The sequence below is a fragment of the Lycium barbarum genome, chromosome 9 (genome assembly GCF_019175385.1).
Source record: "Lycium barbarum isolate Lr01 chromosome 9, ASM1917538v2, whole genome shotgun sequence".
In the NCBI taxonomy this organism is placed as follows: Eukaryota; Viridiplantae; Streptophyta; class Magnoliopsida; order Solanales; family Solanaceae; genus Lycium; species Lycium barbarum.
In genome coordinates this window covers 3,542,303-3,686,481 of record NC_083345.1, presented here as the reverse complement: position 1 = coordinate 3,686,481, position 144,179 = coordinate 3,542,303, and the positions used below count along the sequence as shown (strand labels likewise).

The 144,179-nt window shown below is 35.9% G+C and overlaps 7 protein-coding genes and 3 pseudogenes across 11 annotated transcripts in view; 5 read left to right on the top strand and 5 right to left on the bottom strand.

Annotated features, from left to right (window-relative positions):
* Positions 1–81, top strand: part of LOC132610559 (chaperone protein dnaJ 20, chloroplastic) — a 2,731-nt gene extending 2,650 nt beyond the window's left edge. Inside the window, exon 2 of the mRNA XM_060324875.1 lies at positions 1–81. This exon is cut by the window's left edge and continues 298 nt beyond it. The gene's annotated coding sequence lies outside the window, so the exon portion shown is untranslated.
* A 12,342-nt stretch (positions 82–12,423) lies between these two features.
* LOC132610466 (uncharacterized) lies at positions 12,424–16,305 on the top strand. The gene has a single exon (XM_060324755.1). It carries the CDS (start codon positions 12,424–12,426, stop codon positions 16,303–16,305), a length of 3,882 nt encoding a protein of 1,293 aa, XP_060180738.1.
* Positions 16,306–18,134: 1,829 nt separating this feature from the next.
* On the bottom strand, positions 18,135–22,934 carry LOC132610099 (uncharacterized). 5 transcript variants are annotated; one of them, XR_009571017.1, is made up of 4 exons: positions 22,260–22,933; positions 21,923–21,970; positions 19,110–21,182; positions 18,135–19,030 (listed from the first exon to the last, which is right to left on the bottom strand). XR_009571017.1 is itself a non-coding variant. In XM_060324358.1 (3 exons), the coding sequence occupies exons 2-3, from the start codon at positions 19,779–19,781 to the stop codon at positions 18,572–18,574; spliced, it is 1,131 nt and encodes a 376-aa protein (XP_060180341.1). In that variant the 5' UTR covers positions 19,782–21,182; positions 21,923–22,691; the 3' UTR covers positions 18,135–18,571. The 5 variants fall into 5 exon arrangements, 1 of the variants encoding a protein (XP_060180341.1); XR_009571016.1 differs by having other exon boundaries at positions 22,281–22,933; XR_009571015.1 differs by lacking the exon at positions 21,923–21,970 and having other exon boundaries at positions 22,260–22,934.
* A 13,080-nt stretch (positions 22,935–36,014) lies between these two features.
* LOC132610464 (uncharacterized) lies at positions 36,015–36,383 on the top strand. The gene has a single exon (XM_060324753.1). The coding sequence runs from the start codon at positions 36,015–36,017 to the stop codon at positions 36,381–36,383; it is 369 nt and encodes a 122-aa protein (XP_060180736.1).
* Positions 36,384–36,555: 172 nt separating this feature from the next.
* LOC132609558 (protein ECERIFERUM 26-like) lies at positions 36,556–41,447 on the bottom strand. Its single transcript, XM_060323606.1, has 2 exons — positions 40,835–41,447; positions 36,556–37,587 (listed from the first exon to the last, which is right to left on the bottom strand). The coding sequence occupies exons 1-2, from the start codon at positions 41,264–41,266 to the stop codon at positions 36,739–36,741; spliced, it is 1,281 nt and encodes a 426-aa protein (XP_060179589.1). The 5' UTR covers positions 41,267–41,447; the 3' UTR covers positions 36,556–36,738.
* Positions 41,448–51,115: 9,668 nt separating this feature from the next.
* Positions 51,116–53,389, bottom strand: LOC132611085 (uncharacterized). The gene is made up of 2 exons (XM_060325492.1): positions 51,687–53,389; positions 51,116–51,360 (listed from the first exon to the last, which is right to left on the bottom strand). Exons 1-2 carry the CDS (start codon positions 52,825–52,827, stop codon positions 51,326–51,328), a joined length of 1,176 nt encoding a protein of 391 aa, XP_060181475.1. The 5' UTR covers positions 52,828–53,389; the 3' UTR covers positions 51,116–51,325.
* Positions 53,390–60,047: 6,658 nt separating this feature from the next.
* Positions 60,048–115,598, top strand: LOC132610461 (toMV resistance protein Tm-2(2)-like; annotated as a pseudogene).
* Positions 115,599–127,470: 11,872 nt separating this feature from the next.
* LOC132610458 (toMV resistance protein Tm-2(GCR236)-like) lies at positions 127,471–130,743 on the bottom strand (annotated as a pseudogene).
* Positions 130,393–133,789, bottom strand: LOC132609696 (toMV resistance protein Tm-2(2)-like; annotated as a pseudogene).
* Positions 133,790–135,861: 2,072 nt separating this feature from the next.
* On the top strand, positions 135,862–139,191 carry LOC132610903 (glycine-rich RNA-binding protein 4, mitochondrial-like). Its single transcript, XM_060325313.1, has 5 exons — positions 135,862–136,075; positions 136,947–137,088; positions 137,183–137,251; positions 138,458–138,564; positions 138,892–139,191. Exons 2-5 carry the CDS (start codon positions 136,953–136,955, stop codon positions 139,039–139,041), a joined length of 462 nt encoding a protein of 153 aa, XP_060181296.1. The 5' UTR covers positions 135,862–136,075; positions 136,947–136,952; the 3' UTR covers positions 139,042–139,191.
* The last annotated feature ends 4,988 nt before the right edge of the window (positions 139,192–144,179 follow it).

Below are 144,179 nucleotides of genomic sequence, written 5' to 3'. Positions count from 1 at the left end.
CCTTTACAAGTGCTAACCAAATATAGGAAACAATTATCTGTACAGAGTTATTTGAATCAAGATGCTGTTTAACCATAACAATCTCTTACTTCTCGAGCCATTCACTTGCTTTTTGCTATGTATGTACGTCGAATTAATATCATAGTATCATTTGCTTTCTTTGTTTCGGTTATGGTTGATGCAAAAGTGATAGACTTTTCTACTGCTCATTGGAACTATGACAGACAGAGGCGGAGTCAGGATTTGAAGCTTGTAGGTTCGGGGTTCTAATTCTTTAAAGTTACTGGCTTAATTAATAATTTGTACATATTTGACAAAATTTTTAATACAAATATATGATTCGGATAAAAGTTACTGGGTTCAGCTGAACCTACACATAAGGCCCCCGATGAATGTCACATGAAGGGCCCCTGATGACGGAGACATTTGAGGTGAATATACACGACCAGATGAAGTAGGCATTATGATTGGATGTAACTTTCACATATTATGTAAAAGTGGGATTACTCCCAAGTTCGCTGGCTCCAATTTTGCTATCATGGTTCTACAGTTATATCAGTTTGGTTGTTAATTTGCCTTATTGTCTGAAAATTTCTCCTTTTGTTGTCGTGATTGTATAATATTGGCTTGAGATGAGCTTATAAATGGAACGATATAGTGAGCGAGAACTCATATAGCCGACCTCAACGGAGATCAGTTTGGGATTGAAGAATAGTTGTTGATGTTATTGTAGTTGTATTGCTTCCTTGATCAGTTATTGGCCTGAAGCGCCTTTTATGTGGAGATAAGTTTATTGTGGATATATTAAACAGGTCAATATCAGAAGTCAATTCCCTGTCATTTTCATTATCATTTTAAAGCTTCATCCTTGTGTGTGGCTATTAGGCTTTAGCCTCTCTCAATGAAGGCCACTGTGCAAAATGTGGCTCTTGGGCTATTTGAATTTTTAATATCTTCCTGACTTATGGTTCAACGAAGGGACAACGGGTGAAAAGAACAGTAAAATAGAATATGAAACTGATAAATAGTGTAAATATGTAGTAAAAGAATATTTTGTAAATCTTCTATTTTAGGTTAGTATAGTTTGTATCCTAATAGGACATTGTAACTATGGTATATTTACCAACTCAATCAATGAGAATAATCACGGAATTAATCTCTTTCATGGTATCAGATACTAGGGTTTCTTTTCCTTCTCTTCCGCTGCCCTAATTCTCCGACGTCCTCTACCCATTTTTCCGACGTCTTCTTCTTCTTCTTCTTCTTCGATTTCCGTCCATTTTTCTTGCCTTCCATCAATGGCAGACACCAAGTTCCATCCTGCTTTGGCTGTCTCCAACATCAAGAATCACATCCCAATCATTCTTGAGATGGAAACGGATCATTATTCGGCCTGGGCCGAATTATTCAAACTTCATGCCCGGTCTCACCGTGTCCTTTCCCACATTTTGCCAACCGGAAAGGAGAAGGCTCCTACCACCGACGACGAAAAGGAGTTGTGGTCCACTTTGGATGCCACGGTACTTCAATGGGTATATGCAACCATCTCTACGGACTTATTGCATACAATCATCGAAGAAGACCTATCGGCAAAGGAGGCCTGGGATCGCTTCCGTAATCTTTTTCAAGACAACAAAAACTCCCGTGCCGTTGCTTTGGAACATGATTTCTCTCATGTCAAGATGCGGGACTTTCCAAACGCTTCGGCGTATTGCCAACGTCTCAAGACCTTGGCCGATCAACTTAAGAGTGTGGGGGCTCCGGTGACCGACAACCGCCTCGTTCTCCAACTGGTGGCTGGACTCCCAGAGGCATACAAGAATTTGGGTACCTACATCCGCCAAAGTAAGCCTCTTCCACCATTCTCCGAAGCTCGGTCAAGTTTGTGCCTTGAGGAAAAGGCGTTGGCTGAAATGCATGATGACTCGCCCGCGGCTATGGTGGCTAATTCCAAACGTGATTTTGATGACTTTTCTCATTTGGAAAATTCTGGTCGTTCTCACCATCATCGGGGCAAAAATAACAACAAAAACCGCGGCTCTAGCGGCGGGAATAATAACGGCGGTGGCCGTGGTTCGGGCGGCGGCAGTGGCAGTCGACGTCGCCGTGGAGGACGCCCCTCAGGTGACCAGCAGCAGTGGCAACAGCCCTCCTCACCGTGGCAGTGGGGTTGGATGCCTCAGTGGGCTCCCTCTTGCCCGTATCCTACCACGCAGTGGGCTCGGCCACAGCAGCAGTGGCAGCCGCCATCTTCTTCGTCTGGCTCGAGGTCGCTAGCCCAGCCTGGCATTTTGGGCTCGTGACCACAGCAGTAGGCATATGCAGCCGCGGGCCCCCCCGACGCAATGGACTCCGACGAATATTGAATCGGCTATACACACGATGGCGTTGAACCAACCCGATTCGAATCGGTATATGGATACCGGCGCCACGTCCCATATGACATCCACAAAAGGTACTCTCTTATTTTAATTTGAGCAATCGTAATACTGGCATTGTTGTTGGTAATGGTAATTCAATTCCAATTCGAGGTTGTGGTCTTGCTAAATTGCCTCCCCCGAACCCTCCTTTATTGTTAAACAATGTCCTTCATGCGCCAAAACTCATAAAGAATTTGATATCGGTTCGTAAATTTACTACTGATAACTATGTGAGTGTTGAATTTGATCCTTATGGGTTTTCTGTGAAGGATTTCCGGACGGGGATGGCTCTCATGAGATGTAATAGTAGGGGTGCTCTCTATCCATTGTCCACCTTCAAATTTTCCACCAATTCACCGTCGATTTTTGCTGCCTTGTCTTCTACCCGTTGGCATGATCGTTTGGGCCACCCGGGAGCTTCTATTTTGGATTTTCTTAGGCGTAATAAAAGCATTGAATGTAATAGTTCTAGTTCATCTAGTATTTGTCATTCTTGCGTTCTTGGTAAACATGTTAAGTTTCCATTTGCTAGTTCTATTTCCGAAACTTTGTTTCCATTTGACATTATTCATAGTGATTTGTGGACTTCTCCAATTTTGCGTTCTATGGGCCATCGTTATTATGTTCTGTTTTTGGATGATTTTACCAACTATTTGTGGACTTTCCCTTTGGCTAGAAAATCTGATGTTTACTCAAAATTCATGGATTTTAAGACCCATATTCTTACTCAATTTGAACGTCCTATCAAGAATGTCCAATGTGATAATGGGAGGGAATATACTAATAGTCAATTCGGAAAATTTTGTGCATCCAATGGGATGTCTTTCCGTCTTTCGTGTCCTCATACATCCTCTCAAAATGGGAAAGTAGAAAGAAAAATTCATTCACTAAATAATGTCATCCGGACTCTTCTTGCTCATGCCTCCATTCCTCCGTCTTTTTGGCATCATGCATTGCAAATGGCGACGTATCTCATTAATATTTTACCAAGTAAGCTATTGGGTCACAAATCACCTTTAGAGGTCCTTTACCAACGGAAACCATCTTATTCTTATCTCCGAGTCTTTGGGTGTTTATGTTATCCCCTTTTTCCGTCTACTACTATTCACAAGTTGCACCCTCGGTCAACTCCATGTGTCTTTTTGGGATATCCACCAAACCATCGTGGCTACAAATGTTTTGATTTATCCTCAAATAAAATCATTATTTGTCGTCACGTTTTATTTGATGAGACTCAATTTTCGTTTTCCAAAATCCATACTCCGGCTCCCACCTCTTATGACTTCCTTGATGATGGTGTCTCTCCTTACTTGATCCATCATATAGCCGCCAGCCCTCCACCGCTGCCCTGTCCCCCTCCGTCGCTGCCCGTGACTCAGGACCACGCCGACCCCTCCCCACCTGGGCAGCAGCCTCCATCGTCCTCTACGCAGGACCAGTCCGCCCCTCTCCCCCACCAGCTTCCCACCACCCCGCAAAACTCGACCATTTCTCCACCTATCCAGCCCAATACCCACACACGCATGGTCACTCGTAGTCAGCGCGGGATTTTCAAACCCAAGCACCCATTTAATCTACATGCGGCGGTTACCAAGTCCCCCATACCTCGTAAACCGTTGGATGCGCTACGTGACCCGAATTGGAAATTGGCAATGGATGATGAATATGATGCTCTTATTAAAAATAAGACGTGGGATTTGGTACCCCGTCCACCTAATGTGAATGTTATTCGGTCTATGTGGATTTTTACTCATAAAGAAAAGTCTAATGGTGATTTTGAGAGGCATAAAGCCCGTCTTGTAGGTGATGGCAAAACACAGCAGGTTGGCATTGATTGTGGTGAGACTTTCAGTCCGGTCGTGAAGCCAGCAACGATCCGCACTGTCTTAAGTCTAGCTCTATCTAAACATTGGCCCATTCATCAGTTGGATGTAAAAAATGCATTTCTTCATGGCGAGCTCAAGGAGACGGTTTATATGCATCAGCCTATGGGTTTTAGAGACCCATCTCGTCCCGATTATGTGTGTTTGTTGCGCAAGTCCTTATATGGGCTTAAACAGGCACCGAGAGCTTGGTATAAAAGATTTGCTGACTTTGTTTCTTCCATTGGTTTTGCTAATAGCAGGTCTGACCACTCCTTGTTCATCTATCGCAAAGGGCACCACTTGGCTTACATTTTACTATATGTGGACGATATTATTCTTACTGCTTCTTCAGATGCTCTCCGTTGTTCTATTATGGGCCTTCTTGGCTCAGAATTTGCTATGAAGGACTTAGGTCCTTTGAACTATTTTCTTGGCATTGCGGTGACCCGTCACAAGGGTGGTATGTTTCTATCACAACGAAGTTATGCTACGGACATTATTGAACGTGCAGGAATGTCCTCGTGTAAGCCTTCTTCCTCTCCGGTTGACACTAAACCGAAGGTCAGTGCCTCTTCTGGCGATCTGTGTGACGATCCCACTCATTTCCGGAGCCTTGCAGGTGCTCTTCAGTATCTTACCTTCACCAGACCGGATATTTCTTATGCCGTACAACAGATTTGTCTTCATATGCATGCTCCACGAGATACGCATATGCTTGCTCTTAAGCGGATTATTCGGTATATTCAGGGTACTCTTGATCATGGTTTGCATCTCTACTCATCTTCAGTTACTGATTTGGTTTCATACACTGATGCTGATTGGGGGGGATGTCCAGACACCAGACGCTCGACGTCGGGTTATTGCGTATTTCTGGGAGATAATTTGATATCCTGGTCATCTAAGCGCCAACCTACTCTTTCCCGCTCTAGTGCGGAAGCAGAATATAGGGGGGTTGCTAATGTTGTCTCCGAATCATGCTGGATACGTAACCTCCTCTTGGAACTACATTGTCCGATCCCTAAGGCTACTTTAGTTTATTGTGATAATGTCAGTGCCATTTACCTGTCAGGAAATCCAGTCCAACATCAGCGCACCAAGCACATTGAGATGGATATACATTTTGTTCGTGAAAAGGTGGCGCGCGGCCACGTCCGTGTCCTTCATGTTCCGTCCCGATATCAGTTCGCCGATATTTTCACTAAAGGACTGCCACAGGTCTTATTTGAAGATTTTCGGGACAGTCTCAGCGTTCGTAAACTTCCCGTTTCGACTGCGGGGGTGTGATAAATAGTGTAAATATGTAGTAAAAGAATATTTTGTAAATCTTCTATTTAGGTTAGTATAGTTTGTATCCTAATAGGACATTGTAACTATGATATATTTACCAACTCAATCAATGAGAATAATCACGGAATTAATCTCTTTCAGAAACCGTAAGCTCTCATACACTATCTTCCCTTTTAGAATAAATAAATAAATTATGGTCTGTTTGTGCATTCAATTCATGGTCGATTTAATTGTATAAGTAGGATTTGGGTTTCATTTATGTGCGTTAAAACAATGTGGATAGTAATATAAAAATGCCAATACCGTGTGAAATATATGCAAGTTAATTTTGCATTGGAAGTAAAAGCTTAAAATCCCCTAGATCCAAACTCGTGTACAAGCTGAATTATAATGATAAATTTTTATCGCTCGTACAAAATCTTGCGTTCGTCGATTCAATATGCTCAGGTACTCAGATCATCTTCAATCTTTTGACACTTGTTGTGGTGGAAGAAGCTTGTCACGTCTTGGTCTTATCTTTTGTTATATTTTCAGCCATCACCTATAGTTATTGGCTCATTTGAAATTTTGCACGGAAGCAATTAGGAACCTATCAAGAGTTGTTGATCCTCACCTCTCAAATTATGAGGTGAATGATGTATTTTACAGGATTTTCACATAAATATATCATTTCATTTTTTTCGTGGAATTTTGAAGGAAAAAAATCAGCTTCCTCCTTGAAGGCGTAAGGAGGAGCATATTTATGTGCAGTTGATTTTCGAAGAAAACGAAGAATGATAGTGACTTTCTCTTCCCAGTAGTACTTGCCGTCAATGTGGGTCGGTCCTGCTGAAGTCAACCCAGTCTCGGTCCAAACCAATTATTTGAGGGCCTACAAAATGCAAGCCCAATCCAACACTACACGGCCCGTGGGCTACTCTCTTAAAGTCATTGTTGTTTCCAATCGGGTCATTTGCACAATTATCCTTCACATACATTGGTCTTTAATTTTTGTCCCTCAAATTAGTGGTCTTTAATCTTTGTCCTTCTCCTAATACCCCGAGGTCCTGGGTTCAAACCCCGGCTCAATCAAAAAAAAAAAGGAGAAATTTCGTAAGGCAGAGTTTCGTAGCAAAATTAGGCCTATTCGGGCAAAAGTTAGGCCTTAAGGCAGAGTTTTGCAAAATTTCAATTGAATATTAAAAAAAAAATGGTCTTAATACATACCTCTACCTTAAGATCGAATTTGCCTCAAACTCTGCCTGATCAGGTAGCGTTTGCAGTTAAACTTCGCCTGATCAGCCAGAGTTTCAAACTTTGCCTTAAGACAGAGTTTTTCTCAAACTCTGCCTAAAGATAGCAAAACTTTGCCTGTTCAGATAGAGTTTGAGACAAAACTCGGCATTGCGAATCCAAACTATATCTTGTGATTTTTTTTTTTAATCTTTTTGACTAAGCGGGGGTTCGAACACGGAACCAAGAGAATTTTAGTGAAGGATAAAAATTAAAGACCATCAATTTGAGGGACAAAAAATAAAGCCCAGTGCCTTTGAAGGGCATTCCGCACAAAAAAAATGTTTCCAATCAAAAGAGGGTCATTTGCACTTTTGGCCCAATTTTATGCTGGTCTTTAGTTTTTATCCTTCAAATGGGCTGGTTTTTAATATTTTCCCTTTAAAATCGAACTTATGCCTATAGGGGCATAAGTTATGCGTCATTATATCCAAAAGTAATGTCAGCGATCTTAAAGAACTCATGCCGAATAGGTAAAAGTTTTCTAACTTTCATATATGTTTTTGTGCTTTGAAATTGTAGAAGTCTTTTTAAAGTGTCAAATTAATGTTACAAAAATAAAGAAGCAAGAGCCGAAAAAATTTTAAAAATATCTACAAATTATTTTTTTAACGTCGGTTTAAGCCCGGGCCAAATGACACTAGTGTATTAAATAGTTTTCGGTGCTCCCTCTCCATTGAGAAAATTATACCATAGGTCACTATAATGAATTAAGAACGTAAATAGCACAACTTTTCATATTCTACAAAAAGAACACTATTTATTACATTTAAAAATAAATATGCGACAATGGGAATGTCCCCTAAATTAGGGAGTGATAACTTGTTTTCTTTATTTTCATTTATCCATCATTTAATAGATAAACCATTATATATCTCTCTGATTTAAGGATAAACATCTACCAACTTATCTATCTTCTTCAACCAATATATCCTCCATCTCCTATTACTCATTCCTCCATTCTTTCATTTTATTTATTAAAAACATATCCGAAAAATAATTATTATATGAGGTATTACTACATACACTATTATTTAGTTCACACAAAAAATTATACGAGGTATATAAAATTAATTATACAAGGTATATAAAATTATTATACAAGGTATAAAAAAACTTTACGAATATTATTCTATGTATAATAATGTATATTATTAATTATACTAGTAATATTATTGATTATATCAATAATATTATGAGTATAATTATTGATTATGTCAATAATATTATGAGTATAATTATAATAATGTATATTATAATTATACCAGCAATATTTATGATTATAATAATCTATATTACTAATTATACCACTAATATTATGAGTATAATAATAATGATTGAAAAAAAGATGAATATATATTAAAGAGAGAGAAGGTTGAAAGAAGAGAAAGAAGGTAAAATTACTGTAGTCATTTAAAATTTTATTGGATTTAAATCAGTATATTAATTTGGACTATATTAAATTTAAGAAAATAGTTCAAATAATGTGGCTAATATGGTTGGATTAATCATCTAATCTTAAAGGTATTGGGCTAGTCCATTTAATTGGGCTCCAAATGATAAGTCCACTTTAATAGCCCAAAGTCCAAGTCCATCTTGAAATGCAAGCCCGCGCCACGTGTCAAATGAGGTGGCAATCCAAGTTAAATTAATGGGCCAATGAAATCATGCCAAGTGTACGGATGATATGCTCTGACCAATCAAATGACAAGGCTACACCTCCCTAAAAACTATAAATAGGGATCCTCATAACTCATAAAGGGGGGAGAATTAAGAACAAGAAGCAAGAGGAGAGCTCGTAGATCAAAGTCTACATATTTCTCTACAAGCTACAAGTTCAAGCATCCAAGTCATCAAGTTCAAGCTCAAACTCAAGTTCAAGATTAAGAACGAAGGCAAATATCAAGGCGTTCAAGATCAAATTACTTGTTCGTGGCAAATACCAAATCCAAATTCAAATACGAAGATTCAAGATCAAGCTGCTGAAGCCCTTGAATCTAAATCATATTCAAGTTTTTCAACATAGTTTACGTTATTATTGGAGAATCAGAGGACTATATAGAGATTGTAACACTCAACATTCTTGAAATCAAATACTACATTTTGTTACTCCATTTTCCTGTCTTGATTATTTATTTTTATAGAGACCCGGAAATTTGTTGGTTACAAATTTTGGCACGCCCAGTGGGACCTTCTCTACCTCTCATCTCTTCACATTAATCATCAAATCGCAAGAACACTGAAATGGCATCCAAGAAGATCAACTCCAAGTCTACTGTTGTTAAGGGTACTGATTCCAAGTTTTCCTCTGAGGTGGAAAACATATTGGAAACTACAATGGGAAGTTTGGGACCTGTCACTAGGAACAAAGCAAACTTACTAGGACAACAAGCATCTCAAGTGTTGTCCGCATCAGTTCCTGTCATTGAACTTCAATCCTCAAAGGGGGCAAGAGTCTTTCCGGATGGATTGGAAGAAGGAGAGAATATCGCTGAGATCGTTGAAAAGACGTTGGCTTATCTTAGCCCACTCCAAACTAAGAATCTCATCATCCAAGATGAAGATGATGCATTGATCACCAGATCTGCCTCAATCACTCCACGAGATCTTTTCCTTTCAAATTTCATTTTGAGGGAAAATCCATGTTTTGCTCCATCATCTACAACATCCATCCAAGCGATGATGACTAATACCTCAACTGTTGAAGAACAACTCGCGAGTTTGATGAAGGCGATTGGTGACTTGACGAAATATGTGCAAGACCAAGATAATCGAATTGTCAAGTTGACAGACAGATTTGATAGCGTGATGGAGGGGGATTCGAGTCATGCACCTGGGAAGCATCTTATGGTACAAGAAAAAGAAGATCTGTCTACAAAACAAGTGCATGTTGCTGAGGAACTACAAGTATCCTATGAAGGATTAATCCCAATTCATCGACTGAAGGACTTCATTATGGGAACAATTAAAGACAAGTATGATGTTGCTGCTAAGTCTTCGATTACATACGCCAAGCCATACACCTCAAGGATCGATGGGTTAAAGATGCCTGCAGGTTATCAGCCTCCAAAATTTCAACAATTTGATGGTAAAGGAAATCCAAAGCAACATGTTGCTCACTTCGTGGAAACTTGCAATAATGCTGGAACTTATGGGGATTATCTTGTTAAGCAGTTTGTGCGCTCCTTGCAAGGGAATGCATTTGACTGGTATACGGATCTCGATGCTGGTTCTATCGATAGTTGGGAGCAACTTGAATATGAATTTCTCAATCGCTTCTATAGCACGAGGCGTATTGTAAGCATGGTTGAACTTACAAGTATGCGTCAATGGAAAGATGAGCCCGTTATTGATTTCATCAGTCGATGGAGAAATGCTAGCCTTAATTGCAAAGACAGACTTAGTGAGGCTTCTGCCATTGAAATGTGTATCCAAGGAATGCACTGGGGACTTCTTTATATCCTACAGGGAATCAAGCCTAAGTCTTTTGAAGAATTGGCTACACGTGCTCACGATATGGAATTAAGCATGTCCTCAAACGGAAATCAAGGGCCACCAGTTTATGAGCCTCGTAAAGGGAAAGACAAACTAGAAGTAAAGAGAGGGGGTAGGTTTGTGCCAAAGTCTGAAAGCAAAGAGTCGATGATTGTTAATTCTGCACCATTAAAGGTCACCACAAAGCTAAGCAAGAAGCAAGGTGTGAAGACTACATCTTTCCAAAATAATGGTGGCAAAAAGTTAACTTTGAAGGAAATGCAAGAAAAAGAGTATCCATTCCTAGACTCAGATGTTCCAGCAATATTTGAAGAACTTCTTGCATTGAAGCTTATTGAGTTACCCGAAATGAAGAGGCCAAATGAAGCTGGGAGGACTAATGATCCAAATTACTGCAAGTATCATCGGTTGATGGGTCACCCTATTGAAAAGTGTTTCATCTTCAAAGAAAAGATCATGGATTTGGCCCACGAAGGTAAGATATTGCTTGAAGATGAGAAGGAAAGTTCAAATCAAGTCTCAGTCACATTTGGTTCGCTGGATCCCATAGTTCTTTGCAACTTTGCTGAAGTATGTGAATGTGGAGATATTCTTATCGCGTTACCACCAAAGACGATTAAATTTGGTGACTTCGATCCCATCAATGTCAACATGCCATGTTGCCTTCCTATAATGCATGATGTAATAGTGAAGGAGAATTTTTTTGAAGAAAGTCAATCTCATGTTGATCGAACTGATGATGATGGATGGACTTTAGTGACTCGGCGGAGACGCTGCAAAACGAGCTCACGAAGAGAGCCAAATAAGCAAGTGACAAGAGGAAAGATGATGAAAAAACCCAACAAGCAAGGGGTACAGAAGAATGTGAAGAAATCAACAAACGAGGCGGCTTACTATCAAAGGCCACGTTGTCCAATAACATTAGAGGAATTCTTGCCAAGCTGGTTTCGCATAAAAATTTCTCACTATGATGCTAAGGCCTCATGTTGCAATATTGATGAAGAAGAGATGAAAAAGGGAGATGTGACATTGCCGTCACTTCCATTGTGTGAAAACCTCATCGAGACTCACTCTGAAGAAGTGGACACTTGTGATGCAAAAATCACATTCACTAATGATGATCTTTTGTTAGGCCAAACGCTGCATAATCATCCTTTATATATGGTTGGTTTCGTGCGTGGGCATAAAGTTAACAGAATTATGATTGATGATGGGTCTGGAGTCAACATTCTCCCAATCCGCATTGTGAAAGAGCTTGGAATCTCGGTAGATGAACTGTCTGAAAGTCGTCTGATGATTCAAGGATTTAATCAAGGGGGGCAAAGAGCTATAGGCGCTGTCAAGCTGGAAATAAATATGGGAGGTATGTGTTCAAATGCATGGATGCACGTGATTGACGCAAAGACCTCATATAATATTTTGTTAGGAAGGCCATGGATACACGAAAATAAAGTGGTTCCATCTACCTACCATCAGTGCTTTAAATACCTTGAAGATGGGGTTCAAAAGAAGATAGTTGCTGATGATGAGCCTTTTGCTGAGACAGAAGCACACTTTGCAGATGCAAAATTCTACTTGAAGAACCGTGTCGCGAAGGAGTTTAAGGTGGATAATGCGATGCCAATAAAAAGGGTTGGTACTGCAAAGATGGATGATCCAGCAGCTGGAAAGGTAAAGGTTATGGTTGAAAAGAATCAAGCGCTTAATAACGTGAGCAAGGTACCCAAGGTAAACATAGAATCTTCAAGCAAGAAAGATACTTCTTTTCTTCACTATGTTCCAAAGGCGAAGACGGGTGAAGGCCACTCTTCTGAGTTGCAGGGTAATATGTTAAGTGGGTTGACCTTTCCTATGAGGCAAATTGATGCAATCAAATCATCTTCAAAAATGGTGGAAGGATTTGTCAAATCATCCAATTCACACGAATCACTTCCAGAAAAGCGTACAGATGAGGGTTTTGACCCAACGCCTACAAGTTATTGGCAAAAGCTGGATACAATCCCAACGAGCCTTCTAAATTAGGGAAGCTCCCACCAGAAGCTGTTGGAAAGGGAAGTCATGGACTAAACCCTACTCAGAGGATGATGATAGAGAAAGGGTATGCTGTCAAACAATCACGTGAAGGTTTGGGTTACAAACAACCTTCACCAGTCCGCATCTCTATAAGAAGGGCAAGCAACAACTACATTACCACTAAGGAAGAGTCAACAGCGTCTAACCAAAGGCTTTCTGTGTTTGATCGACTTACCAATCCAACTCCAAGGATTTCAGTGTTTGATAGATTGGGACCATTGAAGAAGAAATACAAGTGCCAAGGGAATAATAGAAGGATGGAAGCGCCTGTTTATGCTCAAAAGCAAAACATTTTCAAGGATTGCCCAAGTTTGATTCCTTCTAGAATGAGACGAGAAACAAAACTTGTAGTTTCATGTGGGGAGGTCCTCAAAGCAAAAACACATACCATAATTCATACCAGGGGGCGTGATGAAGACGAGGAAAGTGTAGGATCATCATATCACATCGCAATCTGGGACGAACAAAGCACTACGCTTCATCCAAGAGTTGAGAAAAAGTTTGTGGATATTCATGCATGTCATCACATATCTTTCAATGATGGTGACCCCCAAGAAGATGAAGACGCTGAAGATGCACCGCCCGAGTTTGAGGAAGGGGTAAAGACGACTGTTGATGCATTAAAGGAAGTTAATCTTGGAACTGGTGAAGACCCAAGGCCCACATATGTAAGTGCCTCACTGAATGTTGATGAAGAAAACAAATATGTTGAGCTACTTATGGAGTTCAAAGATGTTTTCGCTTGGAGTTACAAGGAGATGCCAGGATTAGATCCTAAAGTTGCAGTCCATCGTCTCGCCGTAAAACGAGGTGCTCGTCCTGTTAAGCAAGCTCAACGTCGCTTTAGATCTGAACTAGTTCCCTTGATTGAAACTGAAGTGAACAAACTCATTGAAGCGGGTTTCATTCGTGAAGTTAAGTATCCCACATGGATTTCGAGCATCGTACCTGTAAGAAAGAAGAATGGCCAAATCCGAGTTTGTGTTGACTTTAGGGATCTTAACAATGCATGTCCTAAGGATGAATTTCCTCTTCCAATCCCCGAGCTTATGATTGATGCCACGACTGGATATGAGGCAATGTCTTTCATGGATGGTTCGTCTGGGTACAATCAGATTCGCATGGCACCAAAGGATGAAGAACTTACTGCCTTCCGCACTCCTAAAGGTATTTATTGCTACAAGGTGATGCCTTTTGGTTTAAAGAATGCCGGTGCTACTTATCAACGTGCCATGCAGAACATCTTTGATGACATGCTACATAAAAACGCCGAGTGTTATGTTGATGACTTGGTGGTGAAATCAAGGGAGAAAAATGACCACTTGAAGGACTTGAGATTGGTGTTCGAACGACTTCGACGATACCAGCTCAAAATGATTCCTTTAAAGTGCGCCTTTGGAGTTTCTTCTGGAAAGTTCCTTGGATTTATCGTCCGACAGCGAGGGATAGAAATTGATCAAGCTAAGGTCGATGCTATTCTGAAGATGCCCGAACCTAGAGATATCCATGAGTTAAAAAGCCTGCAAGGAAAGTTGGCATACCTTAGGAGGTTCATCTCAAATCTGGCTGGGAGATGTCAGCCATTCAGTCGTCTTATGAAGAAAGATATTCCTTTTGAATGGGACCAAGCCTGTGCGAATGCTTTCGAGAGCATCAAATCTTATTTGATGAATCCTCCAGTACTTGTAGCTCCCATACCTGGAAAACCGTTGATATTATATATCGCGGCACAAGAAAGGTCAGTAGGAGCACTTCTAGCCCAAGAAAACGATGAAAGGAAAGAAAATGCACTTTATTACTTGAGTAGAATGATGACACCAAACGAGATAAATTATTCACCCATAGAGAAGTTATGTCTGGCACTTGTATTCTCAATTCAAAAGATGAAGCATTACTTCCAAGCTCATGTAGTGCGACTCGTCTCGAAAGCAAATCCTATCAAGTTTGTCATGTCCAAACCCGTCCTAAGTGATCGTTTAGCAAGGTGGTACCTCCAATTTCAGCAATTTGAAATTGTGTATATTTCTCAAAAGGCAGTAAAAGGGCAAGTGCTAGCCGATTTTTTGGCCAACCATCCAATTCCAGATGATTGGGAGTTATCCGATGAGCTACCTGATGAAGATGCAATGCTTGTGGAACTTCAACCTCCTTGGAAAATGTACTTTGATGGTGCTGCACATTGTGAAGGAGCTGGTGCTGGAATAGTGTTTGTCACTTCCTTAGGGGAGGTCTTGCCATACTCCTTCACTCTAACACAACACTGCTCCAATAATGTTGCTGAATATCAAGCACTTATACTTGGGCTCGAAATGGCTGTTGACATGGAACAATTACAGCTACAAATTTTTGGAGATTCCAAGTTGGTGATCAATCAAGTTTTGGGTAGTTATGAGGTCAAGAAGCCAGAGTTGTTGCCATATCGCAACTATGCTCAGAAATTGATAGGTTGGCTAGGAGAAGTGACTATTCAACATGTTCCTAGAAAGGAAAATAAAAAGGCTGATGCATTAGCAGCTCTAGCTTCCGCATTAATATCACCTAATCAAATGCAAGTCGTCGTTTGCCAGAGATGGGTAGTACCACCACCAAATGAATGTGAAGAAGAAGTTGAGCATGCCATCACCACTTTAGAGGTTGAAATTGAAGATTGGCGGCAACCAATAATTGATTACTTGTGTTATGGGATACTGCCAGAAAATCTTCGAAGGAAGACAGAAATCCGACGGCGAGCCCCTCGTTTCCTTTACTATAAGAATACACTCTACAGAAGATCATTCGATGGAGTACTCTTACGTTGTTTGGGGGCAGATGAGTCCGTTCAAGCCATGCAGGAAGCACACTCTGGAGTATGTGGGGCGCATCAATCCGGGCCAAAACTTCATTTTCATATAAAAAGAATGGGGTATTATTGGCAAACTATGGTGAAAGACTGCTTGGATTATGCTCGAAGATGTAAAGCTTGTCAATTCCATGCTAATTTCATACATCAACCACCAGAAGTATTGCACCCTACCGTGGCTTCATGGCCATTTGAAGCTTGGGGTTTGGATGTTGTTGGGCCATTGCCAAAGTCTTCTGGCGGTCATTTATACATTTTGGCTGAGACTGATTACTTCTCGAAATGGGCAGAAGTTGTTTCTCTTAAAGAAGTAAAGAAGGAGAATGTGGCAAACTTCATACGAGTCAATATTATCTATCGTTTCGGCATTCCTCGATATATATTGACAGATAATGGCAAGCCATTCGATAACAAGTTGATGACTAAGGTCTGTGACCGTTTTGGCTTCAAGCAACGTAATTCTTCTATGTATTATGCCGCTGCCAATGGCCTTGCTGAAGCATTTAACAAGACACTCTGCAACTTGTTGAAGAAAGTCGTCTCCAAATCTAAGAGAGATTGGCCTGAAAGAATGGAAGAAGCTCTTTGGGCATACAGGACCACCTATCGCACACCAGCACAGGCGACTCCTTATTCGCTTGTTTATGGAGTTGAAGCAGTCCTTCCACTTGAACGTCAAATCCCATCATTGCGGCTTGCTATTCAAGAAGGACTCACTGATGAAGAAAATGCTAGATTGCGCCTCGAAGAATTGGAAGCTCTCGATGAAAAGAGGCTAGAGGCTCAACAAAGCCTGGAATGCTATCAAGCCCGTCTATCTCGGTCTTTCAATAAAAGGGTTCGTCTTAGATGCTTCCAAGTGGGTGACCAAGTCCTTGTTGTAAGAAGGCCAATTATTACTTCTCATCGATCTGGGGGCAAATTTTCTGCTAAATGGGATGGGCCATATGTTGTGCAAGAAGTATACTCAAGTGGCGCTTATAAGCTTGTTGACTCAGAAGGCTTGCGAATTGGGCCCATCAATGGGAAATTCATGAAGAGATATTATCCTTGAAGAGAAGAAATACGCTCCTTAAGGCACGAGCATAAACTGCATCCAACTCCTAGCCCGCAAGAGTATAAACTGTGCACGGCCCAAGAAAATGTCCGCTAGGTTGAAAATCTCGCAAGAGGCGGCCTAGGCAAAAGTTAAGACACAAAAAAAATGTCCGCTAGGTTGAAAACCCCCCAAAGGGCAGCCTAGGCAAAAGTTAGGACACAAAAAAAAAAAAAATGTCCGCTAGGTTGAAAACCCCACAAAGGGCAGCTTAGGCAAAAGTTAGGACACAAAAAAAAAAAAAAACATTTTTCTGAACTACGGTATGACTTGATCCTCTTCACCGAGGTACGTAGGCGCTTAGAGTATTATTCTAAGTTCAGTCACATGAGTGAAAAAAAAAATCATTTTTCTGAACTACGGTATGACTTGATCCTCTTCACCGAGGTACGTAGGCGCTTAGAGTATTATTCTAAGTTCAGTCACATGAGTGAAAAAAAAAATCATTTTTCTGAACTACGGTATGACTTGATCCTCTTCACCGAGGTACGTAGGCGCTTAGAGTATTATTCTAAGTTCAGTCACATGAGTGAAAAAAAAAATCATTTTTCTGAACTACGGTATGACTTGATCCTCTTCACCGAGGTACGTAGGCGCTTAGAGTATTATTCTAAGTTCAGTCACACGAGTGAAAAAATAGTATGGCATTATGTGAACATCGCATCCATTCTATCAAGTAATGACGCCATTAAAACAAAACAAGCTCGCGTAGATGAATCAAACGTGAATTATGCCTCTGTCCTCGGCATGGATATGACATTTGTAAGTTGAGTTTGGGAAGACCAAGTAGTGGAGGAGTTGAAAACACCGAACTCAAGTTATACAAAGCGCACAAAACTAAGGAGTCGAGTAGGGCAGAATCCGAGCTAACTTTAAAGAACGATCTGCAAAGCTCTTGGATGTGATTTTTATAAAGATCGTAGTTTTGGGAGTTACCTTTCCAATGGGACAAAGCCCTCGTGATTTTGAAGTTCCTACACCAAGATATTATTTTTTCTTTTGGTGAGGCCGCGCAAGTCCGGATCTGCCAGCGTGCTTATATCTAAGGCAGACTTCTAGGATTTATCTGGGACGATTCAGAAGGCTTCAAACTTTGAATTTTGGATATGTCTTAGATATAGAAGTCTAGTCTCCGGGGAATTTTACAGCTCGTGATTTCGCCATTCATACATCGAGATATGAATTTTTTTGGTGAGGCCGCGCGAATCTGAACCTGCCAGCGTGCCGATATCTAAGGTAGACTTCTAGGAATTATCTGGGACGATTCATAAAGTATCCAACGTTGAATTTTGGAAATGTCCTAGATTTAGAAGTCTAGTTTCCGGGGAATTTTACAGCTCGTGATTTCTCCATTCCTACATCGAGATATGAATTTTATGGTGAGGCCGCGCGAATCTGAACCTGCCAGCGTGCCGTTATCTAAGGCAGACTTCTAGGAATAATCTGGGACGATTATGAAAGTATCCAACTTTGAATTTTGGATATGTTTTAGATTTAGAAGTCTAGTTTTCGGGGAATTTTACGGCTTGTGATTTCGTCATTCCTACATCGAGATATGAATTTTTTGGCACAAAGACGCAAAGCTGATGAACAACGTTATTGTAGGAGGAAATGAGTGCATGGCCTCTAAATTCAAATCTTCGTCACCCTTGGGAACTTCAAGAAAAAAAAAATACTGTTTAAGGGAAATTTGGTGGTATCAGTGTGTCACGATGGATATATCATTCTTGTACAGTAAATAAAAAAAAAAAAACAACCACAGAACGTATCAAGGAGAATGCGTAGTCTAAAACAAAATAGACGAAGTCTTTATTTCTGATAATAACATCCACTAATCAATCAAAGGCAAGAAAAAGAGAAAGAGAGCAATTGAAATACATTCTATAGACTAATCTAAACACAATTTGTAATTGATTAAGTCTTGGCGCATAGCTTCCAGGCGCCCCTTCTTCTGCTCTAAGTCAATTGAGTCCTTGGCATTCGACAAGTCTACATCATGGCACGCGTCGAACTCCTTTCCAGCAGTCAAGGCCCTCAATTTAGCATCTTCGACTTCCTTCTCAGTGACTTCTAGGAGGAGTTCTAACTTCTTCTCCTTTGCGCGCAGCTTTTCTAACTTCTCTCGCACTTCATCTAGAGATTGACGGATAGATGAAGCTCTTTCGACCTTCTCGTGTTCTTCAAACATGGCATTTGAAAGATGCTCTCCAGCTGCTGTAAATATTTATTTTCTGGCAGCTTCCATGTCCTTATCATGTAGGTTTGACCGTGCCTGGTCGTACGAAGCTGCAAGCTCAAAAAACGACTTCAATAAATTCATCAAAGGGGAAACATCCACATCCTTTCCATCCATATCTTGGAGAATCACTTGGATTTCTTCTTCAAGAGAGGAAGCCCTGTCTACATCACTTCCGGAAAGCTTATCTCGAATCACAACCCAAAGATTAGAAATAAACATCTTTCTATAGTTCAGGACAACCTTCTTTCCGTCAAATACGGACACTGCAGCTGATGTACGTTTATGCAAGTCGGAACTCAACTTTTCTTTCTCTTTATCACAAAAAATAGAAGTTGTCCCCTGTTCTGCCTTTGCTATGGAAGAGGATTTTATTAGGTCCGGACCAGAAACAGACTCACCGCTCTCCGTTGACTTTCCCCGTCGTAATGCTCCAACACTATTTGGCTAAAAAAAAAAATAGGACAAATAGTTAGTAAAAAAATCATTATGGCATGTGTGACAAACTGAAGGCCTTAAGTCATACCTTTCTAATAAGAGTTGTCATGGTCCTTGAAGGACTATCAACGCTGTCAGGAATCTTGACCACTGCCAAATTGGTATCTTCCAATTTTTCTGAACGCGACCTCACTTTCCTCCAACAACGATCTTCATAACTGCTATCACTCTCGCCTCGAGACGATCTTTTGTTAGAAGCTTGAGCAGCCTTACTCAGCAGAAATGAGCTGCTGCCACCTTGGTGGCCTTGATCATCCAAACATTCTGTTGGAGCTTTTATGAGTAACTGAGACCCCTTGCCTTTGCATTTCTCGGTCAATATGACCTCCGGAAGGAAAGAATCATCAGCCATTGGGGCTGCAATGGTGCATGGGCCAGCTGCATCCACCAAATATTGGAAGTAGTCATCAAGAAAATTTCCATGTGTTTTCGACCACCAAGTCCTGTAATCATCGGCAAAGAGTTTCTTCACATTAGGTGTAATAGGAGGGAAAGTCGCACAGGACATAGACCTGGATAACACACAAATCCGCCAAAATTGGAGACCTTCAGCTAATGAGGCACTGCGATAATCATTGGCCAAAGCACCTGGGATTTTTTGATAAAATCCAAACTGACGACTGAATCGGTGTGGACTATATGGCTCGATAATGACAGAGTTTCCATCCCTCAAGGAGAGATATCCAAAGCGGACGCTCATAAAATAATTTAGCTCCAGCTCTTAGGCATCATTATTAACAACGTAGTGGTAAGGCTCAGAATTATTTAACATAGTTGAAGTCCAAGTTACATTATCTCCTTGATGGATACGCTTCCTTGCATCCTTTTTTTCGAAGTACCGTGCGGCACCTTCTCCCGAATATGCCACCATCAATGGATTAGACGGTCCATTTACAAGAGCAAAATGAGTCTTGAAATAATAAGCAAGCCAACCATAAATATAATGGATTGGAAAACGGACTTTGATAAGATCAAGTCGCGACGAACGGGAAATATTATTAAGATTGCTATAAATACTTGCTAAAACCGGCACTGCAAGGCTAATCTTTCGTTTGGCTGCCATCATAGTCGCAATCTTAAAAGTCCCCGGACGAATGAAGTTACCCTCTTCGGAAGGAAGCACGAAAGCACACAACCAACATGACAAAAATGCTGCAAGATATGCTTCATCTCTCTTTGCAGGCCTCACTCCAAGTTTATTAAATACAACTTCTTCCTCTCTTGACCATTGGGACGCCTCAAGTATAGCTCCAGTAGGGTTGTGTGTTGATTTAAAACGCGCAGATTTCTTCTCCCTCCTTGGCGGAGCAGGTTGGTACTTTAGAGCTCTTTTGTACCAAAATTGTATCCACTTGCTCAAAGAGACCCTCGGGTTGTCACTTCTGCCCTCTTGAAGATAATGAAAAGTGGTGAACAAATACTCGCAAACTCGTGAAATATATCTCTGATTTTTCGCGTCAACTCCTGTGAGTTCCTTAGCTTCAGGGATAACCTCCTCATAGAAATGACCTCCAATCGGCAAACCTCCAAGTGTATGTAAATCCCATAAAGAAATAGATAGTTCCCCGACGGATGTAAGGAGTGTATTCGTCTTGGGGCACCAAGCCTCACAAAATGCTTGCAATATACTTGAATTCCGATCATACGTGAAAAGCGAGGCATAAATGGCATCATAGATGTCTGCTGCACTTAAGACTTCTTGACTTCTACTGAGTGTATCCTCGGCCCACTCCCAATATCCTGGAATGTGACAATATTCACCTTCGAACACTACCGTCTCTCCCCAGCGTACTTCTCCTCGGACTATGCGACGACCCAAGCTTGGAAGTGCGCTTGCAATATTTGCATTGCGGTGGTTGGGTGCCTGAAGAGACCACATCTGGGGAGTTCGAGTTGAAGTAGATTTGCATTCTGAAGTCCAGTTTGACATATGAAGCGAGTTCCGAAGGGGCGGCCACGAACCTGCATACCATCCAGTTAAGGGAGTATGAACCACTAATTTTGTTTGCACTGCTGCACCACCATCATTGCTCTCAATAATAAGATACTTAAGTTTGGATGAGGGGGAAGTGTAGCCTCTAAAATTCACCATGTTGTTGAGCTGCAAGGGCAAAATAAGTCATCATCATCCAACTTAAAGACAAGGAAATGAATAGTAGAGATCATCACAAATAAAATTATAGCCAAAATCTTAAGGCGTTGATAAAAAGAAATTCACCCTGTACTACGCCTTAAGACTAGTCTCTTCTAAGGATCACACTAATCATGCATTTGTTTAAAAAAAAAAGCATACAAGAAAAGGGAGACAAGTCGCTAGAGATAAAATAGATGCCAATTTTCTCTTTTGCTGATCAAAAAAAAAAAAAAAAAAAAAAAGAAGTTACATTGAAGAGTTCAAATACAAGGCTACATAGTTATTTGTGCTGACATGACTCCCAAGATATACGAGGTCGTATCATTTTTTTTTTCTCTGGTTGCTATAAAAAGAATTCACAGAAGCCTAAATAAAAAAAAATATGGTTCATCCTGTGCTCAAAGTACTATCTCAAAAGGGAAAGAAATCATTTATGATAAACATGAAGAAGTGCCTGGTACCTGCTCAAAATGCCATATAGAAAGCAAAATGATTAGCATGAAGAAAATGGATGCTGGAAACTAAGCTTTACTACTTTCACTTAAGGGAAGGAGTAAATAGTATCAAGAAAATGATGCTGTACTTTCTGCTTAAAGTGACATAGAGTAAACAAGTTTGGAATGAAGTTGGTAATAAAGCCAAGAATTCTCTGACATAAAGAGGCAAAACTAATAAATTATTTTGCTCCAAGAGGAGAAGGAACAAACCTTGAAGAAGAAGAGCTAAAGTTTGAAGGTAACTGCGATAACAAAAATCTGCAAAAATAAAATTGTGATGTGCTCTGAGTTGAGAAGGTTGGCTTCTTATATAGGTGTCAGCTGCAAGTAACTGTCTCCCCAAAAAAAATGGGATTTGGTATCCCTAAAATTTGGGATACGGGTGAAGCAACGAAAAAAAAAAAAAAAAAAGCAGCAAGTATCTAATTAGTAGACAAGGAGTCCAAGTGATGGAAGAGTTCTAAGGGAACTAAAAATCCTTTCTTTAAACGTGTCTTTTGAAAATTAAAAAAAAAAAAAAAATAGGGCACCCAACGTTTCAAATTACCAATCAAGATTCCAATCAAACCTTGACAATAAGCAAAATCATTGTTCTTAAAATATCTCCTTATCTCTGAATTGCAATGGCGACTGAACAACCAAAGCCAACGGCTGAAGACATGAAGATGGATCTATTCGAAGGTGACGACGAATTTGAGGAGTTTGCAATTGATCAAGAATAGGAGGACAAAGAGGAAGGAAAAGAAGTAACCCAATAAGGGGAAGATGATTGGGATGATGATGATGTCAACGATGACTTCTCTCTCTGCAGCTCAGAAAGGAATTGGCAAGCAACACTGAGAAGAAATGAGCTGCATTTGCATATGACCTTTTTTTTTCTTCGCAACATTGGACCATGTTATTTCTATTCTGGGTTCAGATGTTTCCATATGTTTGTACTCTTTATTTTACTAATAAAACTTAGCTTTTTTAAAATAAAAAAAAAAAAAAAAAAGCAAACGTCTCAAGTCTTCCATCTTTTATTGTACTTCAAGCCTAGTCAAAAAAAAAAAAAATCAAATATGACAAGTCTTGAAGTAGGGGGCATTTGTAGTCATTTAAAATTTTATTGGATTTAAATCAGTATATTAATTTGGACTATATTAAATTTAAGAAAATAGTTCAAATAATGTGGCTAATATGGTTGGATTAATCATCTAATCTTAAAGGTATTGGGCTAGTCCATTTAATTGGGCTCCAAATGATAAGTCCACTTTAATAGCCCAAAGTCCAAGTCCATCTTGAAATGCAAGCCCGCGCCACGTGTCAAATGAGGTGGCAATCCAAGTTAAATTAATGGGCCAATGAAATCATGCCAAGTGTACGGATGATATGCTCTGACCAATCAAATGACAAGGCTACACCTCCCTAAAAACTATAAATAGGGATCCTCATAACTCATAAAGGGGGGAGAATTAAGAACAAGAAGCAAGAGGAGAGCTCGTAGATCAAAGTCTACATATTTCTCTACAAGCTACAAGTTCAAGCATCCAAGTCATCAAGTTCAAGCTCAAACTCAAGTTCAAGATTAAGAACGAAGGCAAATATCAAGGCGTTCAAGATCAAATTACTTGTTCGTGGCAAATACCAAATCCAAATTCAAATACGAAGATTCAAGATCAAGCTGCTGAAGCCCTTGAATCTAAATCATATTCAAGTTTTTCAACATAGTTTACGTTATTATTGGAGAATCAGAGGACTATATAGAGATTGTAACACTCAACATTCTTGAAATCAAATACTACATTTTGTTACTCCATTTTCCTGTCTTGATTATTTATTTTTATAGAGACCCGGAAATTTGTTGGTTACAATTACAATTGTAAATAAAAATAATCATTTCTTTACAAGATTCTTTAGAAGAGAGAGAAAGATAATTCCATTGTGCACAAAATCAGGGACAAACGAGGAAATTGGAGTCATTGCAATTTGTTTTAATAGAATTCTTATTTAATGTGTCATAGAATATTAATTATATTTTTCTGCTAACAATATGTAAATATTATCATATTTTTGTTTACTTAAGTTTTTTCCCCATTGTTTTTGGCGAGTTTTTTGCCCATTTTGATACTCCGTTACTATTGCTTTGTTCCTGTCTACATTCGATCACTTTTTCTAGAGTTTAATGGTATGACTTACGAGTTTAATGTCACGATATTTCACACCACTTTCGTTCTTACCGATTGCAATCAAGGTATTCCTTCTCCAAGTCGGCAGACATTCTACCACTTCCTACTATAACATTGAATTAGTTTGGTGGACCATTTTACTTTAAGCTCTCTGTCACACTTCCAAATTATCTCTATGATCTATACTATCTGGACCACAAGTTTTTCTAATCTTCATGTTTTTTATGGCATTCTTTATCTTTGTCAACCTAGTTCTTCGAATATAGCTATAAGTTGATGTCGTGCACCAACATGTGGAGATCCAACATGCAATTATCTTGAGAATAATGTTCTGTACACTTCAACTGATTTAAATCACAATGTGGGGCCCAATTCAATAATACTAATACAAGATTTATCCACACCCCTAAATCTTGCTTGTACACGTGGTGTTTATCAAGCCTTACATTGAAGGATACTGGACCAGAATTTACTGGAGCAAATCTGCTCCCTTTTTTAAAGTCAATAAAAATCATGTTTAGGTCTTTTTTCTTATTTTTTTCCACGATAAAGTTTCAATAATCTTCTTAGCACGAATATATATAGCCTCCATTGTAGATTTAGCGAGCATGAGATCAAACTGATTCTCCGTTACTCTTGTCGTACTCCTAAATTACGCTCTATTGCTCTTTTCAGAGTTTCATCATATGACTCATGAATTAAACCCCACACTAATTCACACAATATTGAATATCTCCTTGCTCTTATATATAATATGTGTCATTTATGTATAAAATATGTATGGGTACCTATATGTAATGTATATAAATTGTATAAAATATGAATCACTAAGGTATGTATCATTTTTGTATATAATATGTATCATTTATGTATATAATGTGTATCAGCACAGTGCAATTCTGTATAGAATAGAAAATTATATCATTTTTGTATATAATATGTATAATTTTTTGTATAGAAAATGTATATATAATTCCAGCATGTGTATATAAACTGTATCAGTCTTGTATAGAAAGTGTACCATACGTATAAAAAAATGTATAATAGAAACCATATGATTGTGGTATATAATACTCCGTATGTATGTATATGTAAAAAAAAATCATATCATTATTGCATAATATGTGTATAATAAATGTATAATTAACATATAATTTATGTAAAATAAATGTATGATCAATATATAAAATGTATAATTCTTGTATATAAAGTGTATATATAATCCAACATATGTATATATGTTATTGCAGCCTCGGCTGTTGGGCCGGCCAGCTTTGACATTATTTTGGGTCGACCGGCCATTTTTTGGGATTATTTTGGGCCAAGCGGACTCCTGGGGGTATTAAGCCCAAATATTGGCCAAATGTAGCATTACTTTGGGCCATTGGACACATAGTGTCTTTTTCCCTTAGTTTTTTTCCTTTAAACATAAAATGGTCAACTCCGCATAAATGTTTAAATTAGGGACAATATCTAAATAGTGACGTGAAAGTATCCCTTTTGTGCGAATTTCCCAAGAATCTATGTTGTATAATCCTCGGTTATTTGCTTACAATTTGCAGAATTGTCCTTCATTGGGGGTGGTCTTTAATTTTTGTCCTTCGCTAAAAGCCCCTTGGTTCCGAGTTGGAATCCTTGTTCAGTCAAAAATTTAAAAAAATTCACAAGTCATAAGTTGGGATTTGCAGGGCATAAGTTGAGTTTCAAACTCTGCCTTAAGGCAAAAAATAAATAAATATATTTTGCTGGAATTTTGCAAATTCTGCTTTAAGGCCTAACTTCGGGTAAAAGTTGGGTCTTAAGGCAGAGGTTTGCCTTAAGGCATAAATTTGAGTAAAAGTTTGCCTTAAGGCATAGGTTGGACCCCAACTTATGCCTTACAATTTTTTTCTTTTTTCTTTTTTTGGACTTAGCCTGGGTTCGAAACCAGGACCTCTGGGTGTAAGCGAAAGGCAAATATTAAAGACCACCAATTTGAGCGGCAAAAATTAAAGACCATCCCAAAAGAAGGACAATCCGCTCAAAAAAAAAAATTCTTAGCCCACATATCGTAGGCTCCTCGCTGTTAGTTTTGCAAGAACCTTTTGCGGTTCAGGATAAAAATGACACGAAGTAGGCACTTTTAAGGCCGTTTGTTGAAGTATATAAGTGTTTTCAAAGTATAGCACAACCAACTTTTTGAAATAATAACAACTAGAGGACGATTAATTTTGCGTTAAACTGCTTCCTTTTAACGTTTGAACTTTTTGATATTTTAATTACCATAATGTGGGGTGTTCATTTAAAGCATGAATAAGGCAAGTAGTTGATATTTTCAAAGATGTGTTCGTAAATTATGAAAATCAGGAAGTAACTTGGTAAATTAATTATTAGTTTGTGTTATTTACCAAAATCAAGTAATGTCATACAACTATATATTTGAGAGAATTTCATTAAGTATTTCTCACTATCATTTAAGTTTTGAGCACTAACTCATACATTTTCAATGGCCTCTATAAAAATCTCCCTTCAGTCAATTTTGCTGCTTTGCATGGTTTTGTTTTCTTTGTTGGCTCTTCATCACTGTATGTCAATATTTATGTCCTTTATACTTATTATTATTAAGTAAATTATTACTATGCACAAAAGAATAATTGAAGAACATAAAAGAGGTTTAAAGTTTGCAATGCCCAATAAGTGTTTTCAAAATATATATAAATATTTTTTTCAAAATTTCTGATGGACGTTTCTAACGAAAAATTTGAGATTTTTGATGGAAGGTCCACCGAAAATGTTTCCGACGAGCAAAATTCAAACAAAAGTTCAGTCGAAAACTTGTTTTTTTAGTTAGTGATTGAACTTATATGGACTGACAATATAAAAAGAATCTTTTACACCATCGGTATATTTAAAACTGTTGCATTTTCTATGGACATGTTGTTATCTTTTAGGTAATTTGATAATATAAGAACTTTTTTACGCAATGTCAATATATAGACGTTAAATAGCTAATATATATTGATTATTTCATGAATTGCAGGTGTTGAAAGTGCAAGACTTAAAGCAGAAGTAGCCACTGAATTATGCATCCCAATTGTTGATCCAGGCGAACCACCCAGATGGTGTTGCACTGTGGATCCTAAATTATGCTATGTTTCTCCAGAAACATGTCGTGCTGGTTGTCAAAAATGATACATTTAGAAATCACTATATGACTTTTCTCTATTAGTATTAGTGAGTTTCATGTCGCTGGTTAAATTGATGTATCATCAAAATAAAGCTATAGCTATCATTAATAAAGTTAGTTTGAGTTATTGATACTTTAAATCGTTATTTTTTTTCGTACTGTTTTGAATTACTTGTTCTTGTGCTGAAAATCTACCGTAAACAACCTTTCTATCTCTTAAGGTAGAGTAAGGTATGTGTACTCTCTACCCTCCTCAGACCCACTTTGTTGAATTTCACTGGTATGTTTTAGTGTTGAAATAATATTAATTAATCCGAGAAATCATTGCTGTTTTTTTCAATTAGTTACTCTTAGTTTCATGTTTCTATTTAAGTTGATTTATAAGTAAAATAAAAAAGACTGTCATTTTCATTTATAAAAATTCAGTTACAGTTTTTTATACTTTAAAACCATATATTTGGATCATATTTATCTTATATATTCAGTCTACTAGAAATTAAAAAATTATATATTATTTCTCTCCGGCGCTAAAGTGACTTTACTTTTATTCTAGAAAATGAAACGCTTTTTATTTAACAACAGTTTTACTTTAAACGATTCAGGAGTGCCTCAAGATATCTCTATTTTTTCCCGAATTACGGTATTCTTATGGTTTGAAATATTGATCGAATTAATCTTTCTTGTGGATATCCTTAATTCTCTCATCTCTTGAATCTATTTTTGCCTCGAATCTTGAATCAATTTTATTGCAGACCCAAAACCAAATATTGCCCCCCCCCCCCCTCTTAATTTATCTAGTCCGGAACCAAAGTGACCCAAAAAAAATATATTTTGAACCAAAATACCCCAACAAAAAAAAGGTTATATAACTACGTTTAGCGCAGTAAAATACTGCGCTAAAGCACTTAACCGTGACGGAGCCGTTAAGTGCTTTAGCACAATATTTTACTGCGCTAAACCAAAGTTTCTCTCACCTATAGCGCAGTAAAATACTGCGCTATAGGAGTCCACCATTTTCCAAAAACAGTCTCTTATTAAATTTTCACTCTTTTTTACGTAGTTTAGCCGTATATTAATCATGCTTTGAGACTCTGAAACTTTAATATTTTATATAGAACCCTACTTATATTTGTACAATTAATAAGGTAGGCTCAGTACATCAAGGATACATAAAAGTTTGGATTGTTTTAGTGGTTGAAAACTGCTCGAAGCCATTTTTTGTTTGAAGACTTGTAGTCATTAGCTTTACGTTATTTATCTTTTAGGGTTTCGTATTATTTTTAAATTAATGCTTAACTTTATTTTGAATATGTCACGTTTTTTTATATTATCAATTTAGGATGTGAAACTATAAATAATAATAAAGACTAAGATAATATTTATAAATATGCAAAAAATATATAATATTTACGATAAACTGTACAACACTAATGTATATACACTATCGTGGATGAGTCCCACATGTGGCATGCCTGAGACTATCCTTAGGCCTAAGGCTCATACTATCCCCACCGCCCTCGCCATCACCCTTTTTCCTCTTAATAACGGGGCGCTCCAAGTCATGATCATCTCCTCTTCCCTTGGCCCGTGCGCCCTTGACTAGAATGTGCTTCTTCTTGGGATCTGGTCCCGCTAGCACGGGCAGAACCTCATGCTGACCTGGGTCTGAAAACTCGACCTCTTCCTCGTCGAGAGTCGCCACCACAGGCGCCGAAGGATGAACCTGAAAAGTATATAATAATTAGTATCATTTCTTATTTATATTGAATACATTAACGTTTGTTAAATAATCAAACCTTTGTGTCAACGGACGCCTAAGTAGGCTCCTGAGATGGGTCTGTAGGCTCTTGAGATGGGTCTGGCGGTGAATATGAAGTAGTCTCCTGGATGAGATGTTGTTCGAAGTCCAAATAAAGGCTATAAAAATTAAATAAATATTTACCTTATATTGAATAAAATTAAATTTAAGTAAAAATCTTACCTGCGCCTCGGTAGTCTCATGAGAAGACACCTCTGCCTCGGCAGGCTGATGAGAATGCTCCTGAATGGGTCGCTTCTGTGGACCCACTGGAACCGAATCCTAAAATATGAAAAAAATGAAATAATAAGTAACATACATATTTAAAATAAGTATTTTAAATAATTAAATGTGTATATTAAATATTGACCTTATATTGAATAAAACTAATTTTAACAAAAAGCTTACCTGTGGCTTGACAGTCACATGGGAAGACACCGCTTGCTTGACAGGCCCATGTGAAAACGCCTGAGTGGTTGGCTCTGGTGGACCCGCTGGCGCCGAATCCTAAAATATAAAATATTACTAAATAATGAGTAACATATATATTTAAAATAAGTAATTCAAATGAGCAAATAAGTATTTTAAATACTAACCGGGATCAAAAACTCATCGAAGTCAGAATACTGGCTCCCTCTAAATTCCTCACACGCCGCTCATCAGCTAATGAAGCCCGTAACGCAACCTAATCGACGTTGTCACGCTCCTCCATGTATGCATTCTGGCTCGGCTGTGATGAAGATCCATGTATCTCAGGAAGTAGGAGCGCCGGCGTAAATGTAGGTGAGTCCTCAAGTGAGCTGCCACCGGCCTGGAACGCTTGCGGATGGACTAGACCGGCAGCGTCCTCTGGAATGGGATCGACCTCATCTACCAGATGGTGGCGTCCTCTATGCGCACGGCGTCCTCTGACAGCACGGCGTCCTCTGCCAGCACGACCTTCTCCTCTAGGAGTACCCGGTCCTCCTCCTGGCGCTACTTGATACTCAACCTTCAGAACAAGCTCCTCCATGCGTCTAATCTCTCCTGCCTGTCGGATACCATCCTCGGATATCCGTACCATCTCCGATGGAAGCCCCGCAAGACCGAGGTAAGGCATATGCTCTAACCCCAAGATGCGTAATCTCTGTACGGCTACTGGCTGCATTTGTGTTCAACAGTAAAAAAATTTTTTTTTTTTAAAACGTAACAACTAATGCCATTAAATAAATCTAAATACAATAAACTTACCAATGCCTCAAACAGCCCCGCGAGTGCTGAGTATCCTACATCTGTAGCGGGACGCAAAGCTGGGGTTGCCAATCAATCGGCGTGTGATCTGATGATACCAGCGTATGTAATCCTCAATGGGAGTCAAATGACTGACTACCGCTAAACTGCCTAACCTGTTTTCCAACGGTGGAGTTGGACAGTCATGAAAGTCAGAAAATCATCATCAACGGCAGCCCGATCGTCCCGCTGGTAGTGTCGGAGCTCATGACAGACGTCGGGGGGTATACTCTGTGTATGTCCAAACTGTCATAAGACACGCTCGGGCGTGTGGTCCTCTATGATGTCCAGGTGTATCAATGGACACCGCAACCTCCAAACCCCTGCCCTGCCCTGCAAAAGGCTGGCAAACCATCTAATATAGCAGCGTACGACATCCATATAAATAGCTGCAAAACATATAAATACAAATTAGTGATCACCAAGTAGAAAGAATGTTTAATTAAATTAATAATATAAAGTTAAATAGTTTTACCGCATCGTTTGTCATGTGATCAAGCTGGTCCCAGAATGGAGGAATAACTTTAAATGTGCAGTAAATTTAATATGTGATAGTAAGGATACATATGTGATGGCAAAGACTTTTAAGTTAATTAATTTTGGAATCAAAATTCAGCAGTAATATTTGTTTAGAACTCTATTTTAAATATGTGACATATTTTTAGTTGACCAAATAGCCAACACAACTACGATAAAATTAGACTAAAATAGCATATTCGCCGACGACATATTCTCCTAGAAACTTTACATTTTTATCGTTAACTTATGTATTTATGAAAAGAAGAACTTTAACTATTATTTTTTAGATAATCTTTTTTTATTTAATATATATATTCATACTTTTAAAATAATATATATTAACAATTCATAATCATTTACAACTTATTTGGATGGTTGTTACTGTCACGACCCAACTAGGGGCCGTGACGAGTACCCGATACTTGTACCGAGCACCCCTTATCTATCTCGTATAAACAGTGCCATATTTTTTTTTTTTTTTTTGAAACATAGACTTGCAAACGTCGTTAATACTTTATACAACAACATCATAATGCCCAAACATCGTATATCTACTGAACCTGCCTAACTGTACATATCTGTCTACGAGCCTCTAGACATAGTGTAATTACACATAGAAAGGGCCGAGTACTATCGTGCCCGAATATACATATACAAAATAGTACCGCTGAAGTAAAGCTCCGGAACAACTGGAGCACTGTAGAGTACTGCTGATAAGCTCCTATAGATCACGTCCACCAGCCTGCTGACCTGCGCGGCATGAAACGCAGCGTCCACAAGAAGGGACGTCAGTACGAATAGTGTACCGAGTATGTAAGGCATGGAAAATAATAGAAGCAGTAATATAGAGCATGATTAACAATATCAGGGAATCATAGGATCGATGATGCAGCAAGAAAATAACCTGCACGTAGCGAGGCCCCTTCTCGGGCCGGCTTTCATATGGACTTGTCCCCCTTTTTTTTTTTTTTTTTTTCCTTCTGCAACGTTTCTTTCTCGTAGACTTAGGAACTAGGGTTAATATCATGTTGCATTTTGTCACATTACGCTCTGCACTATCATAGTATGTCATATCCGGTCATATCGTAGCTTATCACCTCACGGTATTTTATATTCTAGCGTATCATGTCATAGTGTGGCTTGCCACAATATAGTCTAGCTTATCATATCCTATCTTATCATATCATAGCATTTCGTGTCATAGTATATCATCTTATTACATAGCTTTCCTTTGAAAATCTCTTCTTATACATATATGTAAAAATAAGATGTCTCATATTGCCGAGGCGTCGGCAGCCGATCCATTTAGCCATAAATGTACTTCCCGCGTCCGGGCATCCCGCGTCCGGGACGATATCATGTCATGTAATGCCAACTGATCAGGTGGAAATGCGTGTATAACGCTCTGCCCTTATCCCCATCTTCCCCGTATACGTGTACATACATCATGCTTATATGTCAGCGTCTATAGCGCTCTGAATCTTTGATTATAGACATACTCTGGTATCATGTATGGATGTCGGCGACTATAGCGCTCTAGATCTTTGATTATATACACAGCTTGTACATACATATGTGTTTTACATACATTTACTTACATTATCTACATATACATATAGTGTATAAGCGTACAAGGGGGCCAAGGAGAATCATGTATCCATCGGAGTGACGTAAGGTCGGTGACCTCCGATTATCTTATGAAAGGATAGTGATCATTTTGTCTTACCTCGGAAAGAAAACAAGTATTTAAGATGAGAGTATCAATGGAGGATAATATCATAATGGACGTAAAATAAAATCGGGGTATTATAGATGTCATTTCATAGACTTTGAAATCTTCTAGAAAATAAAATCATGGCTAGGGAATATAAATAAGTTTCAAGAATTAGTTGGTCACTTTCATGTTCGTATAAGATGCTTAGCTTAGTCGTCTTAGTCATAGGGTCATTCCGGTGGTACGTATTATAGGCATTCCCGCTTATCTAACATCATGGTCATCCTTGTCATCACAGAGGCATCCTCGTTAGAGGAATCGTAGTACTTATCTCATGGTAACAAGATCGGGATCAAAGGTTCCCTTCGGGTTCACTTGAAGTACATCAACCAATACTATAGGAAAGTCCAGGGGTAGCGGGCCCACCTCGGGCCGGATGAGGTGGCGTATATTATTTACATATACTACAGGTCATGTCATTACTTGTGAGGGTTCTAGGGTGATCGGGTCCCATTTACGCACGTCATAGAGGTCTAGGAGGTCTTTCTATCATTTTGCGCACTTTCTACTTCAATTCAATTGAATGAAAAGTTGAAAACTTTAGGTGCGGATTCCGGGGATTGAGGTCGTCCCCGAGGCTTGTGCCCGACTTCTTACAACCAAGACATGCCATAGAAAGAAGGGTGAAGCCTTACATACCTCTCTCCGCTCCTTTAGCTACTCCAAAATCGCGTCACAATCTCGTCAAAATCTGCAATTTGGTCAAGTTTACCAAAACTTTCATTAGTATACTTTGAGTTAGAATCTTAAGGAAACATTTGGCTACCGAAATTTCGACAGCACTTCCCCTATAAATACTCCATCCCACCAAGTTCAACTTGGCTAATTTCAATCAACAACAATCCCGGGAATTCAACCCGGCCAAAATATCAACCACAATTCCAACAACAACAATACTAACAACTTCCATATTCAATCAACTTACTACTTCTTCCAAAACTTTCTAACTTTTATGAAAACAATGACAACCTCATAATCTATATTCCAACAACATCATACTAAATAAAATTGACTCATTCTCTTCCATTTTTTCCATAACCACACGGCCAACACCAACATACACACTACAACTTCTCAATATTCATTCAACTTCCATTTTTTTTTTCCATATATCATTCACAACAATAACAACCAAACATTAATTAAAATAATTGAAGCATGGCTCATACACATATATACATACACACGGCCATGTACTATATTTCTCTCCTTCATAAATTTCATCCATTTTAGCATACTACAACACATATAAACCATGTATAACACATAAAGCAAGGTTAGAATTTTACCTTTATTCTTCAACTTCTCACTTGCTTATCTCTTGGAAACCTATATGATTTTGAATTTTTCTTGCTCCAACAACAACTTCACCTTGTTGTGCACCCTCTACTTGATAGAAAATAATTTTTGGAGAGAATTTTTTCAATTTTTCTTGGAAATTTTGTTCTTGGCCGAAAGGCCTTGGGGTTTCTCCCCTTCTTTCTTTCTTTTGAGTTCTTGAAATTTCTAGACACTTAATGGATGAAGATGACTTAGTCATCCCTTATATTGACTAAGTCTTATTTCATATTGGGCTTGGACCCTCTCCAAGGCCGGTTGGGCCTATAAATTCCCAAAGAAAACCTTCAAGCCCATTTATATTTTGGGCTACTACTTGAAATTCTTGAAGGCAATTTTTCCAACTTCCAATTTTGCCCTTCGTCTTCCTCCGTATTTCCACGAGTCATGTCGTGAACTCCCCTTCATGCTCTTGACCTTTCTCATTATTTCCACTCCTAGACTCTTCATAAACAACTCAAGTGCCAAACACAATAAAATGTAGCCTCGCTTGTCGTTTTCCCGCGATTGTCTTGAATTATCCAATTACATAAAACGCGAGGTATAACAGTTACCTATTGTATTATATTGTATTTTTAGTTTAAATACAATGTTTGCTTTGATTGTTACTTTAATTTTATTGTATCATATCGTTAAATCCATCGTTATGTAACGACGAAAGGTCCTATTTTATGTAACGACTGATTTTGTCATATATAGTATAACACAATACGAAACAATACATAACAATCATCCAACCAAAGTGTTAACAAAATAATAATTCATTACCAATCAACTTCTTTCAATTCATAAACAATATTTAACAACTAATTAATTCATTATCAATTTTTAACAAATAATCAATTAACAAAATAATAATTCATTAACAATTCATAAACAATTAACAAATTAACAACTCATAAACATATAACAAATTAACAATTCATAAACATTTAACAAATAATGAATTAAACAAACAAAAAAAAAAACAAAAAAAATGGGAATAATGGCAAAAGCCACTTCCCAGTCCGATCAAGAACAAAAAAAAAATGTTTTTTTTTGGAAAAATAACAAGGATTAAATGTAAAACATGCTTAGAATATAATGTATCTAACAAAATAATAACAAAAGTTCATAGTAGAAAACCTTAATCGAAGATTTTTTATAGAGTTATTTTAATCGAGTTGTACGCCGCTTTTTCCTAAAATTCGAGCTTAGAGTGTTACTCCTTGACTTGAATATACAGAGAATCTAAACTTTCCCGACGAAATTTAATAGAAAACGACGTTTTTTTATGTGGGGACCACCTTCAAATCGCCTCCAATGGTTTTTTTTTTTTGCCACTGGAGGGACCAGTGGTGGAACCCGATGGGATTTTATGTTGGGGGATATAGCTCAATATTTTACTGCACTATAGGTGAGAGAAACTTTGGTTTGGCACAGTAAAATACTGCGCTAAAGCACTTAACAGCTCCATCACGGTTAAGTTTTTTTTTTGTTGGGATATTTTGATTCAAAATATTTTTTTTTTGGGTCATTTTGGTTCCGGACTCTGAGACACATAATCTGACACTAGGGTAAGACATAAAAATACCTAATCTCATCCCGTTCTTGATATGTGGAATCTCCTTGCACCATATTCATTTAGATTATTGTGAGATGTGTTTATATTCTGTTTGTCTGATATTTTTAACATTTATAAACTATTTCTCTCTTGGCGTGAAAGTAACATTTTTTTTAATTTGTTCAAAAAATGATACATTTTTATATTTTAGAAAGAAAAATAAATAAAATAATTTTAGACTTTAAGTTTACTCTTAGTGATATGATTTTATAGTCACATAAACGTCATGACATATTGAAGATAATAAGAATTTCATACATGCCTAATCAAATAGATTCACATTAAATGAAACGAAAGAAATAGTAACTATAAAACACGAAGGAATATGTGTCGTTTAATTTTGACCAAACAACTTGTAGTCATGATCATTGGCAATTTTTTTGGTATATATTAGAACGAGAAAGAAAGACTAGTTTAATTTGTAATTATGTGAAAAGTACATTCTTTGTAATATTTTGACACATTATATATTTCATTTTTTAAAACATGAACATTATTCAGGAACAATCAAGACAAAAGATCTACAACTACTAGGGGATTTTCCAAGATGGAGTGGAAGGGAATTATGTTTCATAATCAGGCTCGACCTCAGACTACTTTCACCATGTGGGTGTAGTTGCAGGGCAGGCTATTGACGGTAGACAGGCTCCTTAAATGGGGAATGTTAATGGATCCTAAGTGTGTTTTGTGCAAATTCGAAGATAAAACAGGGGATCATTTGTTTGCTGAATGTCCCTACACCACAAGAGTTTGGGATAGACTACTTCAGTGGCTACAAATCCAGCACAATCCAAGGCATAGCTGGCTAATGCATTATCAATGGGTGTTGTACGATATCAAAGGCAGAACTGTTCGAGCCAAGATCCTGAAGATGGTATATGCTGAGTTCATCCATTCCATATGGAAGAAGAGAAATGCCAGAATCTTTGAGCATATTGAGAAACCTGAGGGTGTAATTGCTAGAAACATTGCATGCACTTGTAATGTTAGAGCCATGTCTACTAGTCGACAGTTTTTAGATTCTTGCATGTTTTGATTTCAGAGTGTTAGCATAGAATGCTAGCCTTAGCTGTTTATTTTAGATTAAGCCGGATGTTTTATTGAGCTTGTTATGTAAATATGCCACTTGGTGATTAATGAAAAGTTTAGTTATCAAAAAAAAAAAAAAAAAGGACAGAAGATGCAGACATTTGAAAAATAGATTCTAGTAAAGAAAAGATAAGTTATTTATTTTAGTAATTTTGCAAAGCAACAACCACTATGGCATTTGTAGGAGAAAAACACATGGGTAGTAACATTTCCAACACAACACTTATCACTAAATAATATTGGTCTTTGGACCTTACACCAAATTAAACTATGAAACAAGAATGACACAAATACTTTTAAGTTCAAGCAATAGACCATTCCTTGTTTAGCTCAAATTTCAACTTCATTATCTCATCCTCAGGCAAAATCATGGTCACAATCCTTCCTTCAGTATCATTTGGCCCTGCCGGAAGCACCAACACGGTCCCTGCTTCACCAACGCCATCGATTAGGTAATTTACATTCATCGGCTTGTGTCCCATCCAATCGAATCCATAGAGATCAGCCCCTTCCAGGCTAACGAAAGTCAGATTTGTTCCGTAAACGACAACATCCGACACTCCATGCTCTTTCTCAATGGCTTCATCGATCTTTAATCGCTCGTCAATGATCTCATGTTTAATCAACCTTGCTAATTCACTAGGATTAGCTTCTCTAATTGAGTGATCAACCTTGACCACACCAATGACTTGAGTGTTGCCTACAAGGTTCTCTTTCTTTTCCTCACCTTTTTTGCAAATGGTCACAACTTGTGGGCCAGGCCCATCTCTAATTCTTGAAATGGACTGCCAGATAACAGCAGATACTGATTCAAATGGGCCTTGAATGTCTGTTCTTGATTGCAAGTGGCCCAATTTGGTGGCACTAACATGGATTGAAAATGTTTCCATCTTGCAACTATTTTTGGCAATCCAATGATCTTCAACTGGGTCGACCCGTTTTATGGAAAGTGGATCCTCCACAATCTTTTGTAGGGTTTGGGTGGAGTTTGCTTTGGTCAATGAATGGGCCAAGTTAATGGGCTGGGGCGGGTTGTATCCACCAACTACTTTACCCAATACGTTCCAAAATTCAGTTGCTGAGAATATGTCTCCAAGTACATGGGCCCAACTTAAGCCCAATGCAATTCCACCACATTTGAATTTAGTATGCTACATGATAGCCCAAGATAAAAATGAGTCAACTATCAGTTACCAACAAGAAGAATTTAAAAAAAAAAAAAGGATTAAAGAACCAACAAAAATGACAATGCAAAATAGCAATAATAATAATACAAAACGGAAGAGAATATACTCAAAAATTTGTATAATTAAGTGATGAGTCGTGAAATTACGACATATTCGACATCAATTACTTAGTCTTTTGTACATCCCCAAGTACTTTTGATGTCGTTTTTCGTGTTTTTGTGACAATTTGTAGAATAACATGTGCCGGGAGTAACTTAAAGCAAAATGAAGCAAAAATCCAGCCGAACTGAACAAGGGCATCACATACGAATCGTATGTACTGCATGCGAATCGCATGTGGTGCAACATCTGCTGACAGAGAAGGCTAAAGAAGACACCATATGTGACACCACATGCGACACCACATGCGAGTCGCATGTGGCACATGCGAGTCACATGTGGCACATGCGAATCACATATGGTGTCGCAGATGCTGCTCAACAGATGACTGAAGATGCCACACCTGCGATGAGGTGGTGCAACATGCGACTCGCATGTTGCACTTGCGACACCAAGTGCGATACGCAGGGGCATTTTAGTCTGGAAATTGTTCCCGTTTTGGACATGCTATAAATAGATTTTCTAGGGTTTTGGACTGATATTATTCTGCAGTTTTTAACATAAACTCTTGTGGAGTTTATTTATTGTTGGTTGGTGAAGCATTTAAGAGATTCTTTTTGGCTTTTGTCATCTTCTCCATCCAACACCTTTGTAAGATTTATGAATACATTTTACTTGATTGCTTTACCTTTAATGAATATTAGTTGCTAATCTTTCAACTAAGGTTGTGGGATCAAATGTGTTAGTTATGTGATTGGGTTTCATATTCATACTACATTTATATGCTAGTGGTGTTTTCTATTAACTCTTCAAGCATTAATGTCTTGTGATGGTGTACAACATTACTTGTGCCTTAATACCATTACTTTGCTTGGAAAAGAAAGTAGAGGCTAGGAAAAGAGTTAATAGCAACAATTTGGGTCATTAAATCCATCTAATAGCTTGAGCTAGGAATAGGAAAGCCAGTTGAGGTTACATGGGTGTTCTCTTAAAAGAAACATTCTAGGGCTTGGAAAAGCCTAGGATGAAATTTGCTGATTTGGTTGGAAAACTTTTGGCAAGAATCGCGTAACCCTTGGCTTAATGCACTTAGGCATATAAATAAGTTGAATTGACATCCAATCGCATTACTTTCCATTTGAACCACAACCTTAGTCTCATTTACCAATTGTTTACATCCTATAACCATTCTCAGTTTTTAATGAACAAACTACAATCAAACTTTTATTACATTTCCCTTCCCCTGAAAATATAGACTAATAGTCGGGTATTACACTTATCAAGTATTCTTCTTCATTGTATTCTCTGTGGGATTCGACCCCAACCTTGTTGGGTTCTATATTTGACAACGACCGCTTACTCCTGATATCAAAGGTGTAATTTGGGCGTATCATTAAGTACGATATTTTCTATTCATCAAGGACCAAGTAAATAACACTAGTCAAGTGTTAGTTATTTTCGTAGTTAATTAAGGAATTTATGTGTTTTAAGCCGCTAGTGAAGTGAATATATATGAGACATTTATATGATATGCTTTTCTATAATTTAAGGATTTTTTTGACTTAGAAGGTTCTGTTATCTACATATAAATGATATTATGCCTATGACAATTGACATCCATCCTCTTACAATTTTGAATTTAATACAAATTTAATGCGTCTGACATATTTTATCTAATTTTATGTTTATTTGAAAAATATTAAAAATTAATAAAATTGTGATATATATATGCCGTGCCTTAGAATTAATGTTCAATCCTGTACCACTGCCTATTAAACTCAGTCACTTTCACCGACCAAAACAAAAAATTTATAGCTAACCAACAATAATAACTTTGGCAAAATAATAATGGCTAGGGTTTTCTTGTCTATTTCATTTAATTGGTAAATTTGCTGGTACATTTATTGTAGTCTCGAGTTATCACAACAACCTCAACTGATTGAAATATTTGCCAACATACAATCTTTAATATGATAGGGAAATAATTGCAACTAATTTGGTGTACAACATTAATTTCATCTAGAAAGGTGTCCGGTTTAAGCATTAAAAATGAAAAAGCTCCTAGTATTTACTAGGTCGTTCATGATGTGAAGCTAGATTAACAGAGTAACAATTAATGATAATAAAGCACCGCAAAATAAGCATGAAAGAAGGGGCTGCTTATTAATTTCCCCATTATGGATTACTGGGTGTCCGATGTATCATTATATGTGACACAATTTCTATTGAATCAAACTTTTTTTTTTCCTTTATGACTATAGTAGAATTTTTTATTGTTCTTAAATTTGTCGAACTTAGGTAATTTCCAAAGATAAAATTTCCTCAAAAAATTCATCTGATCAATATCAACTATTGACTCGAAAACACACTAGTATCACCCCTGTAACCGAAATCTACTATTATATAAGGACATAAAAACCTATAACTTTTTTATTTTGGTCAATCTACTTGTGCTTAATAAATTTTTTTCTATATTTAGGTCGATAAGGCGTACCATAGATAAATACACAAAGAAGCACCTCCAAAATTTAGGTGAAAGATATAAATGTATTATATCATCTATTTTTTCGGTTTAAAAATATTCATGTAAAAATGAGGCGAGTCTTAATTTTATTTCTCCATAATTAAGATCTTTGTTCCTCCTCCTATTATATTAAACATTGATCCGAACGTTTTTCAAAATCTCAAAAAGTTCTTCGATTTCTTCTAAATACAAATGATTAATCATGTTCTTCTCATGTTTTATGGATAGCTCATACATTAAGGAATATTCAGAATGACATTTCAGAAATCCGTCCTGATTGTACCTCTTTTTGTTTGGTTTGCATTTCACCAAAGCCCTAGAAAAAAATAAAAAAGTTCTCTAAAAATTATAATCACACCCCCTCCCTACCCCACCCCTAAAACCACCCCCGTTTCCGGCCTCCTGGTGAAACATAAAGCTCGAGATTTGAAAATAGATAGGAAAACTTCTTAATAGGGAGCGTTTTACCTCTTTAACTAAACCTATCCAACACGAATCCAGATTAGCCGGACTCAGGTCAGTGACTTCGGATGCCGAATGATTTAAAAATAAAATAAAATAAACCTAATTGTTTAGATGGAGTAGTACCTGTATGAGGATTGGAGGTGAGAAAGCCAATTCAGGGCCAAGAACTTGATTAGAAACAAGTAATTTCTCAAGTGTACCATCTTTCATTTCTAGCCATTCTTCCAAAGTTTTATCACATTGTGCTTCAATAATCCTAGCTCCACAATCATTGCACTTGATATAAGGCCTGCCTGATTCTGCCCTCCTGAACCTACCATTAGTCATATAATAATAATTAAACCATAAAAACATTGGCTCTTTTATGTTATATATTGTGATATCTTGAAATGCTTGGCTATCAAAATAATAAATCCCTCTTAAGTAGTGTAATTTCATGGCTAAATCCATGTTGCTTGGCTCATAAACCACATCTTGTCCTGTTACTCTTGCTGGTCCAACTGAGGATAATTTTATGTTGTAGATTAGACCTTCTTTTGATTTTGAAGACACCATTTTTGGAATTATTTTTCTTTTTATGTGGGATTTTTTAAAATTGTTGAAAAGGAGGAGGAGGAGGATGAATTAAGGAGTAGAGGAGCTTGTAGATGGGATGTTCTTGATTACATAAAGATGATTTATATAGGCCCTTAAGGGTGAGATAATAAATAAGCAATGACTTACTTAGCTCATGGACAACTACTCTACATAATGCCCAATGCCCAACGGCGTAAAAACTGATGTACAGATGCATGGATATGTAAGATATGGTCCCATTTTTATATTTAATAAATTTTTTAATACAAATATACTATTTAATCAAAGGATATTGGATTCGGCAGATTCCGTATTTAAGCTTTACTTCTGCCCCTGCTACTATAACATTTCTTCCCAAAGAAATTGGTGCTTATTTACGTACTGAAAAAGATCAAAGTGATTAGTTTGTCTCTTAAGGATTTCTACTCAATATTCGATTTTTTCTTCGAGTAGAATCAATTCACACCAATTTTTTTACTTTTTATTTTAAAAAATATGAATTCGGGAAGGATGAGAACTATGTATCATCTACATCGAGAATTCAAGTATTATATAAATATATAAAAAGGGTAAAAATATTCATATTTACAATTTTTTGAAGTAGAAGGGCCCCAGTTCCAAATAAACAAATTCGAACTTGAAAAGGATCTAACATCCATTCCACTTTATTATATGGCATAGTTTAGATTACGTGAGTCAAACGTACTAACTCATTTTTGATTGTAGAAAAGTACTGTAAGTCACAATAATTAACAATCTGTAATCTTTACAAAGTAGTCGCGAAGATATTGTCAAAGAAAAACTCTCATTTGACTCTCCAAATAATAAATGTGTCGGAGAAAATAGAATAGATGGAACATTGTTTAAGAAAATACAAAGTTTACAAGGTAAAAAATACACAAATACTATTTTTCAAAAGTTACGTTATGTTCTATGAGTAGGGGTGTTCATGGGTCGGTTTTGGCTTAAAACCAAAACCAAACCAATCTACTCGGTTTTTAAAATTATTAAAACCAAACTAAACCATATTCATCGGTTTCGTTGCAGTCGGTTTGGTTGGGTTAGTTTTTAAGAAAATTAACGGTATATATCTCTTTCACGTTTTTTTCTACAATTAGGAGAGAATTTTCTATCCTTTTCCAACTTATAATCCCTTATTACCTTGTTATTGTGTTAGCTATAGTTTCTTGCATTATGAAGCAAATGTCTTAGGATTTATGATTTTAATTAAGTGAATAAAGTTTATAAGAAATACAAAAATAAATTTAGGTAAATCTCATATACTTGTTTCTTTGAATAAATGAGTTTGAATTCATGGATTTCTTTTTAACAACTTAAGGTATAAAGTTCACTAGTCTATTAGAAGTATTTATAAAAATTAATATATTGTATATATATAATTATAAAAATTATATATAAAATTTGTCGGTTCGGTTTTATTTTTTCTTCGGTTTGCTTTTAATAAAACCAAAATCAAACTAAATATTATTGATTTCTAAAAAATCAAAATCAAACCAAACCTAACCCAAGTAAGTATCGGTTTATTTAATCGGTTTGGTTTTAATTTTCGGGTTGGATCGGTTTTTAACCAAACCGTGAATACCGATTATGAGTATGAAACATTTGCTATATATTTATTTGATATAAGAAAAGAAATAGGTCAACTTAGGCCAATTGTTTAAGAAAAATTATTTGCCTTTTGAAATAAAAAGTAGGTAATGTTTTTCTTTTTTCTTTACGTTGATTTTAGGAGAAGGAGAAAGAATATTTGACAACTTGAATCATTGGTTAATCTTTCCTTATATTCTACTGAATCTTGAATTTTAATCTATCGCGGATTTTCTCTAAATATTTTTCTTATGCTCACCAAAAATAAAAACAAAAGATAACTAAATTAAAGAGACTAAGATAGAGAGTACAATTTCTCTTTCAGAAGGGCGTAGCTATATACATACCTCACTTCTTTTTTTTCTCATTTTTTGTTTCTTCGACGTTTTTTTTCTACTGTGTGATTATCGAAGTTTTTTTCCTTGCGATTTAGACAGTACTCAATACATTCAAATTCCTTCATCACGACAAAAGAATTAGGATGAAGTACGCTATATAATTGTGTTCAATTACTTGAAACATAGTTTTTTTCTTTATTATTTCACTTTTTGCATAATCGAGATGCCATTTTTGTTCATTTTGTAGTCCCTTTTGGAGAATTTTGAGATGGTTTAAGAATCTCTCGCTCCTATTATCCGATAGTTCAAGACCTATATTTTTCTAATGAATAAAGGACAAGTAGTATTAACATAATGAATAGGAAAAAAGTTTAATTTGCCTCTGAATTTTGAGAAATGGTTCAAATTTCTGCTCTGTTGATAATTAAGGTCAAATATATCCTTGTTCTTTACAAGATTGGTGTAAATATGCCCTTATTCACTAACAACAAAAGTTTTTTTACATGATTTTCCCTTGAACTATGAAAAATGTTTCAGATTTCCCTTAAAGTTTGAAGAAGGAATATATTTGACCCCTACTATTGGAGGATAAGTTTGAACCATTTCACAATGTTCAAAGGCAAATTTGGACATTTTCCCAATAAAATAGTAGCTTTCAAGTAATATTAAACTTGCTATAGAGGACTTCACTAACAATTTAACCAATGCTAAAAACAAGTAAAACTCATGCATTAATGCACACTGTATGGATTTCAACCATACTAACAGAACAAAGAAACAAACACAGATATAACTATAAATGTTGTTCAAATAGGAATTAAATACATTAGAACTCTCTCTTTTTAAAAATGTTCCAAGTACTCATACGGTGTAAAAAAATATTTTTAACAATCAAGTCTTTTCTAAAGTAATTAACTAATTATAATAGTCATTATAATAAGTATCACTTTTGTAGCCTGAGAAACATAGTAACAGACCTACTATTACATGTTAAACTACATTGATAAAATAAAATAAAAAAGAAAAATCTTTTCACTGTCGGTGTTTAACAACTTAATCCTTATCTTTTTACTTTTTTGCCCTCTTTCTTTGCCTCTATATGTATTTTAAACTTATCTTATATAGGAATTTACTTTTTCATATAAAATGGAATAAAAGAATTGTCGTTATCTAAGTAATTAAAGAGCTAATTAAATCTTATCACTAATGGGAAAATAGTACATACAGGTGGTAAGGCTTTAAAATTTGGTAGATGGAGAATTCATTGCAAGTTATGGCGTTGCATTGTACACATTGAGGTAGTTGTGTGATTAATTTTGCAATAAAAGAGGTCACCATCTATGCAAACTCTAACTGCTACTGCCATTTTTATTTCTTAGGTGGTTACTCTCTCCGTCCCTAAATAAGTGTTGCTTTAGGAATTCAAGACAAAAATTAATAGTTGTTTCCAACTGTATCCTTCTATTAAACAACTATTTCTTCTTAATAATGCTCAATTCCAAAGAAACATCTAGTAAATAGAGGTAACGTAAATTATACCTTGTATTTATTATTTTTCTCAATAGACGTGAAATGAGCAAAAACTATACTAATTTTGGGGCGGAGGGAATACTTTTTACATTTAATAGTAGTAGATATCTCTCGATGTTTCCCGTGAATGCGCATGCTAAAGTGTCGTTCTTAATTTTGATAAAGGTAGGTCTTAAATCTTAATGTAAGGTTTGATTTAGTAATATATATTAAAACTAATAAGTACAAAATTAATAAACACTAATAATTAAGATTATATACGCAATGTCTAGATCCCACTTGGAATAACACTGGGTATATTTTTAGGGAAACTTAAAGTATTTAAGAGAATCTTAAATTACATGATGATGTCTTAAAAGTTGTTTGTTTATAATTAACGAAACACACTTTTAAAGTTACCGGTGATCCCAGATTTTTGAACCCATTTATTCGATCCGATAACTCATTACATATTTAAGCCATCTCCTTCCTTGCAAGAGAGGAAAAATGCAACATTTCACTGGGTGCAATAAAAATAAGTTGTCCACATTATTAAAAATACCTGTTCCAAAATACTTGTTAATTTACAAAACCAAGATAGGATGAATTAAACTTTTCTTATTTATCCTTAACATTAATTGTTTTTAAAAGAAACCAATATTGATTAGATTGCAATTTATTGGATAGAGATAAGAGTAACATAATAAAAAATACTTTTATTTATGATTTCTTACGGGGTGTATAAAGGAGAAAGTGGACAAGTAATATGGGACGGAGGGAGTACCAATTTTAGAGGTGCAATATTAAAAATTTCACCAGATGCACATAATACTATGGTGTACGATCTAACTAGACAATTGTAGAAGGCACTTTTAGTAGGTCATCCATTAAAATATTTAAACCGATTTATAGTTAGCACCTGCAGCGAAAAAAAAAAGAAAAAAAGAAAAGAGGAGAGAATGAGATTTAGAGTTAGAAATTCGGCATCATGACATAACAAAATGTCGGTATTTTTCACATAAAAGGACTCACATTACCAATGTAAGGAGAAGATATGACTTGCACAAAAATAGCTTATTACAATTAAATTTATACTGAAAAAAGCTGCAAAGGTTATCTTTCTATTTGGAATCAGATAAACGTCGTGGGAGCTGTTAATTAATTAATTACTTTTTTTTTTTACTCAAACAATAAAAATATGTGTCCTTGCGCAAGGCACAAAAATAAATCTCTGTTTTTCCAATTTTCTTGATAATTCCAATTTCTATCAAACAACAAGGCATTAGAATTAACACTAATTGATGAAATTCAAGTCCATATTGGCCAATTTTGTGACCTAGCACAACGAGCACAATTATACACAACACGACAACCACTTTGATCATCCCAAAGACAAAGTCTAATCTGCATTTACATACCAAATGCAAGCTGTACCTCCACAAGAATACTCAGTCCTGTTGTCATTAGACATTAAAAATATTCCCCAAAAACCAGCTAATTCCATAGCACACCATGTTGTGCTCTTAATACTTGACAAATCTTGATGTAAATTTGGGTTTACTGCATAAGATGCATAAAATGGTACTTGTTGTTTCCCTAAGTCATATCCATTTGACATGCATCTTACATTCAAAATACCAGCAGTACCATAATTATAAATAAGAAGTTCTGTGGTTTTTTGTGCAATAGAGGTGATTAAAAATGGAGAAAAACTTAGTAAAATGAGATAGAATATGAAGTGAGTGAAAATGGGAGAGAGCACTGTTTCAAAATTTGTTTGATTTCGCTGTTAATTAATTATATTTCTGCCCTTATTAGGATTTGTCCAAGCAAATCGAATGGTGCATTCAAGGTTTCTATATAAAAACGTATTGTTGCTAATTTTAGTTTGGTAGCAACTTAGCATGATTAAAGTTGCTGATCCTCTATGTATGTGTGTGTATAGGTTGAAATTTTGTTTTCTTCTATAATTGATAGACGTTTCTTAAAAAAAAAAAAACTAATTGTTTAATTTGTTTTACAACATTATCTACAGGCTTAATTTGTTTGAGAGAGTAAACTTTAATGCATACAATTAGTTATTATTTATATCTTTAACAAGTGTGGACAAAAAATCAACGTGCAAGCGTGTGTGTCAGTTGAGATCCTCTAGCGGGGTAAATTATAGCGAAATATCTTGTTCAGAAGGTAATTAGGCTAATATAAATTTCAAGTGTACAATGCTCAATAGAAATCGTCAAGTTCAAGGGGTGCCTAATCTGTTATGCCATTTATTTTACCATATCATCTAAAAACTTAATCTATTCGAGAGAGTTTTTAGTTTTTTTTACACTATTAGTTATATCTTTAACATGTTTCATTACGTTGTGCACTTAGATTAATTTAATTAGTCCAACACGCAAAAAAGAAAATTAAAAAATAATTGGATGCTCTAATACAACAACAATACGTCTTTTCAAAGAAAAAAAAACAACAATACTTATTACTATAATTATGCCTCAATCCATATATATAACTAGTTTTGATTCAATATTAATTTAGGTTTTCTATCACCAAAAGTACTCTACATTGAAGCAAGTATCAGAGAGATTAAATTTTTAATGGGAAAAAAAAAAAAAAGCAACCTCATACTTATATCACTATAATTGTCCTGCCTAGGAAATAACTCTGGGTAAACTTCCGTATATCTACAACTTACACACGCCATAATACAAAAAATATTAATTAATACAAGTCCCCCATAAAATAAATGAGAAGGCCAATAATATAGGTATACTTCTTCATCATTATAAAAATAGAAATAAATATAGTACTTAGTTACAGTTGAGAGTTAGAGACGAAGAGCTGCCATGAGGACAACGCATGTTCATGAAGGTATAGAGTGGAAGTAGGGGCAGATGTAGATTGGCGGGGTTCATTTAAAATTTTATGTAAGATTTATATATATTGCAACAAATAGTAGGTCTAAACTCATAACTTTAAAAGTATAATTTGTTCAATATTAAAATTCAAGATTCAGTAGAATATAAGGAAAGATTAACCAATGATTCAAGTTGTCAAATATTCTTTCTCCTTCTCCTAAAATCAACCTAAAGAAAATATAATAAAAATGAAGACAGATTTCGAAAATTTTCTGCTTACTTTCTTCATTCATCTATATCTGTTTATATACAAGTATGTAGAGTATGCCCCAACAATGTAAGAATATGAAAACCAATTATGAACCTACACTTGTCCACTATCTATTTGTTGTCCACTATCTATTTTGTTCCCTAATGTAACAAACTATACAGCTATACACTTATTTCTGGTCACTGCTATGTCATGAAATTTGGAGGAAATTTTATCTCTCCAGCTGGCAAAACTGAAAATGATTTCTGGAAATGTTTATTTTCATTCGGGCTTTGCACTTGGATATCTGATATTCATTTATTGGGCTTGTATGATGAGGCCCAAGACTGATAGAACACTTAGACCCAAAACTAGTGCAGGACAACTTTGTTTGTTCCGCCTCTTTCCCTTTGTTCATTTGGATTAATCGAGCAGCTTGTTCTTCATCTTCTCTAAATAACAATGGCGCATCTATATTTGTAAATCCAACATCCCCCCTCAAGTTGGAGGGGAGAGAATCAACCCCCAACTTGCGAAGAATGGTATTGTGAGTTGGTCCTGATAAAGGTTTTGTGAAGATATCTGCAACTTGAGATGCAGAAGGAACGAAATTTAGAGAAATGTGACCTGCGGTGAACTGTTGGCGCACAAAGTGGCAGTCGAGTTCGACGTGCTTTGTGCGTTCATGAAACACGGGGTTTCTAGCAATGTGGAGTGCCGATTGACTATCAGAATGGACCGGGATTGGTAGCTTAGGCGGAGCTGATAGATCTCGAAGAAGACGATTCAACCATGTGACTTCAGCAACAACTCGTCGCATTGATCTATATTCTGCTTCCGCAGATGAAAGTGATACTGAAATTTGTTTCTTGGATTTCCAAGAAATCGGAGAGCCACCCATGCTTATAAAATACCCGCTGACAGATCTTCTCGTATCCACACACGAGGCCCAATCGGCATCGCAGAAAGCAAGAATAGAAAAGGAAGGATTGCTACTGAAGAACAATCCCTGACCTGGAGATTTTCGAAGATATCGAAGAACACGAATTGCAGCATCGTAATGAGGTAACCTTGGGGACTGCATATACTGTGACAAATGCTGAACCGCAAAGGCTAAATCTGGACGAGTGTGAGTTAAATAGTTGAGTTTTCCGATCAATCTTCGATAGGAAAAGGGATATGTGAGTGGTGTCCCCTCATCAGCAGAGAGTTTTTGCGAAGGATCAAGTGGAGAAGATACTTCAGCTAAGTCATCGCAGTTGTACTCAGACAGAAGTTCAAGAGTGAATTTCCTCTGATTTACTATCAGACCATGGTCTTCTCGCACCACCTCCAATCCAAGGAAATAATGTAAGCTTCCTAGGTCTTTTATCTTAAATTCAGTGTCCAAAAATTGCTTAAGGTTAGACAACTCTGTAGAATCATTCCCAGTAATAATTATATCGTCGACATAGACTGCAACTAAAGAAACTGAGTGACCTGAATGCTTGTAGAATAAAGAGTAATCATTCAGAGATGAAACATAGCCTTTGAAATTAAGAGCAGCCCCTAATTTTGCATACCATTGTCTTGAGGCTTGTCTCAGGCCATACAATGATTTGTTTAGTTTGCAAACTAAGTTAGGATTAGAAGATTCCATACCTGGAGGAAATTTCATATACACCTCTTCTTGCAATTCACCATGCAAGAAGGCATTATTGACATCTAGTTGAGATATATTCCAACCTTTCTTGACTGCTACTGCAAGTAAGCATCTTATTGTCGTCATTTTGACAACAGGAGAATACGTTTCATTGAAGTCGATGCCTTCTCTTTGGATGTCTCCCCTTACCACCAATCTTGCCTTTAATCTCTCTATAGACCCATCTGCTTTGTGCTTCACCTTGTAAACCCATTTACAGGGTAAAGCTTTCTTATTTGGAGGTAGACTCACAATTTCCCAAGTGTTGTTGGAATTTAATGCCTCAAATTCAGATTCCATAGCTTTTAACCAACCAGGATCCATAGCTGCCTGAGAATAATTCTTTGGTTCACTTATACTTGAAATTGCATTCAAGACCTGCTGATTAGACACAGATAATGCAGCAAAGGAGAAAATAGGAGGATCAATGGGATCAGTAAAACATGAAGTGGAAAGATCAGTGAGATAAACTGAGTTGCAAACATACTCATCTAGATAGACAAGCCTTTTAGGAACCCTCTCTGATCTTCTTTCAGGTGCAACAGAGATGGGATCCACATAATGAGTTGGAGGACTATTAGATGAGGAAGATAGACTTGGGGAAGGTGGAGGAACATCAATAGATGAACTAGATGAAGGAAGTGAGCTAGAATCACTGGGAATGGACCCTAAGGAATCAGATTTATCAGGGGTAGAAACTAATGGAGATAGGGTATGAGAAGAAGAAATAGATGGTCCTGAATCAGCTGTGGTTGTAGTGAAAATAGGAGGAGAAGGAGTTTGAGTGTGAAAAGGAAATGTAGTTTCATGAAAAACTACATCCCTTGAAACTATGATTTTCTTAGAATTCAGTTCCATGACTTTATACCCTTTCTTCCCTGCAGGATATCCAAGAAATATACAAGGGACTGCCCTAGGAGCAAATTTGGGTCTGTTATGTGAAGGGGTTGAAACAAAACACAAACATCCAAAACTTCTCAAAAACTTGTATGAAGGAGAAGTTCCAAAAATCAATTCAAAAGGTGTTTTTCCTTTGAGCACAGATAAGGGAAACCTATTTATTAGAAAAGTCGCGGTCAATAAACAATCACCCCAGTAGAAAATAGGCACTTTAGATTGGTGTAATAAAGCTCTAGAAGTCTCCAAAAGGTGCCTGTGTTTCCTTTCCACAACTCCATTCTGTTGTGGAGAGGCAGTGCAAGAAGTTTGGTGGATGATTCCTTTTGAGAGAAAATATTCTGAAAGAATCACTCCACTGCCTAACTCAAGGGCATTATCTGACCTTATCATTTTATCTTAGCCCCAAATTGTCTTTCAATGTAAGCTAGGTAGTTCTTTAGTGTAGGGAAAGCATTGCTTTTAGTACTCAAGAGATAAGTCCAAGTTGCTCTACTAAAATCATCTACAATAGTAAGAAAATACTTGTATCCATTGTAGGTAGATGATTTATATGGTCCCCAAGTGTCCACATGGATTAACTCAAAAATTGCCTTAGTTTTGATGCAACTAGAAGGGAATGGCAGTTTAGTTTGTCTAGCAACAGGGCATATATCACATTTGTGATCAAAATGAGAAAAGGAAGAAGAGGAACTGATGTTTTTCATTGAATCAAAAGGCATGTGTCCCAATCTAATGTGCCATAATTTTACATCATCCCTATTGTTTACTGGAATAGAAAAAGAACTAGGAAAAGAACTACAACTATAGAGTAAAACATCAGATTTAGAACTAGACTTGACAGGACTTTGTAGACTTGAAGTAGTGTTCATGATATAGATCCCATCCTTTGCTTCACCAATAACCAGAGGGGTCCTCATTGAATGGCCCTGCATAACACAACAAATGGAAGAAAATTTTAGTGTGCAATAGAATTGTTTGCAGAATTGATGAACTGATATCAAATTGATTTTAAAAGAAGGGACAAGCAAAACATTCTTTAGTAGCAAATTATGTGGGAGAGTGACAGTTCCTCCATGTGTCACCCTTACCCTGAAATAATTTGGGAGCTTGACATAAATAGGAGAAGACAGAAGTGTAAGAGTAGTAAAGAAAGCAGGGTCAAAAGACATATGAGCAGAAGCTCCTGAATCTAATATCCAGTAGCTAGAGTTGGCATGAGTTTGATATAGTATTGGATCATTGAAAGTGTTACCAGCAAAACAGTGCACCATGTTAGCTGAAACCTCACTTCCTGCAAATGGCACATCTCCAATCTGTGCATTCTGAAACTCTTCTTCCAAATGACCATAGTTCTCCTGAGCAACAGATCCATTTGCTTGTTTCCCATTTGTTGTGTAACCTGAATATCCAACTGTTGTCACTGCATTACCCATAGAGTTCCCTTTGTTGTTTGGTTGTGATTTTGACCCCTTGGTGAACTTAAAATCAGGTGGATAACCTATTATTCTGTAGCATTTTGCAATTGAGTGCCCTGATTTCTTACAATTTGTGCAAAACAGATTGCTGTTGTAGTTATTGTTGTTATTCTTTCTTGCTCTAAAATCAGTATTGTTGTACCTCTGACCTGAGAAATTCTGATGTGTTGCAAGAAATGAAGATGTGTCACCTGGAAAGTTAGGATTAACATATGCCTCTCTCTGTTTCTCATCTTGAATGAGGAGAGAGTAGGCATGATTCACATTAGGGAGAGGTGACATCATGAGTATGTTGCTTCTTACTGCTGCATAAACATCATTAAGTCCCTTTAGAAATTGGATCAATCTTTCGTCCTGCTTGGATTTGACTACTTTCTTCTTTCCTCCACAGGTGCAGTTGCAAAAACATATTTCTTCGCTGGAGAGAGCATCCAGCTCATCCCAAATCCTCTTGATTCTTGTGAAATACCCTGCTACATCAGCTGTTCCTTGCACCAGATCTGTGAGGCTTTTTTGAAGATGATAGAGTTGAGCTCCATTGGACTGACCAAACCTGTCATGAAGGTCAGTCCAGAGATCTTTAGCAGATTTTGAGTATATCACACTCTCTGCAATTTCTTTTGAAAGGGAGTTAAGCAACCAAGAAATCACCATGTTATTGCACCTAGTCCAAAGCTTGAACTCAGGTGTATCAGCAGATGGTATTTCAGCAGAACCATCAATAAAACTCATCTTGTTCTTAGCTGATAGAGAAATAATGATGGACCTTCTCCACGCAGCAAAACCAGTTCCATCAAAAACGAAATTCACAATATTCATCCCTGGGGAATCTGAGAGATGAAGATAATATGGACTGCTAGAATCCATAACTGCAGATGAAGAAGAGTTTCCCTCAGATGATTGTGATGTATTTTCCATTTGGATTGAAGGGAGAAAATAAAGAAAAGATTTGGATCTTACTGCTGCTCTGATACCATGAAGAAAATATAATAAAAATGAAGACAGATTTGGAAAATTTTCTGCTTACTTTCTTCATTCATCTATATCTGTTTATATACAAGTATGTAGAGTATGCCCCAACAATGTAAGAATATGAAAACCAATTATGAACCTACACTTGTCCACTATCTATTTGTTGTCCACTATCTATTTTGTTCCCTAATGTAACAAACTATACAGTTGTACACTTATTTCTGGTCACTGCTATGTCATGAAATTTGGAGGAAATTTTATCTCTCCAGCTGGCAAAACTGAAAATGATTTCTGGAAATGTTTATTTTCATTCGGGCTTTGCACTTGGATATCTGAATATTCATTTATTGGGCTTGTATGATGAGGCCCAAGACTGATAGAACACTTAGACCCAAAACTAGTGCAGGACAACTTTGTTTGTTCCGCCTCTTTCCCTTTGTTCATTTGGATTAATCGAGCAGCTTGTTCTTCATCTTCTCTAAATAACAATGGTGCATCTATATTTGTAAATCCAACAGGAAAAACATACCTAATTTTTATTTCAAAAGGCAAATAATTTTTCCTAAACAATTGGCCTAAGTTGACCTATTTCTTTTCTTATATCAAATAAATATATAACAAATGTTTCATACTCATAATCGGTTAAAAACCGATCCAAACCGAAAACCAAAATCAAACCGATTAAATAAATCGATTTTTACTTGGGTTAGGTTTGGTTTGGTTTTGATTTTTTAAAAATCAATAATATTTGGTTTGGTTTTGGTGTTATTAAAAGCAAACCGAAGAAAAAATAGAACCGAACCTCATAACTTTAAAAGTATAATTTGTTCAATATTAAGAACCTTAAAAATTGTGTAACAAATTAAATGGACTCTCAGCTAACAAAAGATTCAAAGTCTATTACTCCATTCATTAGTAATACTAAATGGAGACGATTATTCAATTATTTATTTGAATGATGGAGGTACATTTCAACAAAAGTTGTATCCAGTGATACATTTCTCTTTTTATAAGACTAATTTTAAGCACAATTATTATGGGATAACCCTTGCTTGCATCATCGTTATTAGGGAAATCAAATTTATCCCATGAAAAAATAATCTGTGCAATATGTTCAGATCTGGGTGAGTTAGTTTGGGATTATTTGAACCGTATGAACTCTTTTGAGGTTACTCTTTAAATTCTGTCCTTCTCAGCACAATTGACTAAATTTCGCCTTTAAAATTAGAGGGATAGCATTTTTTGTTTTTGCAAACAAATTTAGTCCATTGAGCTAACTGGGACATAAGTTTTAAATAGCAATTTTTACACTGTTTGGTTTGTGAGACACCCCTGATGAAGCACAAGTTGACGAGAGCAGGTCAATGAACGATTGACAAACTTCGAAGTTGGCAGGTTTTTGAAGGAGTGCATATAGCGCCTTACACAAATTTCACATCGAAAAGAAAGAAAAAACTGAAGTGTCATATACCATAAAGAACAAACCCACATGGTACGTGCGTTTTTGGGCTCAATAATAGCGTAACAAAAAATAAAATTAAAAACACATTTGTTGGGCAATACTCTGATGGGGAAAATCGGGCAATTGGGCAATACTCAGATGGGAAAACTCGGGCAATTTGCAAGATTACCCTTCGTTGGGGGTGGTCTTTAATTTTTACCCCTCAAAATGGTGGTCTTTAAATTTTGCCCTTCAGGCAGAATTTACATGGCACAGGCAAGCCAGAATTTTGCTGGGCAGATTCTGCCTTAAGCTTTAGAATTTTGCTGGGCAGATTTGCAAAATTCTACCTTGCGAATATCTGCCTAGCGATTTTTTTTTTTACCTGAGCTGGGGTTCGAACTCACAATTTCGGGGTGCTAGGCGAGGGGTAAAAATTAATGATTACCAATTTGAAGGGCAAAAATTAAAGACCACCCCAAATGAAGGGCAATCCGCGCAAAAAAAAGGAAAAACTCTCCCAAGACTATTAGCCTTTTTGGCCAAGCTTATTTTCCCCCAAAGTGTTTATTTTATCCAATAAGTGCTTATTTTTTTAAAAAAATAATTAGGCGTTTGGCCAAGTTTTTGGGAGAAAATAAGTACTATTGGCTATAGAGAAGTAGCAGAAGCTGTTTCAGAAGTTAAAAAAAAAATAGTTTTTGCCCAAAAACACTTTTTTTAAGAACAATGAGGAAAATATACTTAAAAGCACTTTCTAAATCTTGGCCAAACACTAATTGCTACTAAAAATGCTATTTAAATTAATTGGCCAAACACAAACTACTTTTCGCCAAAAATACTTTTCAAAATAAGTTGATTTTAGAAGCTCGGCCAAACAGGCTATATATCTGTCAAGCAATGCGATTTTTTTTGTACGAAAAACGTTTTGGAGAAATAGGGATTTTTTTTACTTAATTAATTTGTAGTTGTTTTTTCTTTTCTTTTTCTTCTTTTAGTTTCAATATTTTGGTATTTGTTTATAATTTAAAATATAGAACATTTTTTATTGAAAAAATATTGACGTAGTAATGACGTGTAATTAGATACCGGCAATTACACTTCGCGCTGAGTTATATCTTTTGAGTAATTATCACAAAGAATTAAAGTGGTCTTGTTGGAAAAAGGTATTTTTATTACTTTACTGATACAACATGTGAAGTTTAGTGAACATGTATGAAATAACCTTTTTTTTTTTCCTCTTAATTTCGTTTTCTTTCTCCCTTTTTTACTTCAGCAAATGTGCTTTTAGACTCTAATGGAATAGTGATCTAATTACAATCTGGAGCAATTGCCAATTGATTATTCTTTTTCCTGTTATCATACTAAAATTATATGTTCCTTTCTTGATTAGTACAGGAGATGCCTAGCTTATGTCATCTATGTATCTACAAGTCTTTTAGTTTATTTGACCAAGCTTCTAAAATCAATTTATTCTAAAAAGTACTTTTCAAAAAAACACTTTTGGCAAAAAAACGATTTGTATTTGGCCAATTAATTAAAAAAAAACACTTTTGAGCAGCAATTAATGTTTGACTAAGTTTTTAAAAAGTGCTTCTATTTGTATTTTTCTCAAAAGTACTTTTCAAAAAAGTGCTTTTGGGCAAAAAATATTTTTTTAGCTTCTGAAAAACTGTTTCTGCTACTTCCCAGAAGCACTTATATTTTCCCAAAAGCTTGCCAAACACTTCACTTTTTTTTTCTTTCAAATAAGGACTTATTGAAAAAATAAGTACTTTTGGGGGAAAAATAAGTTTGGCCAAACAGGCTATTTCTAGCAACCCAAAAATAATGGAAAAAAGAAAAAGGGAAAAGACTAGATGGATGAAAATATTTCTTGTGAAATCATCAATAAATATATAGAAATAGCTAGAAATATACTTCCTCCATCTCAAATTATCTGTCGTGATTTGTAAAAATAGCTGTCTCAAATTATTTATCGTTTTAGAAGTTCAAGACACAATTAATTATTATTTTTTACCTTTAGTAGTAAACTTTTGTCATTAATGGAGATGATACATAAATAGAAGAAACATTTAATGGAGAGAGATCACAATTTAAATATAAATAAGGGTAAAGTAGTCAAATACTCCTCCTAAGTCCTAATTAATATTTATTAAGAGACGTGTAAAATAAAAAAATAATAGATAATTTGAGATAGAAAAAGTACTCTTTTGAGAAGGGAGGAACATATATAGGTTGATGTTCTGAGCATAACTTACAATGTTATGGACACAAGTAATAATAATCCCCATGACTACAGCTTGACTGAATGTAATAAAACATGGTCACACTGCCATATCTTTTATTTGTTTGTGTAATCCGTCAGCAAACAAAATAGTGAAAAAAAATAAAAAATACAAAGTTTATTTTATAAGCCCAAGTCAAACCTACATCAACATCCAAAAGCAATCAAATATTTTCTGATTTATTATAACAACAACAGGCATTAACCTCGTCATCAGAGAGCTAAGAAGATATTTGTACACATTCTTAAATGGATCCCTACAATTTATTAGACACATTAATTGATGTATTTAATTAGTTCATGAAATGAGAACAAACAGAAAAAATACATTATCAATAATAGACTCCTTGCGTTCACTTTTACTTGTCCACTTTAACATATTAAGGAAAGACAATTTTTTTTTCTTGTTTTATCCCTTAATATTAATTACTTATTTCCAATATATTGAAGTGGATAAGTAAAAGTGAACGGAGGGAGTAAAACATAACTAATACTAGTAGCAAACTAACTTGTTAACCATTGTTCATTAGGATCTCATAATCTCAGCTTTGCAAGTCGTTCAAAGAGCCTAGTCTTGGCAGGGGCGGCTCAACATAATTGGAGGCCTAAGGCAAAAAATTAATTGGAGGCTCAAGCTTAAAAAAAAATATATATATATATATATATAAAGGTAAAAGTTCACTGATATATTATTTGACATCTATCTTTCTAGCCTTTTTTTTTTTCATAATGATTCCTTCTAAGAATGTTTTTTCAATCAATAATATAGCTAATTGATTTAATATCTCTTGAGACATTATTGATCTTAGGTGATATTTTATATATTTTAATTTTGAAAAAGTTATTTTCATTGAGGCAACTTTTAATATAATTTTATATAAAAGCAATATGTGCATTTGAAAAGGAATCAAGTCTTTTATCCAACTACTAGTCCAGTGAAGCCCGTGCTGAGCCCGGGCCTAAGATCAAGGTAATAATGCACTTCATAGTTTTTAACTGAAAAAATAATAATTTGTGTACATTTCTTAGGCACAACTCTTTTAAGATGATAGCTTCTTAATCATGTATTATTCATTTTTCAAGTTTTTAATTACTGAAAGATTTGTTATAGGAAAGCAAGTTTGCTAGGGAATCAACATATATCAAAGAGACAGAGGTAACTTGATGTTTAGTAATATAATTTAAAGTATGCAAAATGATTTTAACTAGCTATAATCATAAATTGAAAAGGACATTTTAATATTTTATAAAATTTGTGAGCATATAATTTCTAATTAGAGATGGAAATAGCATATTTTGGTATTTATTGATTAATTACTCATAATTTCATGTGACAATGGTTTATGCTAAAACAAATATGGTGAATAAAGTCTAGGTTTAGATGAAATTAAAAAAAGGATTGAATTCATTAAAACAAAGTTTAAGAATTAATTTAGCTTGTCATTAACTCATTAATGCTTTATTCTTAAAAGAAAATTCCCTTACTCAACCAATTAAGGATTACATGATTTTTGACAATTTAAATTGTTTATAACGAAAGAAGGATGCCATTATCAATATATTGAGGAGTTGATCACTTGATAAGCATCTTTTCCTCTTTTCTGTCCCACTTAATTATGCAAATTGAATAAAATTTAAAGTTTTTTCTTTTATTTTCCAAGATTTTAATCTATTAATTGTTAAGTAGTTTTAAAATTTATTTTCTATTGTATAATTGTATTATTTCATTAAATCTAACTTTATATTTTCAGAATAATTTCTTTTTACTAAAAATAAGATCAAGAGAAGTTTAGTGGTGATTAAGAATTACTAAAAAAAAATTAATCGACCAAGTACTCTTCCAGTACCAAATGAGTTCTTCAAAGTTATTATCATCACCATTATAGATTATTTTTGTGCATAGTTATTTTTATTAGATGACATCATCTCTTTTCACAACTTTTTAAGCGTTTTTAAAGAGCTCAAAATTGATTATATTTACCAAATTGATTATGTCAAATTAAGTAAAAATAAGATAAAGTAAGGGAAAAAATAAGACAGAGAAAAAATATATGCTATCAAAAAGGGTTTGAATCTAGATTTATTGGAAATATGCTTGGGTAAATTGAAGTAATAAATAGTAAATTCAAGGGTAATTTGAAAGAGCAAATCATTTTGGCTGGGCCATCCAAATAGTTACAATATAATTAAGTACTACAAATCTCATTACATTGTCTCTTATATATAGTAGTAAAGTATATCAATTAGAATATTATTTTCTACGTGTAATAAACAGACATTCTTAAGGCCTCAATTATACTACCAAAAAAAAAAAGATTCCTTCTCTTTCTCTGGCATTTTCATAAGAAAGAAAGATAAGGGTCAAAAACACACTTAACTATCACTTTTTTTTTTGTGTGTGTGTTTCATACCTTAACTATCCGAAGGGAGACTTTCCTACCTAAATTATCACTAGATAGTTAGCAAAACACATCTCGCCTTATATATGATGGTGTGTGTACTACACTCTCTTTTTTTGTTAAAAAATCGTGCCACGTGGCAATCCATGTGGATAAATAATTCCACCGTGGCAGAATTAATTGTTAGGTTAAAAGTTCATTCCACGTGGATAATCTGCCCACATTTGCAAAAGACATTCTTCCTCATTTTGACAATAAAATATGACCAATGAAGGAGAAAAGCTGAGATTAGCGTTTACAGAAGAAGAAAATGAAGAACAAAGCTGATAATGAAGAAGAAATAAATGAGAAAATCTAGAAAATCTGCACAAGAGAAGAAGAAATGAAGAAGAATGGTTGAGAAAGGATGAAGAAGAAGGGGGAAAGCTTACGATTTTAAAGAATTAATTGAAAAAATAAAATAAAATATAAATAATAATGAGTCAGGTCATATATAGCTGTTACATATGCCAAATAGATGAAACATTTTGAGAGAATTATGCTTCACGTGCATTTTGGTGTTTGAGATCAAACATTTAGTCTAGTCAACCTTCAGGAGTGTTTTGCTAACTATCTGGTGATAGTTTGGGTAGGAAAGTCTTACTTCGAATAGTTCAAGTATGAAATACAAATATATATATATATATATATAGTTGAGGCGTGTTTTTGGCCCTTACCTCCAAGAAAAATAAAGTAGTATCTTCAATTGAATAAATTGTAATTGCTGGAATGATATAATAAAATCCAAATATTATTTACGCAAAGACATGCCCTACTTTAATCACTAAAAGTTATTCATGTCTCATCTGTCACTGCTAAGAAAGAAAAAATCAATTAAATTTACTTGTTTCTTACTCATTTCAGAATTAACATCCCTTTTTCTTTCTTAATGAGGTCATAGCGATAAAAGTATATTCACCTTTGTCGATCACCTCACTTGAGATTTGGAATTCTACCTCTTTATTGGAACAGAAAAAAAAAAAAAAAAAAGGCATAAATTATTCTTTTTGCGGTTATCAACAAAGCAACAGAAACAGCTGGAAATCTCCTTCAAGAATGGTCATACTTAAATTCATCAGAAGAGAACATGAATTGGCTTCAAAGAGAAATGAGGCGCATTCGCTCTTGCATTGATGATGCGGGGACGAAATTAACTGAATGAGATTCAAGGGTATCCATTGGTGAAAAACTTGATAAAGGATATTGAAGAACTAGCAGGTGATGCATAGGACATCTTAAGGCAATTGGTTGCCTTAAGGGAGAGTATTGCTTGCGTTTGCCATGCTTCTTTTGGCCACAAGTTTGTCGTGGAGATTGAAAAGATTAAAAAAAATAAAAAAGGGGGTTGATGAAATTGATGTGAGGAAAATTTATAACATCATGGATACGGGTAACAAGAGTAATCAATATGACTACATTCCAGTAGACAGGAGAAGGTTACGTTATTCCTTCATGCTGATGAAATAGAAGTAGTTGGTTTGGATGATGACTTTAATATGCTACGATCCAAATTACTTTACCAAGATTTGCAGTATGGAGTAATTTTCATGATAGCCTGAGAGAGAGTGTACCAGAGAAAAACGAAAAAACTGTGCAAATCGAATTAGTATTATACTAAATGCTTATATGTAGGAGCGGTAGGGTTTCTCTCCATTTAGTGGGCATATGTCCTTTAGCCATGGTACTAAATGCTAACGATGACTCTAACGCTCATTTGTCTCATCATAATACTGCGATGTTAGCGATTTAGTAACTTATTTGTATTTAACGTTTATATGATTGTGTTTAACGATGATTGTAACGTCCGTATATCTCGATACATCATATGATTGTGTTTTTTTCTCTTTTTTTGGGGCATGCCTGGTCTCGGGAATACAACTATTGCCAAGAAACTGTATATGCATGTCAGTGATCAATTTGAGTGTTCAGCACTGGTCTTAGTTTCACATGAGCCAAGATTGGGATAAATCTAACTTGACATAGCCAAATTGGATGGAGGGAAGAGAACAGAAAGGATAATTTGGAGGATAACCTAAATCACTCTTAAAAAGAAAAAGGTATGTTATACTCCTAGACGAGATTTGGAATGTTGAAATTTGGGATGGTCTTAAACTTGTCCTTTCTAAATTTGATTAAAAAATTGGTAGTAAGATAATTATCACATCTTGAAATAGTATTATAGGCAAATACATCGGAGGGATATCTCGCTCCACGTGTTACAACCCCTAGATGCAGACAAAAGTTTTGAACTCTTTACCGAGAAAATATTTAATTTTGATGATAATAATTGGGCCAAAGTATGGATGGTTCAAGGGTAAGACCACTAAAGAAACTGCTTTAAGCCCCAAGAGTCAAAGGCCTAAGAAACTTCTGGTATTATTCTATAATTAGCACATGTTTGTATGATTATTTTGTATGTCAAAAGTCAGAATAGCATGTCTTCTTAAATAACTTCGGAAAGGTTCTTTCAAACTAGCAAAGTAAACGTCATTTGTTGTAATATAATATCTTGATTTTTGTTGTCAAAAGTCTTAGTAGGTGTTTGTGTTAGGGTTTTGTCCTGATTTTCTTATCATATTTGAGTTTTACTTTTCTTTTGAAGGAAAGTCAAAATATAACCATAATTGTTTTACTTTTCCTGAAAGGAAAATATAATTATTTTCCATATTTGGTTAGTCCTTTTCTTGGAGGAAAAGGTTTTGGACCTCTATAAATTGAAGAATCCCTCTAATACAATATAACACAGTAGCACCCATAATGCAGTCATTAAGCGAGTCTCGTTTACAGGGGAGATTTTTCCCTCTAAAGATTTTATACTTTTATATTAGTTTTTCACATGTAGATCAATTGATCAACTATATTAGAATATTATGTCTCTTTTAGCATGTTTTTCTTTGTCGTCTGATTTAACATCTTTAAGGTTTGCAATTAATAACCTCCACATGATGCCATGCTATTTCGATCCGAACAAGTGGTATCAGAGCCAACGGTTCGAGGTTCACAACGGGTTCAAATCAAGAGCAACCAATTTGAAGATAATCAAGATTTTTTGTCCAAAACAAAAACAAAAAAGTCTAAAGTACTACATGTGGAGACAATTCTCAATCATATTTTCAACAATCCTGCTACTGCATATTTTTAAAACAAAAACAACTTTTAACTCATGCTTACTTTAACGCATGAACTCCAATTTTTAACTCATGCTTAACTTTAATGTATGAGCTCAAATTTTTAACCTTTGCTTACTTTAAACGCTTGGGTCAATTTCAACCAATGTTCACTTTTAACGCATGAGCTCCACGTCAATTTGTGCTCACTTTTAAAGCACAAGGTTCAAATTTTTAACCCATGCTTGTCACACCCCTTTTTAACCCGGGAGGTTAAAGTTAGAAGTACGACGTATTGGAGATTCCTGTTTTTTGTTTGTTTATGTTAAGGAGTCGCCACCTAATTATTTATGGTGAATTAGGACACCTAAAGTTTATTAAAGTTATGTTTATAGTTAACTGTGTTTAAGGTCTGCGAAACTTAAGATTCTAGGTAAGAGTTCAATTAGTCTAAAGGGAAGGTATTAGGCACCCTTTAAGACCCATTAACAATGGTTAACCGACCGGACTTATAATTTGTTACGCTTAAGTGTAAATATGGTATTATAGGAAAGGAAATAGCTTTGTAAATATGACTAAAGTTGTAGATAATCACGTGAGAATGCTTTTTAAAATAGAACTTGTATAAAAATAATAATTTGTATAAAGAGTACTTTTAATGCTATTTTGAAATACAACTTATAAATGATGTTAAAGTTTTAAATGAAAGTGTAATAGTGTTGTTTAAGATAATATTTGTAGAAAACATAATAATTTGCGTAAAGAGTTTCTAATGTTAAATGAGACTCAAAATATTGCTAAGGTCTTAAATGAGAAATATAATAATGTTATTCAAAAAAAATAAGATTTGTAGAAAGTATGATAATTTGCCTATGAATAATAGCCTTTTAAAAGATGATTTGTCAAATGTGATCTTTAGATAAAATGATGTTATATGAATGTGAAAGCATAAGAATATCTAGACTTATATTTTTAAATATGATGAAAAGGCCATGAATTTTTTTCCGTTTTTATCATTCTTTATTTAACCAATTTCAGCTAAAAAATATGTATAGTTGAGTAAATCTTGAAAAATGTTTATAAAAAATACAATTGGATTCATATCTTGTGTATTAGTGATATTTTGAAATTCCTAAGGTGATAATAATGAGAAATGATTCTTTTAACCCAAATGATGTAGTCATGCTATTTAAAAAAAGCAATTACCCAAATAAATGTTATAGATACTATGAATAGTTTTGCACATAAATAGAAGAGAATGTAATTTGGAATTAACTACCCATTACTAAACTAAACCCCTTAATGTCACTAAGATTCATCTAAATTAACAAACAAAATGTCAGCCATACAATACATACTAACTGAACACAAAATAAAATAGAGGAGTAGATATAATGCAATTTTTTTCGGCTCAAACAAAATGGGAGCGCGGGCAGTGAATGATGTGCAGACTCCGTAAGCGGTGTCGTCGAGTTTCAGAGTGAAACTCTTCGGCTCCAGTGTACATGCAAAACAAGAAAAATAACAGTGAGAAAGGAGGAGATCTGATTTTTACATTAAGTATAGACAAGACATTATAAATAAAAGGAAATCATTTAAATCACTCATATTCTGTAAACTGGCATATTTCACGCAATGAAAGGAAAACAAAAACTCAAGCACGATAATACTCATCCTAAAGTATACTATCCAAGCAATACACTCAGTTAGATGAAAGTATCCTTATCCTTAAGGAGGTCAATGAAAATGAACATTTCAGACCAAAATGTTAGCTAGTCTTAAAACAAAGTTGCTGGTCCAGGGAAACATTTTATCAATGAACTAGAGGAAACTAGAATTAAACTTAGATTTTGGAAGAAGAAACAGAAAAAAACAAACGGCTCAAGACCTAAGTCTTAACAGGAAGTGACAACAGGCCAACTTAACCTATATTGAAATCTGAAGACAGATTAACAATCACTGAGAGAAAAGCCAGATCTTATGAAATCAAGTTAACTTGTTTTGGTCATTTTTTAATAAGAGTATCTTGAATGAGTTTGCTAACTAACTTGTTAGATGGGCGCATAAGCTGTAAACCCGAACTAAATCAATTCATTCATATAGTTATATAAAAAAAAGGGAAAGAACATGAAGCGAATATTACAAACAACTCAAACAGACCTGAAGCGATCCTGAATTTAATTAACTAACTCATGCTTGGACTTAAATACATATAAACAGAATCAAAAAAAGGATCGATAGTATGAAGCGGCAACAAAAGTTAGCTAAAAGTAATGGCTAAAGTGTGGATGTTTACCAAATTTCAATGATCATTGTAGGTTCAGTGTGAGCTTAAGCTTAGCTAATCAAACAAGATCATATTTAAATGAATTCCACAGTCGATTAATCAAGGTTTACTCATTGTCTTTCTTCATATTAATTCCCACATTACTAATCAAGAACAGCCTAACCACAGATTATACCAACAAGATTATAATACTACTAACAATATTATCAAGCTACTTAAGCAAACTAAATTGCATACCGAACATATAAGAGTAAATATAGGAAAGCTTAAGCAAACTGATTCACATACTAAACCTTCATCAACATTATCTAAAGACTTACCATAAACTAGAGCTAAGTTACACTTAATAGCTATACCAAACCAGTGAAGAGAAAAAAAAGTAAACAAGAATTGAACATGCTCATCATACACCTATCGGACTAAAACATGGATAAGGACTGAAAGTAAATGGAAGAACTAAGGATTACCTACTAAAGCTGAGACTAAATTAAAGCATAGATAATCTATAAGAACTCGAAAATAAAACAGAACTGAACTAAACCAAAAAAGGGGAGGGGGAAACAAAACATGATAGTGGCCGAGCTTAGACCGGAACAAGAACTTAAATACCATAACCAACATGATGACACTACAGTAAATAAGCATCAAATACCACAGCCGACAGGGTATGACTAACCAAACAAGAAATGGAAATTAAACGCTAACGCTGAACCTCAAGTTACTTAAGATTATGCCCAAAAACAAATACTTCAGAAACACAGATGGAACAAGGATGAAGATAAAATGAATGTCGACGACAAATTCAGTCCTAAAATATCTAACCGAACGCACAAATCACTTCTCCACCTTGATGTTCAGACTTCAGCGAAGAATAAGACACAACTTAAAATGAATAAATATACTTGGAACGAACTTCAGCAGGCATGCACTCAGTCAATACTTAAGTTAACCGATAACACTTATACTATGGCCTAAATACAACACCCTCAAAGAACAAAAGGAAGAGCATGAGTGCAACAGTTATTTTAGTTTCTCAGCATACCAGAACTAAAGAGAGACTAAATATATCATTCACAAAATTCAATTTAAGATATATACAAGCACGAACCAACACAACTGACATGAAACGCAAAGTAAAAGGAGAATTACGGACCTTTTTTGGGTGCAGCGAACTGAGTGTCGGGTCTCGAATCTACACTCGAATACGACGAACTCGAAATCGATTGAAGAAACTAAAGTTTTAAACAGAAAAATAGAGTAATTGTTCGCTGTCTTTGTTGATTAAAACTTGTGTTTGTGGGGGTTTTCGTTTCCAGATCTTCCCATGTTTGGATTCCTTTGTTCTCCTCTTTTTTTTGTTCGAGTTGATTTTTTATTTTTTTTGTTCTTTGATTTTCCGATCTCCGATCCTTCGATCCCCCCCTCAAAAATGATTCAACTCCCTTGTATTTATAGGGTTTTAGAGGGGGCGTATGAGAGAGAGGAAGCGGGGAACAGGGATGAGTGGGTGACAGAGAATGCGGGGGACAGGGGTGAGTGGGAGAGAGCGTGGAAGAAGAGAGAGGAGAGGAGAGGTGTCGGGTGAAGGAGGAGAGGCGGCTAGGGTTAGAGAGGAAAAAAAAGGAGAAAGGGAAAGAGAGAGGAAGGAGGAAGAGGTGAGGGAGGCGGAAAAAAAAAGAAGAGAAAATGGGAAGGGAACCCTAGGGTTCCCTCGTTTTGGAACGAAAATTGGGCCGGGTCGCAGAAAAATTATTGGACCGGGTAGGGAATCATTTGGGCTTGGTTGATTAATTTAAATGTGGGCTGATATAATGTGGGTTGTTTATTTGGGTAGGGGAATAACATTGTATTTGTATTTTAAGCCATTAATTTGGTTGAAAATTGTTGATCTTTCCTCCGCTATTTAATTATTTTTGGGCTTCTAATTTAATAACTGGTATAATATATATTATGTAAAGATAATAAATAATTCATATGTTAAAAAAAAAAAAAATCGCAAAGTGTTGTCTTGTAATTAATTTAGCAATTCCAAACTCAAAAAAAATAAAACGATGACGAGCATTTAAGATTTGTGATAAAGTAATACTTGTAATGTTGAAAATAAAAGTAGCGAAAATAATAGTGGTGAAAATAAAGTATTTAGCTTGTCAGTAAATTTAGAAACCCGGGTAAATAAAATTAAATAAAGGAGGGACAAAATTGGGTGTCAACAATGCTTACTTTTAACCATAGCAAGCAACAGTGATGAAGATTATGTGAAGAAGACGGATCAAGTTTTATCAAGAAAATCCCGATCAAAAGGGGAGATTTGTTAGGGTTTTGCCCTGATGTTGTTACTATATTTGAGTTTTACTTTTCTCTTGAAGGAAAGTCAAAGTATAACCATAATTGTTTTACTTTTCCTGAAAGAAAAATAGAATTCCTTTCCATATTTGGCTAGTCCTTTTTTTAGAGGAAAAAGTTTTGGACCTCTATATATTGAAGAAAACCTCTCATATAGCATAACACTGTAGTATCCACAATGCAGTCATTAAACAAGTCTTGTTTAGGGAGAGATTTTTCTGTCTAAAGATTTTATGTTTTTATATTAGTTTTTCATATGTAGATCAATTGATCAACTATATTAGAATATTATGTCTCTTTTACTATATTTTTCTTTGTCTTCTGATTTACCATCTTTGAGGTTTGCAATTATTAGTTTTCGCATGATGCCATGCTATTTCGATGCCAACAGTTTGGACATGCAATTTAAAATAATGAGATGAAATTAACGTTTGGACATGCATTTCGTCTCATGATTTGAAATCTCAAATCATCAAAAAAAGCATAATTTGGTGTTTCAAATCATGGTTTCAAAATTTTTAATATAAAACTTGACTCATAAGTTTATATTTTGTAAAAAAAAACTCATAAGTTGGTAGATATTTTTTAAAAAGGGAAATCTACATGACATAACTAACTACTAGTACATATTTATATTTATTAACTATAGTTTAGATTAATTACATTCTATAACTAAGAGTAATATGTTAAATATAATAAATAGCTCTATATATATATAGCTAAAAAGTAAAATACTTTTTTTTTATTATTATTTATAATTTTTCCTTCTTGCTGCTAAGCCGATGGACAGCTGCCAGATCTTCGGCGAACAAGCTCCGGCCACAACAAAGCTTCATGATTTGGTTTCCTCTAATTGGTGTAAATTATGTAATTATTAAAATATATACAAATAATAAATTGAACCAAAATATTTTAAATTTCTTTTTCCCATGTTCCAGGCTTCATCTCCAATTCTGGCAGGACATAGAGATCAGAGAACCATATAGAAATCAATTTGTCACTCAATTATCACAACCCAGATAGAGGAGAAGCTCCTCTATGCAGTTTCAAACTGTGAAAATGCTAACAATAATACACAATAACAAAATCCAAACACTCTTCATATATACTGGAGAGTTGCTTAATTGCCCAATTGCATTTTAGCTTCCTGAACTTTCAAAATCGACAGTTCACTAGTTTGCTTCAATGGAGTCCAGCAAAGGAGTTTTTCGTCGAGGAAGAGATGATAGGAGTAAATCTTGACAAAGAAACTGAAAGAGAGTACCTCGTCTGATGAAAAGATTTTTTTTTTTTTTTTAACGAGCTTCGACAAAACACGACGGAGCTCCAGATCTATAGCTTTCACTATTTCCGCCAGATCCGACGCTGACGGCGGAGCAACGACTAGCTGTTGTTGTTGTTATGAAATTTTCAGCAGATCTGGCTGGAAATCGTTGTTGTTGTGATGAAATTTTTGGTAGGTCTGGCCGAAAAATTGTCGGCAGATCTGGTTAAAATTAGTGGTTGGAACGATTGTATTCACTTTTTTGAGTATTTTTTTTTGTTAAATTTTTAAATTGTATTTATTTTTAGGGTGTATTTGTTAGCATAACGGCTACTATTATTGTTGTTGTTGTGAAACTTCCACCAGATCTGGCCGGAATTAGTGTTTGATGCTATTGTATTCACGAATACGGCGATTGTATTTCACATTTTTTAGCTTTTTTTTTTGGTTAAAATTTTAGATTGTATTCATTTTTTTAGGGGTCTATTTGTTAATTTTTGGTATATCTATGTTTTTATGTATTCAGTTTTACTCGTTGTATCCATGAATGCAGCGAGCCCATTTATTAATACAAATAGTCATTTCATGAATACAGTAGAAAAAAATTGCAAAAAATTGAATAGAGCGGGAAAAATAAATTAATACAGTGAAAAAAGTAGCTATGCCCCATTTTAAACCCCTAAATTATAGTCATTTATGTAAAATCTCCTTTTAAAAATTATTCCCACCAACCATTTACCAATCTTTATTTATATCTAACATATGGGAGGATTATATTGATGAGTAATTACATTATTATTCATGTTAAATTTTCTTTTTTATTGAACTAAAGTTTGATCAATTGATGTTATATTTTTTAGAAAGGTCGTCTAGTAGCGTATTAATTTTGTTATGAACTATGACTTGTTCATTTGATAAGATTGTATAAAAATTTAGAATATTTTGATAGTTTTCACAACTTATGGAATTTTTATGTCTATATAAAAAAATACAACTTAAAGAAATCCAAATTGCATGTCCAAACATGGTTTCAAATCATGATTTCAAACCATGTCCCAACGGCTCCTAAATGATAGATACGAAGATTTAAGTAGTTTAATTCAAATTTCTAAAATATCAAAGAAAGCTCTACTATCATTTAACTAAAAACTCAACAAATTAACTTTATTTTGCTGCAATAGTAATATTATGACTATATAAGAGAACAATGAACAATTGTAATTTTGTGATCCATATAGTAATTTTATAGTGGTTATAAGAAGACTTTTGCTAAAGTTTTTTAAAAAATGGTAACTTGATATATTGAAGTAAAAACCTGCTTATATGGAAAGAAGACTTGATTGCATATTAAAAAAGACTTGGAAATGGTCTTTAATTTTATACAAAAGATAATTTCTCTAATTATCATAAATAAAGGGTTTCATTTAGATTTTATTTTGAGTTGTTTAAATGCGTGAGCAAATTAGGTTAAGTTTCTATCTTTCATTAATTAGAGTGTGGTGTGTGTGTCTATATATATATATATATATATATATATATATATATATATATATATATATATATACCCCATTGGTTTTGATTTCTCCTTATTCCGTTCATTTGTTCTCCTCTTTTCCGTTTATAACGATTTTATTTTTCCTTTTAAACTCAATCTTTTTATCAATATTTTTATTTGTCCAATGAATAGATCTTTAGAAGGATATTTATAGTTTTGTATCTATAAAGGTTAAAAGAGTGAATTTCAAAAAAAGATATAGAAATTTAACTAAAGTATTTATGATATCTTATTAAAATTTGCTTTAGGCCGCTGAATATATTGAGCCGCCCTTGGGCCAATGCTCCACCAATCTTGGAAAATAATGGTAGAAAGATAGTTGGGAGATGTGGTGGTGTACCACTAGCCATTGTGGTGATTGTAGTCATGTTAAGGGAAAGGGAAAGGACATGCATGGAATAGGTTACTTGAGACTAGGGTGGGGCAAGGGCGGAGGGAGGATGGGTAAGAATTTTTTTATAAAAGTAAAATATATGAAATTGAAATTTTGGGGGGGGGGGGGGGGTCGTGGAGGGGGTGGGGGTTAGGAGTGGGAGGTAAGATTTTTTTTTTTTTTCTCATTTCTTATAAAAATAAAATAAAGTATATGAAATAAAAAAATTGTGGGGGAGGGGGGATGGGGATGGCGGGGTGGGTGGTATGGGAGGTAAAAGAAATTTCTCATTTTCAAAATGAGTTGTTATTGGGTCAAGTGTGTTCTTATATGGATACTCATATTTTTATGGGTTAAAAAGATGTAAAATTTTCACAAACAGCTACCTTTTAGCTCCTTCTAACAACCTATAACTACATGTTCTACATTTACAATTCATAGCTGGAGGACCTATATTTAGCTAGTAGACGTGTGGACTTAAATATAGGATAAATATAACGGAAATACACACGTTGAGAAAACTGAAAGTGCTATATTTATGGAAACAAAATCTATTCCAATTTAAATTAAAATCAGTTTTTAATGTTCCCTAATTCACGCAAATATCACTAAGATTAACTACCCATTACTAAACTAAACCCCTTAATGTCACTAAGATTCATCTAAATTAACAAACAAAATGTCAGCCATACAATACATACTAACTGAACACAAAATAAAATAGAGGAGTAGATATAATGCAATTTTTTTCGGCTCAAACAAAATGGGAGCGCGGGCAGTGAATGATGTGCAGACTCCGTAAGCGGTGTCGTCGAGTTTCAGAGTGAAACTCTTCGGCTCCAGTGTACATGCAAAACAAGAAAAATAACAGTGAGAAAGGAGGAGATCTGATTTTTACATTAAGTATAGACAAGACATTATAAATAAAAGGAAATCATTTAAATCACTCATATTCTGTAAACTGGCATATTTCACGCAATGAAAGGAAAACAAAAACTCAAGCACGATAATACTCATCCTAAAGTATACTATCCAAGCAATACACTCAGTTAGATGAAAGTATCCTTATCCTTAAGGAGGTCAATGAAAATGAACATTTCAGACCAAAATGTTAGCTAGTCTTAAAACAAAGTTGCTGGTCCAGGGAAACATTTTATCAATGAACTAGAGGAAACTAGAATTAAACTTAGATTTTGGAAGAAGAAACAGAAAAAAACAAACGGCTCAAGACCTAAGTCTTAACAGGAAGTGACAACAGGCCAACTTAACCTATATTGAAATCTGAAGACAGATTAACAATCACTGAGAGAAAAGCCAGATCTTATGAAATCAAGTTAACTTGTTTTGGTCATTTTTTAATAAGAGTATCTTGAATGAGTTTGCTAACTAACTTGTTAGATGGGCGCATAAGCTGTAAACCCGAACTAAATCAATTCATTCATATAGTTATATAAAAAAAAGGGAAAGAACATGAAGCGAATATTACAAACAACTCAAACAGACCTGAAGCGATCCTGAATTTAATTAACTAACTCATGCTTGGACTTAAATACATATAAACAGAATCAAAAAAAGGATCGATAGTATGAAGCGGCAACAAAAGTTAGCTAAAAGTAATGGCTAAAGTGTGGATGTTTACCAAATTTCAATGATCATTGTAGGTTCAGTGTGAGCTTAAGCTTAGCTAATCAAACAAGATCATATTTAAATGAATTCCACAGTCGATTAATCAAGGTTTACTCATTGTCTTTCTTCATATTAATTCCCACATTACTAATCAAGAACAGCCTAACCACAGATTATACCAACAAGATTATAATACTACTAACAATATTATCAAGCTACTTAAGCAAACTAAATTGCATACCGAACATATAAGAGTAAATATAGGAAAGCTTAAGCAAACTGATTCACATACTAAACCTTCATCAACATTATCTAAAGACTTACCATAAACTAGAGCTAAGTTACACTTAATAGCTATACCAAACCAGTGAAGAGAAAAAAAAGTAAACAAGAATTGAACATGCTCATCATACACCTATCGGACTAAAACATGGATAAGGACTGAAAGTAAATGGAAGAACTAAGGATTACCTACTAAAGCTGAGACTAAATTAAAGCATAGATAATCTATAAGAACTCGAAAATAAAACATAACTGAACTAAACCAAAAAAGGGGAGGGGGAAACAAAACATGATAGTGGCCGAGCTTAGACCGGAACAAGAACTTAAATACCATAACCAACATGATGACACTACAGTAAATAAGCATCAAATACCACAGCCGACAGGGTATGACTAACCAAACAAGAAATGGAAATTAAACGCTAACGCTGAACCTCAAGTTACTTAAGATTATGCCCAAAAACAAATACTTCAGAAACACAGATGGAACAAGGATGAAGATAAAATGAATGTCGACGACAAATTCAGTCCTAAAATATCTAACCGAACGCACAAATCACTTCTCCACCTTGATGTTCAGACTTCAGCGAAGAATAAGACACAACTTAAAATGAATAAATATACTTGGAACGAACTTCAGCAGGCATGCACTCAGTCAATACTTAAGTTAACCGATAACACTTATACTATGGCCTAAATACAACACCCTCAAAGAACAAAAGGAAGAGCATGAGTGCAACAGTTATTTTAGTTTCTCAGCATACCAGAACTAAAGAGAGACTAAATATATCATTCACAAAATTCAATTTAAGATATATACAAGCACGAACCAACACAACTGACATGAAACGCAAAGTAAAAGGAGAATTACGGACCTTTTTTGGGTGCAGCGAACTGAGTGTCGGGTCTCGAATCTACACTCGAATACGACGAACTCGAAATCGATTGAAGAAACTAAAGTTTTAAACAGAAAAATAGAGTAATTGTTCGCTGTCTTTGTTGATTAAAACTTGTGTTTGTGGGGGTTTTCGTTTCCAGATCTTCCCATGTTTGGATTCCTTTGTTCTCCTCTTTTTTTTGTTCGAGTTGATTTTTTATTTTTTTTGTTCTTTGATTTTCCGATCTCCGATCCTTCGATCCCCCCCTCAAAAATGATTCAACTCCCTTGTATTTATAGGGTTTTAGAGGGGGCGTATGAGAGAGAGGAAGCGGGGAACAGGGATGAGTGGGTGACAGAGAATGCGGGGGACAGGGGTGAGTGGGAGAGAGCGTGGAAGAAGAGAGAGGAGAGGAGAGGTGTCGGGTGAAGGAGGAGAGGCGGCTAGGGTTAGAGAGGAAAAAAAAGGAGAAAGGGAAAGAGAGAGGAAGGAGGAAGAGGTGAGGGAGGCGGAAAAAAAAAGAAGAGAAAATGGGAAGGGAACCCTAGGGTTCCCTCGTTTTGGACCGAAAATTGGGCCGGGTCGCAGAAAAATTATTGGACCGGGTAGGGAATCATTTGGGCTTGGTTGATTAATTTAAATGTGGGCTGATATAATGTGGGTTGTTTATTTGGGTAGGGGAATAACATTGTATTTGTATTTTAAGCCATTAATTTGGTTGAAAATTGTTGATCTTTCCTCCGCTATTTAATTATTTTTGGGCTTCTAATTTAATAACTGGTATAATATATATTATGTAAAGATAATAAATAATTCATATGTTAAAAAAAAAAAATATTTCGCAAAGTGTTGTCTTGTAATTAATTTAGCAATTCCAAACTCAAAAAAAATGAAACGATGACGAGCATTTAAGATTTGTGATAAAGTAATACTTGTAATGTTGAAAATAAAAGTAGCGAAAATAATAGTGGTGAAAATAAAGTATTTATCTTGTCAGTAAATTTAGAAACCCGGGTAAATAAAATTAAATAAAGGAGGGACAAAATTGGGTGTCAACAGATGCCCCTCTTCGACCGGAGGTGATGTAAGAATCTTCGGGCGAAGAAGTTGACGTAGTAGCCAATTTTGTTTGGACCAACGAGTATGAGTTTTTTAAGAAAGTATGATTTAGGAAAATTGATGGAAAATATTATGAGGGCCGAAGGAATTATGGAAAATTATGGCCGAATCTCAGTTTCGAGTTGCCTACATATCTCGGGCTGCACGAGAATCAGGCCATATATAGTTCGAAAGTTTTTGTGGATTCATAATCTAGAGGGGGGTTGTAGACAGGTGACGAGAACGTTCAAGAATAGGACATATGCTTATAGCCTCCTAATTATAATGTGGCGCGCAACACACCTTTAAGTAGGACTCTACTAGGCACGATATAAATCCTTCAAATATGCCCCAGTGTTGAGTTATGGAGACACTAGGGGTGTAGAAAGGAATATGAGATTGTGAAGAGAGTAGATTTAGTAGAGTTTTAGCGGAGGATGTGAAAGAGAAATTAACCTACGTATCACGTGTTTGTGGACATAGGCGGAATTGAGTTCGAGAGTAGATTCGTGACCCTTGCTTACGAGTTTGATATTCCTCTTCAGCAAATTTGCCTCAGTTCACTGCGTAAGATAAAGTTCCACGTTGTGTTGCGTCCCTGCAGGTTGTATTTTCTGCCAAAACTGAAATTCATGTCAAAATTAGTAACAAAGTTGAAATTATAAAGAGTGTAAAATGATAAGAATATGAGTGTGGAAATAAAAATGAAGCCGTGTGGCCAATGTTGTCTCTGGTTGTCTTCAGGGACTTGAATGAATGCGTGATGCGTATGCTGAGGATGTGATAAGGTCTCTAGTTGCGGTTGAAGATGATAGTGATAGAGCCTCCGGCTGTCTTCCGGGACTCGATGATCTGCAAAATTTAAGGTAAACTCGTTAAAGTAGGTAAAGTAGATGATGAAATAAAGAAATTAAGTAAGGAGTAAAGTAAGTGTATAGCCGTTTGGCTTATGCAGGTGAGGCCGTGTAGCCATGCGATATCTCCGGTTGTCTTCGGGGACTTGATGATATGTCTCCGGTTGTCTTCGGGGACTTGATGCTGTGTCTCCGGTTGTCTTCGGGGACTTGATGTTGTGTCTCCGGTTGTCTTCGGGGACTTGATGTTGTGCCTCCGGTTGTCTTCGGGGACTTGATGCTGTGTCTCCGGTTGTCTTCGGGGACTGGATGCTGTGTCTCCGGTTGTCTTCGGGGACTGGATGTTGTGTCTCCGGTTGTCTTCGGGGACTTGATGCTGTGTCTCCGGTTGTCTTCGGGGACTTGATGATATTCCTGTAAAGTTCAAGGTAAATCGTTAGAGTTGATGATGTGTAGCCGTCTGGCTTATGCATATGAGGCAGTATAGCCAAGTGATGCCCGGTTGTCTTCGGGACTTGATGATCTGTCTCCGGTTGTCTTCATAGATTTGATGCTATGTCTCCGGTTGTCTTCGGGGACTCGATGCTACGTCTCCGGTTGTTTTCGGGGACTTGATGCTATGATGTAGCCGTTTGACTTATGCGGGTGAGGCTGTGTAGCCATGTGATGTCTCCGGTTGTCTTCGGGGACTCGATAATATGTCTCCGGTTGTCTTCGGAGGCTTAATGATAATTTCTGTAAGGTTCAATGTAAAATCGTTAGCATTGGTAAAGTGAATGATAAGGTGGAGAGTAGTGTCATAGTGTAGCCGTCTGGCTTATGCATATGAGACTGTATAGCCGAATGATGCCCCCGGTTGTCTTTGGAGACTCGACGCCAATCCTGTAAAATTCAAGATAAATATGTGAATTCTCATTTTAGGGTAGAATGACCCAATATGTCCTATTTTAGGGTGGACGAACCCGAGTATCCTATTTTAGGGTGGAAGAACCCGATATGTCCTATTTTAGGGTGGACGAACCCAAGTATGTCTCCGGTTGTTTTCGAGGACATGATGCATATGCCGTGTGAGGCATTTTATAAAAAAAAAAAAAAAAAAAATGATGTCCTATTAAAGGCGGAGAGCCTAAAGTGTCCTATTTTAGGGTGGACGAACCCAAGCCTGTCTCTGGTTGTTTTCGAGGACATGATGCATATGCCGTGTGAGGCATTTAAAAAAAATGATGTCCTATTAAAGGCGGACGAGCCTAAAGTGTCCTATTTTAGGGTGGACGAACCCAAGCATGTCTCCGGTTGATTTCGAGGACATGATGCATTTGCCGTGTGAGGCATTTAAAGAAATGATATCCTATTAAAGGCGGACGAGCCTAAAATGTCCTATTAAAGGCGGACGAGCCTAAAGTGTCCTATTAAAGGCGGACAATCCTAGAGTGTCCTATTAAAGGCGGACGAACCTAAATGCTGTGCGTTTGTGAACAATGATGTTGTCCCTTTGTCGGGCATTTAAAATCAGTAGTGCATATGCAATGCGATGCTTTTGAAAAAATGATGTCCTATTAAAGGCGGACGAGCCTAAAATGTATAGTTATCCTCGGGGTGTGATATTGATGCCTCCAGCGGTCTTGGGAGATGCCTTCAGCTGTCTTTGGAAACTTAACAATGATTCCTGCAAAGTTCAGAGTAAAATGGTTAAAGCTGGTAAAGTATATGATAAAATAATTGATAAAGTATGGAGTAAAGTGGTGGAATAGCCGTCTGGCTCATGATGTTGATGGTATTGTGACAGGACAAATTTAGGACACGTAATCCTGATTTAATTCGCCTTCAATCTCGTCAACCTACAAAAACAGGTGTATAAAGTTATAAAATTATTTTGATAAAAAATAAATTAAAAGATAAGGTTGGAAGTAAAGCCGTATGGCTTTTGAGGCGAGGCCACAATGGCCCAGATTGATAGATTTGACTGTTGATCTCGCGATTTTAAGTTCCTGCACTCAAAGAAAAATTCTTAGTTTAGGAGGGGGAAGTTGATTCGTGTTGACTCGAAGCTTGACGTCGTTGGCTGCTCCATTCGTCTTATTTGTTTGGATCTTGTGACCTCCGTTCAAACCTCGGTAGATGAACAGTAGTGAAAATGATTGAAAGAAAGTGTTTCATTTAAAAAGTGTATATGTAAGTGTATATATAAGGAAAGATATATATGTAAGTATATGTACATAAGGAAATATATATGTGTAAATGTATGTATGTAAGTTGTAAAATATTTCTGCCAACTTCAGATTGTGACACTTCTAAAGTAATTGGTCTATAATACTTCCTATCTGGTAGCCTCAATCTTGTCGATGTCCAACCGTTATTTTGTCTATATATTTTCAAAATATGCCCCAGTTTTGGGTTCAGAAGGGTATGTTAAATTTATGTTGTGGTGTGACCGAACCTTATATAGGTTGCCTACGTATCCTTCTAGGGAATCAGGTCAGAACGTAGTTCGTAAATACATAAAATGGTCTAAAATTTTCTAATAAAAGGGACCGAACCCGATGTGGATTGCCTACATATCCCGCCATGGGAATCAGGTCAGCGTAGTTCTGTAAGCATGCAAATGGGAAAAAATCTAACCTAGTATGACCGAGTCCCTATGTAGGCTGCCTACGTATCCACCGAGGAATCAGGTCAAGCGTAGTTCGTACGTATATTAAAGGAAAGGTTGCAAACTAGGTTGTCTAACCTGACGTCGTACTTTGATTTCTTCTTGAATTGCTAGCTTTCAGGTTTATGTCACCACCTATCGGCTATTTCATTTTCTTTCAAAATGGAATCTTGTCTTATCATCTAAATTCTTTGTTTTCTTCTCGAGATGTATGTTTTCTATTCGCTCATTTTATGTCGCAATCATAGAGTTGGCAGTTTTGATAAATAAAGTAGAAAATAATAATAATAGATGATTAAGGCAAATCAGAAATGCATTCATAGATTTTGCAATTAAGCTTCCAAAAGATGAAGCAAAGCAAACAGAAAAATCGTGCTATAAAAAGTTCACTACAAGTTCAATCCACCAAGGCTCCCGGTGAATCAGGGACGGAGTACAAATCTAATTCTTCAGAATTTCCTTGGTTTGGCACTTCATGCGATAGGTGTCTCGGCGTTGTGAGTAGCTGTAGCAGGAATCTTCATGTGTGTTTGTCTTTGGATTGTTTATGGGAACGACAAAAATTGATGTCATGTCTCTTTTCCACCCTCCAATCGACATACTGGATTCATTTAAATCTTGGTATCTTCGTGAGTAGGCAAAGGATTGTTGACCACATTGGGCTTAGCTTCAGCGAGCTGGATTACTCCTTCTTTAATCAGGGCTTCGATTTTGTTTTTAAACCCATAGCAATCTTCAATGGCGTGCCCAGCAACTCCAGAATGGTATGCACAGCGCTTGGAACCATCAAACCATTTTGGGATAGGATCGGGAATTTTTCCTTCAATCGGTTGTATTATGCCCGCTGCTTTCATTCTTTCAAACAATTGAGCCAAGGGTTCAGCGATCGGAGTGTAGTTACGGGTGTTTTTGGTATCAAGGTTTGGACGAGCTCTAGGTGCAGCATGTGGTCGACTTTGGTAAGTTGGAGCTTGGACGGGTTGATATGGACGTGAGTTTTGATGTGGAGGTGCTCAGGGTTGGTAGTAGTTAGCTTGGGTGTTGTAGACAGGGTGAGGAGATAGTGGAGCTTGGTAGGGTTCAGGGTAGAGGTAAGGGTAGAAAGGTTGTTGTGGGTGGCTAAAGTATGGAATGGCTTGGCTCGGCTCATGTCTTTGGGCGTTCATGACTGCAGCAACATCTTCCTTCTTCTTTTTAATCCCGTTGATAGAACCAGATTGTATAGCTCTGTTCATTGCTTGTAAAGCAATAAGATCCTGAATTTTCCCCGATTTGATTCCTTCTTCCAAGGCTTCTCCCATTCGAACAACTTCTGTGAATTTTTGTCCCATCATACCTATCATTTTCTCGTAAAATATGCCAGCCTGGCATTCAATGAAGGTAGCAGTCATTTCCCTATCATTCATCGGAGGTTGAACCCTGGCCGCTTCTGACCTCCAACGTAACGCATATTCGCGGAATGTCTCAGTTGACTTCCTGGTTAACTTAGTCATGTAAACTCTATCTGGCGTGATATCGGTGTTAAAACTGAACCTGTCCATAAAGTCTTGTGCCATGTCACTCCAACCCCGCCATTTACGGACATCCTGTTGTGTATACCAAGTAAGTGCTTCGCCAGATAAGCTTCTTATGAAGAGTTTCATTCTTATGTTCTGGTCTCTACCTACTCCAATCAGTTTGTCACAATAAGCCCTTAAGTGTGTATGAGGGTCGCCTGTTCCATTGAATGTATCAAATTTCGGCGGTTTGTAGCCTACGGGTAAATCGACGTTAGGTTGAACACAAAGATCTTCGTATTCCACACTCTTAGTTCCCCTAGCGACTTGAAGGTTTCTCATTGCTTCTTTGAGACTGTGGATCTCTTTTAGCAATATGTTATCTGCCCCTGCCTTTGCATCCTTTTCCATTTCTTCGTACTGATCTACCTCGGGTTGGAACCTGACCGTTACTGGGTTGGTAAAGGCTTGTGTTTCTGTGGCATATACCGGAGGAACATATTGTGCATTTGGGGTGACCAAGTGTGCCCCGTGCATATGCTGGATTGGATAAGTTTGGACGACGGGGGTGTTTTGGACAAGAGGTGGTGTGTTATAATTGGTGTTTATAGATGGTTGATTTGGTGGGTTTAGAGGAGTGGTTGTGTGTAGTGGATTAGTGTTGGTGGGTAACGGAATATAGGGAGTGTGAACTAGCGGTTGATTTGGTGGGTTGACGAGTGGTGGATTAGGAGTAGTGTAGGTAGTGTAGGTGGGTGGTTGATTTTGTGGAGGAGTATAGCTAGTGTAAGTGGTTGGTTGACTTTGTGGGGGAGTATAGACGGATGTTGGATTTGGTGGATTTGCGGGGGTGATCGGAGGCAAGTTGTTGTTAGTAGGTGCATTGTTTTGGGGAGGAAAATGCTCAGGAACTGGGGATTCGAGTGATGGGAAACGAGGTGGTTCTGGTGCAGTATTGCTAGGTTCAGAAGGTGAATTTTGGAGTGTGATGGATAAATTGGTCAAGTCCCTAACCCGATTTAGTTCTCCACGTAGATTCTCAATTTCTTGAGTCATGCGGGCGTTATGTTCATCCCGTTGAATAGCAGTTCCATGTTCGGAAGTTTCAGGCGGATCGCTAGCGATCACGAGGTTTTCTACACCAGTTGGAACAGATGCGGCCGGATCAGACATAGTAATTTCATTTCCTTGGACAACCCAACTACGTTCAGGTAATGATGACGTCTTTGATCTCGTGATATAAGGATGGTCGGCCATCGAGTGTCAACACGAATCAACTCTCTGTTTGGGAATAAGATAAAATAAACATACAGTATAAACGATGTTAATTTCATGAACATATCTAGGTAAAGTCATGGTCACGTAAAGTCGGGTAAGGCATGTAGCAAATAATTCATCAAATAGAGTCAAACAAATTGTTAAACAGATATAAACGATTATATTAAAAAATAATAACGCGTCCTAATATGCATTTGACCTCTTTGTGCCAAAGGTGGGCCTAACGTCGTTTGAAGGGTAAAGTGTGCCATAATATGTCATCCCGTTGCTTTGATTAATTAAACAGATTCTATTTCTCAAAAATAAAGTACAAAATAATGTAATATTTATTACATGTCAAATGAATACAACATAAAGTGTTTCCTAATCTAAATGAAGTGAACACAATTTCCTATGTCTAAATCTCAGCTCCGTTTTTGTGATGTCATTGATCTTCGTCATTCATTGTACTCCAATGCAAATCTATACCTGTCATAGCAACGTTAGTCATTCCCTCATTCCTAAAGTTTAATTAATTAGAGCAAATAGTCAATATTTAGGCACAGTTATCCTTCAAACATGCACATAAAGTATGATTGGTGTCACTTGGGGTCGTGAACCCGCTTGGACGTTTGGGTAAGTCATCTAATGGATTTAATACACCAAGGGTATTAAACCTCCTAGGTCATGAAATGTATGCTCTTAATAAAGGGTGTTGGTTTAGCTCTATCTTAGGCTGACTAAGAGTTGGCTTCCTATGACGCAAGGTTCCTCCAAGTGGACAACTTGGGAGTGGAAATTCCGTGGCCGTCGACTGCACCGCCGATCGACTAAATCCACAAGATCAATCCAACTAAAAGGGATAATTTAGTAGTGCACGGGCGCGAACTCGAAACCGTTTTAAGTGTGTGAATATGTGTGAGTTTTCCAGAAGTGGAGGAAATATGAACGGAATGACAGTTTTATCAAAGCAGTAACACATAAACAGTTTATATCAAACAAACAGTTTATATCAAGCAAACAATTAATAGCATGTAAAAACAGTTAACAAATGATAAAGTAATTTCAAATAAGCACACAAAGCCTATTTAAACTAAGTCCGTTATGGTTAGAACCTAAGTGAGTCCCCAGCGGAGTCGCCAAGCTGTCACACCCCTTTTTAACCCGGGAGGTTAAAGTTAGAAGTACGACGTATTGGAGATTCCTGTTTTTTGTTTGTTTATGTTAAGGAGTCGCCACCTAATTATTTATGGTGAATTAGGACACCTAAAGTTTATTAAAGTTATGTTTATAGTTAACTGTGTTTAAGGTCTGCGAAACTTAAGATTCTAGGTAAGGGTTCAATTAGTCTAAAGGGAAGGTATTAGGCACCCTTTAAGACCCATTAACAATGGTTAACCGACCGGACTTATAATTTGTTACGCTTAAGTGTAAATATGGTATTATAGGAAAGGAAATAGCTTTGTAAATATGACTAAAGTTGTAGATAATCACGTGAGAATGCTTTTTAAAATAGAACTTGTATAAAAATAATAATTTGTATAAAGAGTACTTTTAATGCTATTTTGAAATACAACTTATAAATGTTGTTAAAGTTTTAAATGAAAGTGTAATAGTGTTGTTTAAGATAATATTTGTAGAAAACATAATAATTTGCGTAAAGAGTTTCTAATGTTAAATGAGACTCAAAATATTGCTAAGGTCTTAAATGAGAAATATAATAATGTTATTCAAAAAAAATAAGATTTGTAGAAAGTATGATAATTTGCCTATGAATAATAGCCTTTTAAAAGATGATTTGTCAAATGTGATCTTTAGATAAAATGATGTTATATGAATGTGAAAGCATAAGAATATCTAGACTTATATTTTTAAATATGATGAAAAGGCCATGAATTTTTTTCCGTTTTTATCATTCTTTATTTAACCAATTTCAGCTAAAAAATATGTATAGTTGAGTAAATCTTGAAAAATGTTTATAAAAAATACAATTGGATTCATATCTTGTGTATTAGTGATATTTTGAAATTCCTAAGGTGATAATAATGAGAAATGATTCTTTTAACCCAAATGATGTAGTCATGCTATTTAAAAAAATCAATTACCCAAATAAATGTTATAGATACTATGAATAGTTTTGCACATAAATAGAAGAGAATGTAATTTGGAATTAACTACCCATTACTAAACTAAACCCCTTAATGTCACTAAGATTCATCTAAATTAACAAACAAAATGTCAGCCATACAATACATACTAACTGAACACAAAATAAAATAGAGGAGTAGATATAATGCAATTTTTTTCGGCTCAAACAAAATGGGAGCGCGGGCAGTGAATGATGTGCAGACTCTGTAAGCGGTGTCGTCGAGTTTCAGAGTGAAACTCTTCGGCTCCAGTGTACATGCAAAACAAGAAAAATAACAGTGAGAAAGGAGGAGATCTGATTTTTACATTAAGTATAGACAAGACATTATAAATAAAAGGAAATCATTTAAATCACTCATATTCTGTAAACTGGCATATTTCACGCAATGAAAGGAAAACAAAAACTCAAGCACGATAATACTCATCCTAAAGTATACTATCCAAGCAATACACTCAGTTAGATGAAAGTATCCTTATCCTTAAGGAGGTCAATGAAAATGAACATTTCAGACCAAAATGTTAGCTAGTCTTAAAACAAAGTTGCTGGTCCAGGGAAACATTTTATCAATGAACTAGAGGAAACTAGAATTAAACTTAGATTTTGGAAGAAGAAACAGAAAAAAACAAACGGCTCAAGACCTAAGTCTTAACAGGAAGTGACAACAGGCCAACTTAACCTATATTGAAATCTGAAGACAGATTAACAATCACTGAGAGAAAAGCCAGATCTTATGAAATCAAGTTAACTTGTTTTGGTCATTTTTTAATAAGAGTATCTTGAATGAGTTTGCTAACTAACTTGTTAGATGGGCGCATAAGCTGTAAACCCGAACTAAATCAATTCATTCATATAGTTATATAAAAAAAAGGGAAAGAACATGAAGCGAATATTACAAACAACTCAAACAGACCTGAAGCGATCCTGAATTTAATTAACTAACTCATGCTTGGACTTAAATACATATAAACAGAATCAAAAAAAGGATCGATAGTATGAAGCGGCAACAAAAGTTAGCTAAAAGTAATGGCTAAAGTGTGGATTTTTACCAAATTTCAATGATCATTGTAGGTTCAGTGTGAGCTTAAGCTTAGCTAATCAAACAAGATCATATTTAAATGAATTCCACAGTCGATTAATCAAGGTTTACTCATTGTCTTTCTTCATATTAATTCCCACATTACTAATCAAGAACAGCCTAACCACAGATTATACCAACAATATTATAATACTACTAACAATATTATCAAGCTACTTAAGCAAACTAAATTGCATACCGAACATATAAGAGTAAATATAGGAAAGCTTAAGCAAACTGATTCACATACTAAACCTTCATCAACATTATCTAAAGACTTACCATAAACTAGAGCTAAGTTACACTTAATAGCTATACCAAACCAGTGAAGAGAAAAAAAAGTAAACAAGAATTGAACATGCTCATCATACACCTATCGGACTAAAACATGGATAAGGACTGAAAGTAAATGGAATAACTAAGGATTACCTACTAAAGCTGAGACTAAATTAAAGCATAGATAATCTATAAGAACTCGAAAATAAAACAGAACTGAACTAAACCAAAAAAGGGGAGGGGGAAACAAAACATGATAGTGGCCGAGCTTAGACCGGAACAAGAACTTAAATACCATAACCAACATGATGACACTACAGTAAATAAGCATCAAATACCACAGCCGACAGGGTATGACTAACCAAACAAGAAATGGAAATTAAACGCTAACGCTGAACCTCAAGTTACTTAAGATTATGCCCAAAAACAAATACTTCAGAAACACAGATGGAACAAGGATGAAGATAAAATGAATGTCGACGACAAATTCAGTCCTAAAATATCTAACCGAACGCACAAATCACTTCTCCACCTTGATGTTCAGACTTCAGCGAAGAATAAGACACAACTTAAAATGAATAAATATACTTGGAACGAACTTCAGCAGGCATGCACTCAGTCAATACTTAAGTTAACCGATAACACTTATACTATGGCCTAAATACAACACCCTCAAAGAACAAAAGGAAGAGCATGAGTGCAACAGTTATTTTAGTTTCTCAGCATACCAGAACTAAAGAGAGACTAAATATATCATTCACAAAATTCAATTTAAGATATATACAAGCACGAACCAACACAACTGACATGAAACGCAAAGTAAAAGGAGAATTACGGACCTTTTTTGGGTGCAGCGAACTGAGTGTCGGGTCTCGAATCTACACTCGAATATGACGAACTCGAAATCGATTGAAGAAACTAAAGTTTTAAACAGAAAAATAGAGTAATTGTTCGCTGTCTTTGTTGATTAAAACTTGTGTTTGTGGGGGTTTTCGTTTCCAGATCTTCCCATGTTTGGATTCCTTTGTTCTCCTCTTTTTTTTGTTCGAGTTGATTTTTTATTTTTTTTGTTCTTTGATTTTCCGATCTCCGATCCTTCGATCCCCCCCTCAAAAATGATTCAACTCCCTTGTATTTATAGGGTTTTAGAGGGGGCGTATGAGAGAGAGGAAGCGGGGAACAGGGATGAGTGGGTGACAGAGAATGCGGGGGACAGGGGTGAGTGGGAGAGAGCGTGGAAGAAGAGAGAGGAGAGGAGAGGTGTCGGGTGAAGGAGGAGAGGCGGCTAGGGTTAGAGAGGAAAAAAAAGGAGAAAGGGAAAGAGAGAGGAAGGAGGAAGAGGTGAGGGAGGCGGAAAAAAAAAGAAGAGAAAATGGGAAGGGAACCCTAGGGTTCCCTCGTTTTGGACCGAAAATTGGGCCGGGTCGCAGAAAAATTATTGGACCGGGTAGGGAATCATTTGGGCTTGGTTGATTAATTTAAATGTGGGCTGATATAATGTGGGTTGTTTATTTGGGTAGGGGAATAACATTGTATTTGTATTTTAAGCCATTAATTTGGTTGAAAATTGTTGATCTTTCCTCCGCTATTTAATTATTTTTGGGCTTCTAATTTAATAACTGGTATAATATATATTATGTAAAGATAATAAATAATTCATATGTTAAAAAAAAAAAATATTTCGCAAAGTGTTGTCTTGTAATTAATTTAGCAATTCCAAACTCAAAAAAAATGAAACGATGACGAGCATTTAAGATTTGTGATAAAGTAATACTTGTAATGTTGAAAATAAAAGTAGCGAAAATAATAGTGGTGAAAATAAAGTATTTATCTTGTCAGTAAATTTAGAAACCCGGGTAAATAAAATTAAATAAAGGAGGGACAAAATTGGGTGTCAACAGATGCCCCTCTTCGACCGGAGGTGATGTAAGAATCTTCGGGCGAAGAAGTTGACGTAGTAGCCAATTTTGTTTGGACCAACGAGTATGAGTTTTTTAAGAAAGTATGATTTAGGAAAATTGATGGAAAATATTATGAGGGCCGAAGGAATTATGGAAAATTATGGCCGAATCTCAGTTTCGAGTTGCCTACATATCTCGGGCTGCACGAGAATCAGGCCATATATAGTTCGAAAGTTTTTGTGGATTCATAATCTAGAGGGGGGTTGTAGACAGGTGACGAGAACGTTCAAGAATAGGACATATGCTTATAGCCTCCTAATTATAATGTGGCGCGCAACACACCTTTAAGTAGGACTCTACTAGGCACGATATAAATCCTTCAAATATGCCCCAGTGTTGAGTTATGGAGACACTAGGGGTGTAGAAAGGAATATGAGATTGTGAAGAGAGTAGATTTAGTAGAGTTTTAGCGGAGGATGTGAAAGAGAAATTAACCTACGTATCACGTGTTTGTGGACATAGGCGGAATTGAGTTCGAGAGTAGATTCGTGACCCTTGCTTACGAGTTTGATATTCCTCTTCAGCAAATTTGCCTCAGTTCACTGCGTAAGATAAAGTTCCACGTTGTGTTGCGTCCCTGCAGGTTGTATTTTCTGCCAAAACTGAAATTCATGTCAAAATTAGTAACAAAGTTGAAATTATAAAGAGTGTAAAATGATAAGAATATGAGTGTGGAAATAAAAATGAAGCCGTGTGGCCAATGTTGTCTCTGGTTGTCTTCAGGGACTTGAATGAATGCGTGATGCGTATGCTGAGGATGTGATAAGGTCTCTAGTTGCGGTTGAAGATGATAGTGATAGAGCCTCCGGCTGTCTTCCGGGACTCGATGATCTGCAAAATTTAAGGTAAACTCGTTAAAGTAGGTAAAGTAGATGATGAAATAAAGAAATGAAGTAAGGAGTAAAGTAAGTGTATAGCCGTTTGGCTTATGCAGGTGAGGCCGTGTAGCCATGCGATATCTCCGGTTGTCTTCGGGGACTTGATGATATGTCTCCGGTTGTCTTCGGGGACTTGATGCTGTGTCTCCGGTTGTCTTCGGGGACTTGATGCTGTGTCTCCGGTTGTCTTCGGGGACTTGATGTTGTGCCTCCGGTTGTCTTCGGGGACTTGATGCTGTGTCTCCGGTTGTCTTCGGGGACTGGATGCTGTGTCTCCGGTTGTCTTCGGGGACTGGATGTTGTGTCTCCGGTTGTCTTCGGGGACTTGATGCTGTGTCTCCGGTTGTCTTCGGGGACTTGATGCTGTGTCTCCGGTTGTCTTCGGGGACTTGATGATATTCCTGTAAAGTTCAAGGTAAATCGTTAGAGTTGATGATGTGTAGCCGTCTGGCTTATGCATATGAGGCAGTATAGCCAAGTGATGCCCGGTTGTCTTCGGGACTTGATGATCTGTCTCCGGTTGTCTTCATAGATTTGATGCTATGTCTCCGGTTGTCTTCGGGGACTCGATTCTACGTCTCCGGTTGTTTTCGGGGACTTGATGCTATGATGTAGCCGTTTGACTTATGCGGGTGAGGCTGTGTAGCCATGTGATGTCTCCGGTTGTCTTCGGGGACTCGATAATATGTCTCCGGTTGTCTTCGGAGGCTTAATGATAATTTCTGTAAGGTTCAATGTAAAATCGTTAGCATTGGTAAAGTGAATGATAAGGTGGAGAGTAGTGTCATAGTGTAGCCGTCTGGCTTATGCATATGAGACTGTATAGCCGAATGATGCCCCCGGTTGTCTTCGGAGACTCGACGCCAATCCTGTAAAATTCAAGATAAATATGTGAATTCTCATTTTAGGGTAGAATGACCCAATATGTCCTATTTTAGGGTGGACGAACCCGAGTATCCTATTTTAGGGTGGAAGAACCCGATATGTCCTATTTTAGGGTGGACGAACCCAAGTATGTCTCCGGTTGTTTTCGAGGACATGATGCATATGCCGTGTGAGGCATTTTATAAAATAATAATTAAAAAAAAATGATGTCCTATTAAAGGCGGAGAGCCTAAAGTGTCCTATTTTAGGGTGGACGAACCCAAGCCTGTCTCTGGTTGTTTTCGAGGACATGATGCATATGCCGTGTGAGGCATTTAAAAAAAATGATGTCCTATTAAAGGCGGACGAGCCTAAAGTGTCCTATTTTAGGGTGGACGAACCCAAGCATGTCTCCGGTTGATTTCGAGGACATGATGCATTTGCCGTGTGAGGCATTTAAAGAAATGATATCCTATTAAAGGCGGACGAGCCTAAAATGTCCTATTAAAGGCGGACGAGCCTAAAGTGTCCTATTAAAGGCGGACAATCCTAGAGTGTCCTATTAAAGGCGGACGAACCTAAATGCTGTGCGTTTGTGAACAATGATGTTGTCCCTTTGTCGGGCATTTAAAATCAGTAGTGCATATGCAATGCGATGCTTTTGAAAAAATGATGTCCTATTAAAGGCGGACGAGCCTAAAATGTATAGTTATCCTCGGGGTGTGATATTGATGCCTCCAGCGGTCTTGGGAGATGCCTTCAGCTGTCTTTGGAAACTTAACAATGATTCCTGCAAAGTTCAGAGTAAAATGGTTAAAGCTGGTAAAGTATATGATAAAATAATTGATAAAGTATGGAGTAAAATGGTGGAATAGCCGTCTGGCTCATGATGTTGATGGTATTGTGACAGGACAAATTTAGGACACGTAATCCTGATTTAATTCGCCTTCAATCTCGTCAACCTACAAAAACAGGTGTATAAAGTTATAAAATTATTTTGATAAAAAATAAATTAAAAGATAAGGTTGGAAGTAAAGCCGTATGGCTTTTGAGGCGAGGCCACAATGGCCCAGATTGATAGATTTGACTGTTGATCTCGCGATTTTAAGTTCCTGCACTCAAAGAAAAATTCTTAGTTTAGGAGGGGGAAGTTGATTCGTGTTGACTCGAAGCTTGACGTCGTTGGCTGCTCCATTCGTCTTATTTGTTTGGATCTTGTGACCTCCGTTCAAACCTCGGTAGATGAACAGTAGTGAAAATGATTGAAAGAAAGTGTTTCATTTAAAAAGTGTATATGTAAGTGTATATATAAGGAAAGATATATATGTAAGTATATGTACATAAGGAAATATATATGTGTAAATGTATGTATGTAAGTTGTAAAATATTTCTGCCAACTTCAGATTGTGACACTTCTAAAGTAATTGGTCTATAATACTTCCTATCTGGTAGCCTCAATCTTGTCGATGTCCAACCGTTATTTTGTCTATATATTTTCAAAATATGCCCCAGTTTTGGGTTCAGAAGGGTATGTTAAATTTATGTTGTGGTGTGACTGAACCTTATATAGGTTGCCTACGTATCCTTCCAGGGAATCAGGTCAGAACGTAGTTCGTAAATACATAAAATGGTCTAAAATTTTCTAATAAAAGGGACCGAACCCGATGTGGATTGCCTACGTATCCCGCCATGGGAATCAGGTCAGCGTAGTTCTGTAAGCATGCAAATGGGAAAAAATCTAACCTAGTATGACCGAGTCCCTATGTAGGCTGCCTACGTATCCACCGAGGAATCAGGTCAAGCGTAGTTCGTACGTATATTAAAGGAAAGGTTGCAAACTAGGTTGTCTAACCTGACGTCGTACTTTGATTTCTTCTTGAATTGCTAGCTTTCAGGTTTATGTCACCACCTATCGGCTATTTCATTTTCTTTCAAAATGGAATCTTGTCTTATCATCTAAATTCTTTGTTTTCTTCTCGAGATGTATGTTGTCTATTCGCTCATTTTATGTCGCAATCATAGAGTTGGCAGTTTTGATAAATAAAGTAGAAAATAATAATAATAGATGATTAAGGCAAATCAGAAATGCATTCATAGATTTTGCAATTAAGCTTCCAAAAGATGAAGCAAAGCAAACAGAAAAATCGTGCTATAAAAAGTTCACTACAAGTTCAATCCACCAAGGCTCCCGGTGAATCAGGGACGGAGTACAAATCTAATTCTTCAGAATTTCCTTGGTTTGGCACTTCATGCGATAGGTGTCTCGGCGTTGTGAGTAGCTGTAGCAGGAATCTTCATGTGTGTTTGTCTTTGGATTGTTTATGGGAACGACAAAAATTGATGTCATGTCTCTTTTCCACCCTCCAATCGACATACTGGATTCATTTAAATCTTGGTATCTTCGTGAGTAGGCAAAGGATTGTTGACCACATTGGGCTTAGCTTCAGCGAGCTGGATTACTCCTTCTTTAATCAGGGCTTCGATTTTGTTTTTAAACCCATAGCAATCTTCAATGGCGTGCCCAGCAACTCCAGAATGGTATGCACAGCGCTTGGAACCATCAAACCATTTTGGGATAGGATCGGGAATTTTTCCTTCAATCGGTTGTATTATGCCCGCTGCTTTCATTCTTTCAAACAATTGAGCCAAGGGTTCAGCGATCGGAGTGTAGTTACGGGTGTTTTTGGTATCAAGGTTTGGACGAGCTCTAGGTGCAGCATGTGGTCGACTTTGGTAAGTTGGAGCTTGGACGGGTTGATATGGACGTGAGTTTTGATGTGGAGGTGCTCAGGGTTGGTAGTAGTTAGCTTGGGTGTTGTAGACAGGGTGAGGAGATAGTGGAGCTTGGTAGGGTTCAGGGTAGAGGTAAGGGTAGAAAGGTTGTTGTGGGTGGCTAAAGTATGGAATGGCTTGGCTCGGCTCATGTCTTTGGGCGTTCATGACTGCAGCAACATCTTCCTTCTTCTTTTTAATCCCGTTGATAGAACCAGATTGTATAGCTCTGTTCATTGCTTGTAAAGCAATAAGATCCTGAATTTTCCCCGATTTGATTCCTTCTTCCAAGGCTTCTCCCATTCGAACAACTTCTGTGAATTTTTGTCCCATCATACCTATCATTTTCTCGTAAAATATGCCAGCCTGGCATTCAATGAAGGTAGCAGTCATTTCCCTATCATTCATCGGAGGTTGAACCCTGGCCGCTTCTGACCTCCAACGTAACGCATATTCGCGGAATGTCTCAGTTGACTTCCTGGTTAACTTAGTCATGTAAACTCTATCTGGCGTGATATCGGTGTTAAAACTGAACCTGTCCATAAAGTCTTGTGCCATGTCACTCCAACCCCGCCATTTACGGACATCCTGTTGTGTATACCAAGTAAGTGCTTCGCCAGATAAGCTTCTTATGAAGAGTTTCATTCTTATGTTCTGGTCTCTACCTACTCCAATCAGTTTGTCACAATAAGCCCTTAAGTGTGTATGAGGGTCGCCTGTTCCATTGAATGTATCAAATTTCGGCGGTTTGTAGCCTACGGGTAAATCGACGTTAGGTTGAACACAAAGATCTTCGTATTCCACACTCTTAGTTCCCCTAGCGACTTGAAGGTTTCTCATTGCTTCTTTGAGACTGTGGATCTCTTTTAGCAATATGTTATCTGCCCCTGCCTTTGCATCCTTTTCCATTTCTTCGTACTGATCTACCTCGGGTTGGAACCTGACCGTTACTGGGTTGGTAAAGGCTTGTGTTTCTGTGGCATATACCGGAGGAACATATTGTGCATTTGGGGTGACCAAGTGTGCCCCGTGCATATGCTGGATTGGATAAGTTTGGACGACGGGGGTGTTTTGGACAAGAGGTGGTGTGTTATAATTGGTGTTTATAGATGGTTGATTTGGTGGGTTTAGAGGAGTGGTTGTGTGTAGTGGATTAGTGTTGGTGGGTAACGGAATATAGGGAGTGTGAACTAGCGGTTGATTTGGTGGGTTGACGAGTGGTGGATTAGGAGTAGTGTAGGTAGTGTAGGTGGGTGGTTGATTTTGTGGAGGAGTATAGCTAGTGTAAGTGGTTGGTTGACTTTGTGGGGGAGTATAGACGGATGTTGGATTTGGTGGATTTGCGGGGGTGATCGGAGGCAAGTTGTTGTTAGTAGGTGCATTGTTTTGGGGAGGAAAATGCTCAGGAACTGGGGATTCGAGTGATGGGAAACGAGGTGGTTCTGGTGCAGTATTGCTAGGTTCAGAAGGTGAATTTTGGAGTGTGATGGATAAATTGGTCAAGTCCCTAACCCGATTTAGTTCTCCACGTAGATTCTCAATTTCTTGAGTCATGCGGGCGTTATGTTCATCCCGTTGAATAGCAGTTCCATGTTCGGAAGTTTCAGGCGGATCGCTAGCGATCACGAGGTTTTCTACACCAGTTGGAACAGATGCGGCCGGATCAGACATAGTAATTTCATTTCCTTGGACAACCCAACTACGTTCAGGTAATGATGACGTCTTTGATCTCGTGATATAAGGATGGTCGGCCATCGAGTGTCAACACGAATCAACTCTCTGTTTGGGAATAAGATAAAATAAACATACAGTATAAACGATGTTAATTTCATGAACATATCTAGGTAAAGTCATGGTCACGTAAAGTCGGGTAAGGCATGTAGCAAATAATTCATCAAATAGAGTCAAACAAATTGTTAAACAGATATAAACGATTATATTAAAAAATAATAACGCGTCCTAATATGCATTTGACCTCTTTGTGCCAAAGGTGGGCCTAACGTCGTTTGAAGGGTAAAGTGTGCCATAATATGTCATCCCGTTGCTTTGATTAATTAAACAGATTCTATTTCTCAAAAATAAAGTACAAAATAATGTAATATTTATTACATGTCAAATGAATACAACATAAAGTGTTTCCTAATCTAAATGAAGTGAACACAATTTCCTATGTCTAAATCTCAGCTTCGTTTTTGTGATGTCATTGATCTTCGTCATTCATTGTACTCCAATGCAAATCTATACCTGTCATAGCAACGTTAGTCATTCCCTCATTCCTAAAGTTTAATTAATTAGAGCAAATAGTCAATATTTAGGCACAGTTATCCTTCAAACATGCACATAAAGTATGATTGGTGTCACTTGGGGTCGTGAACCCGCTTGGACGTTTGGGTAAGTCATCTAATGGATTTAATACACCAAGGGTATTAAACCTCCTAGGTCATGAAATGTATGCTCTTAATAAAGGGTGTTGGTTTAGCTCTATCTTAGGCTGACTAAGAGTTGGCTTCCTATGACGCAAGGTTCCTCCAAGTGGACAACTTGGGAGTGGAAATTCCGTGGCCGTCGACTGCACCGCCGATCGACTAAATCCACAAGATCAATCCAACTAAAAGGGATAATTTAGTAGTGCACGGGCGCGAACTCGAAACCGTTTTAAGTGTGTGAATATGTGTGAGTTTTCCAGAAGTGGAGGAAATATGAACGGAATGACAGTTTTATCAAAGCAGTAACACATAAACAGTTTATATCAAACAAACAGTTTATATCAAGCAAACAATTAATAGCATGTAAAAACAGTTAACAAATGATAAAGTAATTTCAAATAAGCACACAAAGCCTATTTAAACTAAGTCCGTTATGGTTAGAACCTAAGTGAGTCCCCAGCGGAGTCGCCAAGCTGTCACACCCCTTTTTAACCCGGGAGGTTAAAGTTAGAAGTACGACGTATTGGAGATTCCTGTTTTTTGTTTGTTTATGTTAAGGAGTCGCCACCTAATTATTTATGGTGAATTAGGACACCTAAAGTTTATTAAAGTTATGTTTATAGTTAACTGTGTTTAAGGTCTGCGAAACTTAAGATTCTAGGTAAGGGTTCAATTAGTCTAAAGGGAAGGTATTAGGCACCCTTTAAGACCCATTAACAATGGTTAACCGACCGGACTTATAATTTGTTACGCTTAAGTGTAAATATGGTATTATAGGAAAGGAAATAGCTTTGTAAATATGACTAAAGTTGTAGATAATCACGTGAGAATGCTTTTTAAAATAGAACTTGTATAAAAATAATAATTTGTATAAAGAGTACTTTTAATGCTATTTTGAAATACAACTTATAAATGTTGTTAAAGTTTTAAATGAAAGTGTAATAGTGTTGTTTAAGATAATATTTGTAGAAAACATAATAATTTGCGTAAAGAGTTTCTAATGTTAAATGAGACTCAAAATATTGCTAAGGTCTTAAATGAGAAATATAATAATGTTATTCAAAAAAAATAAGATTTGTAGAAAGTATGATAATTTGCCTATGAATAATAGCCTTTTAAAAGATGATTTGTCAAATGTGATCTTTAGATAAAATGATGTTATATGAATGTGAAAGCATAAGAATATCTAGACTTATATTTTTAAATATGATGAAAAGGCCATGAATTTTTTTCCGTTTTTATCATTCTTTATTTAACCAATTTCAGCTAAAAAATATGTATAGTTGAGTAAATCTTGAAAAATGTTTATAAAAAATACAATTGGATTCATATCTTGTGTATTAGTGATATTTTGAAATTCCTAAGGTGATAATAATGAGAAATGATTCTTTTAACCCAAATGATGTAGTCATGCTATTTAAAAAAATCAATTACCCAAATAAATGTTATAGATACTATGAATAGTTTTGCACATAAATAGAAGAGAATGTAATTTGGAATTAACTACCCATTACTAAACTAAACCCCTTAATGTCACTAAGATTCATCTAAATTAACAAACAAAATGTCAGCCATACAATACATACTAACTGAACACAAAATAAAATAGAGGAGTAGATATAATGCAATTTTTTTCGGCTCAAACAAAATGGGAGCGCGGGCAGTGAATGATGTGCAGACTCCGTAAGCGGTGTCGTCGAGTTTCAGAGTGAAACTCTTCGGCTCCAGTGTACATGCAAAACAAGAAAAATAACAGTGAGAAAGGAGGAGATCTGATTTTTACATTAAGTATAGACAAGACATTATAAATAAAAGGAAATCATTTAAATCACTCATATTCTGTAAACTGGCATATTTCACGCAATGAAAGGAAAACAAAAACTCAAGCACGATAATACTCATCCTAAAGTATACTATCCAAGCAATACACTCAGTTAGATGAAAGTATCCTTATCCTTAAGGAGGTCAATGAAAATGAACATTTCAGACCAAAATGTTAGCTAGTCTTAAAACAAAGTTGCTGGTCCAGGGAAACATTTTATCAATGAACTAGAGGAAACTAGAATTAAACTTAGATTTTGGAAGAAGAAACAGAAAAAAACAAACGGCTCAAGACCTAAGTCTTAACAGGAAGTGACAACAGGCCAACTTAACCTATATTGAAATCTGAAGACAGATTAACAATCACTGAGAGAAAAGCCAGATCTTATGAAATCAAGTTAACTTGTTTTGGTCATTTTTTAATAAGAGTATCTTGAATGAGTTTGCTAACTAACTTGTTAGATGGGCGCATAAGCTGTAAACCCGAACTAAATCAATTCATTCATATAGTTATATAAAAAAAAGGGAAAGAACATGAAGCGAATATTACAAACAACTCAAACAGACCTGAAGCGATCCTGAATTTAATTAACTAACTCATGCTTGGACTTAAATACATATAAACAGAATCAAAAAAAGGATCGATAGTATGAAGCGGCAACAAAAGTTAGCTAAAAGTAATGGCTAAAGTGTGGATGTTTACCAAATTTCAATGATCATTGTAGGTTCAGTGTGAGCTTAAGCTTAGCTAATCAAACAAGATCATATTTAAATGAATTCCACAGTCGATTAATCAAGGTTTACTCATTGTCTTTCTTCATATTAATTCCCACATTACTAATCAAGAACAGCCTAACCACAGATTATACCAACAAGATTATAATACTACTAACAATATTATCAAGCTACTTAAGCAAACTAAATTGCATACCGAACATATAAGAGTAAATATAGGAAAGCTTAAGCAAACTGATTCACATACTAAACCTTCATCAACATTATCTAAAGACTTACCATAAACTAGAGCTAAGTTACACTTAATAGCTATACCAAACCAGTGAAGAGAAAAAAAAGTAAACAAGAATTGAACATGCTCATCATACACCTATCGGACTAAAACATGGATAAGGACTGAAAGTAAATGGAAGAACTAAGGATTACCTACTAAAGCTGAGACTAAATTAAAGCATAGATAATCTATAAGAACTCGAAAATAAAACAGAACTGAACTAAACCAAAAAAGGGGAGGGGGAAACAAAACATGATAGTGGCCGAGCTTAGACCGGAACAAGAACTTAAATACCATAACCAACATGATGACACTACAGTAAATAAGCATCAAATACCACAGCCGACAGGGTATGACTAACCAAACAAGAAATGGAAATTAAACGCTAACGCTGAACCTCAAGTTACTTAAGATTATGCCCAAAAACAAATACTTCAGAAACACAGATGGAACAAGGATGAAGATAAAATGAATGTCGACGACAAATTCAGTCCTAAAATATCTAACCGAACGCACAAATCACTTCTCCACCTTGATGTTCAGACTTCAGCGAAGAATAAGACACAACTTAAAATGAATAAATATACTTGGAACGAACTTCAGCAGGCATGCACTCAGTCAATACTTAAGTTAACCGATAACACTTATACTATGGCCTAAATACAACACCCTCAAAGAACAAAAGGAAGAGCATGAGTGCAACAGTTATTTTAGTTTCTCAGCATACCAGAACTAAAGAGAGACTAAATATATCATTCACAAAATTCAATTTAAGATATATACAAGCACGAACCAACACAACTGACATGAAACGCAAAGTAAAAGGAGAATTACGGACCTTTTTTGGGTGCAGCGAACTGAGTGTCGGGTCTCGAATCTACACTCGAATACGACGAACTCGAAATCGATTGAAGAAACTAAAGTTTTAAACAGAAAAATAGAGTAATTGTTCGCTGTCTTTGTTGATTAAAACTTGTGTTTGTGGGGGTTTTCGTTTCCAGATCTTCCCATGTTTGGATTCCTTTGTTCTCCTCTTTTTTTTGTTCGAGTTGATTTTTTATTTTTTTTGTTCTTTGATTTTCCGATCTCCGATCCTTCGATCCCCCCCTCAAAAATGATTCAACTCCCTTGTATTTATAGGGTTTTAGAGGGGGCGTATGAGAGAGAGGAAGCGGGGAACAGGGATGAGTGGGTGACAGAGAATGCGGGGGACAGGGGTGAGTGGGAGAGAGCGTGGAAGAAGAGAGAGGAGAGGAGAGGTGTCGGGTGAAGGAGGAGAGGCGGCTAGGGTTAGAGAGGAAAAAAAAGGAGAAAGGGAAAGAGAGAGGAAGGAGGAAGAGGTGAGGGAGGCGGAAAAAAAAAGAAGAGAAAATGGGAAGGGAACCCTAGGGTTCCCTCGTTTTGGACCGAAAATTGGGCCGGGTCGCAGAAAAATTATTGGACCGGGTAGGGAATCATTTGGGCTTGGTTGATTAATTTAAATGTGGGCTGATATAATGTGGGTTGTTTATTTGGGTAGGGGAATAACATTGTATTTGTATTTTAAGCCATTAATTTGGTTGAAAATTGTTGATCTTTCCTCCGCTATTTAATTATTTTTGGGCTTCTAATTTAATAACTGGTATAATATATATTATGTAAAGATAATAAATAATTCATATGTTAAAAAAAAAAAATATTTCGCAAAGTGTTGTCTTGTAATTAATTTAGCAATTCCAAACTCAAAAAAAATGAAACGATGACGAGCATTTAAGATTTGTGATAAAGTAATACTTGTAATGTTGAAAATAAAAGTAGCGAAAATAATAGTGGTGAAAATAAAGTATTTATCTTGTCAGTAAATTTAGAAACCCGGGTAAATAAAATTAAATAAAGGAGGGACAAAATTGGGTGTCAACAGATGCCCCTCTTCGACCGGAGGTGATGTAAGAATCTTCGGGCGAAGAAGTTGACGTAGTAGCCAATTTTGTTTGGACCAACGAGTATGAGTTTTTTAAGAAAGTATGATTTAGGAAAATTGATGGAAAATATTATGAGGGCCGAAGGAATTATGGAAAATTATGGCCGAATCTCAGTTTCGAGTTGCCTACATATCTCGGGCTGCACGAGAATCAGGCCATATATAGTTCGAAAGTTTTTGTGGATTCATAATCTAGAGGGGGGTTGTAGACAGGTGACGAGAACGTTCAAGAATAGGACATATGCTTATAGCCTCCTAATTATAATGTGGCGCGCAACACACCTTTAAGTAGGACTCTACTAGGCACGATATAAATCCTTCAAATATGCCCCAGTGTTGAGTTATGGAGACACTAGGGGTGTAGAAAGGAATATGAGATTGTGAAGAGAGTAGATTTAGTAGAGTTTTAGCGGAGGATGTGAAAGAGAAATTAACCTACGTATCACGTGTTTGTGGACATAGGCGGAATTGAGTTCGAGAGTAGATTCGTGACCCTTGCTTACGAGTTTGATATTCCTCTTCAGCAAATTTGCCTCAGTTCACTGCGTAAGATAAAGTTCCACGTTGTGTTGCGTCCCTGCAGGTTGTATTTTCTGCCAAAACTGAAATTCATGTCAAAATTAGTAACAAAGTTGAAATTATAAAGAGTGTAAAATGATAAGAATATGAGTGTGGAAATAAAAATGAAGCCGTGTGGCCAATGTTGTCTCTGGTTGTCTTCAGGGACTTGAATGAATGCGTGATGCGTATGCTGAGGATGTGATAAGGTCTCTAGTTGCGGTTGAAGATGATAGTGATAGAGCCTCCGGCTGTCTTCCGGGACTCGATGATCTGCAAAATTTAAGGTAAACTCGTTAAAGTAGGTAAAGTAGATGATGAAATAAAGAAATGAAGTAAGGAGTAAAGTAAGTGTATAGCCGTTTGGCTTATGCAGGTGAGGCCGTGTAGCCATGCGATATCTCCGGTTGTCTTCGGGGACTTGATGATATGTCTCCGGTTGTCTTCGGGGACTTGATGCTGTGTCTCCGGTTGTCTTCGGGGACTTGATGCTGTGTCTCCGGTTGTCTTCGGGGACTTGATGTTGTGCCTCCGGTTGTCTTCGGGGACTTGATGCTGTGTCTCCGGTTGTCTTCGGGGACTGGATGCTGTGTCTCCGGTTGTCTTCGGGGACTGGATGTTGTGTCTCCGGTTGTCTTCGGGGACTTGATGCTGTGTCTCCGGTTGTCTTCGGGGACTTGATGCTGTGTCTCCGGTTGTCTTCGGGGACTTGATGATATTCCTGTAAAGTTCAAGGTAAATCGTTAGAGTTGATGATGTGTAGCCGTCTGGCTTATGCATATGAGGCAGTATAGCCAAGTGATGCCCGGTTGTCTTCGGGACTTGATGATCTGTCTCCGGTTGTCTTCATAGATTTGATGCTATGTCTCCGGTTGTCTTCGGGGACTCGATTCTACGTCTCCGGTTGTTTTCGGGGACTTGATGCTATGATGTAGCCGTTTGACTTATGCGGGTGAGGCTGTGTAGCCATGTGATGTCTCCGGTTGTCTTCGGGGACTCGATAATATGTCTCCGGTTGTCTTCGGAGGCTTAATGATAATTTCTGTAAGGTTCAATGTAAAATCGTTAGCATTGGTAAAGTGAATGATAAGGTGGAGAGTAGTGTCATAGTGTAGCCGTCTGGCTTATGCATATGAGACTGTATAGCCGAATGATGCCCCCGGTTGTCTTCGGAGACTCGACGCCAATCCTGTAAAATTCAAGATAAATATGTGAATTCTCATTTTAGGGTAGAATGACCCAATATGTCCTATTTTAGGGTGGACGAACCCGAGTATCCTATTTTAGGGTGGAAGAACCCGATATGTCCTATTTTAGGGTGGACGAACCCAAGTATGTCTCCGGTTGTTTTCGAGGACATGATGCATATGCCGTGTGAGGCATTTTATAAAATAATAATTAAAAAAAAATGATGTCCTATTAAAGGCGGAGAGCCTAAAGTGTCCTATTTTAGGGTGGACGAACCCAAGCCTGTCTCTGGTTGTTTTCGAGGACATGATGCATATGCCGTGTGAGGCATTTAAAAAAAATGATGTCCTATTAAAGGCGGACGAGCCTAAAGTGTCCTATTTTAGGGTGGACGAACCCAAGCATGTCTCCGGTTGATTTCGAGGACATGATGCATTTGCCGTGTGAGGCATTTAAAGAAATGATATCCTATTAAAGGCGGACGAGCCTAAAATGTCCTATTAAAGGCGGACGAGCCTAAAGTGTCCTATTAAAGGCGGACAATCCTAGAGTGTCCTATTAAAGGCGGACGAACCTAAATGCTGTGCGTTTGTGAACAATGATGTTGTCCCTTTGTCGGGCATTTAAAATCAGTAGTGCATATGCAATGCGATGCTTTTGAAAAAATGATGTCCTATTAAAGGCGGACGAGCCTAAAATGTATAGTTATCCTCGGGGTGTGATATTGATGCCTCCAGCGGTCTTGGGAGATGCCTTCAGCTGTCTTTGGAAACTTAACAATGATTCCTGCAAAGTTCAGAGTAAAATGGTTAAAGCTGGTAAAGTATATGATAAAATAATTGATAAAGTATGGAGTAAAGTGGTGGAATAGCCGTCTGGCTCATGATGTTGATGGTATTGTGACAGGACAAATTTAGGACACGTAATCCTGATTTAATTCGCCTTCAATCTCGTCAACCTACAAAAACAGGTGTATAAAGTTATAAAATTATTTTGATAAAAAATAAATTAAAAGATAAGGTTGGAAGTAAAGCCGTATGGCTTTTGAGGCGAGGCCACAATGGCCCAGATTGATAGATTTGACTGTTGATCTCGCGATTTTAAGTTCCTGCACTCAAAGAAAAATTCTTAGTTTAGGAGGGGGAAGTTGATTCGTGTTGACTCGAAGCTTGACGTCGTTGGCTGCTCCATTCGTCTTATTTGTTTGGATCTTGTGACCTCCGTTCAAACCTCGGTAGATGAACAGTAGTGAAAATGATTGAAAGAAAGTGTTTCATTTAAAAAGTGTATATGTAAGTGTATATATAAGGAAAGATATATATGTAAGTATATGTACATAAGGAAATATATATGTGTAAATGTATGTATGTAAGTTGTAAAATATTTCTGCCAACTTCAGATTGTGACACTTCTAAAGTAATTGATCTATAATACTTCCTATCTGGTAGCCTCAATCTTGTCGATGTCCAACCGTTATTTTGTCTATATATTTTCAAAATATGCCCCAGTTTTGGGTTCAGAAGGGTATGTTAAATTTATGTTGTGGTGTGACCGAACCTTATATAGGTTGCCTACGTATCCTTCCAGGGAATCAGGTCAGAACGTAGTTCGTAAATACATAAAATGGTCTAAAATTTTCTAATAAAAGGGACCGAACCCGATGTGGATTGCCTACGTATCCCGCCATGGGAATCAGGTCAGCGTAGTTCTGTAAGCATGCAAATGGGAAAAAATCTAACCTAGTATGACCGAGTCCCTATGTAGGCTGCCTACGTATCCACCGAGGAATCAGGTCAAGCGTAGTTCGTACGTATATTAAAGGAAAGGTTTCAAACTAGGTTGTCTAACCTGACGTCGCACTTTGATTTCTTCTTGAATTGCTAGCTTTCAGGCTTATGTCACCACCTATCGGCTATTTCATTTTCTTTCAAAATGGAATCTTGTCTTATCATCTAAATTCTTTGTTTTCTTCTCGAGATGTATGTTGTCTATTCGCTCATTTTATGTCGCAATCATAGAGTTGGCAGTTTTGATAAATAAAGTAGAAAATAATAATAATAGATGATTAAGGCAAATCAGAAATGCATTCATAGATTTTGCAATTAAGCTTCCAAAAGATGAAGCAAAGCAAACAGAAAAATCGTGCTATAAAAAGTTCACTACAAGTTCAATCCACCAAGGCTCCCGGTGAATCAGGGACGGAGTACAAATCTAATTCTTCAGAATTTCCTTGGTTTGGCACTTCATGCGATAGGTGTCTCGGCGTTGTGAGTAGCTGTAGCAGGAATCTTCATGTGTGTTTGTCTTTGGATTGTTTATGGGAACGACAAAAATTGATGTCATGTCTCTTTTCCACCCTCCAATCGACATACTGGATTCATTTAAATCTTGGTATCTTCGTGAGTAGGCAAAGGATTGTTGACCACATTGGGCTTAGCTTCAGCGAGCTGGATTACTCCTTCTTTAATCAGGGCTTCGATTTTGTTTTTAAACCCATAGCAATCTTCAATGGCGTGCCCAGCAACTCCAGAATGGTATGCACAGCGCTTGGAACCATCAAACCATTTTGGGATAGGATCGGGAATTTTTCCTTCAATCGGTTGTATTATGCCCGCTGCTTTCATTCTTTCAAACAATTGAGCCAAGGGTTCAGCGATCGGAGTGTAGTTACGGGTGTTTTTGGTATCAAGGTTTGGACGAGCTCTAGGTGCAGCATGTGGTCGACTTTGGTAAGTTGGAGCTTGGACGGGTTGATATGGACGTGAGTTTTGATGTGGAGGTGCTCAGGGTTGGTAGTAGTTAGCTTGGGTGTTGTAGACAGGGTGAGGAGATAGTGGAGCTTGGTAGGGTTCAGGGTAGAGGTAAGGGTAGAAAGGTTGTTGTGGGTGGCTAAAGTATGGAATGGCTTGGCTCGGCTCATGTCTTTGGGCGTTCATGACTGCAGCAACATCTTCCTTCTTCTTTTTAATCCCGTTGATAGAACCAGATTGTATAGCTCTGTTCATTGCTTGTAAAGCAATAAGATCCTGAATTTTCCCCGATTTGATTCCTTCTTCCAAGGCTTCTCCCATTCGAACAACTTCTGTGAATTTTTGTCCCATCATACCTATCATTTTCTCGTAAAATATGCCAGCCTGGCATTCAATGAAGGTAGCAGTCATTTCCCTATCATTCATCGGAGGTTGAACCCTGGCCGCTTCTGACCTCCAACGTAACGCATATTCGCGGAATGTCTCAGTTGACTTCCTGGTTAACTTAGTCATGTAAACTCTATCTGGCGTGATATCGGTGTTAAAACTGAACCTGTCCATAAAGTCTTGTGCCATGTCACTCCAACCCCGCCATTTACGGACATCCTGTTGTGTATACCAAGTAAGTGCTTCGCCAGATAAGCTTCTTATGAAGAGTTTCATTCTTATGTTCTGGTCTCTACCTACTCCAATCAGTTTGTCACAATAAGCCCTTAAGTGTGTATGAGGGTCGCCTGTTCCATTGAATGTATCAAATTTCGGCGGTTTGTAGCCTACGGGTAAATCGACGTTAGGTTGAACACAAAGATCTTCGTATTCCACACTCTTAGTTCCCCTAGCGACTTGAAGGTTTCTCATTGCTTCTTTGAGACTGTGGATCTCTTTTAGCAATATGTTATCTGCCCCTGCCTTTGCATCCTTTTCCATTTCTTCGTACTGATCTACCTCGGGTTGGAACCTGACCGTTACTGGGTTGGTAAAGGCTTGTGTTTCTGTGGCATATACCGGAGGAACATATTGTGCATTTGGGGTGACCAAGTGTGCCCCGTGCATATGCTGGATTGGATAAGTTTGGACGACGGGGGTGTTTTGGACAAGAGGTGGTGTGTTATAATTGGTGTTTATAGATAGTTGATTTGGTGGGTTTAGAGGAGTGGTTGTGTGTAGTGGATTAGTGTTGGTGGGTAACGGAATATAGGGAGTGTGAACTAGCGGTTGATTTGGTGGGTTGACGAGTGGTGGATTAGGAGTAGTGTAGGTAGTGTAGGTGGGTGGTTGATTTTGTGGAGGAGTATAGCTAGTGTAAGTGGTTGGTTGACTTTGTGGGGGAGTATAGACGGATGTTGGATTTGGTGGATTTGCGGGGGTGATCGGAGGCAAGTTGTTGTTAGTAGGTGCATTGTTTTGGGGAGGAAAATGCTCAGGAACTGGGGATTCGAGTGATGGGAAACGAGGTGGTTCTGGTGCAGTATTGCTAGGTTCAGAAGGTGAATTTTGGAGTGTGATGGATAAATTGGTCAAGTCCCTAACCCGATTTAGTTCTCCACGTAGATTCTCAATTTCTTGAGTCATGCGGGCGTTATGTTCATCCCGTTGAATAGCAGTTCCATGTTCGGAAGTTTCAGGCGGATCGCTAGCGATCACGAGGTTTTCTACACCAGTTGGAACAGATGCGGCCGGATCAGACATAGTAATTTCATTTCCTTGGACAACCCAACTACGTTCAGGTAATGATGACGTCTTTGATCTCGTGATATAAGGATGGTCGGCCATCGAGTGTCAACACGAATCAACTCTCTGTTTGGGAATAAGATAAAATAAACATACAGTATAAACGATGTTAATTTCATGAACATATCTAGGTAAAGTCATGGTCACGTAAAGTCGGGTAAGGCATGTAGCAAATAATTCATCAAATAGAGTCAAACAAATTGTTAAACAGATATAAACGATTATATTAAAAAATAATAACGCGTCCTAATATGCATTTGACCTCTTTGTGCCAAAGGTGGGCCTAACGTCGTTTGAAGGGTAAAGTGTGCCATAATATGTCATCCCGTTGCTTTGATTAATTAAACAGATTCTATTTCTCAAAAATAAAGTACAAAATAATGTAATATTTATTACATGTCAAATGAATACAACATAAAGTGTTTCCTAATCTAAATGAAGTGAACACAATTTCCTATGTCTAAATCTCAGCTTCGTTTTTGTGATGTCATTGATCTTCGTCATTCATTGTACTCCAATGCAAATCTATACCTGTCATAGCAACGTTAGTCATTCCCTCATTCCTAAAGTTTAATTAATTAGAGCAAATAGTCAATATTTAGGCACAGTTATCCTTCAAACATGCACATAAAGTATGATTGGTGTCACTTGGGGTCGTGAACCCGCTTGGACGTTTGGGTAAGTCATCTAATGGATTTAATACACCAAGGGTATTAAACCTCCTAGGTCATGAAATGTATGCTCTTAATAAAGGGTGTTGGTTTAGCTCTATCTTAGGCTGACTAAGAGTTGGCTTCCTATGACGCAAGGTTCCTCCAAGTGGACAACTTGGGAGTGGAAATTCCGTGGCCGTCGACTGCACCGCCGATCGACTAAATCCACAAGATCAATCCAACTAAAAGGGATAATTTAGTAGTGCACGGGCGCGAACTCGAAACCGTTTTAAGTGTGTGAATATGTGTGAGTTTTCCAGAAGTGGAGGAAATATGAACGGAATGACAGTTTTATCAAAGCAGTAACACATAAACAGTTTATATCAAACAAACAGTTTATATCAAGCAAACAATTAATAGCATGTAAAAACAGTTAACAAATGATAAAGTAATTTCAAATAAGCACACAAAGCCTATTTAAACTAAGTCCGTTATGGTTAGAACCTAAGTGAGTCCCCAGCGGAGTCGCCAAGCTGTCACACCCCTTTTTAACCCGGGAGGTTAAAGTTAGAAGTACGACGTATTGGAGATTCCTGTTTTTTGTTTGTTTATGTTAAGGAGTCGCCACCTAATTATTTATGGTGAATTAGGACACCTAAAGTTTATTAAAGTTATGTTTATAGTTAACTGTGTTTAAGGTCTGCGAAACTTAAGATTCTAGGTAAGGGTTCAATTAGTCTAAAGGGAAGGTATTAGGCACCCTTTAAGACCCATTAACAATGGTTAACCGACCGGACTTATAATTTGTTACGCTTAAGTGTAAATATGGTATTATAGGAAAGGAAATAGCTTTGTAAATATGACTAAAGTTGTAGATAATCACGTGAGAATGCTTTTTAAAATAGAACTTGTATAAAAATAATAATTTGTATAAAGAGTACTTTTAATGCTATTTTGAAATACAACTTATAAATGTTGTTAAAGTTTTAAATGAAAGTGTAATAGTGTTGTTTAAGATAATATTTGTAGAAAACATAATAATTTGCGTAAAGAGTTTCTAATGTTAAATGAGACTCAAAATATTGCTAAGGTCTTAAATGAGAAATATAATAATGTTATTCAAAAAAAATAAGATTTGTAGAAAGTATGATAATTTGCCTATGAATAATAGCCTTTTAAAAGATGATTTGTCAAATGTGATCTTTAGATAAAATGATGTTATATGAATGTGAAAGCATAAGAATATCTAGACTTATATTTTTAAATATGATGAAAAGGCCATGAATTTTTTTCCGTTTTTATCATTCTTTATTTAACCAATTTCAGCTAAAAAATATGTATAGTTGAGTAAATCTTGAAAAATGTTTATAAAAAATACAATTGGATTCATATCTTGTGTATTAGTGATATTTTGAAATTCCTAAGGTGATAATAATGAGAAATGATTCTTTTAACCCAAATGATGTAGTCATGCTATTTAAAAAAATCAATTACCCAAATAAATGTTATAGATACTATGAATAGTTTTGCACATAAATAGAAGAGAATGTAATTTGGAATTAACTACCCATTACTAAACTAAACCCCTTAATGTCACTAAGATTCATCTAAATTAACAAACAAAATGTCAGCCATACAATACATACTAACTGAACACAAAATAAAATAGAGGAGTAGATATAATGCAATTTTTTTCGGCTCAAACAAAATGGGAGCGCGGGCAGTGAATGATGTGCAGACTCCGTAAGCGGTGTCGTCGAGTTTCAGAGTGAAACTCTTCGGCTCCAGTGTACATGCAAAACAAGAAAAATAACAGTGAGAAAGGAGGAGATCTGATTTTTACATTAAGTATAGACAAGACATTATAAATAAAAGGAAATCATTTAAATCACTCATATTCTGTAAACTGGCATATTTCACGCAATGAAAGGAAAACAAAAACTCAAGCACGATAATACTCATCCTAAAGTATACTATCCAAGCAATACACTCAGTTAGATGAAAGTATCCTTATCCTTAAGGAGGTCAATGAAAATGAACATTTCAGACCAAAATGTTAGCTAGTCTTAAAACAAAGTTGCTGGTCCAGGGAAACATTTTATCAATGAACTAGAGGAAACTAGAATTAAACTTAGATTTTGGAAGAAGAAACAGAAAAAAACAAACGGCTCAAGACCTAAGTCTTAACAGGAAGTGACAACAGGCCAACTTAACCTATATTGAAATCTGAAGACAGATTAACAATCACTGAGAGAAAAGCCAGATCTTATGAAATCAAGTTAACTTGTTTTGGTCATTTTTTAATAAGAGTATCTTGAATGAGTTTGCTAACTAACTTGTTAGATGGGCGCATAAGCTGTAAACCCGAACTAAATCAATTCATTCATATAGTTATATAAAAAAAAGGGAAAGAACATGAAGCGAATATTACAAACAACTCAAACAGACCTGAAGCGATCCTGAATTTAATTAACTAACTCATGCTTGGACTTAAATACATATAAACAGAATCAAAAAAAGGATCGATAGTATGAAGCGGCAACAAAAGTTAGCTAAAAGTAATGGCTAAAGTGTGGATGTTTACCAAATTTCAATGATCATTGTAGGTTCAGTGTGAGCTTAAGCTTAGCTAATCAAACAAGATCATATTTAAATGAATTCCACAGTCGATTAATCAAGGTTTACTCATTGTCTTTCTTCATATTAATTCCCACATTACTAATCAAGAACAGCCTAACCACAGATTATACCAACAAGATTATAATACTACTAACAATATTATCAAGCTACTTAAGCAAACTAAATTGCATACCGAACATATAAGAGTAAATATAGGAAAGCTTAAGCAAACTGATTCACATACTAAACCTTCATCAACATTATCTAAAGACTTACCATAAACTAGAGCTAAGTTACACTTAATAGCTATACCAAACCAGTGAAGAGAAAAAAAAGTAAACAAGAATTGAACATGCTCATCATACACCTATCGGACTAAAACATGGATAAGGACTGAAAGTAAATGGAAGAACTAAGGATTACCTACTAAAGCTGAGACTAAATTAAAGCATAGATAATCTATAAGAACTCGAAAATAAAACAGAACTGAACTAAACCAAAAAAGGGGAGGGGGAAACAAAACATGATAGTGGCCGAGCTTAGACCGGAACAAGAACTTAAATACCATAACCAACATGATGACACTACAGTAAATAAGCATCAAATACCACAGCCGACAGGGTATGACTAACCAAACAAGAAATGGAAATTAAACGCTAACGCTGAACCTCAAGTTACTTAAGATTATGCCCAAAAACAAATACTTCAGAAACACAGATGGAACAAGGATGAAGATAAAATGAATGTCGACGACAAATTCAGTCCTAAAATATCTAACCGAACGCACAAATCACTTCTCCACCTTGATGTTCAGACTTCAGCGAAGAATAAGACACAACTTAAAATGAATAAATATACTTGGAACGAACTTCAGCAGGCATGCACTCAGTCAATACTTAAGTTAACCGATAACACTTATACTATGGCCTAAATACAACACCCTCAAAGAACAAAAGGAAGAGCATGAGTGCAACAGTTATTTTAGTTTCTCAGCATACCAGAACTAAAGAGAGACTAAATATATCATTCACAAAATTCAATTTAAGATATATACAAGCACGAACCAACACAACTGACATGAAACGCAAAGTAAAAGGAGAATTACGGACCTTTTTTGGGTGCAGCGAACTGAGTGTCGGGTCTCGAATCTACACTCGAATACGACGAACTCGAAATCGATTGAAGAAACTAAAGTTTTAAACAAAAAAATAGAGTAATTGTTCGCTGTCTTTGTTGATTAAAACTTGTGTTTGTGGGGGTTTTCGTTTCCAGATCTTCCCATGTTTGTATTCCTTTGTTCTCCTCTTTTTTTTGTTCGAGTTGATTTTTTATTTTTTTTGTTCTTTGATTTTCCGATCTCCGATCCTTCGATCCCCCCCTCAAAAATGATTCAACTCCCTTGTATTTATAGGGTTTTAGAGGGGGCGTATGAGAGAGAGGAAGCGGGGAACAGGGATGAGTGGGTGACAGAGAATGCGGGGGACAGGGGTGAGTGGGAGAGAGCGTGGAAGAAGAGAGAGGAGAGGAGAGGTGTCGGGTGAAGGAGGAGAGGCGGCTAGGGTTAGAGAGGAAAAAAAAGGAGAAAGGGAAAGAGAGAGGAAGGAGGAAGAGGTGAGGGAGGCGGAAAAAAAAAGAAGAGAAAATGGGAAGGGAACCCTAGGGTTCCCTCGTTTTGGAACGAAAATTGGGCCGGGTCGCAGAAAAATTATTGGACCGGGTAGGGAATCATTTGGGCTTGGTTGATTAATTTAAATGTGGGCTGATATAATGTGGGTTGTTTATTTGGGTAGGGGAATAACATTGTATTTGTATTTTAAGCCATTAATTTGGTTGAAAATTGTTGATCTTTCCTCCGCTATTTAATTATTTTTGGGCTTCTAATTTAATAACTGGTATAATATATATTATGTAAAGATAATAAATAATTCATATGTTAAAAAAAAAAAAAATTCGCAAAGTGTTGTCTTGTAATTAATTTAGCAATTCCAAACTCAAAAAAAATAAAACGATGACGAGCATTTAAGATTTGTGATAAAGTAATACTTGTAATGTTGAAAATAAAAGTAGCGAAAATAATAGTGGTGAAAATAAAGTATTTAGCTTGTCAGTAAATTTAGAAACCCGGGTAAATAAAATTAAATAAAGGAGGGACAAAATTGGGTGTCAACAATGCTTACTTTTAACCATAGCAAGCAACAGTGATGAAGATTATGTGAAGAAGACGGATCAAGTTTTATCAAGAAAATCCCGATCAAAAGGGGAGATTTGTTAGGGTTTTGCCCTGATGTTGTTACTATATTTGAGTTTTACTTTTCTCTTGAAGGAAAGTCAAAGTATAACCATAATTGTTTTACTTTTCCTGAAAGAAAAATAGAATTCCTTTCCATATTTGGCTAGTCCTTTTTTTAGAGGAAAAAGTTTTGGACCTCTATATATTGAAGAAAACCTCTCATATAGCATAACACTGTAGTATCCACAATGCAGTCATTAAACAAGTCTTGTTTAGGGAGAGATTTTTCTGTCTAAAGATTTTATGTTTTTATATTAGTTTTTCATATGTAGATCAATTGATCAACTATATTAGAATATTATGTCTCTTTTACTATATTTTTCTTTGTCTTCTGATTTACCATCTTTGAGGTTTGCAATTATTAGTTTTCGCATGATGCCATGCTATTTCGATGCCAACAGTTTGGACATGCAATTTAAAATAATGAGATGAAATTAACGTTTGGACATGCATTTCGTCTCATGATTTGAAATCTCAAATCATCAAAAAAAGCATAATTTGGTGTTTCAAATCATGGTTTCAAAATTTTTAATATAAAACTTGACTCATAAGTTTATATTTTGTAAAAAAAAACTCATAAGTTGGTAGATATTTTTTAAAAAGGGAAATCTACATGACATAACTAACTACTAGTACATATTTATATTTATTAACTATAGTTTAGATTAATTACATTCTATAACTAAGAGTAATATGTTAAATATAATAAATAGCTCTATATATATATAGCTAAAAAGTAAAATACTTTTTTTTTATTATTATTTATAATTTTTCCTTCTTGCTGCTAAGCCGATGGACAGCTGCCAGATCTTCGGCGAACAAGCTCCGGCCACAACAAAGCTTCATGATTTGGTTTCCTCTAATTGGTGTAAATTATGTAATTATTAAAATATATACAAATAATAAATTGAACCAAAATATTTTAAATTTCTTTTTCCCATGTTCCAGGCTTCATCTCCAATTCTGGCAGGACATAGAGATCAGAGAACCATATAGAAATCAATTTGTCACTCAATTATCACAACCCAGATAGAGGAGAAGCTCCTCTATGCAGTTTCAAACTGTGAAAATGCTAACAATAATACACAATAACAAAATCCAAACACTCTTCATATATACTGGAGAGTTGCTTAATTGCCCAATTGCATTTTAGCTTCCTGAACTTTCAAAATCGACAGTTCACTAGTTTGCTTCAATGGAGTCCAGCAAAGGAGTTTTTCGTCGAGGAAGAGATGATAGGAGTAAATCTTGACAAAGAAACTGAAAGAGAGTACCTCGTCTGATGAAAAGATTTTTTTTTTTTTTTTTTAACGAGCTTCGACAAAACACGACGGAGCTCCAGATCTATAGCTTTCACTATTTCCGCCAGATCCGACGCTGACGGCGGAGCAACGACTAGCTGTTGTTGTTGTTATGAAATTTTCAGCAGATCTGGCTGGAAATCGTTGTTGTTGTGATGAAATTTTTGGTAGGTCTGGCCGAAAAATTGTCGGCAGATCTGGTTAAAATTAGTGGTTGGAACGATTGTATTCACTTTTTTGAGTATTTTTTTTTGTTAAATTTTTAAATTGTATTTATTTTTAGGGTGTATTTGTTAGCATAACGGCTACTATTATTGTTGTTGTTGTGAAACTTCCACCAGATCTGGCCGGAATTAGTGTTTGATGCTATTGTATTCACGAATACGGCGATTGTATTTCACATTTTTTAGCTTTTTTTTTTGGTTAAAATTTTAGATTGTATTCATTTTTTTAGGGGTCTATTTGTTAATTTTTGGTATATCTATGTTTTTATGTATTCAGTTTTACTCGTTGTATCCATGAATGCAGCGAGCCCATTTATTAATACAAATAGTCATTTCATGAATACAGTAGAAAAAAATTGCAAAAAATTGAATAGAGCGGGAAAAATAAATTAATACAGTGAAAAAAGTAGCTATGCCCCATTTTAAACCCCTAAATTATAGTCATTTATGTAAAATCTCCTTTTAAAAATTATTCCCACCAACCATTTACCAATCTTTATTTATATCTAACATATAGGAGGATTATATTGATGAGTAATTACATTATTATTCATGTTAAATTTTCTTTTTTATTGAACTAAAGTTTGATCAATTGATGTTATATTTTTTAGAAAGGTCGTCTAGTAGCGTATTAATTTTGTTATGAACTATGACTTGTTCATTTGATAAGATTGTATAAAAATTTAGAATATTTTGATAGTTTTCACAACTTATGGAATTTTTATGTCTATATAAAAAAATACAACTTAAAGAAATCCAAATTGCATGTCCAAACATGGTTTCAAATCATGATTTCAAACCATGTCCCAACGGCTCCTAAATGATAGATACGAAGATTTAAGTAGTTTAATTCAAATTTCTAAAATATCAAAGAAAGCTCTACTATCATTTAACTAAAAACTCAACAAATTAACTTTATTTTGCTGCAATAGTAATATTATGACTATATAAGAGAACAATGAACAATTGTAATTTTGTGATCCATATAGTAATTTTATAGTGGTTATAAGAAGACTTTTGCTAAAGTTTTTTAAAAAATGGTAACTTGATATATTGAAGTAAAAACCTGCTTATATGGAAAGAAGACTTGATTGCATATTAAAAAAGACTTGGAAATGGTCTTTAATTTTATACAAAAGATAATTTCTCTAATTATCATAAATAAAGGGTTTCATTTAGATTTTATTTTGAGTTGTTTAAATGCGTGAGCAAATTAGGTTAAGTTTCTATCTTTCATTAATTAGAGTGTGGTGTGTGTGTCTATATATATATATATATATATATATATATATATATATATATATATATACCCCATTGGTTTTGATTTCTCCTTATTCCGTTCATTTGTTCTCCTCTTTTCCGTTTATAACGATTTTATTTTTCCTTTTAAACTCAATCTTTTTATCAATATTTTTATTTGTCCAATGAATAGATCTTTAGAAGGATATTTATAGTTTTGTATCTATAAAGGTTAAAAGAGTGAATTTCAAAAAAAGATATAGAAATTTAACTAAAGTATTTATGATATCTTATTAAAATTTGCTTTAGGCCGCTGAATATATTGAGCCGCCCTTGGGCCAATGCTCCACCAATCTTGGAAAATAATGGTAGAAAGATAGTTGGGAGATGTGGTGGTGTACCACTAGCCATTGTGGTGATTGTAGTCATGTTAAGGGAAAGGGAAAGGACATGCATGGAATAGGTTACTTGAGACTAGGGTGGGGCAAGGGCGGAGGGAGGATGGGTAAGAATTTTTTTATAAAAGTAAAATATATGAAATTGAAATTTTGGGGGGGGGGGGGGTCGTGGAGGGGGTGGGGGTTAGGAGTGGGAGGTAAGTTTTTTTTTTTTTTCTCATTTCTTATAAAAATAAAATAAAGTATATGAAATAAAAAAATTGTGGGGGAGGGGGGATGGGGATGGCGGGGTGGGTGGTATGGGAGGTAAAAGAAATTTCTCATTTTCAAAATGAGTTGTTATTGGGTCAAGTGTGTTCTTATATGGATACTCATATTTTTATGGGTTAAAAAGATGTAAAATTTTCACAAACAGCTACCTTTTAGCTCCTTCTAACAACCTATAACTACATGTTCTACATTTACAATTCATAGCTGGAGGACCTATATTTAGCTAGTAGACGTGTGGACTTAAATATAGGATAAATATAACGGAAATACACACGTTGAGAAAACTGAAAGTGCTATATTTATGGAAACAAAATCTATTCCAATTTAAATTAAAATCAGTTTTTAATGTTCCCTAATTCACGCAAATATCCTCCCATTACATATCTGATCTCATATCTCATTCAAACAACTAACAAATTTTAAAAAAAAATGAATTCAAAAAGTACATTCATATTTTTAACAAAAAAAAAAGGTTCAAAAACTAGTTCATCAAAAAACTTTGAAAAATAACAATATCAAACCAGTGAACATAGCTCGTTTTAAACGACGAATATATATTTGAATTCATCTATTGAAATATCGAATTCAAGTTGAGTTCATAATTGAGGTAACAACGTTTTCACTGCAACTTTTTTATTTTTTTGATTTTTCTGAAATTTTGAAAAATATATGAAAAATATATCTGAAATATAGTCATCAGAAACCAGAATAAGTAATATTGAACATAATAATCAAAATACAATAAAAATATAGTCATAGTTGAGTTCATAATTGAGATAACAACGTTTTCACTGCAACTTTTTTATTTTTTTAATTTTTCTGAAATTTTTCTAAATATAGTCTGAAATATAGTCAACAGAAACCAGAATAAGTAATATTGAACATAATAATCAAAATACAATTAAAATATAGCCAAAATATATTTGAGAAACACAACTATTAAAATATCAATCCAAAACATTAGGAATTGAAAATTCAGGAAGTAACGGAAAAAAAAACGAAAATATAGGTTACATACATGGTGAAACGTAAAAATCAGTATAGAATCTTACCTTTTTTGGGAATTAGATTTGAATTATGAGTGAAATTAATGAGTAGTTAATTAGAGATAAACAAAGAAGTTGAACTATTGTAAAACTAATTTGAAATTGGAGGAAATTAAGGGATATTGGGCATAATGGTGTGTATTTAGGGGGACCCTTTTTTTTTTGCTTAAATTTAGGGGTGTGGGAAGTTATTAGATGAGTGGTAAAAAAGTGATAGCTATAGGAAGTAAATATGTTATATTTTAGCTATTAAATATAATTATTGTAAAGTTTAGTTATGTTCCATAAATAGGCAATAATGTAAGCTATGCCAAGTAAGTTTTACTAAAAAGATACTTGAAGCCCATATTTACTCACCTAAAATATGAGTGATCCAACTCACTAAAATGTGGGTTAAACGGGCTAATTTTCTAAATATGGGCTCAAATTTGCCACCTCTACTTGAGACGATGAGTCAAAATATTCAAGATCAGTGTGTAAAGATATTGGCTCTAAATTGCAATTATTTTGCCCGTTGCAATTATTTTGCCCATTGCACTAAGGCCATGCTTCTTGTACATTGGCCTTTTCCTCGAGGACGATGAAATTCTTTCTTTTGATTTGAAAAACATGTGGATTGCTGAGAAGTTCATAGGAGTAAGTAGGGGTAATAGGGGAGAAGTTGAAGATATGGTGGAGGATTTCCTAAATGATTTGGTTTCTAGAAACTTGATTCAAGTTTGCCAAAACGACATATGAAATATGAATTGCAAGTTGCCGCATACATGACTTGCTACATACTTTGTGTGTGGTCTTGGCCAAGGAAAGCAACTTCTTTCACCCCAAGGACAATGCACCATGTGATCCTGGTTAGAGCTATTCACGATTTGGTTAAAAATCGATCCAAAACGCAATTACCGAACCAAACTGATTAAATAAACCGATAGTTGTTCAGTTTTGGTTTGGTTTGGGTTTGAATTTTTAAAAACCAACTTTATTTGATTTGTTTTGGTTTTATTAAAAACAAACTGAAGAAAAAACTGAATCGAACCGACCAAATAATACACAATTTTTACAATTACTAGTATATCGATGATCAAAAGAGCGGACCACATGAGGAACACTGGTTTTAAAGCATTTTTTGGATTTTTCTTAAGGTGAGATATGCGATGTTGTGTCGATCACTAGATACATAATTTAGAATGTTTCGTTTTTCTATTTTTTGTCTATATATATTATTGATTTATTAAAATACAAAATGTTAGATAAATAAAATTAAACTTAGATAGATCAATGAAAGAAGAATTGAAAGAGAATTAATTGAGATGGATATTATACATGTATTAATTAAGTATATATGTCATGGTCTAATAAAAGAAGTTCATGCAATTTCAAGAGTATATGACGGTAATAGTAGAGTAGAAAATCATAAATTAAATAACAATAGATTAATCTTGATAAATAATTTTAAGTACTTTGTTTATTTTTTTTAATCTCTATTAGGCTAATGAACTTTACACCCTAAGCCCATTTCTTAAAATAAATTCATAAATCCAAACCCATTTATTCAAAGAAACAACTATGAGATTTACCTAAATAAAGTTGTATGTCTTATAAACTTTATTCACTTGATTAAAGCTTATAGTTCTTAAGACATTTTCTCCATAATCCAAGAAAAGTATAGCTCTCATAATAAAAAGGTAATAACTGATAATAAGTTGAAAAAGGATGGAAAAGTCTTTCCTAGACGTAGGAAAAAAAATGGAAGAGAGAAATATCATTAAGTTTCTTAAAAACCAAAAGACCGATGCAAACTTAATCGAACCAACAACAACCAAATCGATGGATATGTATTATGTTTGGTTTGATTTGGTTTTAATAATAAAAAACCAACTAAATTGGTTTGGTTTTGGTTCCAAACCAACAACCGACCCCTAATCCTGGTAGTGTCGCTAGACTGCGAAGGATTACATACCATAGTGATAATGTCAATGAATACTTCTGTTCAAAAGCCAAGCCTAAGAATGTCACGACCCAAATCTGACACTCAGGTCGTGCCCGGGCACCCGTCAAGCTTCTACCCATAAGGCGAACCCTCTAAGCTAATCATGCGAAAATTAACGAATAAAATTAATAATACGCAAAGACTCATAATATAAAGAAAAGTGCGGAAGCGAAATACAAATACTTAGTCTTGCCCATAAACCCCATAAAAATGGCTAAGTCATGGAACTACTAGTCTGAATATAAAAGTACGAGATGTAGCTCGGAATACTACTAAGTCAACTAAAGAAGAAGAGGCCGCCATGATCGAATGGTGGCTCACCTCGACTGAACTAGATTGAACAAAGTTGGAATGAATCAAGTACCGGCTACCTGGTCACCGTTAACCACACCTGCACACATACAACATCAACAAGCGTGAGTCTAAAAGACCCAGCAAGATCATCGACACTCTCAGCTTACCCCTGGGGCAAGTCTTTGAAATCCCTGATAATGCATAAAAGCAATTACACAGTACAAGTATATTAAATATATACAAACACTGAAGCTAAAGCTGAAATCATGAAGCATAAACAAGCAAAACATGAAATACTCTAAATCTGAATCTATGCTCACGGGACATAGTACGTATTTACCTATGTCTTACCCCGTCTTTCGGAGAGGGCATTATTTACCCCCATCTTACCCGGACGAGCATTACATGAAATACACTAAATCTGAATGTATGCTCACGGGACATAGTACGTATTTGTCTATGTCTTACCCCGTCTTCCGGAAAGGGCATTATTTACCCTCATCTTACCCGGACAAGCAATAGATGCACTACACTGAATTTGAATCTATGCTCACGGTACATAGTACGTATTTGTCTATGTCTTACCCCGTCTTCCGGAGAGGGCATTATTTACCCCCATCTTACCCGGGTCACTTAAGATTCTAGCATCTATCTCTCACTGAACATCAATGGGACCTATGGAAGTGTGCCCCTCTGAAGATCCGATAAGTGGAACATACATCCAATCAATACCACTTCTAGACTTTACATTTATATAAATAGTATCTATTTAAGCGAATTTACGCTAAAGGACTCATACGGTCATTACTTTAGAAACTTAAAAATTATCCAATTTAGATCATGCTTGTCCACTCACACGAACTAAACGGTTTAAATGCATACATAAAACACAAACCATATGCTTTTTATGAAAAACAAGCAAACTAAGAGTTTAAGCCTCACTTGCCTTGTAACCGGAATGCAACCTCTCTTGAAATGCCAAATTCTCTTCAAACAATCTCCAATAGCCTCAATATGTCCAATAACATAAATAAATGGTCCAAATTAGTCTAGGGAAAGTAATCCTTTAATTTTAGGTTGGAACTAAATCTCAACATTCCATACCTTGATTGCATAATTCTTTTAAAAAGTGAAAATTGTATCTCAATACTAATTTGTCTCAAATTATAACACTTTTCTGTAAGATTCAACTCTACCGAAACAATAATCAAAATGGACAATGATGTTACTACTGCGTACAAAAGTTCCGGAGGTACTATAGTTAAACATTATCTAACTATTTTCTTCTTTCACAGGATATAGAATGGGTGGGCCCATTACTAGTGAATTCTCATGTTATTCACTCAAAGGCATCTATGGGCCACTTGTCACTCTCTTGAATAAATCCCAAAAGCCCACATTTAGTAATATGGAACAAAATAAAGACGGGCCCACTAGAACAATTGTCACCTTGCTAATAATCTACTTTACTGCTGTATCTATGCATTCATGCCTTTTCCTAAAGTTATATCCTAGCCTAGCCTATAATTTATATAACATACACTACTGTACCTCTGCAAGTATTTTCAAGTTATATGTCATTATGTGAACCATTAAACTAACTAAACTCTATAATTAATAAATTAACACACATAACCACTATAAGAATAATATCGAGTTGTTACAAAGAATCTTTCTGCACTTTTATATTTTACAATTAATCCTTGTGTATTAGAATCTCTTATGATTCAACATGGCTTCAAATTATTGCAAGTGTTGTGTATAGTGATGCCTTTCAATAATGTCGAATCAAGAAAAATCAGTATCGTAGAAGAAATTGGAAACATGAGTTGCTTACGGCATTTCAAATTGGAAGGGAGTATTGAGGGAAAGCTTCCACGTAGTATTGTCAAGCTCAAACATCTAGAGACTATAAATGTTAGACAGAGCTTTGGTAGCATTACTTAGAGTGTTCTGGAGTTAAAACAATTGAGACATCTTTGTAGTGGCAAATATGGTGGTGAAAATTCACACAAGTACCTTTGTAGAGGCATATCTTTCCCAAACAATGTTTCATTGCCTAATCTACAAACTCTGCTCTCAGGGGCGAATTTATGTAGGAAAAATGGATCACGTGAGCCTATAGTCACCTGATTAAACTCGGTATATTATGTATTAGTTCTTAAAATATATTTAATATTAACCGAAAGAACATATGGTCAAACAGGATCACGTGGAGCACTGTTTAAGTGTGTTTAATCCCTTTAGGTCATGAGATCGAACCTATTGAGCAACCAAAACACTTATATGAAGTAACCTTGGATGATGTTAGTATGCCTAAACTGAACAGGGTAATACTAAGAGATGCTTCCAAGACTCAGTGTCGACTTGATGGCTAGGCTAGTAAGGTGTTTGCCTTAGGCACCATTTTTGGGGGGCCCCAATTTTTACAAGAATAGGTTAATAGTTTTTTTTTTTTTAGTAAAAATATTACTCCCTCCATCTTAAAAAGATTGTCTTAATTTGACTTGACACGAAAATTAAGAAAGAAAAGAAGACTTTTGAAATGTGTGGTCAAAAGTTAAATTGTTTCTAAATATAAAAATGTGTGAGACAATCTTTTTGGGACGAAGGGAGTATTCTTTTTGTAAAAATTAAAAGTGGCAATGAGAAAATTAATTGGGGCCTTATTTTACAAAGAATAGGTTTATGTTAATCGTGAATGTCCTTTCTTCTTCCCTAGATTGTTCTCCTAGAAACTTGAATAAGACTTTTTGAAACCAAATCATTTAAGAAATCCTCTACTATATTGTTATATCCCGTATTTTGCACATTCGGATATTTTGAGGTGATTGCGACAAGTTAAGGACAAGGCTATATTTTGATCTTGTTTAATATTTAAGTTGTTCATGAAAATATTGATGTGGAAATATTGAGGAAGGCTAAGGGCAAATTTGAAAATTAGGAAAATAGTTTTTCATGAATTACAAAAAAAATTGGTCATGAAATAAAATGGGCTTGGAATAAAAAGAAAAAAAAAGATTTGGGCTTGAAAAAAAATGGCCAAGTGTGGCCGGCCAAGAGGGAATGGGCCAAGGCCCATATGAAAGCTAAAATAAGTAATAAAAGGGACGACCCATTATCATTTTGTCATCTTCAACTCAAGAAAAATCAAGAAGCTTGGAGAGAAAAAAAGACCACCACTTTCGGCCAAGTGAACCAAAAATTGAAGACCAAAAATCTTGATCAAAAGAATTATTTCTTCTAGCTATTCAACCAATTCGAAGGTCCTCTTTAACGTGAGATAGTTGTTGGAGTGATTAAACTACTATTTGTTGCAAATTCACAACCCTAGCCAAGTGAGAAGTTAAGGAAAAAAGGTAAGATTTAATCTTCTTTTATATGTTATGGAAGGTTTGTGTATGTTGTAGTATGTAGGAATGAATGAAAATCATGAAAATAATGTGTGTTGTGTGTAGCCGTGTAAGTGTGTGTGAAGTGTTGTGGGCGTGTGAGTGTGGTGTGGTGGAGAAGAGATGAATTAATTTTACTTAGTGTGTTAGTTGTGTTGTTGTGGATTCTATGATGCAAATGAAGGTTTAATGATTCAAGTTGAAGTTGAAAATTTGTTGTGGACTGTTTTAGAAGCCAACGTGACTTGAATGTAGTTTCTTGTACTTATAGAAAATAATGTTGCTAGCATGTGAGTTGTTGATGTAGTCCATGAATTTGAAAGAAGAAAATGTATTGTTGTTGCTCTTGTTGCATTTGGAAGGTTTCGGGTGGAATGGAGTTTGGTTGGATTGTTTTGAATGTTGTGTGGATTGTTTGAAATGTTCTTGAATTTTGCTTAAATGACTTTGGATTAGTGTTTGAGTATGCGAGCATTGGCGTTGGTTTGATTGTATGTAGTTAAAGTGAATGTAAACGGAATGCCGTTGAATTATGTTAAAGCAGGTCACTAATGTTAGAATATGTTCCAAATTGATTGTTGGTATTGTTGTTGATAAATTTGGCCGAGTTGAATTCTCGGGGTTGTTGTATTTACAGGGGAGATGCTGCCGAAATTTCTGTAGACAAGTGCTAGTTAGGATTGAATTTCTAAGTACTTGTAGCTAACGTTTGGTATTTAATGACGTTATTGTAGATCTTGGGGAGCCCGAGACTTGAGTTGGGATTAGCTTAGGAAGCGAGCGAGGTATGTAAAGCCTAACCTTTCTTTCTTTGGCATGATCCTTATGAAACGAGTATATGATGTATATGTATGACTTCAAAGAGATTCCTATTCTTAGAGCCACTAGGATGGCTAACGTCCTTGATTTCCATAAGCTGTTTCGTATGGTTTTAACGCGTATCTATGATGTCTGAAGTTCGGCTAATATGTTTCCGAATGGCATTCGAAAAATAATTGATATGACTAAAGTTTTGATTTTCCAAATGCTAGCACGTTCGATTATTCCATCGAGTCTTTGATAAATTTTGATACGTACATATGGTTCCAAAAGCTCTATTTGATTTGATTCATAACGATATCCGAGAGGTACGATTCTCCAAAAATGGCTTCTGAAACGCTTGTAGTAGGTTCTGTACTTCAAACACTCATAACTTTCTTATACTAAGTCGGATTGACCCGAAACTTGTTTCTGAGCCTTCAGAGGTCGGTAAGTATACTTATCCATCGAGTCTTGATTTATGTGCATATGGTTTCTCACTACTCTGCTCGTGCATACTACTATTATATTGTTCGCCGAGTCCCGGGCTGGTTTGTTTCGTGCGCACTATGTTATATTCGACAGTATGATGTGTTACGGTTTCCCGAGTCCCTCGCTACAGGGCCGGGTGCCGCTTATATATGTCGTTATGATGTGCTATGGCGTATGATGTGTTATGATGTTATGATGTGTTTCGGGGTTGTACGGAGATCTGAAATCTTCTGGAGTATGATGTGTTGTGGCGCCAGCGTCGGAGTGGCGACCACGTTCCTGAGCCCTATGCATGATTTTTATATATGCATTATTTATGTTTCAAAACGAGCTTCTTGGTATATTGATTTTGTACTCATTTTTCCATACTTCTTATTTTCGCTATGATCTTGATTATTGTATTTCATGCTTTACATACTCAGTACATATTTCGTACTGACCCCCTTTCTTCGGGGGTTGCGTTTCATGCCCGCAGGTACTGACGCTCAGTGTGGTAATCCGCCAGCCTAGGTACAGATCCGGAGTGCTCCTTTGATCCGGAGCCCATACTATTGGTACAGATCTTTTGTTGCACATATTTATGTACATGTATGACTATTTGGGGGTACGGCGGGGCCTTGTCCCGTCATATGTTTTTGTTGTTGTTCGTAGAGGCCTGTAGATATATATGTGGGTCATGGGTCGTTATTGTTCGGTTATGTCTGTGATTTGCGTCTTAAGCGGTCCTATTTGCTGTGACGGCTGAAACAACCCGTATTTGTGTATATGTATATATATATCTGGGCGATATGTTTTCCGATAGCCTTGCCGGCTTCTGTATGATATATTTGTTATATGTGACCGCTTAAGACGACATTTGTTCTCAGTATCTATATGAATTAACGTATGCTGAATATGGGTAAGTCATTGATATGTCGATTTGGTAAGCGAGTGTGTATGGGTGTCCAGCTCGGGCACTAGTTACGGCCCACGGGGTTGGGTCGCGACATATATCCTCAACCTCTCACCTATTTTCAGTACTTATTACTATGAGCTTCTCAGCAGTTCACATATTTTTCATATCAAATGCAGGAATTCCAAGCACTATTAAAATAACTGCCAAAACTGACCACAAAAGAAGTTTGAAACCGAGGTCAGTTTTTGCTTTTCTTTTTTTTTTTTATAAACAAAAAATAAACCGAACTTCGAAGGTTTTAGCGCCAAAAATCGGGAAAGTGGAACCGACCTCCGGAGGTCATTTTTTTAAAAATTGGACAAAAATATTTTGATTTTTATCTTTTTGCAAAATATTAGACCTCTGGAGGTCGTTTAAAAAAAACGACCTTGCGATGTCGTTCTTTTAAAAAAAATGAATTTGAATAGTATAAATAAATAAAAAAGTTTAAAGTCTTGAACTTGCACCAATAGTCTTGCGCTAGAAATGTATACTACCATGGTTGTGATGTAGCGCCTAGTATTCGAACATTAACTCGAGCCGGTTTCTCTACCCCTTATTACCCTAAAGAGTTCGATTCTCAAATGGTATATTTTATAATCGGGTAATTCTAAATCCGTTCTCAACAAGGTTTTACCGACCTACCCTCAGTTTTTCATGAAAACCGACCTCCTGAGGTTTGGTTTTGATTTTGATTTTGATTTTGGCAGTTTTTTTGGTTGATTTTTTGTAACTTAAGAGCCAATATATTAGCACATTGATCTTTGGAAGCATTTTTGGGATGGATTTTATTTTCATATCTTCTCAAACATAACAATAGTAGCATCTCCAACCATCCTACCAAATCATAATGTCACACCCTCATCTTGATAGGGCATGACGGGCACCCGACTCTTATCAGAGTCGAGCGAACCCTTAGACATTCGCTCTATTAAAACTTGTCATTTCAAAACTTTTAAGAACATAAAATTTTCCAAATAGAAATCATTATGTCTATAACGGTTATGAAAACTTTCAATCAATAAGTACTTTAGACCAATCTAAATCATCTAAAATACATACTCTTTTAAAATCCATAAATGACTCAACTGATATCACTTTGTCGACATCTCGACAAATATACCACATGACACTGTCTGCAGAAGTCTCTAAGGAGTAAACTAAACACTATGAGTCAGGACAGGGCCCTGACATACCCGTAATCATACGTATCTATACATGACTCAGCACAGCTCCAGAATGAGGTGGAACTTGCAAACCCCAGCTGACGTCCAAGCATCCTAGCTATATACTTAACCTGCCAAACAATCTGGGGCTGCGGGCATGAACGCAGCGTCCCCAGGCAAAAAGACGTCAGCACGGACAATGTACTGAGTATGTAAGGTGGTAACAAATCATAATCATAATTTGATTTAGGAGAGAAGAAATCACAATCTAACTCAATATCTGCAGCCTTCGCTGAAAGAAACATAAACATATACACGAAGTCTCCAAAACAATCTTTAAGTAAATAATGCAATCTAACACACATTCTTTAAGTAAATAATGCAATCTAACACACGTGCCGCTTCCGACATATTAACAAAATGGTCCCTTCGGACAGCCGCTTCCGGCTAGTATCACAATAGTCCCTTCGGACGGCCGCTTCCGGCATAATAATGATGGCCCCTTCGGGCAGCCGCTTCCGGCTTAATAATAACGGTGGCCCCTTCGGGCAGCCGCTTCCGGCTTAATAATAATGGTGGCCCCTTTGGGCAGCCGCTTCCGGCTTAATAATAATGGTGGCCCCTTCGGGCAGCCGCTTCCGGCTCAATAATAATAATGGCCCCTTCGGGCAGCCGCTTCCGGCTCAATAATAATAATGGCCCCTTCGGGCAGCCGCTTCCGGCTTAATAATAATAATGGCCTAGAATGTAAACATAAGTCGTAAATGAAATGAAATAGTAAAACCTCGCACCCCCTTCGGAGTGGTTTTGAAAATCTAAATAGTAAAATCTCGCACCCCCTTCGGAGTGGTTTTGAAAATCTAACTTTATGTTTCCTTTAGTATAAAACTAATTTCCTCGAAATCATTAGTAAAACCTTATACACATCTCAACTGGCACCTTATGGCTGTTCCCTTCGGAACAGAATAGGAGTGCAATATCAATAAACCATCACAAGAAACATTTAGACCTTACTCGTCTAAGAATGGAATCATATGGAGTACTTATAGAATGAATAACAACAAGGATCATGCCAAAATGAAAGAAGGAATAGCCTTAACATACCTTTAGCGCTTATTCGCGAATCTTTTTCGCCTCGTCGTTCTTTTAGCCTATTTATATAAAGTAACGTTGTCATTAGTAACTACATTTTCTGGTTCACAATTCCATAGCCCATTCCTTATAGAACTTATCCGTTAGTTCACATATTTTCATTTTAAGGCTTTCTATTATCTAAAGACTTGATGAAAATCGGGCAGCACCTCCCCTATATATTCGCCTATCCCAAATTTCCAATTACTCTCTTGTTGACACAGAAATGCCAACAACAATATATAGGCACAACCATATCTTCAATTCTTTTTAATTCAACAAGAACAACAACATATCAAAACAGCCCCAACTACAACATAAAAGATGCCCGAAATTATTGCAAACGTTTACGAACATACCAAGCAAACCACATATGATTCTTACACATTATTTCATGTCTTCTTTTCATATAATTTCAGTAAAATACGACCAGCAGTCACACAATAAATATATCACCAAATTCGTACGCAAATAGCTACATTGTCGACACTATAACCTTACAACAACCTATAAACAATTTTAGTTCCAACTCTAACCATTAAATACCTTCATTCCCATCATAAAATTCATGACAACAACCATCAAAATACCAAGTAAAATCAGTTCACTATCTTCCACAAAAACAGTCCACTACACGGCCATACTTCAACAAAACAACAACATGTTCATATCAACACTACTTCACCTTTAACCTTCCAATTCTTTTCATTCTTTTTGCCATGCAATCTAGGATAGCCACAACCATAATTACTAAATAAAATCAATCCATTATCCCACACCAAACAGTCCCCTACGGCTTCTACAAGGCCTCAATATCAACACACACACAATTTCATACATGCAATTCACATTTACACATGCACAACATATCCAAATCACCTCTAAAACAGCCCCTTCGGCTATAACCATATTTCAACATCAACATTCATAATTTCATACATGCAATGTACATTTACATATTCACAACACCTCAAAATTCATCCTATAACAGTCCACACGGTTCAACTTCATCATCAAACACATAGAAAATGATCAACTCTTACCTTAACAAGTTGGCTTCTTAACTTTGCTAGAATTTTGTGAAATGAACTAATACTTGTTCTTGTTGCTCCAATGAATACTCCACGTTGCTATGCACCTTCTCAAGGGTTGAAACACCTTGGAAAATATTTTTTTTGAATAAAAAATGGAGAGCTCAAATCTGGCTGTGAGCTTATAAGAGCTTGTATGGCATGTTTATGGTTTCTCCTAACTTGAAACTTAATGGTGAATGTGTAGAACACTTTAGGGACTTATTGGTAAGAGACAAATAGAAGGGCTGGTCGTGGCTCTCTCTCTCCCTTCCCTTGGTGAAGATGAGAGCCTCTCTCTCTAAGTTCACTTTGTGGGATTGGAAAATGAGTTGGCATGCAACTTTGGTCAACAAGGAGACCATTTTGCTGCCCAAGAGGGTCTTACACGTTCCCCCAACTAAGCATGGGAAAACAAATCTGATTTTGTCATGTGTTTGTGGGGCCCACACGGCCATTAGTGAAAAATTTGTGAACATTTAAGTCTTAATCCCCACTCAGCCCAACTTGCATCGTCCATATCTCCTTATCCCGATATCATTTTGACAAGCGGTTTGTTGCGTTACAAACTAGACTCGATGAAATTCATTTTAGGCTTTTGAAACACCTTAAAACTCCTCATATACTAGGAGATATGCCCCCTACAATATAGGCTAAAATCGGGTCTGAGATTTTTCTGAAGTTGTTCCGATTCATTTCGTTTAACTTCTAATCCTCTTCCAACCTCATGTATCCTCTTATACATACATATACACACTCATATATATCCATAACAATCCATATACGTGTCTCGAAGGGTCCGGAGAATCTCAATAACCTTAAAAATAACTAGAGAACTCACAAAGCTTCGACGAAACTCCAATCGCAAAAGTATATTCATATCCTTTGTCCATCTTCTATATCATTACTAATAATCTCAAATACTTTAAAAGGTCACTCACATTACCTTATATACATACTCATAACGCGATTTCAAATCCTTTAGGTTACCATGTCACCTCGGGATACTTAAGGCAACCATATATATAACGATATTCTTACTAACTCGATTAACTTTCCTTGAACCTTCTTAACTCATTCTTTCTTGTTTTAATTCAAGTAGCACGGATTATTATGGAGTGTAACACATAATACCACATGGATTTGGAGATTACACACTCAAATTTTGTTTTTCCCTCTGGCTTGTTTGTGCTATAAATGGCCTATTCTTAGCATGGGAAATGGAATGGCAATGGGTACAGCAGCATAGCAAGTCGAAGAGTGCTAAAAGTGTGCTATTAAAGGCTTGTTTTGTAGGGGTGATTTATAAACTATGGTGTGAAAGGAACTCCCGAGTCTTTCAAAGCAAGAGCGTTGATAAGGATAGGATAATACATACAATACAAACCAATATATGCATACGAGTTAGGGGAAATAGGAATCTTTAGATACTATGAGCCCGTTTGGATTGGCTTATAAGTAACTTATAAGCTGTTTTTAGCTTTTTTGAGTGTTTGACTGACCAGCTTAAAGTCATTTTGTACTTAAAATAAGCCCAAAAAAATAATTAGGCCCGTTTGGCTTAACTTATCTAAAGTAGCTTATAAGCTGCTTTTTTAAGCCCATCCAAACAGGCTCTATATGTTCTTTAGAGGCTTTATATGTTTTTTGAAGTAGAGGAAGTCATAGGAAATATGAGATGAGCAATCGGGATGTGGTTTGCTCTGGTTATGTACTGAAAGACTTTGATGATTAATAAAAGTCTGTTAATTTCCAAAAAAAAAAAAAACGTTCTCACAACCAAGGTTATGGTGGAATAGATAAGAATCACCTGCCTTAATCTTATGTCTCGGATTCGCACTTTTAAGATCGAAAAATATCCTAATAAGGAATATTGATTTCCCCTTTAACAGTCCTTACAGGATGCAAATTAGAATTAGTCGGGTTGGTCGGTTTCGAATGAGACACTCCCTACTTAAAGAAAATTCTCCATTCTCAAGACTAAAAACCATGTAACTCAAATTTAAAGTAGCGGGATCCCAACCATCATACTAAAACATCGTGGGGATGTCTTAGTCTCACCACTAATATAAATTATTACCACTTTTTGGAGTAAAATATGTAGTACAAATTTCCTCTGCATTTTCCTACTTTATGACTCTTATGGTTCCTTTTTTTTGTGGGGGAAGAGGGGGGGGGGGGGGGGGGGGTTTGCAGATGTGCTGAAATAGAAATCTAATAATCCATTCCTTTGGCCCTTCTTCATAGTCATCTAAAACAAAAAATCAATTCAATCTGTAAACAGAGGTACCTCGAGAAATTCAATCAGGAAACAAATCTACTGCTAATTCAAACGGTAAATAGTCATAAACAAAACAAAGAGAAATACAAAGTTTATTTTAAAAATCATAATCCACCAAACAACAACTTTCATGAGTAATCAAACATTTTCTGATTCATTGTAATACCAATAGGCATGCACCTTATCATCAGAAGGCTTAAAAACTGCTCTTCAGCAAAGACTTCCAATGGGTACACATTCTCAAATGCATCCCTTCAATTTATTTGACATGAAGTGTTTTATTAATGAACTATGTATAAATAGAAAAAAATACATTATCAACAATATTAAACATAACTAGTTATACTAGGACACTAACCTGTTGACACATTGGGCTTTTCATATTCCAGCTTTGCAAGCCTTTCCAAGAGCCTAATCTCGGAAGTGACTCCTACAGCTATCACCTTGTTAAGTTTAAGCTTACTAACATCATCACAGATTACTTCAGACAACCAGAGTGTAGCCGTAATACGCAACACTTCAAGTTGCGGAAAGCTATCGCCATTGGCATCACCAGAGAGATCCATCTTTTCTTTACTATATGTGCAGAGATCTATTTTGAGTATCCTTAATTTGGGAAATTTCTTAAGCCCTGCGAGTAGATGACTGTTTACCATAAGAAAGGCAAGAGTAAGCTTAACAATATTTGGAGGGAAATGCTTCAGAATTGTTGGGCATTACTCGGAGATCATACAAATGCAACTTAACAATATTTTGATAAGAAGACAAGTTTATTTGCTCGCTCACGTGATTGGAAAATTTAAGCTTCAAAACTTCCGGCGCCTTTGGCAACATAATTGGGCCAGGGTGTGTTACAGATAATATCTTAATGGTAGAATTAGATACTCCTATTATACGTAGTTTTCTTAAATTGATCAATTGGTGCAGCAATCTTGGTTGAAATTTTTTATCATCCATCCACATCAAAGTTTGTAGATTATTAGGCAAGGAGTACATGTTGTTTGAGCAAAATGGGCTTACAAAAAAGAATCCCATAGGTGCATGTGCAGGACCTCTATCACGGAGATGTCTCAATTGTTTCGACTCCCAAACACCCGAAGGAAGGCTAATGAGGCTCTTTCCAACATCTAGGTTCTCTAGACATTTGAGCTTAACAATACTATTTGGCAGTTTTCTAGTAACTTGCGGCCCCTTCAATCTCAGATAGCGTAAGCAATTCATATTCCCAATTTTGTTAGGGATAGTGACATGTTGATAATAATTTTGAGGCATGACTATGAACAATACTTGCAATAATTTGAAGTCGAGATGAGCCATTTGATAAAATATGTTAGGGTACTCTTAAAGTGCAAGAAACTTCTTAGGCTTAGGATTTGAACGGAAGAACTCATTCATGACATTATTAGAGTAAAATGTAATCCTTCGCAGCCTAGAAACATTGTTGGGATCACCAAATGCATTGTTCTCGGTATGAAAGAAGTTACTTTTCTTGCCCAATACAACGCACAAACTGTGTAAGAAGTCATGTACGCGAAAAACTTGAAATTCCTCCATCGTAAGTCTTTTTGGCAACTTGAATCAAGTTTCTAGAAACCAAATCATTTAGGAAATCCTTCGCCAAATCTTTAGCCTCTCGCCTATTACCACTATTTACTACTATAAATTTCTCAGCAATCCACATATTTTTCAAATCAAAATCAAGAATTTCATGATCCTCGGGGAAAAGGCCAAAATACAATAAGCATGGCCTTAATGCAATCGGCAAATCATTGTAACTTAGAGCTAATATCTTTACACATTGATCTTGAATATTTTGACTCATCGTCTCAAGTATCCTATTCCATGCATGTACAGTTCTTTCCCTTGCCCTTAACATGCTTGCAATCACCACAATGTCTAGTGGTACACCACTACATCTCCCGACTATCTCTCTAACAATCTTTTCCAAGATTGGTAAAGCATTGGCCCAATTATTATTATTATCAAAATTAAAGATTTTCTTGGTAAAGAGTTCAAAGCTTTTCTCTGAATCTAGGGGTTTCAACACGTGGGGCGAGAAATTCCCTCCTATGTATCTGCCTACATTACTATTTCATGATGTGATAATTATCCTACTTCCAGTTGTTGAATCACGTTCAAAAAGGATAAGTTTCATATCATCCCAAATGTCATCCTGGAGGAAAACATACCTTTTTCTTTTTAAGAGTAATTGTAAGTTGCCCTCCAAATTATCTTTCCTTTCCTCTTCTGTCAATCCAACTTGTTTGGCTATGTCAAGTAAGATTTCTCCCGCTCTTGATTGTTGTGAAACATAGACTAGTCCCGAACACTCAAATTGATCACGGACGTGCCTATAAAGCTTCTTGGCAAAAGTTGTTTTTCCCAGACAGGGCATGCCAACTATCGAAATTACTCCATATTGTAAATCTTGATCAAGTAACTTGGCTTGTAGCATATTGAAGTCATTATCCAAGCCAATGACCTCAGTTTAGGAATAATCTTCTCCGGTCCAATGGAACACAATCATTACTGTTTCTTGTATCTATGATGTTGTAAGTTGTCCTTACACGGTCAATGTGAACAACCCTTTTCTTTATCTTCTCAATCTCCACAGCAAACTCATTGGCAAAAGAAGTCATCTCAAGGCAACAAATTGCACCTTTGACTCATGCATAGTATGCGTATTTTATGCTATTTTTTTTAATTCCAACACATTGAGAGAGTATAGTACATGCATATTTCAATTTTTTAGCTATTGTACATATTAGTTTATCACCTTTTTATACCAAATTTTGTTGCGATAATGTTCACTTAAATTAAGTCGTATTACAATTACAATCATTCGACTGCTAAAATACTTACATCTAAAGATCTCTAACTTAAATATAATTTCTTATATAAGTTTATGGCATCTCAAACTTTAAAATAATTTCGTATACAAGTTGTATGATAACCATTCAATTTTGCATTAGTTATTATTCCGATCTACTAATATGTATAAATAATTTTTCAGTAATCAATTAAAATGTTTAACCTACACCACAAGGTTTATAGTCTAGTATCAATGGAAGTCTCTCATGGGTCTGATTCCCATTACCCTCTCCTGATTGAGGAAATTGTTCAACACTAAATTCATTAAAAGTTTGAATAGAAGAAAATGTTCATACAAAGATCTCTTAATCATTTTATTACCGGATTTGACATAAAACTAAACAAAATTAATGGGCCACAACCTATTGACCCCTCCCGACCCCCCTATGTAGTGAATTTTAAAAAAAAAGATGTTTAACCTACAAAAGGAAAAAGGGGAGTGATGTTGTGGTACCCTACCAACAATGTCTATCCTTATTTTGTGGTGTGTTGGTGAAGTTGGGAGAGGTGATTAAGTGATTGATGAACGTGAAAAAATCCAAGTACACAAAAGGCCCACCCACATGCAATGGATAATAAGTCAAGGGAAAAGGACGCTATGTGTCCGGTCAGCCAAACTAATCCCACATTTGATCAATATTTTGGCTTAATACCACAGGCTGTCCAGGCGCCCCAAATTAATGCCAAAAAATGGCCAGTCGGCTCAAAATAATACCAAGGTTGGCCAGCCAAACAACAAACATTTTCTGATTCATTGTAATACCAACAGGCATGCACCTCATCATAAGAAGGCTTAAAAGATGCTCTTCAGCAAAGACTTCAAGTGGGTACGCATTCTCAAATGCATTCGTACAATTTATTTGACATGAAGTATTTAATTAATGAACTATGTATAAATAAATAAATAAAATACATTATCAACAATATTAAACATAACTAGTTATACTAGGACACTAACCTGTTGACATATTGGGCTTTTCATATTCCAGCTTTGCAAGCCTTTCCAAGAGCCTAATCTCGGAAGTGACTCCTACAGCTATCACCTTGTTAAGTTTAGGCATACTAACATCATCACAGATTACTTCAGACAACCAGAGTGCAACCGTAATATGGAATAGTTCAAGTTGCGAAAGCTATCGCCATTAGCAACACCAGATAGATCCATCTTTTCTTTACTATATGTGCAGAGATCTATTTTGAGTATCCTTAAGTTGGGCAATTTCTTAAGTGCTGCGAGTAGATGACTGTTTACCATAAGAAAGGCAAGAATAAGCTTGACAAGATTTGGAGGGAAATGCTTCAGATTGTTAGGCATTACTCGGAGATCATACAAATGCAACTTAACGATATTTTGATAGGACGACAAGTTTATTTGCTCGCTCACGTGACTGGAAAATTTAAGCTTCAAAACTTCTAATGCCTTTGGCAACATAATTGGGCCAGGGCGCGTTACAGATAATATCTTAATGATAGAATCAGATACTCCTATTATACCTAGTTTTCTTAAATTGATCAATTGGTGCAGCAATCTTGGTTGAAATTTTTCATCCATTCACATCAAAGTTTGTAGATTATTAGGCAAGGAGTACATGTTGTTTGAGCAAAATGGGCTTACAGAAAAGAATCCCTTAGATGCATGTGTAGGACCTCTATCACGGAGATGCCTCAATTATTTCGACTCCCAAACACCTAAAGGAAGGGTAATGAGGCTATTTCCAACATCTAGGGTCTCCAGACATTTGAGCTTGACAATACTATTTGGCAGTTTTCTAGTAATTTGCGGCCCCTTCAATCTCAGATAGCGTAAACAATTCATGTTCCCAATTTTGTTAGGGATGGTGACATGTTGATAATAATTTTAAGGCATGAGTACGAACAATACTTGCAATAATTTGAAGTAGAGATAAGCCATTTGAGAAAATATGTCAGGGTACTCTTTTGTGAAACAGAAAAGTGCAAGAAGCTTCTTAGGCTTAGGATTTGAACGAAAGAACTCATTCATGACATCATCAGAGTAACATGTAATCCTTCGCAACCTAGAAACATTGTCGGGATCACCAAATGCATTGTGCTCGGTGTGAAAGAAGTTACTTTTCTTGCCCAATACAATGCCAAAATTGTGTAACAAGTCATGTATGCGAAAAACTTGAAATTCTTCCATCGTAAGTCTTTTTGGCAACTTGAATCAAGTTTCTAGAAACCAAATCATTCAGGAAATCCTTCGCCAAATCTTCAGCCTCTCGCATATTATCACTATTTACTACTATAAATTTCTCGGCAATCCACATATTTTTCAAATCAAAAGCAAGAATTTCATGGTCCTTGGAGAAAAGGCCAAAATACAATAAGCATGGCCTTAATGCAATGGGCAAATCATTGTAACTTAGAGCCAATATCTTTACACATCGATCTTGAGTATTTTGACTCATCGTCTCAAGTACCCTATTCCATGCATGTCCAGTTCTTTCTCTTGCCCTTAACATGCTTGCAATCACCACAATGGCTAGTGGTACACCACCACATCTCACGACCATCTCTCTACCAATATTTTCCAAGATTGGTAAAGCATTGGCCCAATTATTATTATTATCAAAATTAAAGATTTTCTTCTTAAACAGTTCAAAGCTTTTCTCTAAATCTAGGGGTTTCGACATGTGGGGCGAGAAATTCCCTCCTATGTATCTGCCTACATTACTATTTTGAGATTTGATAATTATCCTACTTCCAGTTGTTGAATCACGTTCAGGAAGGAAAAGTTTCAAATCATCCCAAATGTCATCTAGGATGATAACATACCTTTTTCTTTTCAAGAGTAATTGTAAGTTGCCTCCAAATTATCTTTCCTTTCCTCTTTCGTCAGTCCAACTTGTTTGGCTATGTCAAGTAAGATTTCTTCGCTCTTGATTGTTGTGAAACATAGACTAGTCCCCAACACTCAAATTGATCACGGACGTGCCTATAAAGTTTCTTGGCAGAAGTTGTTTTTCCAAGACCAGGCATTCCAGCTATCGAAATTACCGCATATTGTAAATCTTGATCAAATAACTTGGCTTGTAGCATATTGAAGTCATCATCCAAACCGATGACCTCAGTTTCATCAGAATGAAGGAATAATCTTCTCCGGTCCAATGGAATGCAATCATTACTGTTACTTGTATCTATGATCTATCCTTGCACGGTCAATGTCAACAACCCTTTTCTTTATCTTCTCAATCTCCACATCAAACTCATTGGCAAAAGAAGTTGTCTTAAAGCAACAACTTGCACCTTTGCAGATGTGGGATTGTTGAATTCTTGGAATGAACTCATCTAAGAGATCTTCCACATCACCTGCTAGTTCCTGATTTTTTTTTTTTAGGCTTTTCACCCTTGAATCGCCTTCAACTGCCTTGGCCTTTGCATCGTCTATATAGGATGAAATGTGTCTCAATTCTCTCTGGAGCCAATCAACGTCTTCTTTCAACCAATATAAACGCGTTCCTTCTTGAACGAGTAGATTTCCAACTATTTCTGCAGATTTATTGATGATTGCAATAAGAACTATTTCAGCCATCTCTTTTTTGCGTTCTTCCTTTCTTTTGTAGTAGCTAGGAAGATTTATAAATTTGAGGATGAGTAAGGAAAAGTAAAAGAAAAAGAAAAAGATGATCAATTGGTAAAGGAAAAGAAAGATCACCTTAGACTCATTCTATCTACTATTTCCGTTAGTGTTGAAGTCCACGACCAAGTCTCCTAATAATGTCAAGTAAATGAAAAATGCTAGAAAGAACTAGGAAAGAAGAAAGAAAGAAATAAGAAAGCATAAAGGGACAACGCATGCAGTGAATAAGATAACGTGGGGGCAACATAGTAATGAAAAAGGAGAACTACATTACATAAGACACCAGTATATTAGTGAAGAAATAAGATCTTTTGGCCTCTTACAATTTGAATAGAAGAAAATATCTTTTTTCAGATATCTTATGTTTTTTTTTTCCAGATCTCTTATGTGTAAAAAATGAAGATTTCTTGTAAAAATGTCATAAAACTAAAAAATAAATAAAAATAAAGGGCAAAAAATCCATTTCTCTCGTTGATAGTCAATAGAAATTAGATTAATTAACATGAGAAATATGTATATATTTGTTTCATGGAATAACAATATATAGTTAAAGCACTCATATCTTTGAGATTTAAAATTTAAATAATTTGTTATTTTTTTACAATGTTAAAAAAATAGATTTTATGCATCTTTTTTGCCTATAATAGCCAACTATTGTTTAAATATTATAGTTGTATAACAAACAATTCTCACAGCCAAAAAAGTTTGGATTCAACGATGCTGTTATAGAGAAATTTGGCTGTACATGAAGACACATGCTACATATTTATTGAGTCGGCGTAACCAATGGCTATGAGAAAATTGTTTGTCAAGAGCATGGTTGTTGTACATCACACACGAACAAGGGTTTGAAATCAAACTCCTCTCTAGGAGGATAGTTGTGGCGATTCAAGTGAGATTTAATACTGATCCAACTTTCGATTCAATCAAATCATTCGGGCAACTAGGGTGGGGACTACCACGACTCCTCTCTTCTTGAGAATTTATACATCTCTTATTAGTATATGGACAACTATCTCTCGAGCATAATTTTAGCTTTGACTTCAATGGAAAAATAAAATAGAACACCTAACAAAGAATCTTCACAAACGAAGAACTATGAGATCGCCCCTTTAAATTCTGGGGTGACACGGAGGGATGGTACAATTAGAGTTGTTTTTTATCGGAAGGACTTGTCAAGGTAAGGAAGAAGGATGTAATTCGAGGAAAGTATAAATTTTAGAAAGTCCCGTGTTAAATTAAAACTACTAAACTCTCTAGACTCAATTTGTATTTGTGAACAACTTTTTTTTTGATCCATTTGAATCTATAATAAATTAAATTAGCTTTCTCAATCTTGAGGATTGCTTATTTATAAACTATCATGAGTTATTCGCTATGGTGAAATCGGTAGACATGCTGGTATCACATCAAAAGAATGCATGTTGCACATTAATTCAAAAAATATGCTCATAAAAAAAGAAGGGTATTTTCCGCAAGGGTGGGGGTGGGCATGATACGGTATTTGAAACTTCGATTCGCTAATTTCGGTTTTCGGTATTTAAAAATACTATACCATTACCATACCCGATTAATTCGGTATGGTTCAGTATTTTTAAGTTCGGTTTCGGTATTTTGCGGTACGGTAATTCGATAACCGTAGTTTGTTCGACTACGACTTACATATATACATATTATAAAGAATTAAGACTTCAGCTATTCAAGAAACGTCTCAATTATATTATACTAACACCTTACACGTGTAAAAATATTCAAAAGAAAGTACAAGCAATACCCTTCGTTAATCAATTACACATAAAGGGCATTTCAACCAAGATATATATACTTTGGTACACAAAAAGGGTATTTCAATCAATTAATTCATACTAACATCTTACACATGTAAAAATATTTAAAAGAAACTACAAGCATTTCCAACGTCTAAACAATTAGTTTGTACTAATACTAAATATATATTTGTTAGTATTCCATATATATTTATGGAATACTTCGGTATGATATTCGGTATTTCGATATTTTCGTTATCAATACCGAATACCGTACCAAATTCCAAACTTTTTAAAAATGAATACCAAATACCATAATATCGAAACCGTGGTATCAAAAATTTCGATTTTGATATGATAATCAGAATATACCGCACCGTGCCCGCACCTAAGGCCGGCTGAGTTAGTTCAACGAGTGATTTTACGCAGGACCTGAGATCAATTTCTGTCGCCAACTCATCGCACGGGACTAGAGTGAATCCAGAGAATAACGGCGGCAGGTTCCATAGTTTTAAAAGAGGAAAATACAACACCTCTGAGTAGTAAAATTACTCTCGAGTCCCTGACAATTTGGAGCTATTAACACGCCAAAAAAAATATTTTCAGTCTGAATAAGTCTAAAGGCATACTCTTATATATACCCCTTTCTTAAACCCACACTAAGACCTAGCCGCTTCTTATTTTCTTGCCTCTTAAACCCTGAATACTTGTTTTCGTCAGGTTATTTTTATACCCTTATAATAATTTTTGACATGGGTGTATGCTTATTTTGCTATATTATGGTTCTTTGCCTTATTATTTGTTTGTTCAAGAACTTATAGTTGTGTCATTAATATGTGTTTTGTTATGGTTCTTGAGGTTTGGTTGAAAAAAAATTCATTCTTGGTCCTGTTCAAAGTCAGATAATGACTTGTTCTTGTGATTAGCTTCATAATGTTGTTATTGTTTTTTTTTTTTTTGGTTAAAACTTTTACTCATTGTTTTTATGTTTGGTGAAAAAAAAATTGTTATTTGTCGTGTTCAAAGTCAGATAATGCCTTGACGTTGTAATTAGTTTCATATTGTTTTTATTGGTTGTGTTGGTGTATTTCTCTAATTTGTGTGGTTGAGTTATAAAAAGTTTGATGATTGTTCTGTTTTGGAATAAAGATAGCTGAAAGTGTTCTCACTTGATATTTGCTTTAGAAAATAAGTGACTACTGGAGTGATTAGGTAGTTGGCTTTGGTACATGTTATTCATCTATTAGCCAAGATTCTTGTGGCCTAAGATATAATATTAGGCCAGAAATGTAACTTTTTGTAGTGTATCTGGTCATGAGTTTTGATATCAAGAGTTGAAGGGAAAAGGGGGGGACCTAGAGCTTGTAGATTTTCAGAAATTGTGTTTTTTGACTCGTGGAAAAACGTGTTTTTTTTCTCTAGTATGCGTTTAAATGAATGAAATTTTCATCTTTTAGTAGTGTCATTCGTCTACCTTAATTTTAGTTTTCAGCTTCATAAATTTTCCTATTGATGTTGTTTGTCAGATGAAAGGTTTTGATACTTTAAAAGTAGAATTGTATAACATTCTTCTTTAATTTTTTTTTAATAGATATCTATGGCTTTCTACAATAAACTTGGTGGTCTTTTGAGGCAGAGCATTTCAACAAGCGGCAATGCATTGAACGCACAATCATCAGCACCTTCAATGTTTAATGCTATCCGTTGCATGTCAACAAAACTATTCGTTGGGGGTATGTGATTAGCAGTATGAAAACCCATTATTGCTTTTTTACTTTTAACACTCTGCAGTTGTAAAGTTTGCTTATTTATTGCTACACAATATAGGTCTTTCATATGGAACTGATGATCAGTCTCTAAAGCATGCCTTCACCAGCTTTGGTGATGTTGTCGATGGTGAGCTCCCAACTCTCTCGAGTCTAGCTTGCTTTAGGGTGTGTTTGGTAAGAAAGAAAATGTTTCCCATGGAAAACATTTTCCCAGTTAAATAAGTGGTTTTCACACTTATATTCTTTTGTTTGATACGTAAGCAGAAAATGTTTTTCCAAAAGCATTTCTGCATAATCTAGGCAAACACTTGGAGGGTGGGGTAGGGATGTGGGGGTGGTGGGGAGGCAACAATCAATGTGAAAATGCCACTTGTGGAACTTGTTTTTCCCTACTTCTATTGGGGAAATCATTTTGAACAACCAAACATGGAAAACTGGAAAATCTTTTCCTCCATGCCAAACACACCCTTAGTTTTTTTTTTCCCTTCTCGGGTGATGAATATTTGAATGAACAACACAATGAAAAGCAAGTCAGACGAAGAATCCTGTCTTTTTGTGAATAATAGTATATAGTCTGTATATGCATCTGATAATATCAAGCCATTTTTCTGAAAGACAATTTTCTTGAGCCGAAGGTCTATCGGAAACAGCCGAGGGTATATAGTCTGTATATGCATCTGACAATATCAAGCCACTTTTCTGAAAGATGATTTTCTTGAGCCGAGGGTCTATCGGAAACAGTCTCTGTACCCCACAAAGGTAGTGTTAAGGTCTGTGTACACCCCCCCCCCCCCCCTCCAAAAGACCCCACTTGTGGGAATATATTGTGTATGTTGTTGTATGTATCTGATAGTATGTGCGTGTGTGTATATATTTACGTATATGTGATATGGATGCAGACATTTACCTGTTGTCTGTGTCTTCTCTTGCTTACTAGGCTATTGCTTATTAGTTGATTCCTATGTTCTGATGTTGGTTAACTTTCTTCGGTCTTGGTCTTTCAATATTTTTAGTCATATAATGAGGTCTCTGCACTTTTTTAATCGTTAATTGTATATGTGGTTGCATAGTCTAGTGATTGGGCTGGGATATTGCCAGTTTTCTGGTTGTTTTTTATTTTGTTCATTCAGGTAAGTCATTAGCATTTACTATCTCTATCACCCTCGTTTAGGTTGTGTGGGTGGTAGGATTAATTAACATTGGAGTTGCATCAGTATTTCTGGCTTTTTTGACATGTGCTCCTCCCTTTCGTCTTTGCTTGATTGTTCTTAGTTTCTGCTGTTTGAACTATTGCTCGTGTATTAAACACTTGAATATTGTGATTGTGACACAGCTAAGGTCATCATGGATAGAGATTCTGGGAGATCAAAGGGATTCGGATTCGTGAACTTCACAGACGGTGAATCTGCTAAAGAGGCTATGACAGCAATGGATGGACAGGTAAAAAGTTTGTTAGTAGTACATGAAACCATTCAATATACAAGTAGAATGTCCACCCTCAGATTTAAGCTTTTATCTAGTGTAAGAGCCCGTTTCGTTACAACGATTAGGGGCATTTATCCAGTGTAAAATTTGGGATTAGTTAAAACCATGATACAATTTTGTACCAAAATTTGGGATTGTCTATCACATATAGGTGGAATCATAATCTTGGCATTATAATTAGGATAACCTTGTTTTGAACCAAACTACCCCTCAGTGCTTTTGGTGTGGATGCACATTTAGAATATTTTTGGCTGATATAAACATTATGGATGGTCCCTGCAGGACCTCAATGGGAGGAACATCCGTGTCTCTCTAGCCCAAGAGAGAGCCCCTCGCAGCGGTGGTTTTGGTGGTGGTGGCGGATATGGCGGTGGTGGATATGGCAGCGGTGGGGGCGGATATGGTGGATCTAGAGGAAATGATGCATACTAAGTAAACTTGTTATCTTTGCTCAATTGTCTATACAGGCATGGCAAATTTAAGTAGGTAGGAGATAGGATTTAAACATGCTTTTGTGTTGAATGGATTCTCTTTAGCTTTTAATGTATGCTTCTTCTATATTAAGGTTTTTTCATATGGTCATTTGACTGCTTCTGTCTTTTAGTTATTTATAACTTTATGGTAATCATTCCCTACTTTGGTCCAAGTGGGCAAAGGCGATTCAATCAGACAAAAGCTTGGTATTTTAATGGAGAAGAGTAGTGGAGTTCATAGTTAATACTCCCCCCGTCCCAACTATATGACGATCCCTTTTATTTCCACATGTGAAATTTAAGACTCCTTGGCACAGATATTTTCAAAGCCAAAAATTGGCCAATTGGTGCTATTTCTATAAAAGAATATTAAGTCCTGGAAAATTGAAGTCAATTGTTGGAGGGATTAATGTTTTGTATATTAATGATAATACAACAACATATCTAGTGAAATTCACAAAGTGAGGTCTGAAAAAGGTAAAATGTACACAAATGAGGCTAGATTCTCAGCACAAGAACAAGATATTAATGATAATATACATGTTTTAATATGACTAGTGTATATATTACGTATATTGGCCAGGTAATTATTTTAGCCAAGCAGCCAAATATTCTTTTGGGCTTGGACTAACTGCACCTGATACTATGGATCTGTTCTTTAAACCCAGGAAACTATGCATTTTTTGTGCAAAATGCCTTCAAAGGCACCGGTCTTTAATTTTTGTCCTCAAATTGGTGGTCTTTAATTTTTTGCAATTCGCTAAAAATCCCTTGGTTCCAGGTTCAAATCCTGGCTTAGTCAAAAATTGAATTTTTTTTTTTGCAAGGCTGAGATTGCGTGTTAAGATAGAGTTTTGCCTTCAAGCATGGCAAAGTTCTACCTTAAGTCAACCTTAAGGTAGAGGTTTGCATTAAGGCCAATTTATTTTATTTTATTCAATTGAATTTTTAAGGCCTAACTTTGACCTTGCTACGAAACTCTATCTTCCGTTTTTTTTTGTTTTTTGACTGAGTTGGAGTTCGAACTCCAAACCTCATGGTATCAGGCGAAAGACAAAAATTAAAGATTACCAATTTGAAGGCAAAAAATTAAAGACCAGTGCCTTTGAAGGACAATCGTGCAAATGACCCGAAACTATGCGGCCCAATGAAACTAAACGTTCATGCTAATCCAATTTTCTAATTGCCTCGAAGAAATATTCCTTTTTAAAAAAATAAATAAATATATACTTTCTATCTCATGTACAAGTGATTACAAGATCACACACAAATAGTTTATAGTAAATCCTTTTCATTAACTTTAGTGGATGTTTAAAGATGACGCCAAAATAGGCATCTAAATGATTTATAAACTAATTGTATAAGGCAATAAGGGTATAAGACATTATGTTGATGATCTTGTGTTTCTTTCTTTGAAGGTTTTAAAATATATATCTTTGACGGTCTTGTGTTCTTTCTTGAATATCTTTTGAAATTTGTTAGTAATAAAAAAGATGCATGACGTCCAAAATTGCTCACTTTTTCTCAAGAAATGTAAAAAAATCGAACATGTAAATTAGTTAAATTCCTCAAAAGTTGATTCAAAATTCAAATATCTTAACGGAAACTCTCAAAAACATAATGAAAATCTGAAAATCAATTGAAGGATGCTACTAGTCTATTTTAATATAATGTTTATTAATTGTTTTTGGCATATATTATTGTTCCACTTGGTTGAACGTATCCAAAGAGATTTTAAAAAATCTTACGGTATTCCATCCAATTTCAATTTTGGATTAGAAGTTTAGATTCTTTCATACTTCATGTGTAGCACCAATTGTTTTTTTTTTTTATGTTAACAAAGAACTTTAAGACTTTTGAAAGTCTTAATTTCGATAGGCATGAAATTACAGTCCTTAATTAACAATTAATATAATGAGAATGTTGTCCCACTACTTACATACAAATTTTAGAGTGCAGTCTTATCAATGTTTAATAATATTATTGCTATTGGCGTTTTGTGCACAAATTAAGCCTTGCCGACACTTGTATTTGCCCAAATGTCCTATTTATGAATGAGTTGTTAACACGGGCATATGGTCCAAATAAATTGTTTACCTAGATATTAATCAAGAGTGTGACACTACTAGTTTTTACTATATTTTGACAAAGCAAAGTTGGTGCCTACTTTGACATCAAGAAATAGGATGAGAGAAAATAGTATAGGAATCCCGAGCTAGAGACTTTAGGTACTTCATGTCTGGTTTAGGGTAAATAATTTTGAGAGAATAAATTTTATTAGGGATAAATAGATAGGATAGTAAGTTTTTGAGTTGGCAATCAAACTTTAGTCATTGTTTCAAATGTTATTGGAAGGCAATCATTTTTAAGGCGAAAATAATATCTGGACAAAAGTATCCCGAGTTCGAACAAGCCTTGCTATAAATATTTGCTTCGATAGGTAATCTTCTGCAGGATTGTCCCATGTCGTCAAAGTTATGCAGTTGAAATCTATGACTCTATCACAGAATTAAGCGAAAATCCTGAACTTTAGACTTATAAAAGTAGGCTTAAACTCATTGAATAATTCATGGAGTTTGAACAATTTTATCCATGAATTTACTGCATATTTCAAACTTTAGGAATTTTTCTTGCAATTTGAATCGTGTCAGACTAATTCCAAGAACATTTCTTAGTGTCCTTTATTTCAAACTGCGCTGAAGTTTTAAAAAATTTCGTATTTTAGTCTAGAGATACATCAATGTTAACCACGATTTAGTTAGTTACTCATGGATTTGTTAGGATTCCAGATGATACCTAATATGCCATTTTTATATATTTAACCAGTTTAAGCATATCTTGACTGTTAGATTATAATTTTTTTTTTATTAAGATTTCCCGGGTTATCTGGGGTGTTATATATCAAGGGGCAGATTACAAGAAGGGGGACTTGGCCTTACCTCCGAATACAACACAGGATAAGACTCTTATCCTTCACAAAAAGAGGGAAGGTAAAGTAACGTAGACATTCCAACCATCGCAAAAAGAACTACTTATACAGCTAACTCATAAAAAAGTTTGCCTTGTCATATTTTAGCCTTATACAAGGCAGCTTGACTCTTGTCCAGAAAGAAAGGAAGTTAGATTTATAAATTTATAAAAACAAACTAAAGTTTAATCTTTACTAGATCGTTCTCTTTTCAAGTTTCAGGAAATAAACTAATCTTTTAATTTAAGATCATCCATGAAATTGCACTTGTTAAATTTAGTTTTGTAAACTTTTGTCTATAACTAATTTTTTTTTTCTCCCAACACCGACCATGCACGATGGATTTCAAAGCAGAAAACAACTGTCTGTTGTACCAATTAATACAAATTATTTAAACATTACTAACCTGCATTTTTTTTTGGGGGGGGGGGGGGGGGGGGGGCGAATATAATCCTAGCCTGTAACAGCAATACTTTCTAAATTGAACCTTCTTGTGAACACATTTATTGCTGACCAAAAGCTACAAAAATCGTTTCTTGGTAAATTAATTTAGATCAGCAAACCTAGTTTTGTAAGTAACTTCAAAATTAAATCACATATCATGTTGTTGCAAATATTTCGGATCTTGTCCAACAAATTTATGTTAATTTTTTTTTTGTATATGTAATGAAACTAATAGCGTGTTTGGTCAAGATTTCAGAATCTGCTTATTTCGAAAAATATATTTTTTTAAAGTACTCTCGAAGAGTAGCAGTTTGTGTTTGATTAATCTATTTGAAACAAACACTTCTGTAATATAAGGTTCCAAAAGTGTTTAAAAGGAAAAAAAACTGATTTTTTCGCTTCTAAAAACAAATATGCTACTGCTCAATGGCATACGCAGAATTTTTTCATAAGCAGTATCGACATTTAAAGAAGAGAAAATGAACAAATTGTATAAAAGAATGACTAATTTTTTAAATGTTAAGGTTGTAAGTTTAGCTTAAATTATCCCATTCACCGAAAAAATAATATAGCGTTTTAGGTTTACATCAAAGTAGGTTGACTGGTTTTGTTCGATCCTTAGCAGGAAAGGTAAGGTGGAGGCGGTTCCAGTCTCAAGGCCTTCTATTTTTTAAAGCAATATAGAAAATGGTAAAAACACTTACGAAAATTGTTAAAATTATGCTGGTTAAGGAGGGTTCGAACGCAAGCTGAATACTTCTTTAGCAAGATGCTGGTGCTAAGCGGCGTATCTATACGTATTCTAAGATTTTCCAGAATATCTATTAAAAAATTTAACGATGCCGTGTCGGATGACACCCGCTGCGTCCGCCCCTCTGCTCATTAACACTTACTATTATTTTTCTAAAAGCTGGTGAATCACCTTAATTTTTTAAAATAAACACCTCTGGTGAATCAACTCAATTTTTTAAAATAAACACCATTTTAATTTAAAAAAAAAAAAGGAAATAAGCATTTTTGGTTTCCGAAAATTTGGCCAAATAGGCTATAAAGTACAGGAGACTACGTGGTCAATTCAGGTATTTAAACTTTTAAAAATAGCTTGATACTAATTAGGTGTTCTTATTTGAAGTCAAAGATTTTGATTTATTTGTTATATTATATATGGACCCCTAAATAAATTTTCAATATATTTCCTGAGAAATAATTGCAAATCATGTTCCATTGGCAGCATCTAGATCTGGTAATCAATGTTCTTCTGTGTTACCTTCAGAGACTCCAATAATTCCTTTTTAAGGAGACAAATTTGTATTTTAAGCTTTTAAAATGTATAAGATCTTAATAGGAACTTTCAAGGAAACTGCCAACATATAATTCTTCATATGGATTGCTCCACCATTCGCGGTAGGCCAACAAAAAAAAGAAAGTTGTAGATTATTAAGTCTTAAATATTATGATTTCTTAAAAATATTTTGCAGATACACCATGCAACATTAACTTGTTAAAATATTATGATATTTCTGGGGTAAAAACTTAGGCACACACCGGACTTAAGGATGTATGACATGTGTTTGAATATATACAAGTTACAACTATTATTTAACTATGATTAATTAATGTATATATTCACTTCATTAAATCGTTTAACCATAGTAAATTACATTAATTTGGTGTAAAGATCGGGT

Coding starts and splice junctions, on each gene's coding strand:
- LOC132611085 (XM_060325492.1), bottom strand. CDS start 52,827: ATGGAAAATACATCACAATCATCTGAGGGAAACTCTTCTTCATCTGCA. Junction 51,361..51,686: donor CATGGTGCACTGTTTTGCTG/GTAACACTTTCA, acceptor TGTGTTATGCAG/GGCCATTCAATGAGGACCCC.
- LOC132609558 (XM_060323606.1), bottom strand. CDS start 41,266: ATGGTGTCTTCAAAATCAAAAGAAGGTCTAATCTACAACATAAAATTA. Junction 37,588..40,834: donor CACCTCCAATCCTCATACAG/GTACTACTCCAT, acceptor GCTATCATGTAG/CATACTAAATTCAAATGTGG.
- LOC132610464 (XM_060324753.1), top strand. CDS start 36,015: ATGGATCCTAAGTGTGTTTTGTGCAAATTCGAAGATAAAACAGGGGAT.
- LOC132610903 (XM_060325313.1), top strand. CDS start 136,953: ATGGCTTTCTACAATAAACTTGGTGGTCTTTTGAGGCAGAGCATTTCA. Junction 137,252..138,457: donor CTTTGGTGATGTTGTCGATG/GTGAGCTCCCAA, acceptor ATTGTGACACAG/CTAAGGTCATCATGGATAGA. Junction 138,565..138,891: donor TGACAGCAATGGATGGACAG/GTAAAAAGTTTG, acceptor TGGTCCCTGCAG/GACCTCAATGGGAGGAACAT.
- LOC132610466 (XM_060324755.1), top strand. CDS start 12,424: ATGATAGAGAAAGGGTATGCTGTCAAACAATCACGTGAAGGTTTGGGT.
- LOC132610099 (XM_060324358.1), bottom strand. CDS start 19,781: ATGAGCGTCCGCTTTGGATATCTCTCCTTGAGGGATGGAAACTCTGTC. Junction 19,031..19,109: donor TGACAACTCTTATTAGAAAG/GTATGACTTAAG, acceptor TTTTTTTTTTAG/CCAAATAGTGTTGGAGCATT.